The sequence below is a fragment of the Peromyscus eremicus genome, chromosome X, assembly GCF_949786415.1.
Source record: "Peromyscus eremicus chromosome X, PerEre_H2_v1, whole genome shotgun sequence".
Taxonomy (NCBI): domain Eukaryota; kingdom Metazoa; phylum Chordata; class Mammalia; order Rodentia; family Cricetidae; genus Peromyscus; species Peromyscus eremicus.
Genome location: NC_081439.1, coordinates 96,655,182 through 96,799,360, shown reverse-complemented (window position 1 = coordinate 96,799,360; position 144,179 = coordinate 96,655,182). Strand labels below are relative to the sequence as shown.

Here is a 144,179-nt window from a genome sequence, read left to right as displayed (position 1 = left end):
TGTGCCAGTGAAAAAAACAACAATGTGGGGTGCCAAATGTAGCCAGACTTTCTTTTTACTGCCAGCTCTAAAATAATGACACGGAGACATCTTATTAAGTATGAAAGCTTGGCCTTAGCTTAGGCTTGTTCCCAACTAGCTCTTATGACTTCAATTAACTTATTTATATTAATTTACATTCTGTCACATGGCTTGTTACCTCTGCTCAGTACTATATGTCCAACTTCCTCCATTTCTGGCTGGCAAATTCTACCTCTCTTTCCCAAGTTCCTATCTCTCCCTGGAAGTCCTGTCTATCCTCACCTGCCTAGCTGTTGACTGTTCAGCTCTTTATTAACCAATCAGAAGGTGCTTTAGCAAAGACACATCTTCACAGTGTACAAAAAGTCTTTTAGTCTCCACATATGAATACACACATGTGCTTGTGCATTCACATACAGACATGAATATACAACACATGGACCTGTACATATGTACTCAAATAAATACACACAAAAAAGAAGTGGGTAGAAAAATCTAAATAGTCTTCCTCAAAAGTTAGTACACAAGGTTGAGGATGTAGTTCAGTTGGTAGAGCACTTGCCTAATACTCACAGAGACCTGGGTTTAGAAAGGTAGAAATGGTGATCCATGCTTATAACCCAAGCACCTAAAAGATAAAGACAAAAGAATCAAAAACCATCCTTTCCTACTTGTGGGGTTTGAAGCCATCTGGAGCTACATAATATCCAGTCTCAATAAGAGATGACATACAGATAGACATTAGAGGTATGAAAAATGTGCAACATCAACAATCATCAAGGAAATGAAGTAAAAACTACAGGAGGATGGCACTTCACCCCAGTTGGTATGGATATTATGAAAGGGTTAGAATGTAACAGGTACTGGCAAGAATGTGGAGAAAAGAAAACAACAGAATATTTTTAGTGAACATTCAAACAATTACAGATATAATGTCATAAAAAACTGAACAGAGTTCTTTAAAAAAAATCAAAAGACAGAGAGATAACCACATGAGCCAAAACTTTCATTATTGGTTATATACTTAAGTGAAATAAGTATCTATAAGCAAAATATTCCTGTATTCTTTCAGGACTATTTATAATAGCAAAAAATGCAAAGAAACTATGTCACAATCAACTAATGAAGGGGTGTTTGAAAGAGTATATATCTACATATATACAAATAATGCTCAATGGCATATTACTGAGCCATAAAAAGAATAAAGTCCTATCATTTGTGACAACAGTAATACACCTGAAGATTTACTGTATACAAATTTCTAAATAGTCTTAATAAGTAAAAAACATGGAGCCAAATACAGGAGTGAAAGCCTGAGAGAAAGATCAGAGGAATAGGACAAATGACAAGCTAACCTCACCTCACCAACTCCATGGCTTCCAAAGAGAGCTTCTTCCTGTATGCTCATATTTATATGCCTTTTCTGTTCTGTTCTCTCATTGGCTCTCTTAGCCAACTATGTCACTTACTCTTCCTACACAGCTCTGTCACTTTCTGTCTGTCTGTACAGACCTCCAGGTCTCTATGGTTGGGATTAAAGGCCCGTGCCACCATGCTTGGCTCTGTTCCCTAGTATGGTCTTGAACACACAGAGATCCTGCCTGCTTAGTGATAGGATTAATGGTGTGTGCTACTGCTGCCTGACTTCTTTGTTTACTTATAATGGTTGACTTTTTTCCACTGATCTCCAGGTGAGATTTATTTATTAAAGCACGAATGAAATATCACCACAATTTACAACCAAAAATTTCACAAAGGTACTATGGAAAACCTTTTGAATAAATGAGAAACCATTTACCGAATTAAACATGGACAAAAAATCTGAACACATATTTGTGAAAGGAGACATGTGCAAATGAACAACAAAAAGAAAGAATGTTCCACATTTTAATTAGGGAAAAGCAAATTAAAAACAAGATGAGATATCAGATCACACACCTTAAAATGTCTATTATCAAATATATATAACAAGTGCTGTGGGTGTGAAGAAAAGGGAACCTTGTGTCCTGGCAGACTCATGATGAGAGTGTAATTCATATGAGCACCTTGGGAATAGTATGGGTGTTCTTCAAGAAGTTTGAACCACCATATAACCTACTAATCCCATGAGTAAAAGGTAGGAACTTAGTATGTCAAAGTAATATTTGTACTCTGTGGCCCATTGCAGCATTCGTGATGGTTGAGAATAAGAATTTGATCAAATTTCATAGCAACAGAAGAAAGGATAAAGAAACTTGGCAGATATATGTCTCCAAATACATCTACAATGTACTGATAGTCAGCCACTCTGATGAGGTTATATTATTTTACACAAGATAGATGAACCTGAAGGACTCTTAAGGTGAAAAATATCAGACACAGAAAGATAGGTACTACATGTTCTCATTTATATTTGGAGCCTAAATAAATATCAAACTTGAGAAAACAAAAAGAAATGCTGTTTGCTGAAGACCTAGATGAAGGGGGTGTGGTGATATTGTGTTCCCCAAAATATTGTGCACCCTAATAAACTTATCTGGGGTCAGAGAACAGAACAGCCACTAGATATAGAGGCTAGAAAATGGTGTCACACACACACCTTTAATCCTAGCATTCCGAAGGCAGAGATCCACCCGGATCTCTGAGAGTTCATAGCCACACTGGAAACAGCTAGACATGGTGACTCATGCCTTTAATCCCAGGAAGTGATAGCAGGAAGCAGAAATGTATATAAGGTACGAGGACTAGGAACTAGAACTGGTTAAGCTTTTAGGCTTTTAGGCTTTTACGGGTTCAGCTGAGATTCATTCTGGATGAAGACTCAGAGGCATCCAGTCTGAAGAAACAGGATCAGCTGAGGAATTGGCAAGTGAGGTTGCTGTGGCTTGTTCTATTTCTCTGATCTTCCAGCATTCACCCCAATACCTGGCACCAGGTTTGTTTTTATTAATAAGACCTTTTAAGATTCATGCTACAAGGGGGACACTGTCCGGAGAACTCAAGATTTCTGTTAGACAATGACAAAAATTCCAGAAATCTGTTGAATATAATAACTACAATTAGCATATTGTGCATTTGAAAATTGGTTGAAGTAGATTTGTCAATGTTTTCATCACACACACACACATATGGGAGATAATGCAAATTAAAGTGCCTGGTGCAGTCAATTGAGAATATACATCAGAACACCATGTTGTCATTATAAATACATAAAAGTTTTATTTATAAACTCAAATGAACCATTATAGTTTCATTATTTTTTATTTAAAGACTTCTAAAAAATTCTTCTCCCATATACTACATCCCAACTACAATTTCTCCTCTCTCTCCTCTCCTGTCTCTCCCCTCCACCTCCCATCTCTCCCAGATCCACCCTCCCTCAGAAAAGAGGAAGTCTCACAGGGACATCAACCAAACATAGCATGATATGACCAGGCCCATGCCATCACATCAAGGCCAGACAAGGCAATTAGGGGTAAAAGGGTCCTATAAGCAGGCAAAAGAGTCAGTGACCACTCCCACTGTTAGGAATCCCACATGAGTATCAAGTTACTCAGACTTAGGCTATATGTAGGCTCCCTGATTTCCAATCCCTCCCCATGAGGCCTTGCCTGGTTATAGAAGATGGCTGGTTCAGGCTTTTGTCCCTATTTTAGTTCTGCTCTAATCTCATTCATTTCCTTCATCCTGCTTAGGTTGAGCCTAATTTCTACTATAGTTTCTTCTATAAATTTAAGTCAGCAATTTACGATTTTTCTTCTTTTCTAATTGTAGTCACACATCACTACAACAAGACTTAATACTGCTATAGCTTCCTCCCATATGTGTTACGATATGTTTTCTCTTTTATTTGTCTTGAGACACATTCTAACTTCCCTTTGGATTTCTTCTCTGACTGACTTGTAAGTCAGTGGTGTGCTGCTTAATGTCTACATACTCATGAATTGTCCAGTTTCCTTCGGTTGTTTCTGGCTTCATTCTATTACTTGCTCTGATTTCAGTTTCTGTAAGTTTGTTAAGACTTGTTTGGTGACCCAACATGTGTTATTCTGAAGAATCCAGATGGTCTGGAGAAGAATTTGAATTCTATTGTTTGGTGAAATGTCCCCCATCTATTGCTATGCTCATTTAGTCAATATCATTTTTCATGGTTGCTTCTTTAATAATTTTTGACTTGGACATTGTATGCATTTTTAAAAGTGGACAACTGGAAGTCCACTACTAATATATTATCTATCTTTCCTACAGGCCTGTCAATATTTCTTTTATATATGTGAGTTTTCTGATATTGGATATATAAATGTATGTATTTATTATACATTTCTGAATATTTTATAATTTTATCATTACATAGTTACCTTCCCTTCTTTTGCGGCAGATTTTGACTGAAACGTCTATTTTGTCTAATGGAGTGTACTATACCTGCTGTCTTTTATATCTTTTACCTTTTAGCCTGTGTATGCCATTACATCTAAACTGAGTTTCTTGTCGGGAGCATATATTTAGATCTTATATTTTTATCAACTTAGCCACTCTATCTTCCAGGTAAATATTTCAATTCATTTACACTTACACTGCTAATATAGTAAGAATTTACCATTGTCATCTTCTTAATTATTGTGCCTGCTTTGTAATTCTTTTTTTCCTTTTCTTCTGCTTTTTATATCATTATCAATTAATAAAAATCATCCACTTTTCAAACATAGAAGTATTTCAAGGAAATACTTTTCAAATATCTATCTGACAAAGCAGACTGAGGCCTAGATCACATCAGTGTAAAGTTGCTATGACTTAGATGCCTCTGGCAAACATTCATGGGTCGATTTTTAATCCCCAGACTGATGTTTATGATGTGTGGGAGATAAAGCCTTTCAGTGTTAACTAGGTAATGATGACAGAATATTAATGGGGTATCAGTTATAAAAGAAAGCTCAACACAGGAAGCACCACCAAGGAATGTGATGTGTCAGAAGTAAGGTGGTTTATGTTTAGATCACACCTGAGGAGCTAAGAATGCTGGCCAGCTTATGCTATCATTGGAATGTATCTCCCCAAAATGTACATCCTTAAAATTTAATCTTTGACCATATACAATAACAGTTTTTGGCAATGGGCCAAATTGAACTGCACAAGATCACAAGAGAAGAACACCATGGGACTTGTGGCTCTTCCTCTCCATAAGATGCCTTTTCCATATCATTGTGACATAAGAAGGCCTGTGACTAGTGCAAAGCATGTATGGGAACTATGATTTTGGACTCTGAAGTTTTCAGAACTCATGTTAAATAACTCTTCAGCATCCTGTGGTATCCAGTTATGACAACAGAAAATGAACTAAGAAAAATAACTGAGATCATACAGAAAATATTTCTTGTATGAAAATGAGGAAAGAAAAAAATCTGTATATAATGAGCACAACTTTCATTCAAAAGATGTCATAAATTATCTCCTGTGTTCATAAACAGTCTTAGAGGTCTGTGCATTGTGATTTAACATACAAAAGCATAAATCATACAAATGTTTGCAAATCTCTCACTTTTGATGCCTCAATATATTTCTTATACAGATTTATTTTATTGTATATGGATTGATAATCATTATGAAAATTTATGCTCACATTTTGCTCAAGTCATATTTCTTCTTGTGGCTAGATCAGTATGGTTGTTGCTGAGGTAAGATTTTAAAATTCTTTACTCCTTATTTTAAATATATAATCTGATACATACATAATGGTTTAATTAAAGTTCTGGCTTCCCTGAAAATTTATTGGTATATTTATTGCAGAAGATAATTGGGAAATTTATATGACTTACATATTTATTTTTATTTATACTATTGTATCTTATTATTTATCATTTCATAATTTTCATATCAGCATAACAAAAGCTCATTTTCTTACCTTATTTATATTACTCATTTCTAATTAAAGTATTGCCTTTTATTGAGGCATGCATTAATCTTACATGTTAGCCAAAAATAGAATTACACCCACTGAGATGGTTCATAGACTGCAATTCCTCTGAAATATACTTATGAAAAAATATTCATCCATTTCTCATTTTTCTTTTAGAATCATGTCACAAACACTCTTTTGAGAGAAGCAATTTAGCTCAGGTACTGAAAGTGAGTACCTCATTAAAATGTTCCTGGGTAATAAGCATGCAAAAATGCCTCAAGTGTAAGTAGATAGTGCAGATGGGTAATTTGAATATGCATATATTCCAGCCTTTATGTTCCTCTGCTCTACTTAAGCTACCATTCCTTTGAGTTAATGCCACAGGATTTCTGTCCCCTACACTGCATTGAGAGTTCAGACTAAAAGTATTTCTCTGTGCTGTATTACAGATGAAAAATACGAGCAGGATTATTTTCCCAGTGTCAATCTTAAGAACATGAAATTTAAGCACCCACACTTATCATTACACCTAGGGAGTATGGGTATTCTCACTTAGATAATCTTACTTGTCATTACTTTGGTATCTCTTTTTTAGGACGCACACACACATACACACACCCACGCGCACACACACACACACACACACACACACACACACACACACACACACACACACCATCTGACCTGATAGCTGATTCCCATAGATTCAAGCTCACAAATAAACCTGATGAGTTATCTGCATGCTAGATCATGTCATATTTCAGTAAATTTTCATTTTGTTACATGTAGTCATTTCAGGCTAACAAACAACAATTAAACTCCAAACAGGATGGTGCTCAAAATGAAATTAGCTTAACTCCTGACATGCTGAATTTCTCAGTGATAGAATTCCTGCTAAACAAATAGAAACAAGATGATGACATGGACTATAATCATATAAAACCTAATGTGAATTCAAATCAAATTTCCCATTTAGCTTGCTTAACAAAATTGGACTTCATGCCTTTTAAAAATAAGAATTAGAAATAATTTTATTACCACAGATCCCTATAGGAGAAATTCTGGTGTATCTTTTAGTTATCTTATATCATCACATACACACAAAGAAAACCACCCTAGATCTCTAATTAACAGCTATTCTTTCTTACAACGTCAGATTCCCCACTGTACACCAACATGGTGAAGGAATTATGTGCACAAATTTTGTTTCTATAGTTTCATATTTTATTCAATTGCTGTGTGGCTTCTGGATTGCAATTACTTGAAGTATTATTTCATTTTCTCTTATTTCTTCTTTCCTGCATGTTTTTCTTAATGCTAACATGCTTAGAACTCTTGTTAGTACAAGTTTTAAGAGATGTTAGTCAAGTCTTTTGTAAGTACTTGTAAAAAACAGGCAGGAAATGAAAGGGAAGGCTTAGAAATAGTTGAAACATGGATGCTAAGAAGATTCAATTGCTGACAACTTCTTATTAAACTTCACATTTTACATCAGTTTAATACTGAACTTTGAATTTAATTGTGGCTATTACTATGACATGCATTGGAAAGGAGTAAAGGGGATGACTCAAAGGACATGTGGATAAGAAAATAAATATCTATTGCCATAGCATGGAGGAACTACTTATACCTGGCAACAGATAAGGATAACATTTTCAGTGCTTTCCATTTATAGCAATTTGACCAAGGTCATCCTACATGTTAATATAAAATAACTACATGTGCTGAGAAGATACCTTAGTTCTACAATGTGTCTTCCCAAAATAGAAGCAAGTGGACTTCAAGTCAAAAGATCACCCCCAGCCCCACAAGAAGATGTTTAAAACCTGAAATTCATTTCCAAACAAAAATGGATTTGTAAAAGAAATGCTCATTAAGTTTTATAGGTTGGGAAATGGACTTGAGATATCAGTATGCTTTCTTGACGTCTAGTTAGGAGTAGGAAGAACAAATGTGAGAGGAAAGTCAGGTAGAAAGGACTGGGAACTGAGAGACGTTGAATTGTGGTGTATTCATGAAATCCTTCATTTATCTGATGGGGAGTTATAGAGCTTGGATGGTTTTTCCAAGTTATAAAATGTGACAAGGGGTCATACCATTAATATATTCATACTGACTAGTCATTTATTGCAAGGTCATATTAGGGAAGGATTGCAATTTTGGATGATATGAGATAGTCTTTGTTCAAGACCATCTCTCAATGGAAGCTGTGGGCTAGTTAACTGCCAGCAACTGGAAAAGAGAGGACTTTGAGTCTGACATGGAGGTGGCTATGGGCTGAGGTACTTGCCACAGCACTTACTATGATACCCTACAAGCATCTGTTTAATTCTTCATATATCTGAGCTACCATAGAAATGATAATATTCTTATTTCAGGTCATTCCTATTTCTCTGATCTCTATGGCTTTCACCACTGTATTTGGTTCTGTGTTTCTTATTTAATAAGACTGTTTAGAAATTTGTCTAGAGATATTCAAGCTTACTCATCTGAAGATGAGTTGATTGCATATTAATTATTCTGCTTTAAGAGTACACTGACACTTGCAGTCACTAGAATATGTTATCAGCTATTTTTTGATTAAATTTGTTCTTTGTTAACTTCATACATGGGTATATTGCATTTTGTTTACTCAGCCTTCACCATCTCTTATACCCCTTCCATTCCATCATCCTCCCCTCCTCACTATATGTCCCTTTAAAATTCATCTTTTTGTTTGTTTCATTGCCCATTGATTATAACTGGAACCATATGTGTGGCCACAGGTTAGAACTATTCATTGGAGTCTGTTGGGCACAAAACTGAAGACAATAACTGCACTCCCCCCAGAATCTATAACTGCACTCCCCCCAGAATCTATCAGCTGCTAATAGTTCTGCACGAAGGGGTAAGGACTATGTTAAGCTCTGTCCAATCAATGATAGGTTCAGTCTTCTGCAGTCCCAATATAGGCTACTGCTGGTGATGTGAGATCATATTTGTAATGGCCATGTCCTGCCCTGAAGATAGCATCCACACAGCTTCTTCATATCTTTCACCTCTTACATTCTTTCTGCTCCTCTTGGGCAGTATTCCTGGAGCCTTAGAAGAAATGGCATAAATGTCCTATAGGGCTGAGAACTCAATTGTAATTTATTCTAAGCATTTTGTAGAACCATGAACAATCACTGCTGTTAGCTACAAAGCTAAGTTTCTTCTATTATAAATGAGATTAACATTTATATTTGGATATAAGCACAAATATTTATATTACAGTTTGGTGCCATGTTAGTTTAGAGAAAAGATGAGACTAACATTTATATTTGAATATAAACACAAATATTTATACTACAGTTTGCTGCCATGTTAGTTTAGAGAAACATCAGTAGTGAACACTTATTTACTGTTAGTGGGAGTGTAGAATTATGCAGCCATTATGGAAATCAATGTGGAGTTTCCTCAAAAAGCTAGAAATAGGGGGGCTGGAGAGATGGCTCAGTGGTTAAAAGAATCTAGGTTTGATTCCCAGCACCAACATAGTTGCTTGCAACTATCTGTAACTCCAGTTCCAGGAAAATTGATGCCCTCTTCTGGCCTCTGTTGATGCCAGGCACACATGTGGTGCACAGATACACATATAGGAAAACAGCCATATAATTTTTTAAGCTGGAAATTATATATATATATATATATATATATATATATATATATATATATATATATATATATCATATGACCCCACTGTACCACTCCTGATCATATAATCAAAGGAATCTATATCCTACTCTTGATATGCTTGATCATCTATGCTCAATAATGCTTTAGTTGCAAAAGCTAGAAAATGGAATGAGCCTAGAAATCCACCAACAAATGAATGAATAATGAGAATATTGTGGGCATACACAATGGAATTCAATTCAACTGTAAATAAAACTGAAATTATGAAATAAGCAAGTAAAAGGGGTAGAACTGTAAAAGGTATGCTGGATGAAGTAACCCAGGCCCAGAGACAAACGTCTCATATGCTCTCTTGTCTATTGAGCCTAGCTTCAAACCTTTGTTTGATAAATTTAATGTAGAGCAGCTGTAGAAGTCACTGAACTAGGAAAAGATCATTGAGGGAATGTCTTAAGTTTGTGAAAGCAGAGAGGAAAAACAGTGGGGCAGAAAGGTTCCACTAAGGATAGGCATTGGGGGACAGGGGAAACAAAGGAGATACAAATAACACACAATGAAAGGATAAAATAAATATTCAAAAAATAAAATACTCTGTGTGTGTGTGTGTGTGTGTGTGTGTGTGTGTGTGTGTGTGTGCAGGTGTGTTAAAAATAAATAGTGAGAAGGCAGGTGTCCTGCACGGCCAGATGATGCTATACCTAGCAGTCTTTGTTTCTCAAACAAAATTCCCAGTTCCCTGTGTGAGGTGCTTTATGAGTTGTTGGTCAGGGAGGCTTCTATTTCCTCCCATTCACTGACTCCTTCACCTTCATTTATGTCATTCATTAACTATTTTCATACTTATCTTACATAATATTTAACTGAATATCACATTTTCCACTAATTTTGATATTTTCTGTCTTACAGACAATGGTGATGTCTTAGTAAGTTTCTGTCTTGGTTTCTTCTGCTTTTGTGATAAAATGCATGGATAAAAATGCAGTTAATAGAGCAATAGCTTATTCAGCTCACATTTCATGAATTCAGTCCATCATAGATGGGAAGTAAAGACACCAGGAGTTTGAAGCATCTGGTCACAGTGCATCCACATTCAGGAACACAATGAGACAAATCCAAGTTAGCACTCAGCTCACATTCTCCACCTTATATATATTCTGAGATGCTCTCCCCAGGAACTGGCACATCCCCTAATTAAGATGAGTCTTCCTATTGCTTAGTCCCATCAGGGAGAAAATTCTCACAACAGATGGTAAATTTTTGTTACTGTATCTCATGGTATGAAAAATAAAATTAAAGGTAACCAGGAAGTAGGAAAAATAAATGTTAGAAGGATATAAGAATAAAAATATTTTGAGCAAAAAAAGTATTTATGTATAAAAATTAAGATAGCTGGATGTTTCTTCCAGAATGATGAAAAAATCATGAAGGACTAAGAGAGTTACAAAGTTCTGAGTATGCTATATAACATATATAAAATGTGAGCCTTAGAGATGATATATGTATGATATTAAATCTAATTCTAAGGACAAAGGTCAATACATTGTTATCAAATCTTTACTACTTCTATCAATGGAGTTATATATCTGCTCTTGGTAATAGTTACAAGGACTGGCTAAGAGTAAAAAAATAATGTCCAATCAAGGTTCATTTAAAAGTATTTAGTTTTGCCCAAGCTTTATCCAAATATTGCACAATGGTTAAAAAAACAGACCTGAGTAACTAACCTCTAGGTGCTCAACAATCATATTTGAAGGCCTATACTAATGTGATCAATGGAAATATAAGGACAATATGTTCCTCCCTGTCCTCCAAAGTCAGCTAGCTTCCAGAGAACTGTGGGACATCACTCAAAATGGCCTGCAACTTTGGCAAGTCTCCTCTTCTCTTGTTTGGAGTAATCATGGAGAGCCTATCTGATAATTCTACCTGGTGTTAAGTCTACAAAGAGGAGGATAAACCTAGAGGACAACATTTCTTCAATGCTTCCAGGCAAAGCTGCAGTCAAGCTTTTTATTTATTTTTGGAAGATGGGACAACCGATAAAAAGTGAGAGTAGAGGACCCAGAGGTTCCTTCTAACCCAAGTGACCCTAAGGACAAGATCCTAACTGACCTTGAAAGAAAAATAAGAATGGCTAATTTTGTCATATGCACGATCTTAAGCACTCACTTGGAAGGTATAACCACAGATTAAAATGATTGATATGTCCAGGGGCCTACCCTCACCCCCAGACTTTAGACTCAAATCCATATGATAAATTATTTAGACAAATAGTTCTTACTAATGATTTTTTCCTTGATAAGGAAAACACTGCTCAAATATAAGACTTGGGATCTTGGCTCAATTCAATAATGCAGCACCTACCTGCAGCCAAAAGACACAGGCCCATTATTGTTTTAACCTAAAATTTGATTGATGGTTGAATTTCTTCGTTTCCTCCCACTTCAGAAACTATTTGGAAGGACCTCACACTGTGATTCTAGCTACTCCAACAACTATCAAATTTCCTAAAAGCAGATCCTAGGCTCATAACTCTCAAATCCATTCTTGGAGGCCAAAACACAAAGTGAAAAAAAAAAAGATTCAAATAGAGGGATGCCTTGGTAAGTGTATCAAGAGACTCTAGTGGACTTTGACTCAGACATTAAAAAATATCCCTTGTTCTGGCTTCTCTTGATTCTCTGTGAGGGCCTGCAATGCTAATAACTCTTGCTTTGACTTCTTCATATCTCTTTCCAGGCATTAGTCAAGGGCTTCTTCTACTTCTTTCTCCTGGCTACTAAACAAATTAATCTACCCATGTACTTTTGGGATCTTTAAGAGAAGCCCACTAGAGGAGTACCACAATTCCCATACCTAATGCTCCCATTCATCTTAAGAAGCCAGATTAGTCATTACCCCAGTTCTGTACTAACAGTTAGAGGTATCTCTTTGGGGGAGAGAATAGTGAACAAGGGGTGGAAATTGGCTAAGCAGTTTAGTGTAAGAAGACCCCAGAAGAAATTAAGTAGTTTCTTTCTTGGCAAAAGAGCACAAATTTTCTTTTTCCCGTTTGGAGGCCAGAGATGCAAGAAGTGTTTAGGGGATCTGATCACTGATCTGGTTCCTAAATGATTTTAAGGCTACCTCTTCAGAGTGGGGAATGTTAGAGTAGATATAAAGGATCCTTCTGGCAAAGAGAATAGAATCTCTGACCTAGGTGGAGATCTAAACTTCCATTTGGACAGTGTGGTTTTTAAAATGAGAATTGTCTCCTACAGGCTCAGGTATTTCAACAGTTGGCGGTACTCTTGGAGAGGTTATGGAATTTTTTTTGTGTCCCCCAATATGTTGTACACCCTAATAAACTTATCTGGGGTCAGAGAACAGAACAGCCACTAGATAGACATAGAAGCCAGGCATGGCGATACACACCTTTAATGCCAGGGCTTGAGATCTCATGTCTTGCTTGGGAAGTACACATGCTTTTAATCCCAGGAAGTGATGGTAGGAAGCAGAAAGTTATATAATGTGTGAGGACCAGGAACTAGAGGTCTTGTTAAGCATTTAGGCTTTTAGCAGCAGTTCAGCTGAGATCCATTCAGATGAGGACACAGAGGCTTCCAGTTTGAGGAAACAAGATCAGCTGAGGAACTGGCAAGGTGAGGTTAGCTGTGGCTTGTTCTGCTTCTCTGATCATTCAGCGTTCACCCCAATACCTGGCTCCTGAGATTTTTTTTATTAATAGGGCCTTTTAAGATCTGTGTTACATAGCCTTGCCAGAAGAAATGCATCACTGGGGACTGAGCATAAGCTTTGATAGTTTACAGCCTTGCTCCACTTCCAGTTAGTTCTCACTCTTTCTGAATGTGGACAATCATGTGATCTCTTAGCTTCCTAATCTGTCCATCTGTGAGTATGCTTTCTCAGCTACTATGGACTCTTTCTCTAGAACTTTAAGCCAAAATGAACTCTTTCTTTTACAAGTCACTTTTGGTCATGGTATTTTATCACAGCAAGCAAAAGTAACTGATACAATGTCATTGACCTGACTACAGGACTACCCCTCTGGAAGGTGGGTTCTCCTTGAGCAACACTACGGAGATAGGAGACTAATAACTCTTCTTTTAAAGAATACTGAATTGTTCCTAACCACAATTTCCACACAACTCCTATAACCCTAGAAGCCATGAGCTTTCACTGGGTCTGCTCAACTTTCTGAGTCTTAACTTTGCAACTTTTCCTTTATTCTGTCTTCTTTCAGATGCTGATCAAAAATCAAAGTGTGCTTTTTTTCTGATATGCTAGGATTACAATCTTTCTCTGAAGCTTCTCTGTAAACTCTCCACCATAGGGCTGCCTGCTGCTCCATGGTGGACCTTCATGCCAGTAAGTCAAAGAACATGGCTGTTTTCTTCTCCACCTCTATTATCTTCCTTTAGGCAGATGTTGGTATTCACAACTTGGCAACGCAAGTTTTTTTTTCTTTTAAGCTATAATAAAACTTTTATTGAGCTTCAAAAAATGTCTCTCTCTACATCAATTAATGAAATCAAAATCACCTATTACACAGGTATACACAGAGGCCCATCTCCAGGGTGATTTTAGGTCCTGTCAAGTGAAACTCAGTTTCAATCAATATTAAATGCATTTCCATATTGTATATGGTTTAATACTCTTATTAGAGCAGTTTGTTTTCTCCCACTGGATAGTACTGGATATTGAACCTTCAAGAGTAGGCTGTGCTAGAAAAATATTTTCCTCTAAATGAACACAAAATAATAAGGAGATACATGCAAGCCAACAGATGAATAAATCACAACAGGGAAACACAAGAAACATGAGAACACAAGTAAACATGACTCTCTCAAACAATATTAACACCTCAACTACTGAACCCATACATACTGAAGTGGATGAAATTCCAGATATACTTTTCAAAATTTTTCTGATAAAAATGAAAAATGGCCTGAAAGAAGATCCATGAACGGTTGAGGAAAGCCAGCCACAGTGTGTGGTGCTATTTTATTTGTGCTTTAATAAATAAAGTTTGCCTGGAGATCAGAGGAAATAGTAAACCATTTTAAGTAAACAAAGAAGTCAGGCAGCCGTAGCACATGCCCTCAATCCTATCACTTAGCATGCAGGATCTTTGTGTGTTCAAGGCCACACCAGCGAACATAGCATGCTCAGGGCACATGCCTTTAATCCCAGTGCCAACCATAGAGACCTGGAGGTCTGTACAGACAGACATAAAGTGACAGAGCTGTGTAGGAAGAGGAAATGAGGTCGCTGGGCTAAGAGAGCCAATGAGAGGGCAGAAGGCAATAATGGCTTGGGTAAGGTAGGAAGTAGCTCACATTTGGAAGTTGCAGTGTTGGTGAGGTAAGGTTGGGTGGCTGGTGTCCTTCCCTATTTCCCCGATCTCTCTAAGGCTTTTACCCCTATATTTGGCTCTGTGTTTTTTTTATTTAATAAGACTGTTTAGAAATTCATCTACAACACAGAGTAAAAATTAATCAGCATAGATGAGAAGACCAACAATATCAACAAATAAGTTAGTGACATGAAAGAGAAAGCAGCAAATAAACTGTGACTTTAAACAACAACAACAAAATAAAAAATGTTGAGGATCACAACGTGACTCAACCAAGCACAAGAAAGAATCCCAGGATGAGTTACAAGTTTAAAGAAATACTACATCCAGTTAGCTGCAGTGGCACAGACCTGCAAGCCTCACACTGGCTAAGGACGGAGGGACATGAGGCTGAGGCCAACTCTCACCCAAAGGCTTCTTGGGAGCCCTGAGGTCGGACCTCCTCTTACTGAACCTTGCAATATTGCAAGTGCCTGCTAAGGCAAACAGAGAGGAGGAAATAGGGCTCTTGGGTATGGGAGAGAAAGGGGATGATCACTCCTAGCCCCAAAGGACCCATCCCTGGTCACCCAATGCCTCAGAACTTGGCCCATCTGGCTTCCAAGCTGCACTCATTTTTAGGCCTACTGCCTAAAAGCTCCACTGCCTTTGTGGACAGGCTTCACCTCGGGAGTTCCCTGAGTTAGGAGTAGGAATGGAGGCAGGAGAGTGGGGAACCCCAAGAGGAGCTCTCAGCCTTCAGAAGTCAGGTTCAAGTTGGTTCAGAAGTCACTGATAGGATTCGATCACCCTCCTCCCCCTGCTCCCCTTTCTTCCATTTCAGAAATGAAGAGAGGGCCACCAGAACAATCCCAAAACAGACTGTTCCTAAACCCCATGTGAAACAGACAGGGCCGAAAAAGGTGTGGCCAGACTCCCTCTACATATCCCAGTAATTGTTTTCAAATTGTCTTTTCATCCATATCCCAGAAAACCAGGGCTGACACAGTGGCTAAGCTGGTGACCTTACCTGTGGTCTTGATGGGCGAGTTGGTACTGTGGAGCGGCTGCCGAGATCACTGTGCTGATGGGGGTGTTATCTGGACACTAAGACTACTCCTGTCTCCTGAGGGCCTTCCACAGACTCAGGAAGGGGAGCCCCTGGACAGTCTCCAGCTCCCTTTCTTAACTGCCTTCTAGCTCCCATGAGACAGGAAATGAAGAGAGAAAGAGGAGGCTCCTCCTTCAGACCTAGAGTACCTCCAGATAGCTGTCTGGGTTTCTGCTTGTCCAGTTCAACATCAGGCCCTCCCTAGGGTTTAAGTGTCACAGGTGAAAGGGAGAGTGGGAATTGGGCTGGGCGGGGTAGGGGGTGGTGGCGGGGGATGTTGAACCATTGTGGTTCAAGTGTTGCCTTATGGTAAGATGCCTGAGGGTCACAAGAGAGGCAGACAGAACTTACAGGAAGACAGAAAGAAAGTGAAGGAGCAGAGGAAAGAGCAGATGGGTTGGGATAGAGCCTGCATTCACACCCAGCCCACACCTGCAAAAAAAGAAAATACTGCATCCACACATCAAAGGAGAAACAACAACAAAAAACACAAATAAACAAACAAAAAAGCATGAAAATGATGTCCAGGAACTCAAAAATAAAATGTAATAAAAGATAAAATAACAGCTGAGTAACACTAATTCTGAGTGAGGTAACCCAGACCAAGAAAGACAAACATGATATGTACTTACTCATAAGTGGATATTAGCTGTAAAGTAAAGGATAACTATGTCAGACTTTTTCTTTGGGGTCACTAACCAGCTCCCAAATCATGACACAAAGACTTCTTACCAGTTATGAATGTTCAGCCTTGTCTTAGCTCTCATTTTAATCTGTTTCTCTTTATCTACCTCTTGCCTCAGGGCTTTTGACCTTTCTTTCTGTCTATCTTACTTTCCTGCTGTTTCTATGTCTGTCTGGCTGGTGGCTTCCTGGCTTCTGGCCCCAGGCATGTCCCTCCTTCCCCTTGTTCTCCTCTTCTCATTCTTTTTGAGCCTAGATTTCTCCTCCTACTTATTCTCTCTGCCTGCCAACCCCACCTAGCCCTCTCCTGCCTAGCTATGGGCCATTCATCTTTTTATTAGATCAATCTAATCAGATGTCTTAGGCAGGCAAGGTGAAACAGCAATACATCTTTACTTAATTAAACAAATGCAACATAAACAAATGCAACACATCCTTATATTGTTAACAAAGGCAGAATAAACAAATGTTACGTATCTTTGCCCAGTTAAAGTAATATTCCCCAACAGATAACAGTGCTACAATCCACAGGCCCAGAGAGACTAAGTATGAAGGAGGGTTCATGGGGTGGTTGGGGGAGGGGCATCCAGCTCTCTCAGGGAAGGAGAAATAGAAGATACTTGTCAGTGGACTGAGGGCAGGTGGGAATGTGAACCTGAGCAATCAGGTTGTGTGTGTGTGTTGGGGGGGGGAGAGTACTGAAAGAGACTACAAGAAAGGGGGGCATATCCGGGTCAGGGAAAAACCTGGCACAAGGGAATCTCCCAGGAATCTACAGGATGACCCCAGGTAACGGATATGTGACCTGAACTAGCCATCTCCTCTGACCAGATTGGTGCCTAGACCAATTGTCATCAGAGAGGCTTCATCCAGCAACTGATAGAAACAGATTCAGAGACCCACAGCCAAGCATTAGGGGGAGCTCCAGGAATCCTGCAGAAGAGGGGAAGAAAGGATTGTAGGTGCCAGGGGGGTCAAGATTACAAGAAGAAAATTCACAGAATAAACTAACTTGGGCTCATAGGGGTTCACAGAGACTGAACCAACAACCAGGAAGCCTGCATGGGACTGACCTAGGTACTCTGCACATGTGCTACAGTTGTATAGCTTGGCCCTCTTGTGGGACTCCTAATAGTGGGAACAGGGGGTGTCTCCAACTCTTTTACTGGCTTTTGGAGAACTACTCATACTGGGTTGCCTTGTCCAACTTTAGTACATGGGGGGGGTGCTTGGTCTTATTGAAACTTGATATACCATGTTTTGTTGATACTCATGGGAGACTTGCCCTTTCCTGGACAGAAACAGAGGGGGAGTAGATTGGGCAGTGGGAACAGAGGTGTGGGAGAACTGAGAGGAGGGAAGGGAAATTATGGCCAGGATGTAAAATACACAAATAAATTTATTTATTTAAAAAGATAAACAAAACCTTAAGTATCCAAGTGTTAAAAGAAGAAGCTGAGATTAAAAACTAAAGGCACTAAGAATGTGGTCAATGAAATTAAAACAGACATATTTTGAGGTTTAGAGAAATGAATATTCAAATGCAAGATGCATTTAGAATTCCAAATAGATATGAACAGAGAAGAACCTCTCCATAGCATAGCATGCTTAAAATTTCAAAAATACAATCAAGGAGACTATCAAGAGCTGTAGAGCAGAAAACAGAACAAAACACTGAAATACAAAGACAGAAACATCCCACTAACACCAAATCTCTCACTGGAATCCCTTACAGCTAGAAAAGCACAGACTATCATCTTTGAAGTTCTTAAAGTGAGTGACTACCAACAAGAAGAGACATCCTTTATTACTTACAAAGTAATAAGGACATTCAAGACAAACACATAGAGGATGGTGACAGTTTTAATCATGAAGAAAGAATAATTTTATTGGAGGAGTACATGAACAAGGAAGAACCATGAAGAAACCCATCAAGTATAACACAGTAAAGCAGTAAGCCCCCAATGATAAGATAAAAAGAAACAGCAAACAATAATCTAAAAATCCAAAAGAATCAACAAAATCACAAGAACTCTTAAACATCTCTTAATAATAACTTTAAATATAAATGAGTTCAAATCATCAATAAAGAGATGAGGACTAGCTGACAGAATTGAAACTAGAATCAACTGTCTGGTTGTCTCAAAGAAATAGATGGGAGGTGGGAGGTGGGAGGTGGGGAGGTGGGGAGGGCAGGGGAAGAGGGGGGAGGGGGAACTGGGGTTGGTATGTAAACTAAAAAAATTAAATAAGTATGTAAAAGAACTAGGACTCACTGGTGTAATCACTTATAGACAAGGAGCAAAAGGATAGAAGACTAGCTACCGACTGAGTGGAGATGGAGAGCAAGCAGATATAGCTATTTTGGTATATGACAGAGTAGGCTTCAAGTCAAAATTAGCAAGAATAGGTAAAGACAGTAGATAAATTTTAGTAAAGTGAACTTTTACTAATCGACCAAGTATATGTAACTATTGTGAACATATAGATACCAAATCTTGGGACTCTCAATTTCATATAATAAACACTAAAGAAAAAGTCCTATAGGGGTCCCCTTATAATACTAATCATTGATTTCAATTCCTCATTCTCATCATTAGATAGGTTGTCTGTGCTGGTTACTTGTCTGGTTTCTGTAATAAAATACTCTGACAAAGCATCAAAAGAAATGAAGGGTTTGTATTGGCTCACCATTCCAGGGTACAGTCTATCATTGCAGGGAGCCATGGCCACAGGGACTTTAGATAGCTTGTAATTGTGCATCTACAATCAGAAAGCAGAGGGAGATGAATGTTGCTATTCAGGTCTCCTTTTCCTTTTTAATTCAGTCCAGGACCCCAGGCCATGAAATGCTGTCTCCCACATTTAAGATGAGTCTTCCCAACTCAGTTAAGCCAATCAAAATATCCCTGACAAACACACTTTATCTAGTCCTTATCTAGATAATCCCTCACAGGCTCCATTTCTTCATTATTAGTCCTGTTGACAATCCACATAAAATATCACATCAGATGAACTAAAGTTAACAAAGAAACATCAGAGCTAGACTAGACCATACGTAGACTGGACGTAACAGATCCCTACAGAATACTTTATTAAATGGTTATGGCATATACATTCTTCTTGGCACCCCATGGAATCTCCTCTAAAATATACCACATATGGATACTTTTTGTGCAAATTAAGTCTTAATGAACACAAACAATAAACACAGCCTATTTCATAAAATATAATGGGAATAAAAATATAATAAGTCAATAACAAGGAAAGAACAAAAACTATATAAACACAGATGCTGAACAATACACATACTTTACCAGGCTTAAAAGTTAGCATGCAAAGTGAGACTTGTTATGGCATTTTCATTCACTCCCTTTCCTTCCTTCCTCATTTTTATGTGTACTGGCATTTTACCTGCACATATGTCTGTGCACCACATACATGCCTGGTGCCTACAGAGGTCAGAAGAGGGTGCCATATCCCACAAGGACTGGAGTTACAAATAATTGTGATCCAATGTGTGGATCTGGAAATCAAACCCAGGTCCTCTGGAAGAGCAGCCGGTTCCCTTAAGTGCTAAGCCATCTCTCCATTGTCCTTTTCCATATTGCTGATCCTCCTGTATTGACATGCCAGATCCCATGACTTCCTCCTACTGGTTCATTGCTTCCTTCAGTAGCCATCCTGTGGTGGTTTGAGTGACATGTCTCCTATATTCTTATGTGTTTGAATATTTGGTCCCCAGTTGGTGGCTGTTTGGGGTGTTTTAGGAGGTATGACCTTGTTAAAGGACATATGTCATTATGGGCATGTTTTGAAAGCTGAAAGACTCACACAATGTCAGGGTCACTCTCTCAGAACCCAACTTGTGCTTGGAGATGTGAGCTCACAGCTCCTATTCCTGGTACCATGCCTACTGCTTTCTGTCATTCTTTCCCACCATGAGGGATGCTCATTCCCCTGGAACCAAAAAGCCAATAACTTCTCCCTTCTACAAGTTGCCTTGGTAATGGTGTTTTATCACAGCAATAAAACAGTAACTAGTATGCATCCCTTTATGTTTTTATGTCCTATGCATTCTATTACACTTTTTAATTTTTCCCCTGGAGATCTCTTTTCTCCTCTCATACTTCATTTTCTAGTTTTATGACCTACCCCACATAACCACACATATACATACAAATATATAAAAATTAAATCTCAAATCCACATATGAGAGAAAACCTATGGTAGTTCTCTCTTTCCAAATCTGTGCCTCATGACGTATCATAAGAATCTCCAGTTCTATCCATTTTCTTCCAAATGCCACGATTTCATCTATCTTTTCAGTTGAATAAAATTCCATTGTGCATATATACTACATTTTATCTACTCACCTCATAAGAGAAAGGAATGGTTCCATTCCTTAGCTATTGTGAACATTGCAGCAAAAACCACGGATGTGCAAGTATGTCAGAAGTAAGACTTAGGTCTCTTAGATTATTTGTCCAGGAGTATTATAGCTAGGTCTTATAATAATTCTATTTTTATTTTTTGAAATCATAAATACTGATTTACACAGTATGGCACCAGTTTTCATTCCACCAGGGATACAAATAGGAAAGGAAGAAGTCAAATTATCCCTATTTGTAGATAGTATAATCCTGTACTTAAGTCTTCAGCAGAAAATTCATGTATAGACATGTTCAGCAGGATACGAAATCAACATTTAAAAATCAGAAGCTTTTCTATATGTCAACGAAGACAGTGCTCAGAAAGAAATAAAGAAAATAGGCGGGCGATGGTGGCGCATGCCTTTAATCCCAGCACTTGGGAGGCAGAGCCAGGCGGATCTCTGTGAGTTCGAGGCCAGCCTGGGCTACCAAGTGAGTTCCAGGAAAGGCGCAAAGCTACACAGAGAAACCGTGTATTGAAAAACCAAAAAATAAATAAATAAATAAATAAAAACCAATTTCTAATAACATTAAAAAAATAGGTGCTGGGAGATAGTTCAATGGATAAAGTAGTTGACACACACATGTGAGAACAAGATTTCAGACCCACAGTACCCAAATAAGTGGTGAGTAAGTGTGGCTGCCCAACTATACTCTACAGAGTCGGAAACTGGGGATCCCCAGGGAAAGGCTAGCTAGCTAGACAAGCCAAACCATGCTTCAGTAAATAAAGTGTAAAGTCACCCAAACACCCAACATCAACATGTGGTCTCTGCATGCACATAAACACATACACATGTACACCCATTCACATGTGCACCTACAAACCAAACCGTGCTTCAGTAAATAAAGTGTAGTCACCAAAAACACCCAACACCAACATGTGGTCTCTGCATGCACATACAAACATACACATGTACACCCATTCCCCTGTGCATCTACATATATGAACACACTACACATTCATGCCCATAACACACACACACACACACACACACACACACACACACACACACACACACACGAGGTGGGGTTAGATGAACATAAGTAGGAAGGGAAAACTAAGGCTGCCTCCCTGAGACAGTGTCTTCTTGTTCCCAGACCAGGAGAAATAGCAGGAAGCCACATGGCTGGGTATCTAGACAGGGCTAATACTAGAAAGGAAAGGACCCAGGGGCCCTAGGAAACATCCATACTAGCATCTGTTTAACTGACTGCCTGTCTTAAGATTCTCCCAGCCTGAATGTATAAGTTATTTTGTTTCCTGTGAGGCTTGGCCTTCTGTCTTTCCTGGTCATACATTTGTTGCTCATACCAAGAAATGAACGTGGCACTCACCTAGACATCAATGGTCATTCCCATTACATACATAATAATAACCAATAAAAGCATAGGTATAAAAGTGCAGCAGTGAAATTCATGTCTTTGTATGCTGACAGAATGAATAAAATATAAACTCTTTAGAAAAGAACGTTAACGAATGAGTTAAATGCTACAAAATATACTATTCAAATAGCTGTTTTCTTTATTAAATTCGGTATGCATAGAAGCTATTGTAGTTGAACAACTTTAACAAAGTAAAATCTTGAAATTTCTTTTAAATATTACCATTTTAGAGCAGTCATTCGTGTATGTATAAACTATTCTATTTATCTTTGATTGATTATCTGAATTAAACATAGCCATTGTAAGTTAAATTGAGAAAGCTATTTTGTGCTGACTTTAGAATTGCCAAGCTAGATACCTGTCCCTGGGTTCCATCCCTGGGCCCCAGCTGTTCCACCAACTTGGCCCCAGTTGCCAGCCAGCAGGCAGGGCTCGCATAGGAAGGTTCCCCTTCTCCAAGACCTCCCAACAGACCATGCAATCTATGCTCCCTGCCCCCACACCCATCCATCCTAGACCCCCCGCCACTTCCTGAGACTCAAAACCCCCAGCTCCCATGAGGCCCAGAGAGCTCCTATCTAGCCCAGAGAAAGAGAGCGCTCTCATTGGACAAAGAGCCATCATTGGACCAAGAGTAAACTCAGGAGACAGGGAATATGCCAGCCCTGATTAGACCAAGAGTGGCTTTCTGAGAAGTAGAATCTGCCAGCTCTGACTGGACCAAGAACCCTGATAAGACCAAGATGAAACCATGAGTCACAGAATCAGCTAGCTTCAGTTGACCCGAGAGCAGCTCCCTGAGACACAGAAGCTGCCTGCTCCAATCAGACCAAGAGCTAAGATTAGACCCAGAAGGGCCCCCTGAGACACAGACACAACAAACACAGAGTGGACCAACAGCAACTCGCTCAGACACAGTCACCTCCTATACCTATTAGAGTAGGAGATGGGCAGACATCAAGGCAAAAGTACACACAACAACACAGAGTGCAATCACCAGAACCCAGTCCTCCTCTAACAGTAAGACCTGAACATCACAAGGTAGAAGAAGCAGAAGAAAGTGACCTTAAGAATAACATCATGAAGATGCTAGAAGCCTTTTAAGAAAAAAATGAAAAATGAAATTGAGGAAAAGATAAACAAAAAAGTGGAGGAAATCAATAAAGAAAATGAGAAAAAGTCAAACAAAAATGGGAAGAAATCTATAAAAACTAAGGAAAAGACAAGTAAAAAAGTGGAAGAAAACAATAAATCCCTGAAAGAAAACCATGAAAAAGCAATGAAACAGGTGAGGGAAACAGTTCAAGACCTGAAAAGGGAAATAGAAACAATGAAGAAGACACAAACAGAGGGAATGCTGGAAATCAAAAATCTGAATAAACAAACAGAAAACACAAATGCAAGCATAACCAACAGAATACAAGGGATGGAAGAGAGGATCTCTGGTGTAGAGGATACAATAGAGGAAACAGATTCGTCAGTCAAAGAAAACACCAAAGCCAAAAATGTCATAACACAAAATGTCCAAGAAATCTGAGACACCATAAAAAGACCAAACCTAAGAATAATAGGGATAGAAGAAGGAGAAGAATACCAACTCAAAGGCACATAAAATATATTCAACAAGATCATAGAAGAAAACTTTCCCAACTTAAAGAAGGAAATGCCTATGAAGATACAAGAAGCCTATAGAATGTCAATCAGACTAGACCCCCAAAAAAGTCCCCTCACCACATAATAATCAAACAACTAAACATACAGAATAAAGAAAGAATATTAAGAGCAGCAAAGGAAAACGGCCAAGTGAATTATAAAGGCAAACCCATCAGAATACACCATATTAACAAACTGAAAGAAAAAAACCACATGATCATCTCAATAGACACTAAAAAGGCATTTGACAAAAATCCAATATCCCTTCACGATAAAGGTCTTGGAGCAATCAGGAATACAGGGAACATACCTAAACATAATAAAGGCAATTTACAGCAAGCCAACAGCCAACATCAAAGTAAATGGAGAGAAACTCAAAGTGATTCACTAAAATCAGGAACAAGGCAAGGCTGTCCGCTCTCCCCATACTTATTCAATATAGTACTTGAAGTTCTAGCCAGAGCAATAAAACAACATAAGGAGATAAAGGGATACAAATTGGAAAGAAAGAAGTCAAGCATTCCCTATTTGCAGATGACATGATAGTATATATACGTGACCCCAAAAATTTGACCAAGGAACTCATATTGTTTATAAACACCTTCAGCAATGTAGCAGGATACAAGACTAACCAAAAAAAAAAATCAGTAGCCCTCCTATATGCAATTGACAAACAGGCTGAGAAGGAAATCAGAGATACATCTCCCTTTACAATAGCTACAAATTATATAAAATACCTTGGGGTAACTCTAACTAAGCAAGTGAAGGACCTGTATGACAAGAACTTTAAGTCCCTGAAAAAAAAATTGAAGAAGATATCAGAAAATGGAAAGATCTGCCATGCTCATGGATAGGCAGGAATAACATAGTAAAAACGGCAATCTTACCAAAAGCAATTTATAGATTCAATGCAATCCCCATCAAAAAACCAACAAAATTCTTCACAGGCCTGGAAAAAACAATACTCAACTTCATATGGAAAAACAAAAAACCCAGGATAGTCAAAAGAATCCTGCACAATAAAACAACCTCTGGAGGCATCACGATCCCTGACATCAAGCTCTACTATAGAGCTACATTAATCAAAACAGCTTGGTACTGGCATAAACACTGACATGTGGACCAATGCAATTGAATTGAAGACCCTGACATTAATCTACACACCTATACAAAGAAGCCAAAAATGTACAATGGAAATAAGAAAGCATCTTCAACAAATGGTGCTGGCATAACTGGATGTCAACATGTAGAAGGCTGCAAATAGATCCATATCTGTCACTGTGCACAAAACTTAAGTCCAAGTGGATCAAAGACCTCAACATAAATCCAATTACTCTGAACCTGATACAAGAGAAAGTAGGAAGTAGTCTCGAACGCATTGACACTGGAGATCACTTCCTAAATATAACACCAGTAGCACAGACACTGAGAGAAACAATTAATCAATGGGACCTCTTGAAACTGAGAAGCTTTTGTAGAGCTAAGGATATGGTCAACAAGACAAAGTTACAGTTTACAGAATGGGAAAAGATCTTCACCAACCCCACATCTGACAAAGGGCTGATATCCAGAATATATAAAGAACTCAAGAAATTAGACACCAAAATGCCCAACAGTCCAATTAAGAAATGGGCTATAGAACTAAACAGAGAATTCTCAACAGAGGAAGCTCAAATTGCCAAAAGACATTTAAGGAATTTCTCAACATCCCTAATCATCAGGGAAATGCAAATCAAAATGACTCTGAGATACTACCTTACACCCGTCAGAATGGGAAAGATCAAAAACCCTGAAGACAGCTTATGCTAGAGAGGATGTGGAGCAAGGGGAACTCTCCTCCACTGTTGGTGGGAATGCAAGCTTGTACAGCCACTTTGGAAATCAAGATGTTGCTTTCTTAGAAAATTGGGAATCAATCTCCCCCAAGACCCAACTATACCACTCTTGGGCATATACCCAAGGCATACTCAATCATACCACAAGCAACATGCTCAGCTATGTTCATAGCAGCATTGTTTGTAATAGCCAGAACCTGGAAACAACCTAATTGCCCTTCAACTGAAGAATGGATAAATAAAATGTGGTACATATACACAATGGAGTACTACTCAGCAGAGAAAAACAATGACATCATGAGGTTTGCAGGCAAATGGATGAATCTAGAAAATATCATCCTGAGTGAGGTAACCCAGACTCAGAAAGACAAACATGGTATGTACTCACTCATAGGTGGATACTAGATGTAAAGCAAAAGATGACTAGACTGCTACTCACAACTCCAGGGAGACTACCTAGTAAAGAGGACCCTAAGAAAGACACAGGGATCACCCAATGACAGAGAAATGGATGAGATCTACATGAGCAAACTGGACATGAGGGGGCAGGTAATGATGGCCAAGGGTCGGGGGGAAAGAGACCTTAGGGGAGCAGGAGATCCCAGCAGGATCAAGAACAGAGAGGGAGAACAAGTAAGAGAGACCATGATAAATGAAGACCCAATGGGAATAGGAAGAAGCAAAGTACTAGAGAGGTCTCCAGAAATCCACAAAGATTCCTCCACAATAGACTACTGGCAATGGTCAAGAGAAAGCCTGAACTGACCTACTCTGGTGATTGGATGGCTAAACACCCTAACTGTTGTGATAAAACTCTCATCCAATGACTGATGGAAGCAGACGCAGAGATCCATGGCCAGGCCCCAAGTGGAGCTCCAGGAGTTCAAGAGAGGAGGGATTATACGAGCAAGAGAAGTTGAGACCATTATTAGAAAAAGCACAGGGACAAATAGCCAAACTAGTGGAAACACATGAACTATGAACCAATAGCTGAGGAGCCCCCATGGAACTCCATTAGGCCCTCTGGATAAGTGAGACAGTCGATTAGCTTAAACTATTTAGGAGGCCCCCAGGCAGTAGGACCGGGACCTGTCCTTAGTGCATGAGCTGGCCTTTTGGAACCTAGGGCCTATGCAGGGACACTTTGGTCAGCCTGGGTGAAGGGAAGAAGAGACTGGACCTGCCTCAACTGAATCTACCAGGCTGAGCTGAATCCCCAGGGGGGTCCTTGCTTTGGAGGAGGTAGACATGGGGGGTGGATTGGGGTAAGGGCGGGAGGGGGGCAGGAGGCGGGAGGACAGGGGAATCAGTGGCTGATATGTAAAGTTAAATTAATTATAAAAGAAAAAAATCTTAAAAATAAAAACAGAATTGCCAAGCTAATTCTCAAAATGTATGTTATCTGAATTGATATTCATATTTCCTGTCCATTTTACCCTACACCAAGTTTTTAATGCCTAGCAGCATTATGATGATATGCAAATCCAATGTTTTCAAGGACCTCAAAAGACCAACATTAAATTCAGATAAGGGAGTCAAAGGTTTATGAGAGTTATGATATGTGCTAGTATGCAGATAAACACAGTGAGCTATAAAATTAGACAAGAAGTCAATTTATCCCAGATTGTAGGAAAATAATGGGTTTCCTGGAAACAGATACATTTAAAATTGAAAGTAGTGGGATAAGTTGGGGCTAAACAATGGAAGGCATTGTGAAGTATTCAGAAATTCCAAGGAGAAAGCATGTGCCAAATCACTAAGGCACAGGAAGATAATTTGAGGACAGGAAAGTGCCCCAGTGCTTCTGAATGATGCATGCCTGAGTGTCTGTGGAGGCAAAGGGAAACAGAAATCCTTCACAAAAACAAATACAGCACTGAAATAAATAAACAAAAACCTTTCACCCAGCAACAACAAAACTGCTCAAAGGAAAACTGGTAAAATGTGCAACAAGCAAACCAAGTTTCTCTATCAGTAAGATAACACCTTCATCTATATCCTTAAATTTACACTCTCTGAGTATGTCAGCTGCTATATAAACATGACCTTTCCAAGAATCAACTTGACTAAGGGTTTCACACAATCATTCTGTACAACTCTGCCACAGCTGTGTCATTGGAATGAAAGTGAATGGCCCATGCAGAGCCACTAATATGAACCATTGGCCATATTGTGCCTTCAGGGAAAGTATGTGACCTTCCAAAAGCAATCCAAATATGTAAATGTTAAAGGACCCAACATGTAAACCGTGACAGAGCAATTGTTTAAGGCCATAGGGGCTGCATTCAGGAGTCCAACTGTGTGTGTGTGTGTGTGTGTGTGTGTGTGTGTGTGTGTGTGTGTTCTGAATCTGTGAACTTAAGCAAAAGCAGATAAGAGTATTGGAAAAACAACTTACATCTGTACTCTAAGGAGATTATTCTTCTTCTTTTTATTGTCTCCACAATAAATATCTATATATAATAGGTACTTCTATAATAAGAACACTGCAGTAAGTATTATTAAGCAGTCTAGAGATGTATTTCAGCATACAGGAAGACATTCACAGAAGTCACAAATTTAGCTAGAATATCCCAGGATAGGCCATCCTTAAAATGGAGAATATCATTTGTAATATCAATTCCAGGCATCCTCTGCTCTATCCAAATGCTATTACTTGTTCTTTCTCTAGCACAATAAGCAGTGATTGGCTGGCCCTCACAGTCTCTGAGGAGCAAGGGTCTGAATCACCTTTTCTCATTCAGTGAGGAGGCTCCATCAGACCTCACTGCAACACTGATGGCCTCCTGACCGCAGGTACCGTCCTGGTGCAAGAGGGACCCGAGAGCACAGTCTTGCAAGCACTCCTTGCCTTTCGCAATCATCGTGCCCCTTCAACAATCCTTGTTAGAGTCTCTGACAGGGGGCACAAGACTAGCCTTTCCCAATCATGGTGCCCCTTCAACAGTTCTTATCATGGCCGCTGACAGTGGGCACTAGACTAACTAGCACTCTTGACCCTAAGGAAGAAGAGAGGGACCTCAGCGTCCCTCCTCATTCAGAAAACTTGGATGTTTGCCCTGCAGCTGCATGCAGAACGGCCAGGTGAGGCAGCTCGGGACTGGCCCGTGCAGGCCCGAGGACAGTCATTCCAAGGGCCCCTCCTGAGAGCTGCTGGATTCCCGAGGCCAACTGTCACTCGAATTCTGTGTGCTTCTCCTTCCGGACATGTCCGCAGTTCTCGGGAAACGAGAGCCTCTCTGACAGGATACTGCTTAGATGCCGCTTGCCGTGAGTCACCATTGCCAAGTACATTTGCTACCTCTTGAGAGGGGTGATTTCCCATTTCCCTTTTCCCTGTTCAACTATCTTACTGGCTAAATGGCCAGACGTATGGAGAGAGGCCAGCGAGCCTCAGCCTGGACGTTACCCTCTGACCACAGACCGCAGTTTTCCCAGCCTCCCCAGCCTGGGACCCCCTTCAGTGTCCCCCAAAGAGATGGTGACCATAGATCACAGTTTTCCCAGCCTCCCATGCCCTTCAATGTCCCCCAAAAGGATGATGACCATAGACCGAGGTTTTCCCAGCCTCCCCGACCTGAGACCCCCTTAGGTGTCCCAAAAAGGGATGATGACACCTCACCCCACTGGGGGAAGCACTTGACCAGCATCAAAGGCCCAAGGAACTTTGCACCTCCGGGGGTGATTCGACTAACTAGACACAAGTTCAGGAGCCAGAAGCCCTATGAGGACAAAACATTCAAAGTCCACTACTCGCGGACTGCAGATAGCCTGCAGAGTCTTAGGGCTTTTATAAAGAGTACATCCAGTAAGAAAGCCCTGAATCCAATAAAGGAGCTGAAAGAGAACAAGGGAGGTAAAGTTCCACTTTCGTGGGAGGTTCCTGAGTGCAGGAGTAACCCATTGAGCAGGGAACCCAGACCATCTGCCTTACAGCCTGCCACCAGAAAAAGAGTGGCCTCCATTTTTGGACCCATACCTGGGAAGGTGAAAAGAAGCCTGGCTATGTCTACTGTGTTTCAGGAACCTATGGACATTGACCAATCAGATACCAGAGTAAGTGCAACATCTTCAGGACACTGTTCTGGAGATGCTAGTGAAAAGTTCAAAGACGATCCAGTGCCTGGGCCATCTTCTGCTGACTCTCCCACTGACCAACGTGGACTGGTAATCTCCCCACATACTCAATGGTCTCTGCAACCTTCCCCACCTACACATGGAGCTCTGGGATCTTCCTCTTCTTCCCAAGATGCTCAGGAACTATCCCTATCCACCCAAGAGGTTCTGAGAAGACCCCAGTGTGACAAAAGGGCTATGGGCCATTCCACATCTGCCCAGGCATCCCAGAGACCTCCCACTTGTGTTGAAAGGAAAATCAAACATGTCTCCTCTTCCAGAAGGGGTTTCAGAAGTCCATCCTCTAACCAAGCTGTCACCAATCGTTCCAGTTCTCCCCCAAAGAGTTTTAGGCAAGGTCCTTCTGATCAAGGGGGCCTCCAATGGGCCCCATCAGACAAAGAGGGTTCCAAACCTCCAAAAGGGAAACTCAGTTATTTCTCATTTTCCCAAAATAGATTGAGTCCCACCACCTCTCCCCAGAGGACTTTCACACTTTTGACAACTGCCAAAGGTGGCTGGAGAGCTACTCCCTCTAATGAAGACAGTCAAGAACGTTTCCACTCTCCCCGAAAGGACCCTAAGCAACCCAATTCTGCTGAAGTGATCTTGAGTCCTGCCTCCTCTGATCAAGGGAAATTCATAACTTCCCCATTAAACCAAGGGGGCTTTAAATGTCCTCCACTATTAAAAAGTGGGCTCAGATCTTCCCTTACAGCCCAAAGGGGCCTAAGCCTGACCACTATTTCCCAAGTGAGCCTCACATCACCCATACATGCCCAAACAGAAGCAAAACTATCTACATCTATACCTGGGGCTCAAGGACCTTTTCCATGTTCACAAGGGGCCCTAGAGAGTTCCACATATACACAAGAGGTGGTAGGAACTCCTGAGTCTGCCCAAGGGACTCTTGGGCCTTCTCAACACATGCAAAGGGCTCTAGCACCTTCATCTTCCCCAGGGATTCTGAACCTTTCTATATATGTCAAGGGGACTTTAGTATTGTCCACATCTAGAGAAGAGGGTCAAAAATCTTCCCAATCCACACAAGAGGTTTTTATGCATATTCCTTCTAAGGAGGGAAATATTAGATATTCTCCCTCTATTCAAGTGGACCCAGAGCATCCTATGTCTACCAAAAAGAGGTTGACAGTTGATTCTTCTGACCAAGAGGACTTAATTATTTCCTTGTCTGAGAAAGACAGTTTCAACCTTCTCCCTAATGCAAAAGGGGGATGTTTATCTTCTCAAGCTCCCAAAGAAACACCAATAGCTACAAGTACTACTCACATGAGTCCCACATCCCCTATATCTGTCCAAAAGGCCCTGGAGTGTTCCACATCTCACCACAAGACTTTGGGACCTTGCCAATCTACCCGAATATCTCTGGGACATTCCATATCTTCTCAGGAGGCTCAAAGGTCTTCTCTGTCTGTCCAAAAGGGTTTACAGCGATCACCATCTGTCCTAGGGCTTTGGGGACAGTCTCCATCTCTGTCAAGGGCTCCAGAAAGTTCTCCACATGCCCAAGGGGCTTTGCCACTTTCTAAATCTAAACTAGGAACTGTCAAACCTTCCTTATCTGCCCAATGGTCTGAGGGAAAGTCCACATTTGTACAAAGAACTCTAGGTCTTACACCATTAGCCCAAAAGGAACTGACACCTCCCATGTCTTCCAAAGTATCTAAAGGTCCTTCTGTGTCCTGCCTTCTTGATGCAGAATACTTGTCATCCCCCCCAGGTTCCCTGGTACCATCAACGTCTAAGCAGAGGTATCTAGGAACATCACCACGTGTCCAAGGATCTCTAGTATATTCACCATCTGCCCCAGGAGCTCTGTGGTGTCTCCAGTCTGCCCAGGGAACAATAGAACTTTTGCCATCTGCCCAAGGGACTCAGGACAGTTTTCCATCTTCATTAAGTTATTCAGGACATTTTCCCCACCTCCCAGGAGATCTGGGACTTTCCTCATTTGAACAAGGAATTTTACGACATGTCCCCCCTTTTCAGGGGGCTCTGGAAACTTTTTCATATTCACCTGGAGTGTCTTTGCAAAGGCCTTTGGTGTATTTGCAAAGGCCTCTGGATCTTTTCATATCTACTCAGAGGTCTGTTGGTACTTCATCATCTATCTATGGGGATCTAGGACCTTTGTTACCATTCCCAAGGAAAATAGCAACTTCTCAATCTGCACAACAACTGCTAGGATATTTGCCCTCTGTACAAGCAGCTCGGGAAATTTCCCCTTCAGGCTTTGTGGCTCTTGGATCCCTACCAGTGGCTCCAGTGCCTCTGGTCCTTTTGGTGTTGTCTCAAGAGACTCCTTCACATTTGCCACATGCTCATGGAGTTCTAGAATTATCTCAATATGGCTCAGGTACCCTAAATTTGATGCCATCTTCACAATGGCATCAGGTAAGTCCCTCATCCGCAGAAGGGAAGAAAACACCTGTGGCCTCTGCCCAAGGGTCTGTAGGACATTCCCTATCTGCACAAGAGGCTATACAAATTTCCAAGTCCAAACAAGGAACTCCAGGACATTCTCAGTCTGGTCTCTGTGATATGGCACCTTTCCTGTCTTCCCAGAAAACCCAAGGACCATTGTTATCCATGGAAGTGGATGTGGGAACACATTCACATGCCCCAGGATCTGCAGGGCATTTGACAAATATCTTAGGGTTTCCAGGATCTATGATGTCTGATCATTATCCTGTTGAGAATTCCTTATCTGCACAAAGAACTCTCAGACATTTGCCATCTGCTCAAGGGGATGTGGGACATTCCCTGTCTGTTCAAAGAGCTCCAAAACCATCCACATTGGAAAAAGGGACCACACATCCTTTGGAACCAGCTCAAGTGGCTCTGATAAACCCATCATCTTCCCAAGGGACTAAAGGACACTTTCAATGTGCCCAAGATGTTTTAGAACATTTGCCACGTAGCATAGGAGTTCTTAAACATTTTCCAACTCATCAGAGGATTCATGGACTTCTGACATCTGCCCAATATGCTCTTGAAATTTTGCCATCTAACTCTGAACCTGTGGAAAATTCTCCTTCTGCCATGGGTGATCTGGAATCCTCTTCATCTGCTCCAAGACATCTGCCATCTCTGCTATCTAACCAAGGGCCTCAGGAATATTCTATGTCTGTCCAGAGTACACTGGGTTCTTTCTCATTCAGCTCAGGGTCTCTAGAACATTCGACATCTTCCTCATCAGTTCTGGGACAACCAGCATCTTTCCAAAGTAAGCTAGGGCACTTGTCTATCATGTTAGAATCTGAGGATACACCATCATATGTCCAAGCAACTACTAGGCCTTTGCCATTTCCCTCAGGGACTACAGGATATTTACAACATGACCCAGGACCTCAGGAATCTCCTTTATCAGTCTCAAGGGATCTAGCACATTTTCTATCTACCCAACTTTGCATATCTGCTCAGGAAACTCTGGGTCCTTTACCATATACTCAACAGTCTCTACAACATTCAGCATCTTCCCAAGAGATTCTGGGACCATCCAAGTCTGCCCAGTGTACACATAGACATTTGTCTTCTGTCCCAGATTCTTTGGGAATGTCTCCATGTGTCCCAACAACTACAAGTACATTGACACCTGCTCCAATGACTCCTAGACTTTCCCCACTAACACAAGCAACTCCAGCCCCATTCCCATCTTTGCCAAAAGGTGATGGATCTTGCCTATATACACAGGAGACTCTGGAACTGAACACCTCAGCACAAGGCTCTCTAGAACCTTCCCCATTTACTCAGGTGCCTGGGCAAGCTTCCCTTTATGCAAAAGCCATTTTGGGACAACCCAGATCTGCACAAGGTACTGAATGGCATCCAGTTTTTACCTCAGGGACTCTGGGATCTAATCAAAGTGCCCAGAAGGAACTAGGAGTTTGTCTACCCAGCCGACTGCCTCTGCTAATTTCTGTATCTACACAAAGAACTCTAGGATCTTGGCCATCTGCCCAAGAGGCTCTAGGACCTTCCCTATCTGCCCAAGGGTCTCTAAAACTATTCACACCCACACAAGGAACTGTAGGAACTGTGCCATCTGCTCAAAGTGCTTTGAAATATCCAACTTCTTCGCAGGCATCTCCAAGATTTTCTCCATCTGCCCAACATACTTCACAAGGTTCAGTATCTTCCCCAGGTGATATAGTACCTTTTCCACCTAACCAGGAAACTCAAGGATCTTTTTTTGCTTCACCAGTGGATATAGAACATTCACCATCTGCACTATGTGCTCAGGAACATTCTCTAACTGCTCCAGAGACTCTAAGACATGTGTTGTCTTCTAAAGGGTCTGAGGAACTCTCCACAGCTGCAGAGGGAACTTTACCTGTGCAAAGCTTTTTCAAATCCTTTTAAAGGACTCTAGAACCATCAGTCCATTCCTCTTCAGGTGTCCCAGGTCCTAGAGAGCCTTCCTCTTTTAACAAAGTACCTAGAGGACTTTCATCAAATGCCCCACGTGATCCAGCACCTCTGTTCTCTGCTCATTTGCCTCTAGAACACAGTATATCTGCCCAGGGTTCTCTGAATCCTTCAGCATCTTTCAAAGGAACTCTAGAGTCCTTATATTCTTCTGCAAACATTCTAGGAACACTTCAATCTACACAGAGGTGTCATGGGCAATTGTCACATGTAGTAGAGACTTTGGAGACTTTATCTTCTATAAGGACTTCCATATATCTACCTTTTGCTTCAAAGCCCCTGGGACTTTCCTCTTTAGAACAAGGCAGTCAAGCAACTTCTCATTGTGCTCAAGGAGCTATGAGTTCCTGTCTATCTACACAAGGGACTATGGGACTGTCTACATCTACACAAAGGACTGCAGGATATCCTCCATCTGCCCAAGGGCTTTCAAGCACTTCCTCACATACACAAGGTGCAGGTTCATACTACACCTCTACACAGAGCACAGTAACACATTTACCATCTATGCCAGTGTCTCAGGGATATACCCACTACGCCCAAAAGATGGTAGGAACTTTGAAATCTGCTCAAGGGTCTCCAAGAATTTCTATAACTGCACAAGGGTCTCTAGAACCTTTGCCACCTCCCTGGGAAACTCCAGGATATTCATCATCTGCACCAGGTGCATGCAAAACTTCTACAGCTACCCCAGGACATGTTGTATCTGATGAAGGGACTCTGAAACTTTCCATATCTACCCAGGCAAACTTGAGTCCTTTCCTTTCTTCCCAAAGCCTTTGGGAACCTTCCCTGTCTGTAGAAGGGACTTTGGGTCTCTCCACACATACACAAAGTACTCTAGGACCTTATGTTTCTTTTCAGAAACCTGTTGAGTATTTGCAGTCTGCCCAAAGGGTTCAACAAACAGATAAACCTGCTTCAGACTCTTCAAGATCTATGTCTTCAAAAGGGTACATGGTAATTTCTTCATCTGGACAAGGGACTGTAGGACCTACAGCATCTTCCCTGGGGCCTTTGGTAATTTCCTTATCTGTTCAAGTGAGTTCAGGACCTTTGTTATCTTTCCAAGAAGCTGGAGGAACTTGCCTGTCTTCACAGGGAACCCTGAAAGTTTCTACGTGTACACATGGAGATCTAACAATATCCAATTCTTCAATAGGGGATTTGGGATCTTCACCATCTACTCCAGTGTCTCTAGGATCTTCTCTATCTGCCCAGGGTATTCTAGGAACATCGACGACATCTGCCCAATTGGCTATGAAACTTTAACCAGCAGGCCAGGGGAATGAAGAACCTTTGCCATATGTCCAAGACAATCTGAGACTCAAGTCTTCTTCCCTGGGAACTCGAGAACCTTCCCAATTTCTCCAGGGCAAAGAGTATCTAGGACATTCATCATTTGCTCAAGGGTGTCCAGAAACCTCCACATCTTCCCACAAAGTGCTAGGCCCTTCTTATGATCAAGGGGATGTAGCACAGTTCCCATCTGTCCCAGGAGATGGACTTTCTCCCTCTGCTCAGGGTATACTGAGAACTTTCCCATCTTCCCACATTAGTCTAGACACATCACCTTCTGTCCAGAGAAATGTAGATGCTTCATTAGATGTGCAAGGTACTCTAGCACTTCAGCCTCATTCTCCAGGGTATCTGGGAGCTTCCTAACGTACTCCAAAGACATCACAAAATTGGTTATCTCCACAAATGGTTTCTAAATTTTCTGAATCTTCATCAGGGACTCTAGGAACCTTGTCACCTCTCCCAGGTTCTCTGAGACATTCCATACCTGCCCAAGGTGCTGTGTGCCATTGTGATTCTAACCAACCAATTCAGGGATCATCAAAATCTCTCCAGGAAACTCTACAATTTTCTCCATTTTCTAAAGGTTCAGTGGGACCTACTTCATCTGTACCAGGGACCTTGGAATCTTTATCAGCGCAATTGTGTCCAGAATTGCCTAGATCTGCCCAAGGGTCTCTAGGTCCTTCACCATCTCAGAAAGGGGGTTTAGGAGATTCACTATCTGCACAAGGGGCTCTAGGAACTTCTATATCAACACAAGAGTGTGTAGGACATTCAAAACCTGATCAATGGTCTCTAGAAACTTCCACATCTTCCCAAGAGGATCTTGGCCCTTCTTTAGCCCAAGAGGCTTTGGCATATTCATCTGCTCCAGGAGACTGGACATTCTCAATCTTCAGAAGGTACTCTAAGAACATCATCATCTACCCAAGGTGCTAAAGAAACACCATCATCTGCCCAAGGGTCTGTAGAGTCTGCATCATCTGTTCAAAGTGTTCTAGGAATCCAAGCTCCTTTGAAGAGGACTCCAGGTCCTTCACAATTTAAACTAGAGACATCAGAACCTTTTCTATATTACCAAGAGGTTCCTAGAACTTTAAAATCTGTCTCATGGTCCCTAGAAACTTTGGCATCTGTCCTCGAGGCACTGAAACTTTCAACAGCTGCCCAAGGTGCTATGGACCCTTCTATATATGACAAAGTGATACTAGCATCACCAAAATTTTCCCAGGAAACTGTGGAACATTCTCTATCTGACCAAGGGTCTGTGAAATCTGCCTCATCTCAAACTGAGCCATTAAGATCTTCACTAACAGATCAAGGTTTACAGGAAGTGTCTTTGGGTGAAAAGGTGACTCCAAAAGATTCACCACCTCAGAAAATCTATTTAGGAAATGCATTATCTACACAAGGGGCTCTAGGACTGTCTACATCAGTACAAGAATCTCTTGGACATTCATCATCTGCTCCAGGGTCTCCAGATACTTTCTTGCCATCCCAAGAGGCTTCAGGCACTTGTTTGGATCAAGAGCCCTTACGACAGTCCTCATCTGACCCAAGAGATCTTGGACTTTCGCAATTCGCCCAGGGGACACTAGGAACATTGCCACGTACTCAAAGTACTCTAGAAATACCATCTTCTGCTCATAGGATTACAGAAATTTCACCACTTTCCCAAGATTCTTTAGGACTTCCACTTCCTTCTGTGCAGACTCTGAAACCTTCCCCACTTTCCCCAGAGACAACTGAAACTTTGTCATCTCCCAAAAATATTTGTAAAACTTCAGAATCAACATCAGGCACTTTAGAATCTTTTCCATCTGTTCTAGGGACTCTGGGACTTTTGAAATACAACCAAGGCACTCTGGGCCCTTCAGTATCAGATCAAGGAAATCTGGGACCATCAACATCTCTCCATCATACTCTGGAAAACCCCAAAGCAGCCCAAAGGTCTCTAGAACCTATGCCATCTACCCAGGAATCTGTGGGAACTTGCTTTTCCACACAGTTTCTGGGCCTGTTCATTTATGCACCTGGCGACTTCATTCCTATTCCTTCTCATGAAGACTGCCCAAGGCATTCCCCTTATCCAAAAATAAGCCCCAGACTTTCCAGTTCTACCAAAAATGTATCAAGACATGTCCCATTTCCTGAAGGGAATATCAGATATTCCCTTTTAGAACTTGATAGGTTAAGATCTATTCTTTCTGCCAAAGGTAGGCTCACATCTACAGTGTATGCCCAAATGGAGTCAAGTACTACCTCTACTCCTCAGAGGAGTGTTCTACCCCCAACATCATCAGAATTGAGCTTCAGATCTAGTTCCCTTCATAAAGAAGATCTCAGGCATTCTCCCTTTCCACAAGGTGGCTCCGTATATTCTAAATCAGAGAAAACAAAATCAAGACATGCTTCTAAAGAAGCAGGCCTCAAATCTGTCCCATCAGAAGGTGGGGGTTTCAAAGTTCACCATTCTTCCAAAATGGGAGGCAAAGCTTCCATTTCTGACAAAAAAGGTGTAAGGCTTAAGACTGAGCCCAGGGGCCTGGACGGATGGCTCAGAGGTTAAGAGCATTGACTGCTCTACTAGAGGTCCTGAGTTCAATTCCCAGCAACCACATGGTGGCTCACAACCATCTGTAATGAGATCTGGTGCCCTCTTCTGGCCTGCAGTCATGCATGCTGTATACATAATAAATAAATAAATATTTAAAAAAAAAAAGACTGAGCCCAAAGAGAGTCTCACCACTTCTCCTTCTGATAAGGGAGACTGCAGATCCTCACAATCTCAGGAGGAAGGCCGCAGAAGTTCTCCAGCTCCCAAAGGCATCCCTCAGCATTCCAAATCTACCAAATCCAAACTGGAAAGGGCCCCCCACTGACAAAGCAGATGTTCACACTTCCCATCCAGAGCATGAGGGCTGTAAACAATTCTCTTTGTCAAAAAGTTGGCTCAGACATTCTTCATCTGCCATAAGGAACCAGAAACCAAAGCCTACTCCCCAAAAGAAGATAAAACCTTTCTTCTGTACAGAAGGGGGCTTGGGAACTACTCCCTCTCATGAAAAGAATCTCAGACATTCCACCTCTCCCCATGGGACTTTCAGCCATACTGCTTTTACTACTACCAGGACAAGACTCAGAGGTGCTGCTTATACTCAAGAAGTCATCAAAATTTCCCCTGCAGTCCAAGGAATCTTCAACTCATCTGTAGATGGTGACAATCCCAATGGGAGTGTCATACTTTCCTCATCACCCCAAATCCAAGATGTCAGACACCCTGTTTCTACCAAGGAGGGCTTTAGACATGCTCTTTCTGTCCAAGAGGGAAAGAAACCTTCCACTAGTGCCAGAGAGGGGCTCAGGGCTTTGTATCCTGTCCAATGGGGACTCATTAATTCACCAGTTCCAAAAGCGAGTGGCACATCATTCCCTATTGTCCAAGGGAAATTCAGACATCCCCGATCTCAACTAGGGGACCTGAGATCTTCCCTCTCTTATCAAGGGACAGGCACAGCCTTCCAATATGAATATGGGGCCCCCATATGTGACCCTTCTGTCCTAGGAGGCCACAGATATTCACATTCAATCTCATGCAGTCTCCAAAGAATCCCGCTGCAAAAACGGAGCTGGAGTTCTAACCTCTCCCCCCAAGCAGGTATCAGACCTTCTCAATGGGACCAAAGGGGCCTCAGAATTTCTGATGGTCACCCTGTTCAAGGCAGCCTTAGAATGTTTCAATCTGAAAGAGAGAGCCTCAAGCATACCCCATCTAACAAGATGAGCCTCAGATGTGCTCCTTGTGACCAAAGAGAATTCAGAGATGTGCCCCCTAAACAAGTGTGGGTCAGAACTTCAACTTTTGCCCTAGGAAGCCCCCAACATACTCCTTCTGCCCATGGAGGCTTCAGACCTTACAAGCCCGCCCAACTGAAGTTCTAAAGATGTTAATCTCAAGAGGTTCAGCAGTTTGGATGACCTGTGGTTCTGAAGTGATAGGTCTGAAGCCTGCTTGAGAATTAGTGAAGTGCATTTGGCTTCCTGGTTCATACTTTCCCCAATGTCTGAAGTGGAGCTCAAATTGTTTCAGGGGTTTGTGGTGTGCTCAGGCACATCTCCTCTGAGTCAGGAAGTCAAATGCACTCCACTAATTCTCAAGCAGGCTTCACAGCTACCATTGCAGAACTACAGGTCTTCAAACTGCTGTATGGACTAAGGTGGGTTCTGATCTGTCCTTCAGAACCAGGGGAATCTCAGACCTTCCCCAATGGCCCAGGTAGCCTCAAACTTATCTGTCTTGAAACAAGGTAACTCACAACTTTCACCAGTAACTCAAGGGGGTATTGGATCTACCTCCTCAACATTAAAAGCTTCAGCCATTCCCCAGTGTTCAGGGGACACTGACACTTCATTCCTTTGAGATCAGGGGTCCTAAGACATTCACTAATTGACAAGAGATATTGACACACCTTTCCTTTGAGAACCAGGGGACCTCAGACATTCACTAATTGTCAAGGGACATTGACACACCTTTCCTTTGAGATCATGGAACCTCAGACATTCACTAGCTGACAAATAGGCCTCATACTTACCACTTCAGAACAAAGATGTCCCACACATTCTCAATGACTGAAGGGGGCCTTATATATATAACTTGAGAAGAAAGTGGCCCGAGACCTCTTTAGTGTCCCAAGAAGGCCACAAATACAACCCCTATAAAATCAATGCGCCATAGAATTTCTGCAAAGTCACAATGGGGTTTCAGAATTATCCTTCCAGAACCAGGACAATTCAGGCCTTCAGCTAATAACTCCATCAAGTCTTAGATATGGCCCCTCAGAAGAAACTATCTCACTAATTCAGGATCTTACAACTCATTGGAACATCTTCTGAAGAGCGCCTTAAACTTATTTCCTCCAAACATGGTAGCCTCTGACTTTCAAGATATGTAAAAGTGGTGCTGCTGTAACATACCTTCTTTGAACAAGAAAACTTTAGTCTTTCTCTGTCTGTACTGGAGTGGTCTGAGACATGCCCCTTTGATGAAGAAGGCTACAGACCTGACCCTGCGACTGAAGGGTATGTCTCAGATATCTGCACTGCTGACTGGTACTTGAGACTGAGACCCTATTACCAAGAAAACATAGGAACTTCTCTTTGTGTTTATGGCTGACTCTGGTCTATCACACAACTAAGAGAGACTAGAACTTTTCTCTCAGACCTGAGTGGCTAGGAAATGCACTTGATCACCAAAGGAATCTCATGGAACTCTAAATTGAAGTCACACTGCAGAAGAATAAAAACCTCACCCTGGATCCAAGGCCATCTATTTTCAAGCTGCTCACCAGAAAGGTGACTGTCCTCCATGGCCACACCTGTGCAGCTTGTTCTGAGTTTAAGTAGGGAACAGACCCAGGGACTGTGACCCACTTGTCAGAAGAAGCTTTTGATTGCTGTCAAGCCTCAAAAGGTGTCCTCAGAGACAAGGTTTTCTAGAGTTCACTGAAGACTTGGAGACTGACTAGGGAGTGTCCAGACCTTCATCCTCTAGAGAAGGTAAGCAAGGAGTTTCCCCTCTGCCCAACAAGGTCTGGAATTGGTCTCTTTTCACAAACCTTATTATTTTTTGATCTGATAACTTAGGCCTTAAAATCCCCACTTTGACCCCCAAGGGCCATCAGAACTTTCCCATCTGAGCAAGGGCACATGTGATATTTCACCTCTGACCAAGGGACATTGGTCATTCTGGTTAGAGCTGACAGAAGAGCAAGGAAATCTGGAACCCATGTCACTTCCTTGAGTAAAATCACCTGTCATGGTGTGGAATCATCAGTTCCACCCAGTTCTGGTTAGCCGAACACAATTCTTAGGAGTCAACAACACTGGGGCTCCTACCCAAGCTGCTAATGAATGAATCCTGGTACTGAAGTTGGTCTCTTGCAGATTCAGCTAAAGATATGGACATCCTAAACTGTGAAGAACAGTTAGAAGTTGAGGCAATGCTAGGACTTTATGAGGTATGGTAGTCAATTTAATTTTTGTTCAGAGTTGTATGGGATTTTCATACTCTGAATATATCTCCCATGTCACATGGGCCTCAGAAACTCCTCTCTCTTCAAGGGTACTCAATCCTTCTCCCTTTGGTTAAGGAGACATCCGATCTTCCTACTGAAACAAAGGGAGACCCATATTTTTCCAGTTTGTTCAAAGAAACCTAGACATTCATTTTGTATGAGGGGGGCACACACTTTGTGATATTATGGAGTGGGCCTCAGAAATTCTTCTTAATAAATGGGTCCCAAATTTGGCCTTCAGTCCAAGATAAATTGGAGGCTCAATACTGATACAGTGAAAAACCTCTGACATAATACCTTGTCAACGAAGTTGGCTACATTCTACTTTCCTTGAACAAGAGGACTTTAGACACACCATTTCATTTCAAGGGGACCATTACAAACTCATATGATTAAGGGAATACAGACTGGTCCAGTGACATGAAAACTCTCTCAGATGTTCATCTTTTTCTGAAGTACACTTCAAATCAACACTGCCTGACAATGGTTTCCTCAGAGAAATCACTTGTATCCACAGAAACCTCAGCTATATTCCTCTGAGGTCTCAGTCTTTCCCTTATGACCTGGGTGGCCAGGCATTCCCAAATGACCAAAGGGATGTCAGATAACTCTAAACTGATATCCTGAGACATGACTGTAAAAATATGATCCCTGATTAATCACCTTCTACTTTTAAGATTTTCACCAGAAATGGAGCGGTCCCATCTTTGTTGCCCATGGCTGTGCTGCTGCTGAAAGGCTGTGGTGGACACAGAGCCAGGGACTACTAACCAACCTGTAAAAAAAAATGCTCTGATTGCTGGCAAGCAAGGGTCAGAGCCCAGAACACATGGGTATTCTGTAGTGTGAGGATGTTTGGACCTGATAAGGTATTGCCTGCACCTTCATCTAACTCCCAAGGTAACCTGGGAGCTTCATCTTCTGCATGAAGTATTCTAGGACCATTCTTCTCATTCCTACTAAACCTGCCAACACAAAACTTTCTTCTGTTCAAGAATGAGGCCTGACATCTTTCCACATATGGCCAAATGTGTCTCACGTTGAAGTGATCAGGCATAGGTCTATGAGAGACTCTCTATAAACAAGGGGCACCAGTCCACTTTGGTTTGAGGTCCCATAGGCCAAGTTTCACAATCACAGCATAGAAACCCATGCCATCTGCCTTTAGGCCAGTCAGTAGAAATGGAATGACTTCAAAATCTCTGCCTAGATCTGGACAGCTGAACACAAACTGCAGGAAACAACCTAGCTGTAGACATAGGTTGTTGTTGCCTTATCTCTCCCAGAATGAACACAAACTATGAAGATACAAAACTCTGAATAAGAATTGGAAGCTCATGATCAATGCTGGGAACTTTCTCCACTGTATAAGGTACCAGGGATATTCACCTTCAGCAGAAGTGTATATGGCACCTTCACCTTCTGCCCAAAGGAGATTCTGTCTTCATTTTTCAATGGGCCTCAAAAAACTTCTCTCTTACATAGGGCTCAGAGCTTCCACTTTTCCTATTATTATTATTATTATTATTATTATTATTATTATTATCATCATCATCATCTTATGCCTTCTCAGTATATGGAATAGGATGTCAGGACTCTCCTAAGAATAAGATCATTCTAAACCCCATTTTCTCAATGGGGCCTAAAACATTTATTTTATGTTACATGGTCCTTATATATTTCCATTCCTACCAAGTGTCTCTGAGTCTTTCCTTTTCTCATTAAAGGGGTGTCAGACCAAGAGCGCATTATGCCACTCTGCACAAACAAGAGTCAGACCTTCCTGATCTTCCCAATAGGTTGTGGGCCAATTATATACCTCCATCCAGCAAGAGGATTTCAAACATCCAGTTTCTGTAAAAGGAGATCTGGGAAATCAAACTCTATTGAAAGGGCACTCAAAACTCTTTCCCCGTATCCAAGGGATGTCTCAGACCTCTACACTCTGCTCTTTGGCACTTTAGGCCAACCCTTATGTCTAAAGAACCATCAGAGTTTCCCTTCTTTCCATGGTGATGTCACACATTCCCTCATTAACTAAGATTGCTGTAGAGCTGACCCCTCTGATGGAGATAGCCATACAAATACATGTGTGACCAATGAGACCTCACAACTTTCTGCTTTTAGATCATAGGCAGCAGATAGAAAGATGAAATCTGCTCTCAAGCCATCTGCCTCAAAAGTTGGCTATCAAAAATGCACTATTCCTGTCTTTTATTCACATATACGATCAGCTGAACATACTTTGAAGAAATATCAATGCTTGCATAACCACTTATCCTGTTGGAATATTGTTATGAGATTTACCTTAGACTCTCAAAGATTTCACACAGGGTATGTGTGTTTGTATTGGGAAAAATAGCTGGAAGCTAGTGAGGCAGAGCCAGGACCTTTTCCCAATACCCAGAACAGCCTGGGATTTTCCCCTTCTGACCATGGGTGAACTGTATATTCCTATTCTATCAAATATGGCTGAGGGCTTCCTCCCTGTGAACAAAGATGTTCAGGATTTTTCCTTTGCTTAAAGTGTTCTCATGACTTCCCATTCCCTGGAAGAGGTTCTCAGAACTCCACTGTTCCCACAAGACCTCACACATTCCTTGTTTATTGAAGTTGTCATGAGAACTTCCCTGCATCATACTGAGCCTTCATCCTTCCCCTCATTAACAATGTGGTCTTAGACCTTACCCACCTGCTCAAGGGGGAATAGGAACCACTGTCTTTGACCCAAGGAAATTCATGCATTCCTTTTATTCCCAAGGAGGCATTAGACATGCTCTTTTGAATAATACTGCATCATACCTTGTATTATTATTTCACAAATACTCAAGTATCCCCTTGTCTTTAAAGCACCTCCAACATATGCTACTGCAAATAAGAGAGATTTAAACCTTTCACTTTTGGCCTTGGTGGCTAGGGAAATGCATTGCTCCACACTGGTTTGAGGGCCCAGTTTCTAAGTATATATTTAGACACGGGACTCTGTTATTCTCTTCAATCCAATCACTAGAAATCAAGTGGCCCCATCATTGCTGCCCAGATATGGACTATGAAGACAAACTGAAAGAAGAGGCAATCTAGCCAGGGACAGCCATCCAGGCTCTTTGAAGAAGGTGCTGGTTGCCTCCCGAACTCTCTGAGACTCAACAGAAGATTTGGAAATTCTAAAGAAGAGTTGGAAGCTGAAGTGCAGTGATGGGACCTTTCTTCACTGAATAAGGTATCAGGGACATTCACCTTCAACAGAACTGTGCATGGGACTTCCCTTCTTTCTCCAAGGGTTTTCCAGTTCAAACCTTTGCCCAAACAGGTGTCAAAGTTTTCTCTCTCTGACAAGGGGTCCAGTGCTTCCTCTCTTCTTAAGTTACCTCACTCCTTTTACTTAATTAAAGAGACTGTCAGACCTCCCTCTTAGGACAAAGCCTACTGCATACCTTCCCCATTTGCCCAAGGTGGTCTCAAGTACTCATTTTGTGGAAAAGACACTCAAACTTTCTGTTTCTTTGAAAGTAGGCCTAAGTCGTTTCCCTCTGACTAAAGAGCACTCAGACAAAGTATTTCTTACATTACTCCCTCTGTACAAGTGAGAATAAGATCTGCTCACATGCAATTCAGTGTAGTGCAAAGGAGGGCTGTGATTACCTCCTTTCAACCACAAAGACTACAGAGATCCCATTTTTGCCTATGAGTGTCTGGCCACATAATGAATGAGACCTCAGAATTGGCTCCCATGGCCAAGGGGCTCTCATTCCTTCACTCTATACTCAATGGAGCTTCAGATCCAGCCTCTGACCTTTGGGAGCCCTAGACAATTCCCTGTCTTCAAAATACACCTTACATGTGACCCTTGAACTCATATTACCTTAGTGCCAATCCCTGTAACCAAGACTACTAGGCAAACACATTTGTCACCAGTGGGACCTTACAAGATTCTAGGTTTAGATCAGACGACAAAATAGAGAAAGCTAAAATTAATAGTTATTCCAGCTGCCCAGAAGATGGTTGTTAGAAATGCAATGTTCCTATCTTTCATTCATAGATATGCACAAATCAATACAACCTTGATGAAGTAAAGTCCAGACAATCACTCATCCTATTGGAAGAGTGCTGTAATTGCCTCTTGTACTCGTCCCAATAGCCAATGTAATATATGGATGATAGGAACTGGGAAGAACAGTTGGAAGCACATGATACAGAACCACACCATTCTCCCACCACCCAAGGTAAGCTAGTCCTTTCCATTCTGCACAACGGAGTGACTGGATCTTGCATTTGGTTAAACATGGCAGGACACTTTCTATCTAAGCAAGACAGTTCAGAATGACCTCAGAAGTTTCCCCTCTGAATATGGGCTCCCCAAACTGTCCCTATTCTCAAGGCATCACACATCATGCCCTATTGATGAAGGGTTATCAGAGCTTTCCTTTGATTAAAGTAGTTGTCAGACCGTTTTGCTATTACAAGTAATACCCAAGAACTTCTCTCTCTGTCCAAGGAGGGTTATAAGAATGATTGTCTTTTACTATAGCAATCTCAGGATTTCCATTTACCCAAGGGTACCAGGATCAAAGGGTCATCAGAGCACCCCCATGTACATGTGGATCTCCAAATTATCCCTCTAATGGAGGGCCTCAGATCTTTTCCCTCTAACCATGGCCACTAGAAAAATACATGTGTGACCCAAGGAACTTCACTTTGCTCTGCTTTGAGTTGACAGAGCCTGAAACTTAGGTCATCTGTCCTTCATTCTAGTCACTAAAGTGAAGAGGTCACATCCTTCAGCATCCTTCATGTACACACCAATGTAGCTGATAAGAGGACTCAGAGCCTGAGATTCCCAATCATGACTGATGAAGAATGTACAGATTGCTGCCAGGCCTGCCAAAATGTGCCTGAAGATGTGAATCTTCTAAACTGTGTTGGAGTCCTTCCTCCACTGCAAAAGGTAGGCTGGGACACTCCCTTCTCCCTACATGTTTGGAGACTTTGCTACTCTCCCTACATCTGCTTTAGTCTTTAGCTCCTAAACACCATCAATTTCTGCCCATTAGTCATCAAATGCACACTCTGTAACCAAGAGGGCCTGATATCTAACCTGCGTGACTGAGGGGACCAGAGATCATCTCTACCTGCCAAAGGCCCTAAGGTTTTCCACTTCCAGGAAAAATGGCCCTCAAAACTTGCTCTCTCTGACCAAGGATTCAATCATTGCCTTTGAGAAGGCTCAGACCTTCCACTTCTATTTAAATATGTCTCACCTCTAACACCTCATCTGAAAGGGACATCAGAACTATTCCTTTTGTTTAAGTGGCCCCCAAATTCTTACCCTCTTTCCAAGAGGTCTAAAAATGTCTTTCTTTCATAGAGGGGATTCATGTCCTCTCCCTCTGCACATGGGAGCCACAAACACCCCACTTCTACTCAAAAAAGACTTACTCTTTCCCCCTCTGTCTAGGGGGAAAAGAAATTTTTCCCAATCTTCAAGTTGGCCTGAAAAATGTCCTCCTTTTCCAACAGAGGATTCAGGCTCACCACATCTTGTAAGAGGTCTATAGATCTTGTTCTATTGACTATGTATGCCTGTTATATTCCCAACCATCTAGGATTATATCCAACTTTCTCCCCACTATGTACAATCTAAGACATGACCGTTCTGAACAAAGGGGCCTTGGGCTTATCTCATCTGACGAAAGACTTCTTAGATTGAGGATAATCATCCAACTTGCTGGAAAATAATGCAATGATTGTTTCCTGGCATTCCACAAAGCCCACAAAATACAAAGATATTCTAAATACTGAAGAGTTACAAGCTGACCAGACAGTTCCGGACATTCCTCTGCTCCACAAGGTATTTACTTTATGCCCCATGGGAAATGCTCTTTCCTATTTCATTGAACATAGCCAGAGATTTTTACCCCTCTGGCAAATAGGTATAGACCTTCACCTTTGCACAAAATGTCTCAGAAATTCCACTTGTGACCAGAGTGCATCAACATTTCCCCTTATTCCCATGGAGTCTGCCACATTGCTTCTTTAATGAAGGGCATAACCGTCCTTCTATTTCTGTCCAAAGTGCCAAGATCCTTCCCCTCTCTTATATACAGAGATTTAGACATTCACATCAATAAAGAATGCCTCAGACCTGCCTTATGTGGTCAAGGAAATCCCACATATTCACCATCTGCCCAGTGGATTTCATACCTCAACTTCTAATTTGGGTGGCCTGGAAAGTACTGTTCTTATTCAAGAGATCTCACAGCACTATGGACTAAGGTCCCTGAACACAAGAGCAGCAAGATGATGGTAACTCAGACTACTGTCTTCATTATGGTCCCTTAGACAGAGAAGTCTTGCCCTACTTGCAGAGGAATGTGTGGATGGATATATACTGGACAAAGACACAGAGTCAGAAACTACTGCCATGCAGCCTCTTGGAAGACTTCTAAGAGTGCTGACATTCCTGACATAGACATTCAGAAGATGTGTGATCTAGATTGTGATTTCAAGTTTGGTGCTGATGAAGGAGTGAGTGCCTGGAACTTCTTATAATTCTCAAGGTATCATTCAACCTTCAGCTTCTGCCCAATAGGGCAGCAGATATATGACCAGGAGAAGTTGAGACTTTTCCATTCAGGCCTGGGTAGTGCCTACCTCATCCTTCTGTATTAAAGGGTCTTGAATCTTTCACCTGCTCCTAAAGTGATAGCAGAAATTCCTTTTCTGCCTACTGGGAAATTGGATATTCCCCACCTACCCAAAGAAGTCTGAGATTATCCTCTCTTACTGAAGTGGCTTTTAGACTCTCCCCTCTCCCCAAGTATACCCCAACTATTTGTCTTCTGGAAAAAGGATTCTCAGACCTGGCTGGTCTAATATAGAGCTACAGTCCACCAATATCCAAAGGGTTCTCAGACCTGAATGTGCCCCTGTGGGAGTGGACTTACTGGTTCTCTGTAATTGAGCCACAGATCATTCCATTGTAACCCAAGGAGTTTCAATCTACTGTCTCTCTTTTACCAGGGAGGTACTCAGGTCTTCTCTTTCTGCACAAGTTGTCTTCAAATATGCCCTTCTGCCCAAAGAGGGCCTCATGTTGTTCTCCTCTAATTCAGGGGCCTTAGACATTCTCCACACAAATGTGGGGTCCTAGAACATTTTTTCTTCACCCATTTTTTCTCCAGTCCAACTAGTCTTAAAGTATCAGAGCCCAAGAGTAGCAAGTAGAGTCTAGAACCAAAGCCCACTGCCTTTAGGCCAAATACAATATAATGTGTCCTCCATCATTCATACTTAGACCTGAGCAGCTGAACATACTCTTAAGGAGAACCAGCTTGAGACTATCATATAGACTTTTGGACAAAATCTCAGACTGCTTCCTGCTCTGCCACATATTCACTATAGTGGATAGATGTTCGAGTCTCCAACAAAGAGCTGGAAGCTGATAAGGCAGTACCTGGAACGTGCTCCAGCACATTAGGTGAGCTGAGACCTTGATCTCATGTCAGGGAGTGGGTATGCACACTTCTACCTCTATGCAGCCCAATATGGTAGTCTATCTCTCTAAAGAGGCCTCAGATTTCTTTTTATTTTTATTTATTTTTTTTTTTTGGTTTTTCGAGACAGGGTTTCTCTGTGTAGCTTTGCACCTTTCCTGGAACTCACTCTATACCCCAGGCTGGCCTTGAACTCACAGAGATCCACCAGGTGTTGCCTCCCGAGTGCTGGGATTAAAGGCGTGCACCACCACCATCTGGCGAGTTCTCAGATTTCTACTCTCTCTCCAAAATGCCCTCAAACATTTCCCTTCTGACCCTGGGTCCTTGAATTTTCCCCAGGGCTCTTGAGTTCTTATTTCTTACCCATGTCTTTTGACAAGCCTCAGACCTCTCACCTCTGACCCACTGATCTCTAGTTGTACATCTTTGATTAGTATTGGGGGACATTCAGGGTATGAATATGAGGGCTTCAGTAGTGCTCCTGTTGACCAATGGTGTCTCAGACGTACTCTTTCTGACAAATGGAGTATCCAACTCTACCTCTGGCCAACAGAACTTCAGACCCTCCTCTCCCATTATGTAAGATGTCTATACTAACATCTTATCCAAATGGCCTCTGTTTTTACCTTTCAACCAAGCAGGTGTCCAACATTTCCACTCTGATCAAAGAGACATCATATTTACATAATGTGGACAAAGAGGCCTTGAGGATTCTCAAGCTCATCAATATAACATTTCTCCCCTCAGGTTTGAGGTCTCAGAGCTCAAGAGTAGCAAGGAGAGGCTGGAACAATAGTTATCAGTCTTCAGGGCATTCATCAGAACATCAGAAATGGAGTGGTCCCAACTTTAGTGCCCAGACCAGGATGACTGAACACCAACCTGAAAAAGCCATAGACACCAGCCACGCTCTTGAAACAGTGTTCAGATTATTGCATAACCTCCTGAAGATGCCACAGATGATATGGTTGCTTTGTTGTTGTTGTTGTTGTTGTTTTGATTGCTCTTGTTCTCTTCTTAGTGATGTTTCTTTCTTTTAAGTTTAGAAGAGGACATCTTGATATTTTCTTGTTATGCTAATCATTTACTGGCATTAAAATCCAGCAACAAAATGCTTAAAAGCTTAACATGTTCTACTCTATTTGAAAATCACAATGTATGCATATCTTCCACGCATTTGTTTCAAAGACATACTGCTATGTAATTCTATTTTACAAGCAATCATTTTAACCAATATTCACATGAAAATATATTTTATGTGCAAAACTGTTTCCTGTGATGTGTTGTTTTTCCACCTAATGACTATTTTTAAAAATAAATAAATTATTTATTTACTTTACATCCTGGCCACAGCCTTCCCTTCCAGTCTTCCCCCAACCCCTCTGTTCCCACCCTCCCAATCTATTCTTTCTTTGTTTCTGTTCAGGATAGGCCAGGTCTTCTATGGATATCAACAAAACATAGCATATCAAGTTACAGTAAGACTAACCACCTCCCCATGCACCAAAGCTGGGCAAGGTGACCCAGAATGAGGAGTTGGGTTCCAAAAGCCTGTGAAAGTGTTGAGATAGCCCCTGTTCCCACAGTCAAGAGTCCTACAATTGAACCAACCTACACAACTGTAACACATGCAGAAAATTTCATCTGATGTCATTCGAAAGATTCTTTTTTATTGATGTGTCTTAGACTTAATATCTTCAGCAGCATAAATAACTTCAGGATTTTTGCTGTCTCGTACAAATTAGAAGTACACAGTAATAAATTGAAGCAATAATGAAGTGTAAGGAAGAGTGTTGGGGAATATTTTTTTAAGGTGTGTTACTTTTGTTTATGTTACAATTGTTAAACTCTGTGAAGCTGTGTTACTTGCCTGTCTAAAACACCTGATGAATGGCCAATGGCAAGGCAGGAGAAAGGATAGGTAGGTCTGGCAGGCAGAGAGAATTGATAGAAGGAGAAATTTGGGAGAAGAGAAAAAGAAGTAGCCAGAGAAGGAGGAGGATTCCAGGGGCCAACCACCCAGCTACACAGCAAGCCATGGAGTAAGAGTAAGATTTACAGAAGTAAGACAACAGAAAAAAAAAACGGAGACAAAAGTAGATGGGATAATTTAAGAAAAGCTGGTAAGAAACAAGACAAGCTGAGTTTGGGCATTCATAATTAAGAGTAAGTCTCTGAACTGGGCGGCAGTGGCACAAGCCTTTAATCCCAGCACTCAGGAGGCAGAGTCAGGCGTATCTCTGTGAGGTCAAGGCCAGCCTGCTCTACAGAGCGAGATCCAGGACAGGCACCAAAACTACACAGAGAAACCCTGTCTTGAAAAACCAAAAAAAAAAAAAAAAAAAAAAAAAAAGGAATAAGCCTCTGTGTGTGATTTATTTGGGAGCTGGGTGGTGAGCCCTCTCAAAAGAAGTAAAACAAACAACAACAGAAGAGTTACCAGGTATAAGTACTGAAAATAGCCAGAAACAAAGGAAATCCCACTTTCTAATGAAATGGACATTGAACAAGAAATTAAGTGTTTTGTATGGATTTTTGTAGTTTGAATGTCCAGTCTTTATGTCTTTTTTTAATTAAACAGTTCTTTTTAAAATTTCTTTGTATTAATTAGTTAATTTTTTCCAGCCTGATCAGTTTCTTCTCATTCCCTCCTCTCCTCCCAGTCACTTACCCCAACCTTCCCTCTTTCCCCATCCACTCCTCCTTTCTCTTCAGAAAAGGGCAGGCCTCCCAAATTGGGGTACAATACTATGCTCAGTGTGAGGATGAGAAGTAAAGACACTATGATTTAGTGTTTATCATTACATCTATCTGTCTCTGTCTGCCATCTATCATGTATGTGTGTATGCATGTATGTATGTATGTGTGTGTGTATATATGTATGTATGTATCTATCATCTATCTATCATCTACCTATCTATCTATCTACCTATCTATCATCTATCTAGTGTGTTGGTGAAGTGTGCATGTGCCATGACATACATATGGCAGTGAGAAGTACATGTTGTGATGTCTTGTCTTTCTTTTACCATGTGCATCTTGGGGTTCTAACACAGTTTATCTGGAACAGCTGCAATTACCACTGAGACAAATCACCAATCCTAATGCTGTGTTTAAAAGGTTACTTAAAGGATTATTTAAACTCATATTGTCAAGTGTACATGATATCAACACTATTGACCCTGTTACTCATTGAATGGAATGCTTAAATTCATATTAAGAAATTTGATCCAGAATGGGGAGTAGGGCTTAATTGGAGGGGAGAGGGTTGTGAAGATTCACTTTCAGGAGTAAATTATTACTGTCATCAATGGAGTGGGTTCTGTTGCAGTGCAGTTCCCCTCTGGATTTCTGTCTCACTCTTTTGCCTTTCTGGTTTCTGCAACAGCCTTTTCCAGGATACTGGCTTCTAGTTCTGGTTTTGAATAATTTCATGAAGTTTGTTTCCAGATAGTTTTACAGCTGTAAACAATACATACTGGCCACTCTCACCCTCCAGCTCCTTAAGACTACCCATCTGCACAGCACTCCATGATCTTATAACACATTCATGATTATCATTGTTTTGTGACTCACTGAAATTAAGCAGGGTTTTCTGTGGGACCATGGGTTTATAGATATCTGTCAGATACCTGGTTGGCTCAGCAATGGGTACACAACTGAAGACAGTGGTTCCTCTTACCCAGAATCCATCAGGATCCAGTACTTCAGAGGTAAAATGTGGGGTCCCTGGAGCCACTCTGCCATGCTTAAGTTATTATTGGTGCTTCTTTTCTGTGATCTCAGTGCAGTCAATGGAGTTCTGAGTAAATTCAATAGTTGTACTGAGACTAGAAAATGGTTTTTTTTACAGCAGTTCCCCATATCTTCTGGCCTTTACACACTTCTGACTCCTCCTTCCATAATGTTCCCTGAGATTAGAAGGGTGTTTTAGGTTCCTTATTCAGAAATAAGCCCAATATCTTGGCTTTTCCTATACAACTTGGGCAGCATTTTCTGATTAAGAAAGCCTTTCTGATTAACATCAGCCCTTTCTGGTGAAAGCTGGGAGCATATTTCCTCTCTGGGTACAAGCATGGATATGTATGAGACAATTTGCTTTAGGGTGGAACTGGCTTAAGCCTTCATGGGCTGGATGAGCTTTTGGGCATTAAGACCAAGTGGAACTGTAGCTAGAGTTTTCTTGCCTGGCCCACAGTCAGGACAGATCTCTCTCACCTGCCAGTCCCACAGCTGCTCAGACCCAACCAAGTAAACACAGAGACTTATATTGGTTACAAAATGTATGGCCATGGCAGGCTTCTTGCTAACTGTTCTTACAGCTTAAATTAATCCATTTCTATTAATCTATACCTTGCCACATGGCTCGTGGCTTACCGGCATCTTCACATGCTGTTTGTCATCGTGGTGGCTGGCAATGTCTCTCTGCCTCAGCCTTCCACTTTCCAGCTTTATTCTCCTCCTTGTCCCGCCTATACTTCCTGCCTGGCCAATGGCCAATCAGTGTTTTATTTATTGACCAATCAGCAACACATTTGCCATACAGAACATCCCACAGCACTTCCCCCCCTTTTTTTTTCAAAAAGGAAGGTTTTAACCTTAACAAAGTAAAATTACATATAATTTGGGAATTTGGGCGTAGCTTCTCTTAAGCTACTTCCTGCTGGAAGGGGGCGCTGTATCTTATGGGCACACAAAGAAAATTTTAGGATTATGGAATAGTCCATGAGGGTGTATCATCTGAGCCAGTTGCCTTCAAACCATTCTGGATGTTGGATCGTCTGGGCCGTGGTGTCATCGGAGACCTTTCAGGGGGTCTTGGCTGGTCAAACCTGATGTATCTTAATCTGGAACAAATCCATAGCCTCTAGCTTTCTGTGGGAACAAAAGCAGAGACTCCTTTCCAAAGCAACATATCCTTATATCCAAATTTTGAAGTCAAGGTACCTTTAAAATATGCATATTGGTTTAACTCAACATCTTTTACAATCAAATGTTTTTCTGCAGTTAAAAATCCCAAAGACAACACAATCCAGATTCTCTGTGTAATATTCATCTTCATGTGGCTTATTTTTTATATTAATTTTACTGTCTCTTTAAAGACTTTATTTTTAAAAACTATTTCTTTATATAACTGTATATATTCCTTTTTCTCTCTCTTTCAAGCCTATGTACATTTTACACACATTGTAAACTATTACATCTGAATATGTCTTATTGTGACTCTATTGCTTTAAACTGCAGCAGCTGTGGCTGCTGGCTCCACCCACCTCAGCTTCCCAACATGGCGGTGGTACTTTACTGCCAGCTCTAGGAGCTATCGTGGGTCTATATGCTTTTATCCAAGCAGTGTGTACCCCAAAAACCTCTTGTTTTGTTTTGTACTAGCAAAGGCTAAATCCACCATGCAGCTTAATGTGCCACTTGCAGAGGCCTCATTCCCACCATACTGCAGGTCCCACCAGTAGCTCAAACCTACAGCTGCCACTCATTTGAGAGAGACAATTAGGAAGCTGTTTTTAGCTCCGTTTTAGAATCTTTTCTCAGGTTTTAGGTGGAAACTCTTGCCAACACATTGGGCACCATTTGTATCTAGATTTGTCCTGACTGTGGGCCAGGCAGAAAAACTCTAGCTACATGGAACAATGATGACATAGAAGCCCTGAGCAGAACCAGAGGAGAGAGGGTTGGCAGGTGGAGCTCTTGGTGGGGTAGAAAACTCTTGGATGACAGAAAGAGCAGGTCTGGCCAGGGTCTCAGAAGAGATGGAAAGAACTCACTGAAGCAAAGATACTGTGTGCAGCTATCATGAGGAAGAATCAGAGGTATGATTTGATAGCCAAAGTCTTGGTAGGAGTAGGGTAAGTAACTCTCCAGGGCTGAGGGTCTACTGGATGCTGGGCAGAATCCCTCTTGTGGAACAGAGGCCAGGAAGGTCCAAATCTTTGTGTGGCTCGAGCTGTCATGAGGGCATAGGGAACCCAATGCTCATGATAGGGACATTTCCTGCTGTCAAAAAGATGTGGTACCTGAGGTGGCAGTGTCTGGTCCTTGCAATGTGAAAGATGGTCAGAGACATTCACATTGAGCCCAAAGGCTATGGAAATTTCTGATTTTGCACACCATTGTCAGGAAGTTTTCACTCTTATTAAGGGGAATTAGTCCTAAACCTTTGCTCACGTACCTCAGAGTTTCACTATGTGACAGAGAGGCTTCAAAGCTTTTCATTTTTCCTAAGGGGTCTCTAATGTTTCCTCTTTGAAGAAAATGTGTTATATTTTCTTTCTTGGCCTCAGGGCTCTCTGACCTGGCCCTTCTACTCAGGATGTCCTCAGAAAATCCTCTTCCTTGACACGGCCTTCTTACATCCCCCATCTTCCTAAAAGGCCATCAGACCTCCCACCTCTGACTGGAAAGTGAAGGTCCTCTGCTTACCTGTGCATGAGGGGGATAGGTCTAAGTCCTCCTTGGTATGAGGAAGAAGAGGAATGAATAAACCCCAACACACTGTGGCCTCAGATCTTCCTTGTCTGGCCCAAAGGAACTAAAGCTTCCTTTAGTGTTAAATAGTCCAAGAGAATTATCACCTGCAGCTGAGAAAGAATTGGACTTGGTAGAAAAGAAAGTACAGGAGGGACACGTGGATCATGTCGATCCAAAGCTGGATCACATTTTGATTATTTTACCCTCTAGGCATTCTCTTATTGAAATTTTAATGTAGAGGGAAGATATTATATTGGAATGGATATTTCTACCAAATAAACAGAGTAAAAAATTAAAAACTTATGTGGAAAAGATCTCTGACTTGATTTTAAAAGGGAAATTGAGACTTTGTCAATTAGCAGGTATAGACCCAGCAGAAATTGTAGTACCTTTAACTAAATGTATTTTTTATTTTTTGTCAAAGTGTTCATTCACATTGACGTATTCATTTGTTAAACTTGCATTCATACTATCAAGTAGCTCTCATGTTAGTGGTTGTTTTCAAAAGCACATCTTGAGTAGATTGTTTTCCTTCTTACAATATTTATATGCCCTTGAAAAACAAATTGCTTTGCTTTTATTGACTTCATACAAAGGTATTTCAAGACCATTAAATGATTATTTTAACATTTAGTCATAAATATACATATGTTTTAATAAATCTTTATTTCTAAACCTATTGCCTAAAGGTATACTGTTTCATTATTTTGAGTAGTATCTGTAGCTGTTTCCCCTTTACCTATGTTCTTACTTTCTTATAATCTTCACTCTATGTTTTGGCCAGTCTAGACAGATATCAGTCTTTCCAGAGGTAAAAGTATTGTTACCATGCACTCATCCTCTGAACTGTAAGAAGGACACAAATTAAATCCTTTTTTAAAATACTTTGCCTTGGTCATGGTGTGCTGCTACCTGGGACAAAGGATTTACTGCTGCTTGTTCAGAGAAGAATTGCCAGGACCATAGTGTTACAAGAAAGCATTGGCAAAGGTCAGTTTGGAAAAGTTTGGCAAGACAAATGGTGGAGAGAAATTGCTGTGAAGATTTTCTGTTCTAGGGAAGAATGTTCATGGTTCCGAGAGACAGACATTTATCAGACTGTGATTGCTCCAAACCACAGAGAAGGCACAAAAAAAAAGTCTGCAGGGAACCATGACCACACCTAACAGCAACTTTGAAATCTTCAAAAGGATGATCAGACCCCACAAAGATGATTCCACATGGACTATGATAAAGCCATTAAGCCGATTAACACCATGGAAAAATCGACTTTGGACTACAAACTGGTCAGGACAATTTTGAGATGACTAGCTGAGATGATCCAGCCTGACAGAGTACTCAAGCAAGGACTTATGACAAGCCCTGAACTTTCCTTTTATGCAGAGACTGGACAAATGATACAGGACTTGACAATTAACCCAAAAATATTTTTTCAAGATTCCCTAAAGATATCTTCACCCCTAGAAAGCAAAAAGAAAAAGAGAATAAGATATGAGATAGATCACTGAATCTACTCTGAGAAAAAAAGATAAAGAAATAATAGGATAAACAGGTAGATCCCTGAATCTACACTGAAGAAAAAGGGGAAGATATAAAAATGACAAAACGTAGACTACTGAATGTATTATAAAAAGAAAAAAAGAGAGAATATGGATATGATAAGATAAAAATGAGATTATGGATCTACTTTTAAAAAGGAACTACTTGTTTTAAATAAGATAAGTAATGAAAATTTTTTGGTCTGAGTTTATCAGATGTTACTGGACTGGACATTGTTAATATATATAAAATGGAGTTTTTTATCTGAATCTGTCAAATGTTAATGGACTAGACATAGTTAATGTAATCTTGACTGTGTATATTGTATATACTTACTGGATATAATTTTTTTGTATTAGTTATAAGCTTTTTTAAATTTTAGACAAAAAGAGAAGAAATGTGGTATTGTATTCCCCCAAATATTGTGCATGCTAATGAACTTTTCTGAGGTCAGAGACAGAGCAGCCACAATATTAAACATAAAGGATAGATAGTGGTAGCACACGCCTTTAATCCTAGCATTCCAGAGGCAGAAATCCATGTGTTCAAGGATACAGACAGGCATGGTGACTCATCACGCCTTTAATCCCAGAAAGCAAGCCTTTAATCCCAGGGAGTGGTGGTAGAAAGCAGATAGGTATGTAAGGTGTGAGGACCAGAAACTAGAAGTATTTGGCTGGTTAAGCATTTGGCCTGATTAAGCATTCAGGCTTTTGAGCAACAGTTCAGCTGAGACCAATTCTGGATGAGGACTCAGAGGCCTCCAGTCTGAGGAAACAGGACCAGCTGAGGAATTGGCAAGGTGAGGTAGCTGTGGCTTGTTCTACATCTGAGCTACCAACATTCACCCCAATAACTGGCCTCAGGTTTGACTTTATTAATAAAACTTTTACGATTCATGCTACAATGGTGTCTCTTCACAGCAATACAAAAGTAACTAAGACATCATCCTTAGCAATTAGGGAAATGCTAATTTAAAAAAAATTGAGATTTCATCTCAGTCCAGTCTGAATAGCTTAGATCAACAAAACAACTGACAACACATGCTGGTGGGGTTGGAGAGAAAGAGGAATCCTCATCACTGTTGCTGAGAATGCGAATTTGTGCAGCCACTCTGGAAATCAGTATGAAGAATCATCAAAAAACAAAATTAATTCCATTATGTTCTCCAGCTATGCCCCTCCCTGACATATGCCCAAAGACACATCATCCTACTCCACAGATACTTCTACTCTGCTTTTAAGTTGAATTCACAGTTAATTTACAAATCAATCATTAATTTTCTTGAGAAGTTTTCAAAAAACTATAAATGTTTCTCCAAGTACTGATTTAACTACCAGTTTTGGCATTACTTAGGGAGTTCTGTAAGAGTGGTGTGCATTTGACATATTTATTGACTTTTTAGACAGACTTCGGATTACCTCACCACGACTTCTTCAGCACTTATCATACACAGTCCATTTTAATTTCATCTTTTCTCCCATCAGTTCTTCCTTTTGGAAACATTTTCTCCAAATACTTTTGTTGTGTCCAGACCTTCATCTTCCTCCATTTATTTCTCTTCCAACTTCTCTACTACTGTTGCTTCTTCCTCCTACTCTTCACTTTTCCTTGTGAACCACGAAAATTAATGAGTGGAGGGCAAGTGAAATGTATGATACAGGGAACAGATCACCCAGGAAGAGCATAAAAACAAGAAAAATATGGCTGTCAAGATGGCCCAGTGGGTAAGGGCACTTTCCAGGAATCTTGACGATCTATCAAGTTCAATCTCCCAGACCTACATGGTAGAAGGGAACCAACTTCCACAAACTCTCCACTCAACTTCATATCTACACCACAGCATACATATACCCATATATATATATATATATATATATATATATATATATATATGTCTATATATGCACAATAAATAAACCAATGTAATTAATTTTTTTTTCCAGAATGCAAAAGCAAGGTTTAATTTGGGATATCCAAAAGCATATCCAAAAGCAATACAAGCCTAGGCAGGGACTTTGTCCAATACATCCAAAACAGTGGAGGCTGGAGGAAGTGCCCACCTCTCTGCAAGCTCAGTTTTTAAAGGCAAAAACCACAAGGTTACATCATTTAGGGGTGCTAGTATGGGTACAATTCTGATTGGCTCAATTCTAGGGGCTTTCTAGAAATCATGGCTTAATCTTATTTCTAAGAGGGTGGTTGCCCACCACCATTTCTCATTGGCTGCCCTCACATGGGGACATTTCTGTGGTCAGTTACCCTGGAAACGAGGGAGAGGACATTCCATAGTCCGGCAGTCATTACCTCGTGACTATCTTGTGACTCTGTACTTTTACACTTCCTGGTTTCTGGAATCTGGACTGACTGGTCTCAGAAACTCATGGCCTATTCCTAAAAGGAGAAATCTTAGACCTTAGTTTTAGGGTGAAAGCATTTTGGTCTTATTTCTAAGATGGCTCATTTTGGTCTCACATTTCCCCCTTCTCATGTGCCTAATGGAACCCAATCATGGTTTTTGGGCAGTTAACTCACAGGTATCCCTCTCTAATAATGGCCATATATAGTTAGCCATCTTGTCTCTATGCCAGGGAGTTTCCTTTTGACCCAGCATTTCAGCCATTTCTGAACAGGGAACATGGGACTATGTATTCTCTTCTGGAACTGCTTCGAGCTGGCATTGGGGCGCCATTGTTAGGGACCCCAAAAGGCTGAAAAGCTAGTCAAGGACTGGGCAAGGGGGCATTTGTCAGAAGCATGTAGCTGCCTGACTCCATAGAGACAGAGAAGAATCATCTTAGCTGGGCTTGTCCACATCAGCTTTTAGCAAGTCCAGAGCTTACAGTCATCTGGAGCAGTGGAGTCAGCAGCTGAAACTTGGAGGTGTCTGCCAGCCAAGCGCCTGTAAGGTGACCCTGAGGAGTTGGGAGATGTCACAACCCCTCATCAGGACGTGGGTTCCCCACAGGTCCCCCCATCAGACGATGCCTGTGAGGAGTCCATCTGTTTGGACACCTGTGAGGGGTCCATCTGTTTGGACGCCTGTGAGGGGTCCATCTGTTTTGTGAACTCTGGGGATTGGGAGACTCTCTTGAATTGTCCCTGTCCCATCCATATGGTCTTTGGAATAATTGAGCCTTCCTCTCTGGACTCCTGTCTGCCTGGACCATCTGTAGGGCCCTTGTTCTTCCTTTTTGTCTGCCTATCTTGTTCGTCAGTGTGATTTGTTATATTTCTGCTAAAAAGTTTTGCCTTTCTGTTAGAATGTCCTACCTATATAAATGTATGTGTGTGAGAACTGTGGCCACATGTGTGCGTGCTTTATGCCTGAGCTTGTGTGTGCATTGGGACTTGTGGGCTGGATGGCCAGTGGAAGGGATGGAGGCCTCTTTGGTGGTTGAACTGGCACAGACTAACCGAACTCCCCTATTGCTTCCTTGCTTTCCCTCTGACCAGAGGGCAGGCAGCAGGCAGCAGAAAGCTCTGCAATGAGTCCAGCAGGCAGTGGCTGTACAGCTGCTACTTTGAGGACCTAGAGCACCACTGAGAGGGCTAGGCAGCCTGTGAGCATCACAGGACCTAGACTCAGCATGTTTGGGGACCCCAGCAATCTCAGAGAGTTGTGGAGTAGAGGCTTTACAGCATGATGCAGGTAGCGGCCAGATTGGCCCAGAGGCTGCATGGGAACTAGGCATGACTGTGTGCTAGGGCAGGCTGTGAGCACTGTGGGGCCCAGATATGGCCGGCAAGTTCTGGCTGGGCTTCCATGAGGACATGGGGCAGAGCTGACGGGAGCCAGCAGGAGCCTTGAGGAGCTCAGAGTATGGGGGCTGGTAGAGAACTAACTGTCCCTCCAGGGTCACAGCTGAGGAGTGGCCTACAAGTCTGTGGGCCCAGCCAGGAAATGGAGACACTTTCAGTCTGCCGTTCTCATGTACTTGAAAATCTGAGGTTAATAGCAATCTTTTGTTCCCATGGTGCATGCCTTCCCCGTCTTCTTCCTCTTCCATGCTGTTGGGTAGGGCTCCCGAGACCTGCCCTGGGGTAATTAACATTTTTAAATGATCCAAGACAGCCAGAGCTGTAAACTAATTTAGTAACTATCAGCTTAGATAATTTACATTGGCATGGATTCTTATATATTGTAAAATTATTTTTATATTCCTGTTTAAGATAATTTGTATATTGATACAAATATAAAACTATATTTTCATATTGTACATACATTCCTACTTCTGCTTGAAATATTTTTATATATTGATATATTGATGCAAATGTAAAATTATATTTTTCATACTGTATGTTTGTTCTACCTCTGTTTAGGATATTTTGTATATTGATACAAATTAAGGATATTGTTGTCATACTGTACTATACATTACTACCTTTGATTAAGATATTTTTGTATATTGTTACAACTTTGAGGTCATTGTCCCTATACTATACATCTGTTTACAAATTGTTTACTTTTATAATGTGAAGCTTTAGTCTTTATACTATTTAGGTAGATAAGAATTACAGGTCAATAGTAACCCATACTTTTCCTACTTACAGTCATGTTAGTTAGGCTTTCTAGATATACAGAGATATATGTCAGATGGATAGGTAATCTTTAAATGCTTCATAGAGCTAGAGAATATGGCATTGAAATGTTTTAATAACTTAGAATTCTGTTGATGTGAGACTTGGTTGCTCTGGCAGAACCATTCTACTCCTGAGTGGATGTTAGGCATTGAAGACACTCCTTATATTTGTCTTCTTCTTGGCATAAATGGCCTGTTGGGCAAAGAACTGCCCTTGCCTCTACTGCTGACAGTAAGTACACTGTCCAATCAGGACGAGCAAGACAAAGGGAAAAGTGACTGCTGTACCTTGCCAAGACAGGGTAGGACAGTCTTTCAAATGTTCCTGTTTCTAAAAAGGTCTGTCAGAAATAGGCCTGTAGCCAAAAGTGGATGCCCCAACGTTGCAGAGAAACACTGGGTGACTGTCCAGGCAGCCAGATGTCTCTGTCATTCCTTGCATGTTTCAGAAGTTGCTTCCTTGCACTTCCTACTTACTCAGGTAATGTGATTTTCCTTCTCAGGTCTTTGGTGGAGCTGAAGGGTAGATAGTTATAGTTACAATATTCTCTTATCTCAGCTATGATCATATCAGGCTCAAGATTTAGATCCTTCAGGATAGGGTATGTTATCGCCCTTTCTCTCTCCTGGATAATACTTGATAATTGTTCTTATTGTATATAGATTTTTATTTGGTTTATAACCTTCTTATTTAGACAAAAAGAAAAGGGTAAGAGTTGTGGGAATTCATCCCATCAATGGCTTTGGGGGTACAAACCCTGGAGTGTAGCTTTCTGTCTGCTTATGTGACCCCTTAATAGTGGAGGGAATTGAGTGGTATGCTCTCTTGGGTGGTGAAGACAGGGTTAAGTGGCATGAAGCAATGTGTGATCAGTCTCCAACTTTCCAAGGACTCTGCACCTGGATTTACCTTATCCTGTATTCATGAGTGTATTTCTCCATTTCATATCTTAATAAATCCCTGGTACCCCTTAAACACACTCTCGTGGATTTAGCATACACAGAGCTATATAGTAGCTATCCCGAAAAAAACAACCACAAAAATTTTAATGAGAAAAATAGTATCAGCAAAAAAATGGCATATTGAGGGATAATATATTGATGAGAGAATGGCTAAAAGGATAGGAGAAAAATCAGGAAAAGCATTGTAGCAGAAAAGAACAAGTTCATCTTTTGCAAGATAAAGAAATTTATCAGGTCTGGCACTGTAAGGAGACAACAAATTGACGGTAATGGTGCCTGGTGGTAGTGATAAAATGTAAAGACTTATTAGAAGTTTGTCCTGCATTATCTGTTATAAGAGCTTTCCCTGTATTTTCTTGTTTTGTTGACACCCAACATTTATAAAGCTAGTAATGTTATTCTTCTCATATTTACACTAAACACTGTATTTTTTGTTTGTTTGTTTGTTTGGGGTAGGAAATTTAAAGCCATTCTTTTCTTTGGCCAGAATATAAACATTTTTACAAAGATAATTAAAAAATAAATAGAAAAGTCAAAATTGAGATAGTTGAGTGAACATAGTTATTTCTGTCAGTATTTTAAACAGGGAAGGTCCTAACAAGGATTCTGAAACAATATCCAGAATTGTGACACTTCGTTTCTAGTGTTCCTGTATTATTTAAGATGAGAGAGAATTTACAAGTATTGTAAATCTAGGTAGAAATGCAGGTAAGGGATAAAAGCTTAACTTACAGGAGAAGCAAGTAAATATTTGCATTAGAATCTTGAAAAGGACTCAAATGAGTATCATTGCTCATTCTGTATTACTGTCAAAGAATATTGCACAGTGGGTACTTTATAAGTAAAGAAATTTATTTTTCACCATTCTGGAGGCTGAAAAGTCCAATATCTCTGTGGCAGCATCTTTTTAATGTGGCATACTATGTTGGAAGGCAGGAAGGCAAGAGATAACCAAAGGAGAAGAAAACAAGAGGGGACAAAACTCTGATAACTAATGCATTTATGATGGTTTTGTACTTCCAAACTAATCACTTCTTTTTTTTTTTTTTTTTTTTGGTTTTTCGAGACAGGGTTTCTCTGTGTAGCTTTGCGCCTTTCCTGGAACTCACTTGGTAGCCCAGGCTGGCCTCGAACTCACAGAAATCCGCCTGGCTCGGCCTCCCGAGTGCTGGGATTAAAGGCGTGCGCCGCTGCTGCTGCTGCCGCCGCCGCCGCCGCCGCCGCCGCCGCCGCCGCCGCCGCCGCCGCCACCACCACCACCACCACCACCACCACCACCACCACCACCACCACCACCACCCGGCCCAAACTAATCACTTCTTAATAGGCCCTGTGTCCCAATACTACACATGTGTGTTAACTTTTGTACCTCAATCCATATCAATGAGACCCTACAAGAGAGAAAACATCTGCATACAAGAAGAGTTAAAAATGACTAGCCTTTGGATCTGGATGCAGAGATCCATGGCTAGGCCCCAGGTGGATCTCTGGGAGTCCAATTAGCGAGAATGAGGAGGGTTTATATGAGCAAGAATTGTTGAGACCAAGGTTGGATAAAGCACAGGGACAAATAGCCAAACAAATGGAAACACATGAACTATGAACCAATGGCTGAGGGGTCCCCAACTGGATCAGGCCCTCTGAATGGGTGAGACAGTTGATTGGCTTGATCTGTTTGGGAGGCATCCAGGCAGTGGGACCGGGTCCTGTGCTCATTGCATGAGTTGGCTGTTTGAAACCTGGGGCCTATGCAGGATCACTTGGCTCGGCCTGGGAGGAGGGGACTGGACCTACCTGGACTGAGTCTACCAGGTTGATCTCAGTCTGCGGGGAAGGCTTTGCCCTGGAGGAGGTGGGAATGAGGGGTGGGCTGGGGGGAAGGTGAGGGGGGCGGGAGGGGGGAGAACAAGGGAATCTGTGGCTGATATGTAGAACTGAATTGTATTGCAAAATAAAAATTAAAAAAAAATTAAAAAACAAAACAAACAAACAAAAAAAGAATGACTAGCCTTCATACAAGCACATCCATCAAGAAGGTGTTGATGAATCTGTTGTATTTGATGGTCTAATCAGTCTAGGTAAAATAAAAGTGAGATTATATGCTGAGTAGGAAGAAGCATGTGGTCTAATAAGGCTGACAGAAGAATTATGTTATCTAAGGATTTCAAAGAACTGCTAATCCCATACCAAAAGGGACTTTTAAAAAACCTGAAGACTGGTTATTTATGGTTTTTTGTTTTTGTTTTTGTTTTTTGTTTTTTGAGACAGGGTTTCTCTGTGTAGCTTTGCGCCTTTCCTGGATCTTGCTCTGTAGATCAGGATGGCCTCGAACTCACAGAGATCCACCTGCCTCTGCCTTCTGAGTGCTGCGATTAAAGGCATGCACCACCACCATCCGGCTTAAGACTGGTTATTTATAAAGAGTACATTTGCCACTGTGCATTAGAATTTCCTTATTTGGTTCTATTTTAAAATTCAGTTACCCTTTACTTTCTGTTTAAAATAAAGCTGACAAATATCATGGAGTTGTAAGAAATATCTCAGAAAAGAGAAGAGCTGTTACCATATTTAGTCATGTTGATGACCATGATGTTTCTAGGTTTGCTCCAATATAAACCGACAGGTGACCTTACCCACATCATTTAATCTCTCTGCTACAACTGTCATTACTGATTTTGGTGTAATGCTGCAAATAGTTATAAAAATAATGACTCACATGAGAGACTCTGATGACAGGATTATGTGTACATTAAACGTATTACATTATGTGAATTAATAATAAATTGCTTCTTGGAACTTTCTTACTGCAATATGTTAGAGTATTAAAGGACTTTAATATAAGTGAGGATTCTGATTCTTTTCCGTCATGGCTCATGCATAATTGTGTCCAAACTGGGGCACAGTCAATAGTGAAAGTGAATACTAAGCAGATATATGCTTAGACATTATCATCATTATACAAACACATTTATTATTTCATTCTTTGGATGCTTTAAATATATTTAATAAAGCTCAAAGCCTTCCTGGGAAGTTCAAACAGTAATTGTGGTCGTATTTAACAGTTTATGAAAGTATAAGAGCAATATACAACAAATATGGAGCATGTATTCGAAACTATTGGTGAAATTAAGGCCACACCACGTAGATAAAAGGGAGGTTTATTTAGTGGCCTAACTTACAAATGAAGGGATAGGTAGGTTGCAGGGTCTGGGGAAGGTGTGTCGCAGTCCGGTGGTGTTCTCTGGAGAACTTTGCTCGGTCTACCTCCACTGTCCAGGGTCCAGGAACCAAAAGAAGAGGCGCATCCAGATCTCAGGTCTTCAGGGTCCTCTCTTGGCCTCGCCTTGTAGGCGTGACAGTTACCAAAGCCTCAATGGGGGTTGGAACTTCCAGATCAAAGCTGGAATGGCTACCCACTACAGAGACACTCTGAGGGGAATTTTGTTATACTTCTCTCCTTCAGTTTAAGTTGAAACAGAGCATTTAAGTATGATTCTGACTGAAATATTTTCTCCAACTTTCAAAATTCATTTTTGTTCTGTTTTATAACTAAGTTCTCAATAAGCTTATTTATATTCTGTATCGTGGTATAGATTTTTATCTTTATATGTATCTTCCTTCTGTATGAAACAGTAATGAAATAAAATATTTTTAAATGTCTCATAGTAAAAGAAAAGATGGAATGAAAAAGTAATAAAATATACTATATCCCACAGCTAAAATTCACTGTGGACTTACTGCCCTTCAAATCTTCTTCATCCCTATGTGGCTGCCTTGAATACAGATGCCATTAATGAGACATTAGCTCCTGAATGCCTAGGACAATGTGATTTTGTCTGGCTTATACTGACTGATTGGTGTATTTGCACAGTGTGTGCTGGAAATGCTAGGGTCAGGAAGACTGGGTGATACATGTTGACCCAGTGAAATTAGCAATGAAGAAGTGACTTCTTCCTGCATTCTCTCTCACAGAAATCTTCAGGAGGTCGTAAAAGATAAAAAGTGAAATAATTCAGAGCTGTAGATGTAATTCAGTGTAGATGTAGCCAACGGTTTTATCAGACAAAAAACACAGAGCCGATTCAGAGAAGAAAGCCAAGAGGTCAGAGCCAAGAGCCTCACCCTTTCTGATTCAGGGATCCTCCTCAGCCAAGAGAGCTCTCCAAAAGAGGAGCCCTCCTTCCTGTGTGTCTGTCTCTATAGTCTCTCTGTTCTGGCTTCTGATTGGTTGTAAACACAATCATGTGACTGCCTCGTCACTGCCTGTATGTACCGCCCTCCAGGTCCTTAAAGGCGTACACCACCACTGCCATGCACTTGCTATGGCTCTAATAGCTCTGACCCCAGGCAACTTTATTTATTAATATAAAATACCACCACACAGAGCAGCCAGGGGAATCAGAGGGGAGCAGACAACATCTGAATGAGGAGGCCACCTTATCCATTTCAGAGTTTTGGACAAGTGTTAGAAGCAAACGTCTAGAATAATAATTCACTGCATCTATCTCTTTGTACTTCAATGAGATATTATCCTGCTTGTGCTGTCTCCAGACTCTTCATTTCTCCAGTCACACCCTTCAGTCATGACCTCATTGCCGTATTTTATTCTAGCAAGTTTGGATAGTAGACTTGTCTAGTGTATTTCCCTCTGCACCAGTCAATCCTGTTTGTTACTATTCTTAATGTTTATAAATGTCATTTTCTTTACTATTATCCTGTCTTAAATCTTAAATCACCTTTAGCAGAATCTTCTAGCACTGATGTTGGAAGTGGCCCTCAGGCCCTGGCCCTGTTAACCTATTGACAATGGAAGGTGACATGGGGTAGGAGCCCAACCATGCCCTGGCCCTTACTGGAAACCTCATGAGAGTTGATGTTGCTGTGGGGGAAGTGATCTGCAGGCTCTATCTCTTACTGAGGGGTTAGTGGCAGTTGAGGCTGCCATGTGTGTGGTGTTCCACAGGCAATATCCCTTATTTAGATGTTGGCAGTTGAAGCTGCTATGAGGAAGAGCTCTCCTGTGCCCAGCAATTACTGGAGATTGATTGGCAGTTGAAGTTGTGATGTGAGGTGGTGCTCCACCTGGGTCTAACCTTTATTGAGGAACTCATGAAGCTGCAGTGAGGAGCTGTTCTTCAAGCCCTCCCTGTCCCTTACTTAGGAGACACTGGCAGTTGAAGCTGCCAGGAAGGTGATCTGTAGGCTCTAGCCCTTATAGATGCGCTACTGGCAGTTAATATGTCATGGAGGAGAAACTTTCCAGGCCCCATCCCCCACTGGATAGCTGTTTGTAGTTGAAGCTACCATTGGAGGAGTTCTCCAAGTCCTTTCCCTTACTGAAGAGATACGGGAGATGAAACTCTCATGAGCAGAGATGCCTTTCCGGTCCCATCCCTTATGTGGAGATGTTTTTAGTACAATCTGCTATGGACAATGCTCTGTAGATAACATCACACACTGAGGAAACACTGGTAGATGAAGCTGCCATGAAGGAAATGATCTACCAGGCCCTATCCCATACTGAGGAGTTGCTGGCCATATGAGCTCTCATGAGTATGTGCTCTACCACAAATTTTCCCTTACTAAGGAGCTGAAGGCAGTATAATCTTCTATGCTTAAGGGATTTCCTGGTTCTGTCCCTTAATTGTAAGCTATTGGCAGTTGAATCTGTCAGGTGGAGGTTCTCTTGGGACTCTACCCTTTGCTAAAGAGTTACTGACAGTTGAAGCAACCTAGGGAGAGGTGCTTTTCAGGCCTCATCCCTTATTGAGGAGTTAGTGCTAGTTAAAGATGCCATGGGAGTGGTGCCATATCCCTTACTGAGGAGATGTTGCTAGCAGAATCTGCCATGGGAAATGTTCTCCAAGATCCATCCCTGACTAAGGAGCTACTAGCCTAGGAATCTTCCGTGGGAAAAGTGACCTTAGGCCCTGTCTTAGGATTCCTTGGATAATCACCATGACCAAAACCAACTTAGGGGAAAAATTGATTTAATCTCCTGGTTTGCAGTCTATCATCTCTGGAAGTCAGTTCAGGCACTCAAGGCAGGAACCTGAAAACACAAACGGAAGCAGAGACCATGGAGGAACAGTGTTGACAGGCTTGCTGCCAATAGTATGCTCAGCTTGCTTTCTCATTTTGCCCAGGTACAAATGCCATAGGGGATAGCTCCCCAAATGAGCCAAGCCCTCCCAGATTAACGATCAATCGGGAAATTTTTCTGTGAGTTGGCTACAGGTCAATCTTACAGAGATGTTTTCTGAATTGAGGTTCTTTCCTCCCAGATGACTTTAGCTTGTTCCACACTGAGAAACCTCTAGCCAGCACAAGCCCTATCCATCTTATAGCTTGTAGTCTATTCTCCATGGAAGGCACTATAGGAATTTAAAGCTAGAACCTAGAGGCAAAAACCAAGGCAGGGGCCATGGAATCATGACGTTTTCACGCTTGCTGTGATTCGCTTGCTTAGTTTGCTTTGTTAGTGCACACAGGACAAAATGCCAAAAGTATTACCTTCCACAATGATTACATTCCTTTCCTGATGGTCCACACACACACTTCTCTGGGCCTGCAGTGAAAAAGTAGTGTACATGGAGTGCTGCAAACCCACCCTTAGTAATCTTTGGCAAAGCACTTTGTGTCATGTTCACTTCTGGATACTTCTGTCTCTCCTTGGCACTCAGTTTTTGCAACTTGAGTTCCAAGTCCCCACTAAAAGGAATGATCCAGGCACCTGGGTCATACTTGTCCACCCACTCTTTAATTTTTATCAACCATTTGCTTTTCTTTCTTCTATAATCATTTTCAGAAAAATTAACCAAATAGACCATTGGTTTTGAATCAATCTCTGTGTCATTCCAGGCATGATAGAAGAGTACAGGTTTCTTTTGATCTATAACCCAGGATTTAACTTTGCATATTATATCATACTCAGGCTTTAATTTCTTATCTCCTCCTCTCACAGCCACCTTCTCTAGTTTATCTATAATGGGCCCAATCATTTCCTCATCTTTCAGCTGAAGCTCTTCATGAATTATTTCTATATCTCGAATAGGATCTACACTTCCTTCAACATGTGTAATATCATCATCTTCAAAAGCATATGTTAGATGAAAAATCCCATCACAGGCACTAATACGAGATAAAAAGGCATTCCCCAAGCCCTGCCCATTGTGAGCTCCTTTCACAAGGCCAGCAATATCCACTACATTGAGGAAAGCAGGAATCTTGTGATACTGGCAGAGGAATTCAAACCTCTCATCTGGCACAGGCACTCTACTCTTATTAAGATCAATAGTGCAGAATGGTAAGTTCTCTGTGGAAGCACAACTATTGGTTAAGACATTGAAGAAGGTGGACTTCCCAACATTTGGTAATCCAAGAATACCAATTTTAAGCTCTGTTAACAGCTAATATCATATACTATCATATAAGCAAATATAATATCATATATAACATATATCATATAATCATATCATATATCACACCATATGTTTTATATATATAATATCATATATGCAAATGCATACAATTTTTTCTTTCTGCCTCTGGGTGACCTCACTCAGGATGTTTTTATCTGGTTCTATCCATTTACCTCCAAATTTCATGATTTCATTTTTTTGATGGTTGAGTAATACTTCATTGTGTAAATGGACCGTATTTTCTTTATCCATTCTTCTGTTGAGGGACATCTATCATAAGCTGTCACCTGTTTTATTGATCTTAGCCATTCTGTCTGATGTAAGATGTAATCTCAAAGTAGTTTTGATTTGCATTTTCCTCATAACTAAGGATAATAAATTTTCTTTAAGGGTTTCTCAGCCATTTGAATGTGCTTTTTCTGAGAATTCTCTGTTTAGATAATGTACCCATTTTTAATTGGTTTATTTTTTTCTACATAGGTTTTTGAGTTCTTTATATATTTTGGATACTAGGTCTCTGTCAGATTTGTAATTGATGAAAATCTCTTCCCATTCTGTAGCCTGCCACTTTGTCCAAGTGATAGTGTCCTTTGCCATATAGAAGCTTCTCGGTTTCGTGAGGTCTCCTTTATTAATTGTTGAACTTAGTACCTGTAGTAATCGTGTTCTGTTCAGGAAGTCTTTTCCTGTGCCAATGAGTTCAAGTCTATTCCCCACTTTCTCTTCTATTAGGTTCACTGTATTTGTTTTTTTGTTGAGGTCTTTGATCTACATGGAGTTTAGTTTTGTGAAGGGTGGTAAGTATGGATCTACAATCAATTTGGATTCTTCTGCATGCAACCATACCGGTTGACCAGCACCATTTATTGAAGATGCTGTATTTTTTCAAGTGTGCATTTATGGCTTCTTTTAAAAAATCAGGTGTCCATAGGTGTGTATTTATGTCTGGGTCTTCAATTCAGTTCCATTGATCAATATTTCTGTTTTGTACCAATGTTAGTGCTGTTTTTATTACTATAGATCTGTAATATAACGAAATCATGATACTTCTGGACATTCTTTTATTATTCAGGATTGGTTTAGCTATCCTGAGTTTTTGTGTTTCCACATTAAGCTGAATATTGTCTTTTCAAGTTCTATGAAAAAATTTTGTTGGAATTTTAATGGAGATTGCATTGAATCTGTATGAATCATACCAATCCATAAGCATGAGAGATCTTTCCATCTGATACCTTCTTCAATTTCTTCAGTATCTTAAAATTTTTATCATACAAGTCTCACTTGATTGATTAGATTTACCACAAAATATTTTCTATATTCTTTGAGGCTATTGTGAAAGGTGTTGATTCCCAATTTCTTTTTCTGCTCATTTGTTATTTGTATAAAGGAGAGCTACTGGTTTACTGATTTTTCTGAGTTAATTTTGTATCCAGATACTTTGCTGAAAGTGTTTTTAAGCTGCAGGAGTTTCCTGATGGGATTTTTGGGTCACTTATGTATATTATCATATCATCTTCAAATAAAGATACTTTGACTTCTTTTCCAATTTGCATGCCCTTGATCTCCTTCAGTTGTCTTATTGCTTTAGCTAGAATTTCAAGTACTATAATGAATAAATATGGCGAGAGTGTACAGCATAGACTTGTTCCTGATTTTGTGGAATTGCTTTGAGTTTCTCTCCATTTAAGTTGATGTTGGCTATGGGCTTGCTGTAAAATACCTTTATTATGTTTAGGTATGTTCTCTGTATTCCTGATCTCTACAAGATCTTTATCATGAAGGGGTGTTAGATTTTGTCAAAGGCCTTTTCTTCATCTAGTGAGATGATTATGTGTTTTATGCTTATCAGTCTGTTTACATAGTAGATTACATTTATCAATTTACATATGTTGAACCATTCTTGTATCTCTGGGATGAAGCCTACTTGATAATGGTGGATGATCTTTTTGATGTGTTCTTGAATTCAGTTTGCAGGTATTTTATTGAAAATTTTTGCATTATGGGAAATTGTTATTGAATTCTCTTTCCTTGTTTGTTCTTTATGTGGTTTGTGCATCAGGGTAGCTGTGCCCTCATATACTAAGTTTGGCAAACTTCATTCTGTTTCTACTCTGTGAAATAATTTGGAGAGTATAGGCATTAACTCTTCTTTGAAAATCTGGTAAAATTCTGTGCTAAAAGATGGGCAGTGGTAGTTGACACCTTTTATATCAGCACTTGAGAGGCAGAGGCAGGCAGATCTCTGTGAGTTCGAGGCCAGCCTGGTCTACAGTGTGAGTTCTGGGACAGCAGGAGTACACAGAGAAACCCTGTCTCTAAAAATTCTATTCTAAAACCATCTGGTCCTGGGCTCTTTTTGGCTTGGTTGGTAGATTTTTACTGACTACTTCTATTTCACTAGGGTTTACGGGTCTGTTTACATTGCTTATCAGATCTTCATTGAACTTTGATAAGTGGTATGTATCAATAAAATGGTCCATTTCTTTTAGATTTTCCAATTTATTGGACTACAGATTTTTAATTATATTCTTATGATTCTCTGGACTTCTTCTCTCTGTGTTGTTATGTCCCCATTGTCCTTTCTAATTTTGTTAATTTGAATATTCTGTCTCTGCCTTTTAGTTAATTCGGATAAGGGTTTGTAAATTTTACTGATTTTTTTCAAAGAACCAACTTTGTTGCATTGATTCTTTGTATTACTTTTGTTTTTGTTGTTTGTTTCTTTGTTTCTGTTTTATTGATTTCTGCCCTGAGTTTGATTATTTCTTTCTGTTTGCTCATTTGGGGTGTCATTTCTTCCCTTTGTTCTAGAGCTTTCAGGTGTGTTAAGTTACTAGTAAGAGATCTCTCCATTTTTTTTAAATGGAGGCACTTAGTGCTTTGAACTTGCCTCTTAGAACTACCTTTAGTTATTCCTATAGGTTTGGATATGCTGGGTTTTTTATTTTCATTCAATTCTAGAAAGTCTCATTTCCTTCTTAATCTCCGTCTTGACCCATTTTTCCTTCTGTAGTAAATTTTTCAGTTTCCATGAGTTTATAAGCTTTTTCCCCCTGATGTTTCTGTTGTTGTTACTCAGCTTTAATCTGTGGTAATCAGAAAGGATTCAGAGACTTATTTCAATTTTCTTGGATCTGTTGAGTCTTGCTTTGTGTCCCAGTATATGAACTAGTTTTGAGAAAGGTCCATGAGGTGCTGAGAATAAGGTATATATTTGTATTTGGGTGGAATGTTCTGTAAATATCTGTTAGGTTCCTTCGGTTTATAATGTCTGATAGCTCCAGCATGTCTGTTTTGGTTTTGTCTGGACGACCTGTCTATTTATGGCAGTGTGGTAATGAAGTCTCCCATGGTCAGTATGTGAGGGTCAATATGTGATTTCAGCTGAAGTAGTGTTTCCTTTACAAATTTGGGTGCCCTTGTGTTTGAGGCATACACATTAAGAATTGAAATGTTCTCTTGGTGGACTTTTCCATTGATAAGTATGTGCTGTACTTCCCTATCTTTTCTGATTAGTTTTGTTTTGAAGTTTATTTTGTTGGACATTAAAATGGCTACACCAACTTGCTTCTTAAGTCCATTTGCTTGAAATATCTTTTTCTAACCCTTTACCCTGAGTGAATGTCTATCCTTGATGTTAAGGTGTGTTTCTTGGATGCAGCAGGAGGATGAATCCTCTTTTGTATCCATTCTGTTTGTTTGTGGGGTTTTCTAATTGTGGAATTCCCCACCTATTGTAATTAAAAGTTTTGCTGGGTATAGTAGTCTGGGCTGGCATCTGTTGTCTCTTATAATTTGCAGAACATCTATCTAGGCCCCTCTGATTTTCAGAGTATCCATTGAGAAGTCAGATGTTATTCTAACACATCTATCTTTATATGGTACTTGGTATTTTTCCCTTGCAGTTTTTAATATTCTTTCTTTGCATACATTTAGTGTGTTGATTATTATATGCCAAGAAAAATTTCTTTTATGGTCTAGTCTATATGGTTTTCTGTATGTTTCTTGTACCTTGATAGACCATCTCCTTCTTTGAATTAAGAAAAGTTCATTCTATGGTTTTGTTGAAAATATTGTCTGTGCGTTTGAGATGGAATTTTTCTTCTTCCTCCATTTCCTGGATCTTTTGTGTCAGGAGTTTTTTAGATTTAACATTTTCTTTGACAGATTCATTAATTTCTTCTATTTAATCTTCAACGCCTAAGATTTTCTCTTCAGTCTCTTGCATTCTCTTGGGAAACTTGTCTCTGTAGTTCTCATTTGAATTCCTAAACTTTTCACTTCCAGAATTCCCTCAATTTGTGTCTTCTTTATTGCTTCTATTTTCATTTTCAGGTCTGGAGCAGTTTTATTCATTTCTTTTAACTGTTTGTGTCTCCTTGGTTTTCTGTATGTTTTTCTTTTGTCATTTCCTCCTTAAATATCTCTGCCATATTCATAAAAGCTATTATAAGGTCATTGACTTGTGCTTAAGGTATATTGATTGCAGTTCTCAAGGCCTAATGTGGTAGGGTTTCTGGCCTCTAGTAGAGATATATTGTCCTGGATGTTATTGTGTTTTTACACTGGTGTCTAGGAATCTAGATTTGGAATAATTGTAATTTTGAGTGCTGATATGTGTATGGTCTTATCTTTGTTCAGTGGGTGTTTTTTTTCCTCTTTCTGTTACCCTCTCTGGATTTTAGGAAGGTGTGGTGGCTGTGTGTTGCTACATGAGGCCACTCATGGTTCAGGGTAAAATGTGTTTCTAGATATTGGAAGATGACTCTTGGATCACCCTGGGAATGAGAAATAGATGAGATCTCCATGAGTGAACTGGGGATGAGGGAGGGCAATAGAGGGTGGGGGTGGAGGATGAGAACATGAGGGATCAGGATGGTCAAGCTGGAGCAGGGATGGAGTGGGGGAGCAGTGAGGGATATACCATGATGGAGGGCTATGTCATGGGGATGAGGAGAGGTTGGGTGCTGGGGAGGTTCCCAGGAATCCACAAGGATGACCCCAGCTTAGACTACTAGCAATAGTGGAGAGGGTGCCTGAACTGGCTTATCCCAGTAATCAAATCAGTGAATACCCTAACTGTCATCATAGAACCTTTCTCCAGTAACTGATGGAAGTGGATACAGAGATCCACAGCCAAACACCAGGCCAAGCTCCAGGAGTCCAGTTGAAGAGAGAGAAGAGGGATTCTATGAGCAAGGCCATCAAGATCATGATGGGGAAACCTACAGAGATGGCCAAACCAAACTAGTGGGAACTCACGAAATTTAGACCAACACCTATAGAGCCTGCATGGGACTGGACTAGGCTCTCTGCATAAGCCAGACAGTTGTGTAGCTTGATCTTCTTAAATGGCCCCCTGGCAGTAGTATCAGGATCCATCCTTGGTACATGAGCTGGCATTTTGGAGCCCACTAGGTATGGTGGGACACCTTGCACAGCCTTGATGCAGGGGGAGGGGCTTGGACCTGCCCCAGCTGAATGTACCAGGCTCTGAGGACTTCCCATGGGAGACCTTGCTTTATTGGAGGAGGAAATGGGGGATGGGCTGGGGGCAAGGTGGGAGGAGCTGGAGGAGTGAGGAAAGGAGCATCTGTGATTGGTATGTAAAATGAATAAAAGACTCCTTAATAAAAAAATAAAGTAAAATAAAATTAAGCCACAATCAACAGTAAGAAAAAACAGCATGATACTGACATAAAAACAGACTCATTCATGAATGGAGTAGAATTGAGGTCCCATATACAAAAATCCACCTGGATTTTGATAATGAAGCCAACAAAACACATTGGAGTAAAGACGGCAACTTGAATAAATGGTGCTGGTCAAAATAGATAGCTATATATAGAGGAATGAAACTTGATTCTTATTTCCCACCCTGCAAGAAATTCAATTCAAAACAGATCAAGGATCAGAACATCAGACCTGACACTTGCATCTGATAGAGGAGAATACACTCAAAGTCATTGGTATAGGAAAGAACTATTTAACCAAGGCCCAAATAGTACAGGCATAAAGACCAACAATTAATAAATAGGACCTCATGAAACTTAAATGTTTCTGTACAGCAAAGGACACCATCTGTCAATTGAAGAGGCAGCCTACAATATTGGAAAAATCATCTTTACCAGAAATACATCTGGCAATAGGTTTATATTTAAATATATAAAGAACTAGAAAAAAAGTAAACAGCATGAAAAGAAATAACACAATTTAAAAATGGGACATAGGACTAAACAGAGTTCTCAAAAGATAGAATACAGATGGCTAAGAAACATTTCTAAAAATATTCAGTATCTTTAACCATTAGGTAAATACACTTCAAAACTTCTTTGAGATTCATCTCACCACAGACAGAATGACATGATTAAAAAAAAAAAAAGCAAATGCTGGCATGGATGTGGAGAAATGGGAACACATGTTTACTACTGGTAGGAGTAAAAAATAGTGCAGCCACTATGGTAATCAGTATAAAGATTCCTCAAAAATCTGTAAATAGATATACTATATAATCCAATTGTAGCACTCTTAGTTATAGACCATAAAACTGCAAATCCTACTCCTGAGATACCTGCTTATCTATGTTCACTGATGCTTTATTCATAATAGCCATGAAATGGAAACAGCCTAGATGTTCATCAGCTGATGAATGGATAATGAAAATATTGTATATTTACATAAAGGAATACTACTCAGCCATTGAGTAATTTCAAAAATGAAATTGTAAATTATGCAGGTAAATTGATGGAACTGGAAACAATCATTCTATTCCAAGTGAGGTAACCCAGACCAAGAAATACAAGGGCCATATATTTTCTATTTTTTGCAGATTTTAGCTTTGAATCTTCAGATATTTATGTTTTATTTGGAATTCTCAGAGAGATAAAAAAAAAATTACTAAGATGCCAAGGGGCTTTCAAAGGAAGAGAGATATAACACACTAGTATAACGACTTAAAGGGGCATAATGGAACCAAAAATATTAAATTGGGGTTGGGGAAGGAGATGGCAGAGTAGAGAAGGGGGTATGGGAAAGAACAAATAACACTGATGCTGTGGGATGTTCTGTATGTCAAATGTGTTGCTCTGATTGGTTAATAAATAACATTGATTGGCTAGTAGCCAGGCAAAAAGTATAGATGGGACTAACAGAGAAGAGAATTGAGAGAACAGGAAGACAGAGAGGGAGAGACTGCCAGCTGCCACCATGACAAGGAAAATGTAAGGTACCATAAGCCACGAGCCATGTGGCAAAGTATAGATTAATAGAAATGGGTTAATTTAAGATATAAAAACAGTTAACAAGAAGCCTGAGCCATTAGGCCAAAAAGTTTAAATAATATAAGCGTCTGTGTGTTTATTTTATAAGTGGGCTATTGGGCTGCCAGGGCTTGGTGGGACCCAGAGAGAAAACTCTTTAGCTACACACTGAAAACCTTCTGAAAAAGTTATATGGTCCAGGAGTGGAAGCACAGGCCTTTAATACCAGCACTTGGGAAGCAGAGGCTGGTGAATCTCTGTGAGTTCAAGGCCAGGCTGGTGTGGTTTATACAGAGAATTCCAAGGCAGCTAGAGTTACATTGTGAGACTTTGTTTCTAAAAACAAAAACAACAAAAAAAGAAAAAGTCATGTGAAACCTACTACTGCATAAGTCTATATATGGATATGAGCGTATGTATAAATATACATATATTTGCACATAGATAAATGATAGAAAGGAAGGAAGCAAGAAAGATAAAGAAATAAATGAATAAATAAAGGAAGGACAAAAGAAAGAAAGAAACAAAGAAACAAAGAAAGAAACAGAGAGAGAGAGACAGAGACAGAGACAGAGACAGAGTTAAAGTGGAGATATCCTAAAGCAGGTCAACAATTCCTTTACTGGACACTAGAAACCAGCAAATAAAAAGTTCAGTTCCAAGAATGAGTTACTTCTTTTGGATTGGTTGGCCAGTGAGTTCTCATAGACTCACAAACACTGTAGGCTATTGTCATTGCTCTTGATTATCATCCAGAACTTAATGGCAAGACTCTATTGCTGAAGATAACAATTGAGCTATAGACCACAGATAAATCAAGCTGGTACTGACCTGGAAATTTCATCCCTTCTGGTTAGATTTCACAAGACTGGAAGTTGCTACGTATACTACAAAAGAAGAAAAGCCACTGTCAGTCTTATCCAGCTCTGAACACTATGAGCTATAATAATGACAGGCCTGGTAAGATACGTCTGCTGATACAACAGTGGCACAAATACCACTGAAATAACCAACCAATTTCTGATTAAATTCTACTCCACAAGATGAAACTCATGCCTGACACAACTTGTTAGGCCAAGAACCTATGACAAGACAAGTCGTAGGCTCTAGGGGAGAATCTGCTACTACTATTTTGTTAAATACACTCATGTAAACTAATTCCTTATGATAAATCTTGACACCTACAGATTATGTATCTCTCATCCCTCATCTAAAAAGCTTCTTTCCTTGCTAGATGATGGTTAACACAGAGATTTGCAATTATCCAATGTGAAGAGAATAAAGAAATCTCTATGGATCATGTACACTGCACGCCTTTCCTTCAAAAACTCAGGTATCATTGAGGAAGAGGAAACAGTGTAAGAGACAGTTGGGGATAACTACTATAAAACAGCATCTTTTGGACATCAGTGGGAAGCCACACATATGAAGTCATAGCAGTTGTGACAGTGTGCACAAGTCAGATCAAATCCCACCATGGATATGGGTGTTGGGCAGGAAATCCAACCCCTACCCATAGAGCTATCACCAGTTGGGAAAGGGAGAGTCAGTTTTCTCTAAGAGTACAGCCATGATAAGCTGACCATGCTCCAGTGAAAGATTATACATAAAAGACACTGGATGACAAAGATTGTGTCTTGGTTCCTGTTCTGTTCCTATAAAGAGACACCATGAGCATGTCAACTCCCACAAAAAAAAACATTTAATTGGGGGACTTGCTTTGAGTTATAAGGAGTAAGTCTGTGATCATTATAGCAGAAGCAGACAGGCATGGTGCTGGAGCAATAGCTGAGAGTTTTACATCCTAATCTACCAACACAGAGAAAGAGAGAGGCAGGGAATTGCGAGAGAGAGAGAGAGAGAGAGAGAGAGAGAGAGAGAGAGAGAGAGAGAGAGACTAGGCCTGGCATTGATCTCCCAATCCTTCCCAAATAGTTCCACTAACTGAGAACCAAGCATTCAAATGTAATGAGCTTATGGGGGTCATCCTCATTCAAACCACAATATTCCATTCTCTTGCCCACATAGCTTATACCCATATCATAATGCAAAATGCATTTAGACCAACTTCAAAAGTCTCCATAGTCTTTCACTGTCTCAACAATGTTTCAAAAGCCCAATATCTTCTGAGACTCAAGGAAATCTCTTAAATATAATCCCCTGTAAAATCAAAATTAAAAGCGCATCATGTACTTTCAGCATACAATGGCACAGAATATACATTACCATTCCAAAAAGGTGAAAAAGAGACAGTGAGGAAATATTGTACCAAAGCAAGACTGAAAAAAAAAACAGGGCAAACTCCAAATCCTGTAACTCTTGGAACTGTTTGATGTTAAATGGTTTATTAGATGGCTTTGCCCTTCCATCTTTGCTGACTGCAACACACTCTCTTTCTTGAGCTGGTTCTACACCCTTCTGCTGCTTTCATGGGAGATATCCCATGACTCTGGCATCTGCAACATCTTGGGGTCTGGGGTCTCCTTTTATTCCATTTAGCAGCAGGCATTTCTTTAGCTTCTCATCTGGTTGAGCACAGGACTTGACTCCAACTTTGTATTTCTTTGTTATCTTTTTCTCCTCAAACTGTACTATCTATATATATATATATATATATCTTTGCTTTGTTTGCTCTTTTTATTGTAGATCTGTATAAGAGTAACCACTAATAACCACATAACAATCAATACAAGTATCTTTTGAACTCTCCTCTGCCAATGGAGTTCATCCAAAGCTCTTTAATTCAGCTTCTGGCAGATTTTTAGGACAAGGGCAAAAGCAGCCATGTTCTTTGTAGAAATATCATAAGAATAGTCTGTAGACCACTTCCTAATATTCTCCTCTGAAACTTCTTAGGCTGGACCTATGTAGTCCAAATCACCCTCAGCACTTTTGTTTTCTGTGCTTCTATTAGGATGGCCCATTAAGCCCTGCATAAAGCTTTCAACCACTTTACTGGTGCAAAGTCTCAGAGTCTTCCATATTCCTCCAACAAACAGCATGGTTAGTCCTGGCACAGCAATACTCACTCTTGGTGGCAACTTCTGTCTTCATTACTGTTCTATTGCTGTGAAGAGACATTGTGATCAAGACAACTCTTCCAAAAAGAACACATTTAATTGGGGCTTGATTATAGTTTAGAGGGTTAGTCCATGATCATGATAATAGGAAGTGAACAGGCACAGTGCTGGAGCAGTAGCTGGGAGCTTCACATCCTGATCTACAGGTAACAGGGAACTGGCACAGAGAGACAGAGACAGCAACACAGAGAAAATGGGCATGGTGTGGTTTATTGAAACCTCAAATCCCACTCCCAGTGACACACCTTCTCTAATAAGACAATGCCTCCTAATCATTCCCAAAAAGTTCCATTAACTGATGACTAATCATTCAAACATATGAGGCCATGAGGTCATTCTCATTCAACCCACCACAATGGATTTAAGAAAAATGGAGACAAAGGAAGGCAAGTAGGGAAGAGAGTGAATCTGGAAAGAGTTGAGGGAGGAAATGAGAGTGTGGGAGGATACATGGGAAGGTTTGGAGGGAGGAAATGGAAGGGGAAATGATGTAACTATATTATAATCTCAAAAGTAAAAAACAATGAGGGGCTACAGATATGGCTCAGCATTTAAGAGCACTGGATGCTCTTCCAGAGGACCCAGGTTCAATTCCCTGCACCCACATGGCAGCTCACAACTGTCTGTAACTCCAGTCCCAGGGGATCTGTCACCCTCAAACAGACATGAATGCGGGGAAAAAAACACCAATTCACATGAAATAAATAAACTAAATAAATAAATAAGTAAATAACAAAAAAACAAGAAAAACCTTCAACGAAGATGGTATGAATTCTTGCAGAATAAAAAGATAAAAGGCAAGGATTTTGTGACTGCATAGTCTTCTGATATATATATTGTTCTGAATAATTTTTAGGGACTCATATTTCACTTCGTTTTATTTAGTTAACTTCATGTTAATAAATGCATAACATTCACTAAGTAGTGACTTATACTTGGAAAGTCATTTTCAGAACTTTGATAAACTCCTAACTCTCACGATGGCATCAAATCCCAGAAAAATCTAAATGAGTGGAGAGTTGTATGTCAGTCTCTATGAAAGGGAAATAAAAAAGTTTTTAAGCTATACTCAGTAGAGAATTTAAGGAGTATTTTAAAATTAATAAGAAGGTTGATTAAAATTTGAAAGTCAAATAAGACCTAGATATTATACAATAAAGGACTCAAGAGTCTAATTCTAACTTTTAACATCCCAGGAAAGTCTCAGAGTAATCATTATATAAAGAGATTAACTGTAAGTAAAATTTCTGTTCATGAATAATTGGAAATAGGAGCTGAAGGGATGGGTTGGTGAATAAATACACTTGCTCTTCCAGTGGACCCGAGATCAGTTTCCAGAACTCACATGGTAGCTCAAACTATTTGGTCATTCCAATCCCAGGGAGTCTAATGCTCTCTCCTGGCCTCCTCAGGCTCCTCCATGTATGTGTGCACATCAAGTCACACAAATGTACATATATACACACAAAAATCATAAACATAGCAAAGTTTTTGAAAAATCAAAACTAATTTATACAAAAATATTATTAAAGCATTCCTGGTTTTGATACCAGATTGCTCTATATAAAAATCTAACCAACTTGCATTTTTACAACATTTTTCTAAGAAAATTCTTTTTCTTTTATTTTATATACACTTGTCAGAAGGGGAAAAGGAGAAAGAGGAAATGAACACATTATATGACTTTGCTAAAATTTAAAGTTATAACAATAAATTCATACTGCAGGAAGTGAAAGTTATTACTGTGATTATTCACAGCTTTTCTTTCTCATTCCCATGCCTAAACCAGTATATGAGTCTTAGAAACTTCCTTTTCCCCACTCCCAAAGGCATTTCAACCATGCTAAATACATTTTAGACTTTATTTATTATTTCTTACATTTTTATTTATTTGGGGGTTGGTGTACCACAGATACATGTGGAAGTCAGAAGACAACCCACAAGAGTCACTTTTCTTCCATTTTGTGGGTTCAAGTGACTGAACTCAGGTTGTCAGGCCTGTCAGCAAGCACCCTTACCGATTGAATCATCTCACCAGCTCAAACTTTCAATTGTTTTTTATAGAGACTCTAGAACAAAGGAAAATAAAAGATCTGTATCTACTATTACAGTTCGAGTTGAGAAGTAATAAGTATAATAGCTGAGATTTGTTTTAAGTGTGTAAGACAGAAAACATAAGAACTTGAAGAAACATTTTTGGAGAGTATCTGTCCATCTCATAAGACTCAAAAAATCTGTAAGTAAAAATGGATTATTTTAAAGTTATTATAGACTGAATAGGCCATGTTCTGTATGAACTATCATATAATATATGATTTGCCCATGCAGTTTCAAATGATTTTTGGTAATATGGTTCCAACTCAGCAATAACTCTATTTGTTTGATCATATTAGCTATATTATTTAAGGAGATTCATGTAAGGAGATTCATTACCCACCTGAAATTGAGTAAAATATAGGGAATTCTTACTGTTTTCTGATGATAAAATATAACAGTATGTTTGATATTAAAAGTGACTGTTTAATTATAGAGACGAAGCAGAAAAATGAGAAGCATATCGAGAAGAGAAACAGTAAGCTTTCACTGGTTGTTAGAATAAATGCAAATAATCCAACACCCTTGATATACAAAAGCTGTGGACTGACTTACATGGTCTAATCTTTAGTTACAGTTCTTAACCAATAAATTACTAAATATGTTCAATAACTTATTCATTCTACTAATTTTAAAATGTCTTATTAGCATATATTGATTATAACACTGGGTTTCATTATCCTGTACTTGAGGATATCATACTGAGGCCAGTAGGACAGCTCTACAGGTAATGACAGCAGCCACCAAGACCTGAGTATGGTTACCAGGACACACATCATGGAAGGAGAGAACTGACTCACTAGTCCTCTGATCTCCACATACATCAAGGCATGTGTTTGTCTGCATACACACATACACACACACACACACACACACACTAACTGAAATGTGCAAACAAAAGGATATCATAGTAGAGATAAATATGTAAGCAAAATAAATACTTTCATGGAGTTATTATTCTAGTTAATAAAGGCATAAATAAATATACCGGTCATTTATAAGTGTGATAAAAATAAAACAGATAAAACGTCTGTGTTAAATGACTTTCCTGTTTACTATAATAAAATCCATGACAAATGCAACTTAGGGAAGAAAAGGCTTATGGTATTGGCTGACAGTCCAATATAGGAGGGAAGCTATAGTGAGAAGAGCAAGAGGCTGCTGGTCGGTCACACTGACTCTGCAATCATAATGCAGAGTGATGTATGCTGGCCTCAGCTCATTTCTCCTTTTAGTTCAATCCAGAACCCCAGCCTATGCAACAGTACTGCCCCTGGTTATGCTGTATCTTCGCATTTCAGTTCACCTAACCTAGAAATCCCTCACAAACCTGTCCAGAAATCTGTCTACAAGATGATTCTAGAATCTGTCAGTTGACAATCAATGTAAATCATCATATAGTATAGCGAAAAATAGGGATCAATTTGGGGTAGGTTGTCATTGTAGGTTTCAGTTAGAATAGCATTAGAGCCTTAGTGTTCAAACTGGGGCCTGGATGGAATGAAGAAATTTCAGGGGATGTAAGTTCCTTACCGGAGGCAATAGCACAAAAGTCTCAAGACAAGTGCAGCCAAGCAGGTTTCTGGAACATCAAGAGCAATGTAGTGAAAATTATGTTAAACAATTGGAAAGCATTACATAAATCAACACAACAGGGCAATCAACTAGAGCCTTGTAGGCCAGCAGAAGAACTTGGTTTTTCACATTGAGTGAAGTGGAGAATGATGTGGAGAGTTTTTCAGCAAGAGTATGACATGACACCACCTATATTTTAACAGAGTGAATCTAACTGATCCATAATATACTATGGTACATGGAGTGGCAGTCAAGAATAAAAGCAAGAACTGAACAAGGGTGACACCAATGGACACGACAAAGTAGATGGAGAAAGTCCACAAGGCCTGAACCCTACCCAAAGAGCTACAGGAAACTGAGAAAAGCTGGGAGCAGCCGAGGCTAGTGTCAAACGATCAACCCTGAAAACACATATAAGTGCTGGGTGTTGTGTCACATACCTTTAGTCTCAGCACTCAGTAGGATGAGGCAGGCAGATTGCTGTGAGTTCAAAGGCAGCCTGGTCTACATAGTGAGATCTAGGACAGCCAGGACTATATAGTGATAGCCTGTATCAAAACAAAAAACAAAAACAAAACATACATACAAGTAACATTATATGGACTGTGCAGGTGATATTCAGGAATATACATGTATATGCATATATGCATGCAATAACAGCTAATGACAAAAGAGGCCATGAATTTAAAGAGAGCAAGGCAAGTTGTATGGGATGGTTTGGAGGGAGGAAAGGGAGGGGAGAAATGCCGTGATTGTGTTCTAACCTCAAAAACAACAGCAATCCAGGTGAGAACTGATCACGAAAAATGGTCATATTCAGAATCAGTTTCAAAGTTCATCAGTTTTATTGCTCAAAATGTAAAATTCTCTCAAAGTTGATAGTTCAATCTTTCACCTTCCCTTTTCTAATTGATCTAGTGTGATGTCTAACACAGAGTAAGTGATAAACTTCATTGAAGTGTATTAGTATACTAATAACCAAGTGATGCCTACATTTGTGTCAGGTTGGCTAGGTCACGACAATCAGATATTTGCTATGAGATTAACATTTAAATCAGGAGACTTTGACTATAATAGATTGTTTTCCACAATATATGTACATTTAGCCCAATCACACTAACAACCATGAATGAAGAAAGACTTGTACTCCCTAAGGAAGACAGAACTCTACTTTTGAGATGCATCAACTCTTTGCTGACTTGCTAGCCTGCCAATATGTCCTTCAGGTTCATTCTTATTAGACTCATTAGACATAGAGCCATATATATATTCCAGAGCCATGTAAAGATACATTTATAAATATACATTCATATCTACATTCACATGGCTATCTATGTACACACACAGATAGATAGATAGGTAGATAGATAGATAGATAGATAGATAGATAGATAGATAGATAGATAGATAGATAGATAGATAGACAGACAGATATCTGGCATGCAGATATAAACCAGGGTATACAATTTCATTGACAGATCTAATATCGTCTCATATCACATAGTCATATGATTTAAAAGAGATAATAATAATCATTTCCAATTATCATAACCAGAGACAACTTAATTTTTAAAATAGATACCAAAAGAATTGCACAGATTGCCATCCCTCCATAGTGCGGTTAGCAAGAAACTCTGATTAGGAAGTCCCTACCATAGTTTTCTAAGCCTACTTTCTAAGGCCCAGGGCAAAGTCACTTAACGGCAATCTACTGCTCTCTCTGGGCCATAAGAAACATGATTTTTAGGTATATATCTAAGTCTCTAGTATCTGTACATAACGTGACAGCTAATCATGAAATCAGCTCAAGTCATTAAAGCGCACCATGCTTCCACATTCACAGTTCTGTACTTGGTGTATGACATCATGATCTCATTTTCTTATCCGTTTATGAAAGTGGGGTATATTGTTGTTTTGCTTGAATTTTTGCATTGTAATTGCCTATTCTTTTCGTAATTTTGCCCTTAAAAACGAGTTTTATCCTGGACTGACTATTGCCCTCTGCCAATTTCTTCCCAGACTATTGCTGTTTCTTGGCAATACATCTTCCAGAAGCCTATCTCTGGTCTCATGTGATATCAGTTCTTCCCAAGTATGCATTTCCTTGCTTCATGTGTCCGACTTTGATTGGCCCATCTACTCAGTGGTGTAAATGTACTTCTGCCACTGTTGAGCATTTACTATACCTCAGTTCTGGGACAAGCATGCTTGATGCAATGCCAGAAGCTGCCACCAGGTGGGAGGCTGCAGAAACCCTATTGAGATTGGCTCAGATCAGCTATTTGTCAAGTGGGAAGGGTGTTTTCAAACACACGGTCTGTGTTCTTATAACTGTTAATGTACAACTTTCATTGTTTAATTATCTTAATTTGCTGAAGGAAAGAACCTGAAAATAGTGCTTCAGTATCTTGGAAACGCAGAATATTAATCTCTAAAAAATAGATGTGACAAAAAAATAAACTTCATGATTTCTAAAAAGTTCACCCATACTCTAACTAATACGCCAAAACCCATTGCTTCAAGATAATAGGATAATGAAATTACAGTTCCAATATTGATCAGTGTAGCTCTTACATTTAAGGCTTTAAAAATACTGAACATTACTTTAAAAAAACTGAACATTATGACTGTAGAATATGACTTGTAAAAGGGATCAAAGGAGAAACAGATCGATTTAATAGTTTTCAGTGGGTTAGAGAGTGTTCACTGAAAAATGTTGACCCTTAATACCCCTGCTGAAGCAACACAGAACAGTAGTGTACCATTTAAAATCATTGCTGTCTAATGAAAAACATGTTCAGGCCCACATTTTCTTATCCATGTTTGAATTTAGCATTATGTATAAAGTTTTCATTAAAAAAAACAACTTGTCCATTCTAAACTCCTTAATGTAATCCAAAAATGAACATAAATGTAAACAAAGAAATTGTAAAGTGTGGGAGTAGGTCAAAAGCCACACCTTCAAGGCATTAATCCTGTACTGCATACAGTACATTCTATGCATACCACATATACCATATATAGTACATGCTATGCATATCACATACAATATAGACAGTACATAGTTTGAATCTAGTGAGGTTGCCTGTGGTGACATATATACTAAACTGTGGTAAATTTTGGAAGAGGATATTTTTAGTTAAATAAACAAATTTATTCTTTAAATCACTGGGACCCAAGTAAATCATCTTGTGCACTTCCTAGAATGCATATGTCCACTTTTAATATAGTGAATTTAGAGAAGACATTTTCTCTAGCCAACCTTGGTTTCAACTGGTGTTCTTTTATTCTAACAACATAACTTTAGGGAAGACATAGGCTCCCTAAGCTGCAGTTTTGTTATCTACACAATGGAGGTAATAAAATGCTTATCTCTTGGTATCAGAGAATTAAATTAAATAATGTGTGTATGTCTGGAGGGGTAGCTCAGTCATGTGTGAAGGCCTGGGTTTGATCTCAAACACTGATAAGAAATAAAATAATAATATATATACGGCTATTACTAATATTACAAGTATTAACAATAGTATGTGCAATGGTGTCACATAATTAACACACAATACCTTTTTCCCATTTTTAGCAGAATTCCTACTACTAGAGTCTCCAAAAACCAGACTTTGTGTGAAATTTAAAACTGCGAGGCCAGCCTGGTCTACAGAGTGAGATCCAAGACAGGCACCAAAACTACACAGAGAAACTCTGTCTCAGCAAACAAACAAACAAAAAACTGTAATAGAAAAAGGAGAAATAGGGGCTAGGGAAATAACTCAGTGGTTAAGAGCATGATCTTCTCTCCCAGAGGACCTGGGTTCAATTCTCAGCATCTACATGGCAGCTCACAACTGTCTGTAACTACAGTACCAGGGCATCTGACATTCTCTTTTGGCCTCTACAATCACTGCATAGCCATCCATATACGAGAGAGAGAGAGAGAGAGAGAGAGAGAGAGAGAGAGAGAGAGAGAGAGAGAGAGAGAGAGAAGGCAAAATATCCACTGTATGATACATAGATTTGACCTTGGAAGATGCCCTGGGATTCTTTCCCAAGCTACCCCAAACTAGCTATGCTTAAGGAATAAATGAGCTCAGGGTGAATAAATTCATTGGTCCTTGGAGAGAGTATTTTCTCTACAGTTTGATTTTTCTAGCTTATGTCCCTCACTCATTTGTGTATTGCCTTGTACATCTCAGAGAAATCAATTCACACATCCCTGCTTAATCTCATTCTTCATCTATACATTATGCCTTATAGCAACATGAAGAACTAAAGAAAAAGAAACTAAAACCAGAAGTAACTTAGGATGAAAAACATTCAAGAATAACTAGACTTTATATTAGTTTTCAGCTCCATTTTATCATAATTGGCTTAAATATGCTCCTAGTGTCAACAAAATAAAACCTGTTGATTGGTGATATTTTTTGTATTAATAAGAATTGTGTTTAAATAATTTAGTCATCTATGCCAATGGTTAGGAATGATTGATATGTGTTCATGAGAGATTCTTAAAGCACATTCCTTTCTGCTTAACCCTAGGTTATAAACTGATTTGTCCAAGAAGAAAGCATGACAATTTTATTGGAGAGAAATGGAACAAATCAATTTGAATATTCTAGCATTTTAAGAAATTGGTAATGCCTGCTTAGAATGCCATGGTGGTGGGTAGGGGGAATATTAGGGATTCTAAGAGCATGGCATTTTTTGTAGCTTTTAGAAAAGTGCTGGTATAGGCCCCCAGATAAAGGCCTGCCTTTCCTGCACTGGAAACATAGCCCACTAATCATGGCTGGTGAAACCACGGACCCTAGAGGAAAACCTGCCACTTTCCTAAACCAGCATAATATAAAACTGAATTCTAAAAGCTTATCCTTACATCTACAGATAAGCTCTCATCTCTCATCAAAGAAGATTCTCTTTGCAGCAGATGGAGAATATTACAAATTTCACAACTAGTCAAAATTCTGAGAACAATTGACTGTGGGCTTCCCATCCTCAATTGACAGATCATAACACATCTCCTACGACTAAGGCTCAGGGAACATTACAAAAGAAGGAAAGGAAAAATTGTAAAAGCCAGAGGACCAGGATGTGTGCTAGACAAGTGAACTCATGAAATCCCAACAATATGGTTGTATTTCACAATGACAGCACCAGTTGACATGCCAAAGTGGATGTGGGAAATTTCAGTGCTTCAACCCTAGAAAAAGAGGTAATGAAAAATAATGGCTACTGAGAGAAGGGAACCCCGTCTTCTCTAGGCATGAGCACCCCTTTAGGTTGTTAATTCCAAGTCATCAGCCTTAAATACATGTGCATCTGAGTAATGCTAAAGAGACGTGTGTGTGTGTGTGTGTGTGTGTGTGTGTGTGTGTGTGTGTGTGTGTGTGTGTGGTAGAGAATAAGAGGTCATAAATTTAAGAGGTAGTTGATGGATGATATGAGAGGAATTGAAGGGAAGAGAAAGAAATGTGAAATGGTCTAAATAAAATACCATACATGAAATCTTGAAAAACTTAAAAATTTTATCTTACCCTGTATAGAGAACGAAAATTCTTTATCTCCCCACTCTTTCACTTTATAACCGCAAACCAAGGCCCCAAGTTTAATTCAGCATTGTTTTCTAGCCTTAAACGTTTATCTGCACCCTTGCTTTGAAAATGAATTACAAATTCTGAGCAATTCAATTACAAAGAAAGGTTGGAGCATACATATCTTCTCAGACTGGAGATTACCTTAGTCACTTTATCCTGATCTGTTCTGAGAAAGCAAATATAGCTGTCATTGCCATCATGACGGTTGATACTTCAGAGTGTTTGGTCTGTAAAAATGGTGGAAAGCATATTACAGGAAAATGGTTCTAGTTTCTGCAGCCTCACAAACAGTTTGTGTAGACTGGAGGGATACACACTTTAAACATCTGGTCCACTTGTTTCAAAGCCTTGGTCTTGTTCTTTTTTCTAATGAATTAAAGCTTGACCTGGAGATGAAATCTGACCTCATTCTGGGACAACAAGCTAAGAAAGTTCTGCTGAGAGCCTTTGGTTTTATGTATAATTGTGAGGTTGAGGTAAAATAGCAAAATAAATTGGCTCCCAAAAGAACAATAGCAAGTGCATACTAAAAGACCCCTTGCTGCTTTGCCATTCCAATCAAATTCCAAGCAAGTCTGCAATAAAAATGACTGATTTGTATTCCCTTGTATCATCATGCTTTATTTCCCTCCCCACTCAGACCATCTGGTAGGTTTCTTCAGACAATGCCCTGCACAATGACTGGGAAAGAAAATCAATTATCAGTTGCTTTTCTTCTTTCTGTTGCAGTCAAGACTGCTCTGCGCCATTGAGGAAAACGTCCAGTGGAGAGTGTTGTTGCCTCCATTACACCAAGCTTTTTACTGTCTCAAACTGTAACGCCCCATCTACTTCCTGTTCTATTGTTCTCTTTCTTTCCTTCTCCAAACCAACATGCAATATTTCTTTAGCATGTTAGATGCTTCCCTGATATCCTTTTTTTTTTTTTTTTTTTTTTTTAGGTTAGGAAGCACTAAATTCTAGGATACCACTTTTTTTTTTTTTAGAATTTCTTATGGGAATGCTGTATTTATCTCATCCCCACCAGTCTTCCTCATCTCTCTAACTGTCCCTATTTCCCTCCTACTTCATCTCATATTAATAATCTCTTTCTTTCATTACAGTTACTAGATACACATACACACACACACACAAAACCTATTGAGTCCATTTAATGCTGTATATACATGTGTTTAAGACTGACTATTTGGTATTGGGTAACCTACCAGGGAATTTGTCCCCAGAGAAAACTGATTCTCTCTCAGAAGCCAATGATTGCCTATAGCTTTTCACAAGGCAGGCCTTGTGAAATTTCCCCATCCATTGGCTTGTAAATTGGAGTTGTAATTATGCAGGTCTTATTTAAACAACCATACTGTTAAGATTCCACAGGTGCAGCTTCCCTATCATGTCTAACAGACACTATCTCAGAGCAGACTTCATGATCCTCTGAATCTTGCAATCTTTCTGCCCATTTTCTGTGAATTTCCCCAAACCTTAACTCTAAGGGTCTCATTGTGGATGGATCAATTGGGGTCATGCACTCCTGTCACTTGGTCTCTGTGTTTTGGAGAGTTGTGAATCTTTGTGATAGTTACTATCTCCTGCAAAAATGAACCTTCTGGCCAGGCAGTGGTGGCGCACGCTTTTAATCCCAGCACTCGGGAAGCAGAGGCAGGCAGATCTCTGTGAGTTCAAGGCCAGCCTGGGCTACAGAGTGAGTTCCAGGGAAGGCACAAAGCAACACAGAGAAACCCTGCCTCGAAAAACCAAGAAAAATGAACCTTCTTTAATGAACTACACTTACCTGTAGGTATAAGGTTAAATATTAGAATGCATTTAGGAATTAGATAGTTTAGGAAAATGGCACTCTTCATCCACAAATAGTTGGCTAGGTGTTCAGTAATGATCATGAATAACTTTCTATTGAACAGGACTTAGACACAATTATACAGTTGTTGGCTATCCCCAAGATTGTAAGTGCCACTATTGCACACCAGAGATATCTTGCCTGGCCACCCATTGCTGTGTTTCATAGGCCTTACACCTGGGTAGGATTACCGATTGATTGTTTTTTTTTTTCCCCTTAGGAGCTTGCATTGTACCTTCTGAAGCTATAAGAGTTCCACCTTGATTCCTCCATGTCTTGGGTCTGAAGTGTGTGGTGTCTTAAGGATTGGGTCTTATCTTCAATTTCCGTGAGACAACCAAGGGTGATAGGGAGTGCCTTGGACCCCCTGATCAACTCAATGGAAGGATTCCCATAGTAGGCACTAGGCTTTGTGTTAGATAGATTATGATTCTTAAGGGGAGCTTTATCACCCCATATGGCATAACTCCATTTAAACATACACACACACACACACACACACACACACACACACACACACACACACGTATATATATACATATTTTAAGTAAACATAAAATATTTCTACAATGATTTTTAAAACATCCTTAATATTATTTATCCCTCCTTCCTTCCTCACCCTATGTATTACCCACCTCTCCACTCCAGTAAAATGTGTAACATTTTATCACCAACTTCTTTTCTCTCCTTTAAGTCAATAACTACAAGAATATCTTTCCATTTCCACACACCTAGGCTTTGTTTGGGGTTCTTATGCATATGAGTTTTAATGACCAACGTACATTATCTCAATGGAGTCTTATATTGTGTTCTGAATGGGATTCTCCTCTTTTACATCAAGAGTGGGTGTCTAATCAAATTGATGTAATAAACTGAAGTCAACTGTCAGTCTATGTTTATGAACAGGCTGTGGATAATCATGTCTCTGATAGCTGCTTTGATATGTGGTCTACATTTAAAGAGGTAGGTCCAGAGACGAAAAATGGAGTGATTGGAAAATTTAGAGATAGCCTGGACTTTTTTCAACAGGAAGCTATCTTTTCTATACTTAAATGTTTTTAATCCCAAGGCGAATTGTTCTCTAATCTAAGTTTTAAAATAAAATTATCTGTTTTGGGTTTTTCTTTGAGGGAGAAGAAGTTCTGGGACAGGATAGTGGTGATTGCTGAGTAATTTTGTGATTAAACTAAATGCCCTTGGATTGTATAATTTAAAATAGTTACAATGGTGAAATTCTTGTTATGCATATTCACCATTATATAAAAGGACCCTGGGGAAAGAGAAACAAAGTATGAATCGTATCACGTTTTCTTTGGTGGCCTCTAAATGCCCTTTTCTTATTCTCATGCCGAGTGTAAGTCTCTTCTCGGATACATAGTGATTTTTACTTGATCTGTACAAAGATCCTTTTTAAAGTCTATTTTAAATGTGCGGTACTGAATATTCTCAAGTAGAACTTTATCACTTCCTCTATCTTCTCAATAATCATATCATTGGAACATACCCACCATTTGGACTGCGAGTTAATTTTCCTAAAAAATAGTTCTGTATTCCCTAAAAAGATATCAATACGGAACACTATATTGGAAATTAAGTGAACCATGAAACAATTCACTATAATTAAAGAGGCAAATAGTTTCAACCGAATAATTCAGAATTTAAAACTTGCTATGTGATACAGATTTTTAGCTGGTTGTGGTGGCATATGATGATAGGATTTGCTGAAGGAGGTGGAGGCAGGAGGATCATGAGTTCGAGGCCAGCTTGTGCTACACATTTTAAAGGAAAGAAAAAAATTTAACTTTTTAATTTTTTTCTAAAATTTTTAGAAATTTATTTATTTAACATCTCAACTACAGTTTTCCCTCCCTCCTTTCCTCCCAGTTCCCCCACACACACTTCTCCTCTGCCTCCTCCATCCCATCTACTTCTCCTCCTCTATTCAGAAAATGACAGGCCTCTCATGGATAGCAACAAAATATAGCACATCAAGTTGTAAGAAGACTAAGCGTCTTACTTTTTACTCCTGCTAGCTTCTGTGTTCTCTGAGTAAAAGAATGGAGAAGAACAAGGATGCCTTGCAAAGGATGGAATAACACCTCAACAGTAACAACAAGATGCTTGGACTCTGTGAAATTCATTTGAGTGATTTTCACCTGTATCAGGCAAGGCACAATTGTTACAGACTCATGTCCTTATAATTTAACAAAGAATTTTAATTTCCAAATTTTACACAGAATCATGTATTATGATCTTAAGTTATGAGCAATATGAGCAAATGTGTGCCCATACATAACCTAAGCGAATAAGTGAATAACCTAAAAAATGTTTCAAAAATTTTTTGTTAAAAAAGTACACATATCTTTCTCTAGCATCTTTCATAAAAATGGTATCCAAGAACATTGGAGAAGCAGAAATTGGCTTTGATCTGGAAGAAAGGATACAAAGTTGGGTGGAAAAGGAAGGGTGATGGGTCTGGAAAAAGTTGGGAGTATGAGAGTGAATATGACCAAAACATGCTGTATGAAATTCTCAAAGAACTAATAAAATACACAAAATTATATTACAATTTTTATCTGACCAAGGCAGAGGAAATTAACAATTACACATTTTGAAGCACTTGAAACAAAAGTATACAGTTTTCTTTTGCCAGTAATAGGAGGTAGATTCTTTAAGGTTTTTAAGTTTTTATTTCTTATGTATTGTTTGAGAATTCAATGCATATATGCAAAATGTTATAATCATATGCACTCTTGCTTCTCCCTTCATCTCCTCTAAATATCCCCGCACCTCACCTCTCTCCTGACTTCATTCCTTCATGTCCTCTTTTCTTTAAATAACCCAGGGAGTCCAATTGGTGTTAGCCATATGCCCTGGGGTGTTAGTCCATCTACTGGAGCACTATCAACCTACCTGGGATAACACCACTGAAGAAGACGGACTTGCCTTCCTCTGCAAGCCATCACTGCCAAAAGCTCCTTAGCTAAAGGTGGGGAACATTTAAGTTTTTAAAAATATTCAGATAAATTTCACATTTTGTGTCTATGGTGTACAAGGCATTACTGTAGCACATTCCATGATGTTTACTATATAGTACAGCACACAGATATTAACAAAATTTCCAGAATTAGTAATTAGTATAAAATTCCACTTAAAATGCACTACAAGAAAAGATACCTGGTACTGTGAAATGATGGAATGAGGCAATTTAACATAAAGTTGGGTACATCAGAAAAGGCCTGTATGAGGTGTTCTCTTCATAAAGACACACAGAAGAGCTTCATTGACTTCTTGATGTTTTATGTTGGACTTATGGTATTTTTGGTCCATTAGTCAGCTAAGTTTTAATTACATAATTGTCATTGACTTAGCCTTCTCCCTAGGCTTCTCTTGTCTCCCATCACTTACTACATCCTATCTTTCTGAGCAATGTCTTGTACATCTTGGCTTTTCTTTACATTTTCTTTATTGCTATCCGCAATTATAGACTGCTGCCTCCCATTTGGATAATTTAGTGTGCCTTGTTTTTGTTTTGTTGTTGTTGTTGTTGTTGTTTTTTGTTTTTAGGTTTTTTTTACTTAAGATTTTTTTTTCATTTTATATACCAACCCCTGTTCACCTTCCCTCCCCCACCACTTCCCCCCATCCCACCTCCATCCCTTCCTCACAGGGGGTAAGGACTCCCTTGGGTAATCAACACAGGCTGGCATACCAAGTTGGGGCAGGACCAAGCCCCTCCTCCTGCATCATGGGTGAGTAAAGCATTGCACCATAGGGCATGGGCTCTAAAAAGCCAGCTCATATACCTGAGATAAGTCTTGGTCTCATTGTCAGGGGACCCACAAACACATCAAGCCACACTGCTGTCACCCACATTCAGAGGGCCTAGTGCAGTCCCATGCAGGAGGTGGGAACATGAGGGTTTGAGATGGCCGAGTTGGGGGAGGGATGGAGAAGGAGAGCAATGAAGGAGATATTTTGACAGAGGGAACCATTAAAAAGTTAGGGAGAAATCTGGAACTATGGAAATCCCCACAAACTCGCAAGGATGTCTCCAGCTAAGACTCAGCAATGGTGGACAGGGTACTTCAACTAGCCTTCCCTTGTACTCAGATTGATGTCTACCCTAATTGCCATCATAGAACCTACATCCAGTGAATGATGGAAGCAGATGCAGAGACCCAGAGCCAAGCACTTGGCCAAGCTCCTGAAGTTCAGTTGAAGAAAGGGAGGAGGGATTATAGGAGCAAGAAGGGGTCAGGTTCATGATGGGGAAAACCATAGAGACAGCTGACCCAAGCTAGTGGGAACTCATGGACATTAGTGTTCCTTCTTATACCTTAACCTCATTCAGGTCAGTGTAATCTTTCTAATTACTTCAATGTTTACTTTGCAATCTCCCCTTCATTCAGTGGTTGTAAAAATCAAAAAAATCCTATAAAACACAAAATCAGAAACTATAGCATATTATGAAAAAGACCCATATGGTAAGAAATGAAATAAAGAAAAAAATTCCCAAAGTATTATGAGACAAAGAAAATCTTCAATGTGTTCAAGGCTATTTCCCACTTTCTCTTCTATCAGGCACAGGAGACAACTTCCTGAATAAAACACCAATAGCACAGGCACTGAGATTGACAATTAATAAATGGGGACCTCATGAAACTGAAAAGCTTCTGTAAGGCAAAAGACACTGTCAATAAGACAAAATGGCAGCCTACAGAATGGGAAAAGATTTTCACTAACACCATATCTGACAGAGGGCTGATCTCCAAAATATATAAAGAACTCAAGAAACTAGACATCAACAAACCAAATAGTCCAATTGAAAAATGAGGTACAGATCTAAATAGAGAACTCTCAACAGAAGAACCTCAAGTGGCCAAAAGACATTTAAGAAATTGCTGAACAGTCTTAGTCATCAGGGGAATGCAAATCAAAATGACTCTGAGATACCATCTTACACCTGTCAGGACGGCTAAGAACAAAAACACTGATGACAGCTTATGTTGGAGAGGATGTGGAGCAAGGGGAATACTCTGCCATTGCTGGTGTGAGTGCAAACTTGTACAGCCACTTTAGAAATCAGTATGGTGGTTTCTCAGATAATTGGGAAACAATCTATGCTAAGACCAGCTATACCACACTTGGGCATGTACCCAAGGAATGCTCAATCATACCACAAGGACACTGCTCAGCTATGTTCATGGCAGCATCATTGATAATAACCAGGGCCTGGAAACAACCCAGATGCCCCTCAACTGAAGAATGAATAAAGAAAATGTGGTACATTTATACAACGGAGTATTATTCAGCTCTGAAAAACAATGATATCAGGAAATTTGCAGGCAAATGGATGGAACTAGAAAAAATCATCCTGAGGGAGGTAACCCAGATCCAGAAAGACAAACACAGTATGTACTCACTCATAAGTGGATATTATCTGTAAAGAATAACCATGCTACAACACACAGACACAGAGAGGCTAGGTAACAGGGAGGGCCCGAAGGGGGATGCAAAGATTTCCCTTGAATGAGGAAATAGAAGAGATCTTGGGGATTTCAACCAAACAATAGCAAACATGCTTCCATTTGTTCATTACAGACAAGTATGCTCAAACATACCCTATACTAAGAAGACTATCAGTTCCCTAAAAGGTAGAAAGTTTGTTCATAGCATTTTGTAATTGGTCACATATCTGTATATTTATTTGCTTGAGATTGAGTCATAGAGGGATTTTTCTTCTGTGAAAATACATTTTCAAGGATAATGACCAGAAAAGCACACAGGAAAGCATATCCCCCGCATTTTTACACTATTCAAAGTAATTTCTATAATAGTTCTATCAACATGACAAACCGGTCTACCACCAAACACTGCTATAAAGACATAGAAATGATAAATGAATTACAACAATTTTAAAAATCATGATAAATCTTGGAAGCAAAATTCCTAGTTGCCATAATAAACAAGGAACTTGAGCCTTGAGTGATAAGCACATTAGCTAGTACTACGGTGATCTAAGGGCAATTTTAATTGCTTGTAGGCATTGACAGTAATGGGGCTGTCAAAAGACTTTTCAGGGAAGTGGCTCATGACCTTGTGCCTGTGTAAGGAACAGAGCTGTAAATGGAACCATAAATATGATAAGCTATATTCTGAGAAGAGAGAACTAGGAGAAAAAATACTCTTCAGTAGCCCAGGGATGCTTCAAGGAAACATTTCTGGCCTGCTTACTGAGTGGACAACAAACAAAAAAGTCTACAAAGTGAAATGAAAGCTTCCATCTTATGATAAATTGCCCCCATTGAGTCTCAATTTGTATTACATATGTTGTGAACACATACAAAGTAAAATTAACATTGAAAGCTGTTTCCTAGTGGATTAAATCCCAACTGCTTCTAGCACAAGTCTGTACAGAAATAAAAACTTACAGAACAGAATAACAGAGACTTCCAATCGGAAAAAGAAAAGACCAAAACAAAAGGAAAGGAGAAGACAAATAGCAACTAAACTGTATACTGTGCTCAAATGATAAACAGAATATAGGTCACACATATATAACCTACACTAAAGAGTTTCTAAAGATGCATAGTAATTTTAATTAAAAACTGTTCCAATCTTTCAGGAATGAAAATATTCACTAAATGAAAAAACCCAGTTGATGTAGGATTAAGCTATAAAGGAGTAAGGAGAGATTAAAAGATGGAACTGTGAATGGCAAAAGCTGTAACATGCATATAGCAATCATTCCTACTGAAGACTACAAAAAAAGAAGAAATATTGAAAAGTATCTTAGCAATGGTTTTTATTGCTGTGAAAAGACACCATGACCACGGCAGCTTTTATAAAGGAAAACCATTTAATTGGGGTGGTTTATATTTTCAGAGGTTTAGTCCATTATCACCATGGTGGGATATGGTGGCATGCAGGCAGACATAGTGCTGGAGTTCAGAGTCCTACATCTTGATAGGCAGGCAACAGGAAATGAACTGACTGACTCACTGGGCATGGCTTGAGCATGTAAAAGACATCAAAGCCCTCCTCCACAGTGATACACTTCCTTCAACAAGACCATACCTACTCCAACAAGGCCACACTTCCTAATAGTGCCACTCCCTTAGAGAGCCATTTTCTTTCAAACCACCACAAAAGGCTTGATTTCCACAATGTAAAGAAGATGCAAGAACTCAGATTGTAAGAGTAAATGTGCAATCAAAATAAATAAAATTACATTCACATATAGAAACAAGGTAGGAAAACTACCAGATATCAAAAAAGGGGAGGGGGTTCAAATCAATTATACAGGATAAAGGCCAGTGAGATGGCTGTTTGGATGGCTGGAACCTATGTGATGGAAGGAGAGACCCAAATCCCAGAAATTGTCCTTTGACTTCCACATGCACATCATGGCACATATGTGCCTACACATATACATACAAAGAAAATAATAAAAGTTAAAAATAATACATGATAAAAGAAATCATCCATCTATTATCTAACAGCTAAAAGAAAAATAAGTGTTTAACTAGGATTCTGTACCCAGATAAGTATTTAAGTGTAAATGTGAGTAAAGACATTTTTCAGACAAACATTGAAGGAACTTACTATTGCAAGTATGAAGGTACATGATTGTAGGAAGATAAGGCCTATGAGGCCAAGAGATGAACCAACCTGGAGTCTGCCTGAGGGCCGAGCAACAGGTGTGGTCAGAGGTCCTGATCATGCCTAGCCAATGAGGGGTGACCACACAGTGTCACCAGATCTGGACACAGCCTAGGTGCTGGGAGGAGAGTATATAAGGTCTTCCCCATTGCTGAATAAACTAGTCTTCTGTTGCCTTTTACCTGACTTTTGGTGTCTGTGCCCTTGACTCCACTCATTCTCAAACCCTACCCTGAGGGAGCCATTAGGAGCCAGCAATACAATAATAATGGGCTAAATCTGAAGCAAAGATATACGGGTGATATATGAGTAAGGTTTATTATGACTATTTTGCAAAATATTTTGGATGTATTATAAACTGACCTGGGAGTTTCATACCCAACAAGAAACAGTAGGCACATTTCCCTATTCCTTCTGCCCTCTGCCAAACATGACTGAAAATGCTGATTAAGCATATGCATGTTTTTTTTTTTTAAGAAACTCATTCCAATTAGCTGAAGGATCATGAAATGAGAACTTGGTAACACAGAAAATGAACTGTGCTTTGACCCCTACAACATGACAGGAAAGGGCCAGTGGGAAGCCTGTCATCCACTTTCCCAAAACCATAGCAATGTTCACCTACACCTGAAATTGCAGGGTTTCGGAGATAGCCAGGTATAAGGCAGAACCTTTCATTTTCATTGTCGACACCTACTAACAAACGTTATCTACACAGGGTCAGTGACTGTCACATGGGAGAGTCTGGGGTTAGCTCCCACAACCACTATTGAAGCACTGAATCCCTTCTCTGTTGGAGTTGGGTCAGAGAATAATTTCTAATTCCTTGCTGAGGCTCATCAATTTTCAGTTGTTGTGATGGTGCTTCTAATCACTTATTTAAAATTATAGATGCTTTTAAATCTATCAGATAAGTCAAAAATCTCTATCATCTGAGATGGCATTTGTGATCCCTGGTATGCATGAAGACCCCACTGAGAATATTGATTAAAAAATATTAGCAAAGAAAGAGAACACATAAAAGAATAAATGTGGTGATAGCCCTTGCTACTCCTGCAGAGAATCCATGTTCATTTCCAAGCACCCACAAACTGGGGATCACGACCATTCATAACTCCGGTTCAAAAAGATCCAACACTCTCTTCTCACCTCCCTGGGCTCCAGGCACACATGTGGAGCATATACATAACAAAACATTCGCACACATGAAATAAAATGAATGTATCTGAAAACATTTTTATAGAATAAGAGGCAAATTTGAGAACTTAGAATTACAAAACTAAAGATCCACGGATGGATTTTACGACATGAACAGAACAGAGGGAAGAATCAGTGACCTGAGAGACAAACTAGAACTTACACAATCTGAACAACATACTTAAGAATTGAGGGGGCATATTGTAAGAACCAGTGAGGATGAAGGAAACCAAGGAAAGAAGGCCTGCTAGACACAACAGGACTGACACTCATATGAACTCACAGAGACTGTGAAAGCATGCACAGGGCCTGCACAAATCTAAGCCAGATGAGGTCCCAGTGCTGGAGGGGAAGTAGACATGGGTTCTCATGCCTAAGCCAAAAGCTATCTCTAACTAATAACTGCTCACAAAGGAAAAAGTAGTCTTCTCCAATGGTGCCCCACTGGGTATGAAAAACCACACTTAAGGGCAGGCCCCATACCTAGCAGTAGATGGCCAACATAAAACAAAGTCAATGGCATTCTTGGAGTTTTTTTTTTCACCTCATAATGCTTCTTTACAGGTCCTTTGCATATATATTATGGCTTCAGGTTTTGTGTTTTTATGGTATTTTTGATGTGCAACCATGTGTGTCTTTGCATCTATATGTGCTGCTTTGGCTCTTTTTTTTCTCCCCTGTTAGTTTTGTCATATTCTGGCTTGTTTACTTTTATTTTATCTTACTTTATTCTGTTATTATTATTTTTGATGCCTATTTGTATTCTAATGAGAGAGAGATGTGGATTTGGGTGGGTGGGGAAGTGGGGAGGATCTGTGAGGAGCTGGGGGAGCAGGGGGAAGAGCTGGGGGATCTGAGGGAGGAGAAACCATAATTAGAATATACTATATGAAAAAAATTAATTTTCAATTTAAAAAATAAAATATTATTTCTAGTGAGAAAAAAAAGAATCAAGGTGCTAGAAAGGTGGCTCAGCAGTTAAGAGTGTGTGATATAGTTCTCTTGCAGAAGACCCAAGCTCAGTGACTCACAACCACCTTTAACTCCAGTTTCAGAGGGATCTGATGCCCTCTTCTGGACAATACGCTCACCTGCACATGCGCAGACACAATTCAAAAGCAAAATACATACCGTTTTTTTAATTAAGAAAGAGCTGACTCTTGACCATTCATTTTCAGCAGTCTATTGTGGGGGTATCTTTGTAGATTTCTGTGGGTCTCTCTAGCACTTTGCTTCTTCCTATTCTCATGTGGTCTTCATTTACCATGGTCTCCTATTCCTTGTTCTCCCTCTCTGTTGTTGATCCAGCTGGGATCTCCCACTCCCCCAAGCTCTCTTTCCCTCGACCCTCGCCCTTCATTACCCCCACTCATGTCCAGGCTGTCCATGTAGATCTCATCCGTTTCTCCGTCCTTGGGCAATTCCTGTGTCTTTCTTGGGGTCCTGTTTTCCAGGTAGCCTCTCTGGTGATGTGAGTAGCAGTCCAGTCATCCTGGTTCCACATCTAGTATCCTCCTAATGGGATAGCCAAACACCCTAATTGTCCTGCTAGAAACCCCATCCAATGACTGAGGGATCTGGATGCAGAGATCCATGGCTAGGCCCAGGGTGGAGCTCTGGGAGTCTAATTAGCAAGAAAGAGGAGGGTTTATATGAGCGAGAATTGTTGAAACCAAGGTTGGATAAAGCACAGGGACAAATAGCCAAACAAATGGAAACACATCAACTATGAACCAATGGCTGAGGGGCTCCCAACTGGATCAGGCCCTCTGAATGGGTGAGATGGTTGATTGGCTTGATCTGTTTGGGAGGCACCCAGGCAGTGGAACCAGGTCCTGTGCTCATTGCATGAATTGGCTGTTTGAAATCTGGGGCTTATGCAGGGTCGCTTGGCTCGGCCTGGGAGGAGGTGACTGGACCTGCCCGGACTGAGTCTACCAGGTTGATCTCAGTCCTTGGGGGAGGCTTTGCCCTGGAGGAGGTGGGAATGGGGGGTGGGCTGGGGGGAAGGGGAGAGGGGCGGGAGGGGGGAGAACAAGGGAATCTGTGGCTGATATGTAGAATCGAATTTTATTGTAAAATAAAATAAAAAAATAACTAACTAAATAAATAAAGAATAATAGATCACAAAGAAAAAAAAAAGGAAAGAGCTGAGACTCCAGGGCTTTCAGAAGTATACTTTAAGAGTAAACTGTTTGTTGTGCCATAAAAGGGGAGAAAAGGTTGAGGGGGGGAGGAATCAAGGAAATTAAGTTTGCAAGTTTCTCAAAACTCCCTCCAAAGCATAAAGTTACATATTCTGTAAATCCAGTGAATTCATGGTATCTGAGGTATGGAATAATCCTAGGTAAACACTAAAAGACGAAAGAATAAAGAGAATGTGATGCACATACATATCCATCCAAATACCTAATGGAGTAGTATTTAGCCATAAAGAGTGAACTCATTTGTAGAAAATTTGTGCAACTGCAGATCACCAAGTTAAGACAAATAAGCCAGACTCAGAAAGTTAAGAATTTCCTGTGTTCTCCCATATATGGAATCTAGAGGAAAACCTAAAGACACCAAAGTATAAGGAAGACAATTAGGGGAAGGCAGGGGACTACAAGGAGGAATTAGAAGGACGAGAGAGAGTAACAGGGAGATGATGAATGTAATCAAAGAATGGTTGTCCATATACAAAATTGTTCAGTTCATTTGTACTATTATCTGAATTTCAGTGGATCCCAATAAATTCAAAGAAATATGTACCAGTGTACATCTAAGTTTTCAAAAAATTACCTTAAATTGGAAACCATTTGAATGACAATTTCTGATCTATGGAGGACAAAAAGGGGTGCCACAATGTTATTGTTTGCTTGTTTGTTTATGTTTTAAATTCATAATTGTATATACAGCAAAAGTAAGTTTCAAGGGTAAAGGAAAAATAGGCCTGCACTGAAAGGAAAGACAATTTGTTGTAAGGAAATTCTTTGAAACAATGAGTAAAGCAAGTTCTGTAAACAAAAAGGAAGCTGAAATAATGATGGACTCTCAAGAAGGAAGATAAAGTTTAGCAAACAAAAATATGGGTAAATACTATGAGCTTTTCTTTCCCTTCAAGGGATCATAACTATGTTTTGGGGTTGATCAAAAAGTCTAACAATGGTATGTTTCTAAATGTAAAAAGAAATATTTAAGATAATAATATTGTGAAAGGGGGTACAAAAAGGGACCTGAACTGATATGTTTCTTATAATTCACTAATTGTGACAAAATAAAAACAACAGTGCACTGTGAAACAACCCAAATATCCTTCATTGACTATGTATAGATAAACTAGCACATCCATGCTATTGAATATTGCTCAGGAATCAAAAGGAATGTGCCACTCCTGACAGTAACAACTCCCCAATAATTATACTTATGTGGAAATCTTAAACTAAGTAAGCTTATATTATTTAAACTGCTCAGCCATTAGCTCAGGTCTACCATTGTCTAGCTCTTACTCTTATACTCAGCCCATTTCTGTTAATCTATATGTCGCCACGTGTTCCGTGACTTTACCTGCTGCCTTTACATCATGCTCCCTGGATGGCAGGCTGGCGTCTCCTCCTCCCCACCTTCCTGTTCTCTCAATTCTCCTCTCTGCTAGTCCCGCCTATACTTCCTGCCTGGCTACTGGTCAATTAGTGTTTTATTTATCAATCAATCATCCACAGCAACTGAATGAAACGGTCAATCTCTAAATGATACACATCATCTCCTTATATGACATTATTGAAATAAAAGAAGTATAGAAATGAAGAACAGATTACAAGTTGTCAAGGGTTGTGGATAGAGATAACAAATTGGGTCAGCAGGAAAATTCCTTGGAGTGATGAAAAGGTTAAACATCATGACTCTATGTATCAGGGTAACATTGTGGTTGTAACACCATCCTGTAGTTTGGCAAGATGTTTTGTGAGCAAAGGTGAGTTAAGAACACATTTATCCATTGAATTATTTCATAGAGCTTCATATAAATTTGCAATTTTATCAGTAACATGTAATCTAAAAAATAACAACACAGGCCAGAAATAGTGGAACTAAAATACTGGTCCACAAGATGATATCCAGCATCCCTGAGAAGGATAATGTTAGTTGTGATCTTTGTACCAAATATTCATATTTTAATTTGAAGATAAGGCACTAAATGCATGAGGTATTTATAAAGCATAGTAAACCCAGAGAATTGTTGTATAATAAGTCCAAATATTTTCCATTCTTAACAAATATTATCAGATTTAACTTTCTTGTGACAGTAGATTTCATATTAGGAAACCTGAAAATACTGCCATGTTTATTTAAGACACAATGACACTGAATGTTTAAAATCAATTGACTTAAGTTGTTTCAGAAAATACTAACGTGGAGTAGATAAAGCCATATTGACATAAAGTCAAGCTGTAAATCAATGAATATTACTGGAATTTTAATGAATGAATGAATGGCATACATTCTCTGATGAGATTTCTTTTATCAGTCAACTATATCCATTTTATATGGATATATTATTTGCTGCAGTATTATTTATTAGCTGCTGATGAATGCTACCACCTCAAAGAACTGTCTTCATCAGAACCTTACTTCCTAGACATTATACACCAATCATGCTTAGTGTTAGATGTGGCACATGATTCACACAGAGGTACAAAATCCAACCCTCATGCCTCAAGGAAAATAATCTGAGTAAAATTTATTTTCCAGAGTTTTATTTTGTTGTAAGGGTGAGTTTATATCCTCTCTTAACTATATCCCACTTTCTTTCTTTTTATGTCACTCCAGTTGATACATCTACCACACAACTCCTGCACATAAAGTTCAGAGAACATTATAGAATAGAGACAAGAGAGATTTCAAGGCCCAGAGCATCAGGAAGCCCAATGTGAGATTGTGTTTTCTACATATAAAAGGGAAACTATACCCAAAAAAACTAAATAGTATGGCTGCCTAAATAAGATCTGAACAATGACAACAGCAGTTGACATGCCAACATGGATGGGTAGGTTCCACAATGGCCCCACCCATGCATGAAGAGCTACAGACAATTAATGACTGCTGAAAGAGGAAGAACGAGTCTTCCTCAAGGATAAGTTCCCTAATTGGTTACCCAGTACCAAGTGGTCATCCCTGATATAAACATCATAAATATAAATATGCATTTATATAAATATATGCATATATGCAACAGTAGCAAAGAGGCGGCAATGAATTTGAGAGGGTGCAGGAAGATGAAAAAGGATACGTAGGAGGGGTTGGGGGAGGAGAAGGAGAGGAAATAATTTAAATACAGTATATATATATATATGAATTTTTAAAAAAATAATAAAAACATGAAAATAGATAAAATGTTAATAATAAAAATAAATAAAAGTGCTAGACCAAACTTAAATGTATTTCTTTTAAATTTGAGAGTAATGTACTCAAATCCTCTCCTCTGAAGGTACTAACTGTGATAGATTTTTATTAGGGTAATCTAAATGTGGGATATATTAGAACTGTCTTCACTATTTTTATAATATCTCTGTAATATATAACTATTCCAAAATAATAGATTTACTTAAAATTTGCTAGATTATAAAGATCTCATTTGCTGAGAGACTCAATTCATACTAATTCTTTGAGCATAAAACAGCAGCAGAACAGTATGAAAAAGATTATAACAAATGACTTCAGAAATTCTAAAAACAAGGTAGACAGCTTTGGAGGAATGACTGAAAAAAGGACAGATCAAGTAAAAATAGCAAAATCTTAACATCTGTAAAGTGAGAGGTGCGTTCCAGAGTGCAAATTATTAATTAGAACATAAAACTCCTCCTGGCAATATCATCCGAAGTTTACCATTCTGAACCTCAGTGGAGTTTCCCACTTTCTCTGCTTCTCCCTTATGTTCTTAGTGTCTGTTAGGTACATGGGTATTGTGTGTTTGTATGTTATGTAAATTCCCACATAACATTTAGCAAGCATTCGAATATTTGTTAAATAACGTCTAAAATACAATGTCCAGTGTTTAGATAACATTTCCTTAGTAACAATGTGTACTCACTTGGAAATCTGCCAGCTTTACACTGCTTAAATGAACAGGAAATTGTGGGATCTGGTGTGTACCTTTAGCTTAACCTCTCAGTATTTTCTTAGGCTATACTCCCGGTTTAGAATTGCTAGGCTAGGACTAGGAATATTTCAAAGCTTTTGACTTCCATCTTCCTGAAATGATTTTAAGAACATTTAATGAATAGTAAGATGGCTGAATTCGGGCAAGCAGCCCTTATCAGCTCATCCACAAAGACGCAAGGCAACAGAAGGAACAGGGCAAGTTGAGATGAGTGGTCCTGGGAGGACACTGGTCATTGACAGTCAGGAAATGGAGACCCCAAAACAAGCAAGACTACAGCACAGTGAAAGAAATTAAATATACCGGCACCACAGTGTAAACTCCTAGTAAATTCAGTCAGTATGAGGATGCACAGCCCTAACTACTGAAAAGTTGTGTAACCATTGCAGACTTACAGCCTGATTAAATAAATAACCTAAAACGTACTCAGTAGTCAGGCTTAGGAAAAAGAATTCACATCTCTGACCAAACCCTCGGGGGGCTGTAGCCAGAAGCCTGCTTGATAAGGGGCCCTGTCCCTTGAATTTGAACTGTACTACGTGACAGAAACCCCTGCATATATAAACATTCCACTGTACTGGCTCAGTAGGTTGCTGCCTCACAAACCAAAATTGTCTCAAGATAGTGAGTGACACAAGCTGCCTGAGAAAGCTTCACTGTTGTGGGTGTGTGTTGAGACAAATGGGAAACTAGAGCACTTCAATCACTCTTGCTCTCTGAGACTGGGGCACAGTCAGTCAAGCATAGCTTCACTCCAGGTCCAAGGCAGTTACCCACATAATATCCACCACCCCTTCCCCCACCGTGGACTGAAGTGTCTGTTACAGCATCAAGGAAAGAATTCTTTGTTACCACCTTCTCTTGTACCCACAGGCATGCTGAGGCAGTATTGAGCAATGCCTCCACTTTGCCTGTTGCCCTGCCCCACCCCTGGGGCTGCAGCTATGAAGGTCAAGAGGGAAACTTTAGCTGTTGTCGCCACCTTCCACTCTCTCTAGTTCCCTCAAGCACTTCAGCTGGGTGGAATTTTCCCAGCTCAACTGTGACCCACTCCTGTTGATTACTGCTGGGATTGGGAGGAAGAGAAACCCTGAAAGTCACTTAGATGTACATAGATGGTAGAGGGAGTGTCTGAGACACTGTTCTGGGAAGGCATGTCCATTCACAATAGCTGGAAAGAAGAGCATGGTATTTACTGTTGTTACCACGCCTATGCTATCCCATAGTTCATTGCTTCTGCTACTTGTCTAATCACACACTACTGCCAAGACTGGGTTGGAGCACTTCATAAGGACTGCTGCGATTCCTGTCATCACCTTTCAGCCAGAAGTAGCACAGTCTATACCAGTGTCTACACAGAGGGTAAGTAAGTGTTCAGGTCCCTCACTATTGTTAGAGTATCTGATACTGAGATTTTTTTTCAAACTACACAGCCAACATTAATATGCATTAGGAAATCCCCATCATCTGATAGAGGCTACCACTCCCACTGTAGGTGTATCCAGGAATGTTGCCACTGACACAGTCCACTGTATACAGCATACCTACCTCTATTGCTAGTGTCCCCTCTCATGTGACCTGCAGAGTCAAAAGTTCTTTCCAAAACTGATACTATGTGTACTGTTCTCAAACTCAATAATGATAGCCAAGAAACACAGAGCGGGGCAAGAAGATGACTCAGTAGTTAAAGGGGTTTCCCTCCAAGCCTGATGACTTGAGTTCAATACCAGAAACCCATATGGTGAAAGGAGACAACTAACTTTCTCAAGTTATCTTTAGATATCCTTGTGTTAGTGGGACAGGTGCATATCCCCACACATATACACACAGAAAAAATACATGTAAAGATTTTATATTTTTGGTTGTGAGCCTAGCCTTTAACGGCTGAGCCATCTCTCCAGCCCACATGTAAAGATTTTAAGGCCAGGTGGATCTCTGTGAGTTCGAGGCCAGCCTGGGCTACAGAGTGAGTTCCAGGAAAGGCGCAAAGCTACACAGATAAACCCTGTCTCAAAAAACCAAAAAAAAAAATTAAGATACAGGGAGAATACAGTATAGTGTCCATCTAGAAATAAATTCAGCATTACCCCAAAACCTGATACTACAAGATACATCTTCAAAAGAAAGCTACCTACCAGAAAGATCATTCCACAAAAATTGAAGGGATATCCATTATACCAGATGCACAAGTATCAACATAGGAACACAAGAAATATGAAAGGACACAGATATATGACAGCTTCTAAAAGTCATAAATTTCTGCTAACAAATTCCAAACTCAACAAAATGGATGAAATGACTAAAGACAAATTAAAAAGAATGAGTTTTTATGTAAAATCCAGATATTAAAAAAAAACTAATAAGCAAATCAGTATGATGGAGAGCATACCTCATTATAATTCTAAAGAAAAATATGCTTTTACTACTTTCACTAGTGTGCTGGACATCATACTCATTTCTGTAAAAACAACAACTAAAATAGAAAAAAAAATCATCATTATCTACAGGTATGACTACCTGTAAGTTCCAGAGAAATCAGACAAAGCAAGCTGTGCTTGCAGGTGTGTTGGAAACCACCAGGGACGTGCTTTTTCTCTCACATACCAACACTACAAGAACAGAAAAGTTGATGCAAACTACAGGGACCAGCTGAGGTTCATAGTAACTACTAGGCAACATCTTAGAACCTCCAGTCCCCTACACATCAGCACCAGAGAACACTGAGATGGAAGCTGAAGCCAAGGGCTCCCACTCACCACGTCCCCACACAGTGCCAAGCTGCCAAGACAAACTGAGAGAGCACTAAGGAAAGAGCTGAGAAAGGGTTGAGAAAGAGCTGATCAACTCCATGCAGGTTTGCCAGAAACTCACTCTAAAAATTATTGAACTTAAAGTGACCACTGTTGTTAGTTGGCTAATATGATATTTGCATAATGGTTATATCCAGCAGCTGTGGTTGTTCCCAAAGTTAACATTCTACCATGGAGGTAATATAGAAGCTGCACCAGGCACCGTGAGTTCCTGGATTGAGAATATAACTTCTAATATATGTACCTCCACCCTACCACAACCTAGACCCACTTGAACACTGAAAATATTTCAATTGAAAGAACACAGCTAATAAAAAACTGCAAGCAATGAAACAAGCACAGATGTGTAAATCTCAACACAGCAATATAAGAAACATTAAAATCCAAGGGACCACAACTCCTCCAAAAACTACTAATCCCATAGTACAGCTCCAGTGAGAGTGAATTAGATGAATTCCCAAAGACTTCAAAAGAATGATTATAAGTATATTCAGAGAATAAAATAAACTCATGAATGAATCCCAAGAGAACATAAACAACACTAAAAAAAAAACAGAATGAAATAAGGAAGACAAAACAAGATACTAAAGAGGAATTCAGCAAAGAAGTAGAAATGATAAAGAAAAATCAAACTAAAATATTGGAAAGGAAAAACACCACAAGTCAAATAAAGAGTTCCATGAAAAGTCCCACCAATATAATGGACCAAGGAGAAAACAGAATATCTGAGCTTCAAGACAGGATAGACAAATCAGAACACTGCAACAAAGGCAGGGGTAAATTAATAAGGAATAAATGAGATGTTTAAGATATTAAGCACTCTGTGAAAATACAAAGTCTAAGAATCATAAGAAGAGGCCTGACAGTGTAGAAAATATTCTCAACAAATTCACAGTAGAAAATTTCTGAAAATTAGTGAAAGGGATGTCAATCTAGACACCAGGCATATAGAGCAACGTACAGACAAGACCAGAAAAGAACCTTCCCTCATTACATTATAACTAAACTACAGAACATACACAGCACGTTGAAAGCATCAAGAGAGAAGCACAAGGTCACATACAGAGTTAGGCCAATCAGAATACCTCCAGATTTCTCAATAGAAATTTTAAAAGCCAGGAGAGCTTGGAATGATGTATTTCAAGTTCTGAAAGCCAACAAGTGACAACCCAGACTACCAAAGCTAGGAAAGCTATTTGTCATAATAAATAAAAAAGATTTCCATAGGTTTTTTTTTTAAAAAAGCTAAAGGAATCCATTGCCACTAAGACAGTTCTACAGGAAGTATTTGAAGGAGTTCTTCAGACTAACAAAAAGATAAACACACCCATGAAGTCATAGGAAAGAATAACCCATGCTTGAATAACGGATAAGAAGAAAGAAATTAGAAAGCACAAAACATTACAAAACCTCAAGAGGAAGTGACAGGCATATCTGTGTGAGTTCAAGACCAGCCTGGTCTACATAGTAAATTCAAGAACAGCCATACCTATGTAGAGAAACCCTGTCTCAAGGAACAAAAGCAAAAACAAACAAACAAAACCAACAACTCACCAAATAAAACAAAACCCAAATAAATAAAAAAAAAACTAATACAAATGAAAGGAGTCAATACACACTTTCCAAAAATAATTCTGAATAAAACGTCTCAATTTCCCAGCCAAAAGACCCAGAGAAGCTGAATGAATTAAGAGGACAAATGAATCTATTTACTGCCTTTGAGAAATGGGCCTCAGCCTTGGGACAGATACTGCTTTAGAGTGAAAGAATAAAATGGTATCACACATAAATAGAGCCAACAAGCAGATGTAACGGTTACAGTATCTGATAGAGTAGATTTCAAACCAACACTGGTTAGAAGAGATTAAATAAAGCAACTTCATACTGATTAAGGGAATAATTCATTAAGAGAACATTATAATTGTAATCATATACTCACTGAACAAAAGTGAACCTATATAACATGAATTGCTAAATGGTCTTATTAATAAAAAAAAAAAAACCCTGATCCAGATATTGGCGTGAAAGCGGAAAGATCAGAGAAGCAGAGCAAGCCATAGTCAACCTCACCTCATTAACTCCTCAGTCAATCCTATTTCCACAAATCCTCAGACTGAACGCCTCTAAGTCCTCACCCCTGAGGTCTTAGTTGAACTGCTGCTTAGTTCCTGTCACCTCACACCTTAGACACCATTCTCCTCCCAGTCATGTCACTTCCTGGGATTAAACGGGTGTGCTTTCCAAGCAAAGGCATGAGATCTCAAGTGCTGGGATTAAAGACATGTACCACCACTGCCTGGCTCTGTTTCCAGTGTGGCCTTGAACTCACAAAGATCCAGACTGATCTCTGCTTCATGAGTGATAGGATTAAGGGTGTGTGTCACTACTGTCTGGCCTCTATGTCTAATCTAGTGGCTGGGTCTGTCCTTTGATCCCCAGATAAGTTTTATTGGGGTGCATAATATATCACCACATACCTAATTTCATAAAATAAATATTATTAGATATAAAGTTACAGATTGATGGTAGAGCAATAATAGTGAGTGTCTTCAATAACCCACACTCACCAATTGACAAGACATCCCAACAAAAAATGCAGAGAGAAATATCTGACTTAAATGGCAATAAGTGGACTTAACAGATATCTCAGCGGTCTACAGTACATTATGTAGTGTGGAATATATGTTTGAACACAAGTCAAGTTTTAACAAATACAGAAAATTGTAACAATTCCTTATAGTCTACCTAAACTACAATTGAATAAAATTACAAATCAATAGTAAGGGAAAGTGTAGAGTATATACCAATTCATGGAAATCAATAACCTGTGGAATGATGAGTCATTGAAGAAATCAAGGAGAAACTAAAAATATTCCCAGGTTTGAATGAAAATTAATACACATCAGACAAAAAACTATGAGATACAATTAAAACAGTGTTAAGAGTAAGGTGCTTATATTACAAAGAATAAAGGGATCTCAAATTAAAGAACTTGCTGATGCAACTTAAGGCCTTGAAAAAAAAAACCAGAAACAGGCCCAACCCAAAATGATTTGACAGAGGGAAATAATTAAGTTAAGAAAAGAAATTAATAAAATGGAAATGGAAATAAAGAGAATACCAAAAATACCAACAAAACAAAGACTTCTTTAAAAAATGAACAAGATTAGTTAACCCTTAGCCAAATGAATCCAAGAAAGGGAATGAAAACCAAATGAATAAAATTAGAGATGGAATAAGTAAGGATCCCATTCCAGAGACACCAGTGAAATTCAGAAAATCATTAAGACATAAGTTAAAATATATTTTCTACTAAATTGGAAGATCTAAAAGAAATGTTTGACTTTCTAAATACTTATAACCTATCAAATTTAAGCCAAGAATATATAAATAAAAAGATTGAAAAGAGGCCATGAAACCGGAAGGGGAATATGGCTGGGGAGGCACCTGGGAAGAGCTGGAAGGTGGAATGAAGGTTTGATGTGATCAAAACACATTGCAAATACGTGTGAAATTCTCAAAGAGGAGGCAATTTTTTTAAATATCCCACTGAAAAAAATACCTAGATGGATGCACTGTTTCATTTTTCAATCCAGAGATGCAGGGATGGATCATGGCTTTAAATTTTTAGATTTCTGTGTTTAACTTGGAATGTCTGCAGAAACCTGGAGACTAGAAAGAATCTAGGTGAGGGGGAAAATTAGACCTTAGTGAAAATTATAGAAAATATGGAATATGAAAGTACATGGATGGAATACTGGGGGTAGCAAGATTTATGCAAGGATGAGGTGAGAAAACAAACAATAGAAGCAGGTGAGGAAAGGGTTAACAAAAACTAAGATTTATGAAGAAGCCACACGGAAACCTACTACTTCATAAGCTAATTTTTTTAAAAAAAACGTAATTTTACAAAGTCAACAGAGATATCCTGCATAGGTGAATAATGTTGATGTCAGAAATCCTAGACTATTAAACAAAATTCTTTATTGCTGAAGGCACCACACACTTTGATTATAAGTCATAGATAACTCAAGCTGGAACTGAGCTTGAATGTTACTCCTTTACTGGTGAAAGTGTAGAAATTGTGATGCAGGCCTCTAGGAGAGAAAAGTCATCAATAATTTTACTTAGCTGTGGACCTTGCATGGAAATAATGCCAACCTGCCCAGGCAAGATGTGTCCACTGGAGAAAGAGTGTCATCACTGTTATGGGGTTAACCAACTGTTTTTTGAATGCATACATGACTCCCTGGTACTGTAGATTCTTCAAAGACCCATGGCTGCAGAATTCATATGCCCTAGGGTGACTCTACAGGTTTCATTTTCTTAGTGGGAACATTGTCGAATTGTTTCCTGTAAATATTTTTGTTTATGCCCATAGCCCAATGCCACTCACAGCCTTTGTTGAAGAAGCTTGGTCTTGTAAATGATTGTTAATGTGGAGACATTTGGCTGGTCAAAAGTGTTGAGAATATGTGACTGTTGAGTGGCGATCCATAAATGGGGCATCAATTTCATCCCTTGCAAGAGTCAGGGAACATTGTAGAGGAGGAGGAAGCAGAAAGTGAGATCTGAATGATAGGGAAGAGGGCTGTGCACTGCTGTTTTTTGGGCAGAACTTGGCCATTGTATGAACCCACAGCAGCTTCAGTTGCCTACACAAGGCCTATATTAGCCTGCACATGACAGCCAGTCAATGATTGGGGAGGAAGTCATGACTATGCGAGGAGTATCATTGTCTTCAGTGCTACAGCCCCTAGTGAGTCACCTATTCTTCAGTGGATAGTTCCAACCCATGCCCATGAGGGCAGCCCTGATTAAACTCAATGAGTCACAGAACAATAACAAAAACAGAACAAAAAGAAATGAAAGTGTATGTTAGAGTAGGGTTGGCATGATTGTGAAGAGATGACTAGAAAGGGAGAGCAGTTTGGGGTCAGATAGGAAACCTGGTGCAAGGGAAACTCCCAGGAATCTACAAGAACTACCCTAGATAAGACTCTTAGCAAAAGTGAATACATAGCCTGAATTGGCCATCTCCTGTGACTGGACAAAACTTCCAGTGGAAGAACTGGAAAACTAACCAGCCACACAACCTTTGACCTACATTCTGTCCTGCCTATGGGATGTGCTGGGGTAAGGGTGGTGCAGAGATTGTGGGAGTGGTCAGTCACTGACTGGTTCAGCCTGAGACCCATGCCATGAGAGTGAAACCACCCCTGACATTGCCTGGAGTGCTAGGATCCAAAGGCTGGATGGCCCAGATACCTAGGATAGAACCAAACTCGACTGGAGAAAAAAATGTTAATGTAATGATACCTAATAATATTCTGCCATACTCATAGATTGGTGCCTATCCCAATTGTCATCAGAGAGCCTCCATTAAGTAACTGATGGAAACAGATGCAGAGATCCATAGCTAAACATTAGGCCAAACTGGGGGGAATCCTGCTGAAGAGAGGGAGAAAGGATTGTAGGAGCCAAGATGAAGGTCAAGAACATCACAAGAAAACCCACAGAAACAACTAATCTGGCTCATAGGAACTCACAGAGTCTGAACCAACAACCAGGGAGCCTGCATGGCCATCTATATATGTGCAACAGGTGTGTAGCTTGGTCTGTTGTGGGACTCCTGACAGTGGGAACAGGGGCTGTCTCTAATGCTTTGGCTAGCTTTTGGGAACCTACTCCTCATACTGGATTGCCTTGTCTGGTCTAAATACAAAGAGAGGTGCTTAGTCTTACTGTAACTTGATATGTCATGCTTTATTGATTGCCATGGGAGGCCTGCTCCTTACCTAACAGAAACAAAGGTGGAGTGGATTGAGGAGGAGGGCTGAAGGAAAGGGGAGGAGGGAATGGGAAGAGAGGAGGGATGGGAGACTGTGGTTGGGGTGTAAAATAAATTAATTTTAAAAAGAAATGAAAGTAAAGGAAGAGTGAAATTGGCATGATTGTGAGAGAGACTAAGAAAGGGTAGGGGATTTGATCACAATGCATTATATTATTATTACATTACATTATTATATATTACATTATTACATTACATCACATTATTATAATTATATGCATGTATGAAATTGTTAACAAATAACTTAAAAATAAATATATAAGAATTGAATGGAACTAGAAAGTGTTGCATTATGTGAGGTAACCAAAGTTCAAAAAGACAAAACCACTGGTTTCTAAATTTTATATATGTATATTTGGGACTGAATATGTTTAGAAGTCAAGAAACTAGAAAGAGTCCTCTGAGATGGGAAAAAGAGACTTTAAGTGGCAGAAGGATTTGGGAACAAATGTGATATGAAAGTCAAAGGGAGAATGTTGTGGACAGAGGGAAAGATTTATGCAAAGATAGTGGGTAGGGAGATAAAGGGGGAAGGGATTGCAGGAAGATCACTTGAAATTAAAGATGTGTGATAAAATCACATCTTTATCACACCAAGTGTAGCTGAATAAAATCGATCCCAGAAGCTATGCATTAATGAATGAAATTCTGGTGCCAGCATTGAGAACCTTCCCTATAAATTGTTAGTTAGAAAGCCCCCTTCTAAGTTTTGAGGTCCCCAAAATGATGCAAGTTATTGACACTATTCATGGTGCTCCACCAGAACTAGATGGTAACAATATTTTTAAAAATACTGCAGTTTGGTTGCAGGACATAAAGAATTCAAACAGGAACTGAATTACATGCCCTGATGGTCAGCTTTCATAGGGTCAAAAGATGCTTTGAAATGTTCTGGAGAAGAAAAGTTGTCAACAGTCTTTAACAAAGCATGGACCCTGTCTACTGTATTACTGACCTGCAAGGTAAGATGTATCCATTGGTGTAATAGTGGCATGAGTGCTATGGGGGTAACCAACTATATTTTATCAGAATTGAGACCCACTGTATGGGAGGGAATTCAATCCTGGTACTGTAAAACTGGTGAAAATCTCATTGTTTGGGAAGCCATAGGCTGTAGTGGTAAACAACAACTACTACTACTATTACTACTACTACTACTACTACTACTACTACTACTACTATTACCACCACCACTGCTTTTACTAATAGTAGTTACTATTTTTGTTTTTCTAATTGACATGTTCTACACATAATACTGCCTGCTACGCATTGATGTTTATTACCATAAGATTACTAAAGCTGTCAGCTTTGATTAGAAAAGCTTATTTTTGTAGTTGATGGTGGTTACTGCAGATGCTCATGAGTGATTTAAGTACTGAGTATAAATGACAGTTGAATACTCAACCATAAATAGAACAACTACCTCACCTTCCCCCAAGGCCTACTGAACATTACAAAAGATGGGAAAGAAAGAGCATAAGAGACTGATGAAGGGATGAGGTATGGTATTGTGGAACATATGATGTGGCCATTACACTCAGGAATTTAGAGCAACTGTGATTACCTACACAAGGTATGGATATGATTTGGCCTGTCAGCATTCTATTATGAGAAGTTGGATGGGCCCATAAGGCCCAACCCTTCCCTGAGGATTTATAGAGAGTTAATGTTTGCTCAGGGATAGTGAGACATTTTCTTCAGTAGTATAGCTACAGGTAAGTTGTCCATGCTCCTGTAAATAACCCCTCACCCAAGTTTCTTTAGGCAACCTTAAGTAAACTCACTGAGTCACAAAAAAAGAAAATAAATGAAAGTAGATGGAGTTATAAAGAGGAAGGGGATCAGTTGAAGTGGGAGGGGGAAAAGGATAATGGGAAGTGGATATGATCAAAATTTATTGAATGTATGAACATGTCATAATGCACTCCCTTTTTATTTATAATTAATATTTAGAATTAGAAAATCAAACTTCCCTAATCTTGAGAAATCATGGATATACATTTAATGAAGGCTTTTAGAATTCTGAATAGTAATGACCAGGAAAGATTTTACTATGACATACTATAATCAAACTGTCAGAAGCACAAGACAAAGAAATTATTTTAAATATATAATAGAAAAGTGCTGTTACATTTAAAAGCAATCTCATAATTCTTAACAGCAGATTTCTCAGCAGCAATCTTACAGTCAAGAAAGTGGCTGAATATCATATTTCAAACTCTGAAAGCAGGTAAATCCCACTCAAGACCACCATGCACAGCAAGGCTAGTATTCAGAAATTAATGTGAAAATAAAGCCTCAGATAACCAGAAACTGAGGGAGTCCATGAGCAGACTATCCTTAAAAATGCTACTCAAAAGAGCCCTATATCCAGAAATAAAAGAACTATAAGCACCATCATTATAGCATTGTAGTTATAGAATACAAATCTCATTAGAGGATAGATCCAAACAAAACCAGAAACGTAACTGAATCAAATATATCAATATAAAACTGTCAAGCTACAAATTTCTGATGAAATAGCAACCAAAGGATATTTAAAACATTTTGAAAGAAAGCAAATAAACTGATAATAATACATCTGTACCTTTCAATATTAACTCTAAATGTAAATGGATTTAATTATCCAATTACATATGTTGCCTACAAGAAATTTACCTCATCAGCAAAGACACATACAGACTGAAAATGAAAGGATGAACAAAAGCAATGGCTGTATCTGGCAAAACAAAAGTTAAACAAAAAACCATAATCTTTGATGAAGATCACCATATAATGATAAAGGTATCAATTAAAAAAGAGATATAGCAATTATTAATCTATATGCACATAATTGGAGCATCCTGTTTTATCATTTTAAATCATTAGATATAAAGGACCATAAGGATTTCAATATAATAATAATTTGAAAATTTATATTGTAATAAATTGGAAAACTTAGAAGTGAGTAAGTTTTTCCATATGTATGACTTACTAAAATTAAGAACATGCAATGAAATGGAAATAGCGATAATATCCCAACTAAATTGTCCATAACATGACAGCGTTGTCCCTTATAGTGCTGGTATCAATGATTTGAAAAGTATTCCAAAAATAGGGGAAGTAATGCTAACCAACTCATGCTATAAAGCCAGTATTAGTCTGGTATAAGAACACAACATAAAGAAAAGCTATAAAATAATTTACCTGAAAAATACTGTCTTAGTTAATTTCTTGCTGCTGTGGTAAGCAACTTAAGGTAGAAAGGGTTTATTTGGCTCAAAATTCATCATTGTGGAAATAACAAGGCTCCTGTGATTATTTGAATGGGAATGGCCCCACAGGCTCATGTATTTGAATGCTTGGTCCCCATTTGGTGGAACTGATTGGGAAGGATTAGGAGGTGTGGCCCTGTTAGAGAAGGTGTATCACTGGGGCTTCAAAACCCCATACCATTCTCAGTTAGCACTCTCACGCTGTCTCATGATTGTGAATCAGATGTGAGCTCTCAGTTACTGCTCCAGCACCAGGCCTGCCTCCTTGCTGCCATGATTCCCTCCATGATGGTCATGGACTCTACTCTGCTCGACTATAAACCTAAAATAGCCCTTTTTTCTGTAAGTTGCCTTGGGCATGGTGTCTTATCACGGCAATAGAAAATAACTAAGACAGCATCCAAGTGGCAGGAACTTGAAAAAGCATCCCTAAGCAACTAATAAATATATGCAAGCTAGTGCTCAGCTTGATCTCTCATTTTCATTTAGTCCAAGTTATAGCCCACAAAATGATGCTGCCCACATTCAGGGTGTATCTTCCCATTTCATTTATAGTCAAGTACTATTTTTGGTTGTTATCAAGCAAATGGAAAACTTTATCTTGTTCCTAACTTTAGTGGAATTGCTTTGAATTTCTCTCCATACTTACTCAATACAGTACTTGAAACCTTAGCTAAAGCATTAAGACACTTAAAGAAATGTTCTACATCCTTGGCTATCAAGGAAATGCAAATTGAAACTATTTTGAGATTTCTTTTTTTTTTAATTTTTATTTTGCAATACAATTAAGTTCTACATACAGGCACAGATTCCCTTGTTCTCCCCCCTCCCGCCCCCCTCACCTTCCCCCCAGCCCGCCCCCCATTCCAATCTCCTCCAGGGCAAAGCCTTCCCCACAGACTGAGATCAACCTGGTGGACTCAGTCCAGGTAGGTCCAGTCCCCTCCTCCCAGGCCGAGCCAAGGGACCCTGCATAGGCCCCAGGTTTCAAACAGCCGACTCATGCAATGAGCACAGGACCCGGTCCCACTGCCTGGATGCCTCCCAAACAGATCAGGCCAATCAACTGTCTCACCCACTCAGAGGGCCTGATCTAGTTGGTGACCCCTCAGCCATTGGTTCATATTTCATGTGTTTCCATTTGTTTGGCTATTTGTCTCTGTGCTTTATCCGACCTTGGTCTCAACAATTCTCGCTCATATAAACCCTCCTCATTCTCGCTAATTGGACTCCCAGAGATCCACCTGGGGCCTAGTCATGGATCTCTGCATCCAGATCCCTCAGTAGTTGGATGAGGTTTCTAGCACGACAATTAGGGTGTTTGGCCATCCCATCACCAGAGTAGGTCAGTTCGGACTGTCTCTCGATCATTGCCAGCAGTCTGTTGTGGGGGTATCTTTGTGGATTTCTGTGGGCCTCTCTAGCACTTTGTTTCTTCCTATTCTCATGTGGTCTTCATTTACCATGGTCTCCTATTCCTTGTTCTCCCTCTCTGTTGTTGATCCAGCTGGGATCTCCCACTCACCCAAGCTCTCTTTCCCTCGACCCTCGCCCTTCACTACCCCCACTCATGTCCAGGCTGTTCATGTAGATCTCATTCCATTTCTCTGTCATTGGGTGATCCCTGTGTCTTTCTTGGGGTTCTGTTTTCCAGGTAGCCTGCCTGGTGATGTGAGTAGCAGTCCAGTCATCCTTGTTCCACATTCAGTATTCTGTTATGAGTGAGTACATACCATGTTTGTCTTTCTGAGTCTGGGATACCTCACTCAGGATGATTTTTTCTAGGTCCATCCATTTGTCTGCAAACCTCATGATGTCATTGTTTTTCTCTTCTGAGTAGTATTCCATTGTGTATATGTACCACATTTTGTTTATCCATTCTTCAGTTGAAGGGCATCTAGGTTGTTTCCATGTTCTGGCTATTACAAACAATGCTGATATGAACATAGCTGAACAAGTGCTCTTGTGGTGTGGTTGAGCATTCCTTGGGTATATGCCCAAGAGTGGTATAGCTGGATCTTGGGGGAGATGGATTCCCAATTTTCTAAGAAATCGCCATATTGATTTCCAAAGTGGTTGTACAAGCTTGTATTCCCACCAGCAGTGGAGGAGAGTTCCCCTAGCTCCACATCCTCTCCAGCATAAGGTGTCTTCAGTGTTTTTGATCTTAGCCATTCTGACAGGCGTAAGGTGGTATCTCAGAGTTGTTTTGATTTGCATTTCCCTGATGATTAGGGATGTTGAGCAATTCCTTAAATGTCTTTCAGCCATTTGAGTTTCCTCTGTTGAGAATTCTCTGTTTAGTTCTATAGCCCATTTCTTAATTGGACTGTTGGGCATTTTGGTGTCTAATTTCTTGAGTTCCTTATATATTCTGGATATCAGTCCTCTGTCAGATGTGGGGTTGGTGAAGATCTTTTCCCATTCTGTAGGCTGTCGCTTTGCTTTGTTGACCGTATCCTTTGCCCTACAAAAGCTTCTCAGTTTCAAGAGGTCCCATTGATTGATTGTTTCTCTCAGTGTCTGTGCTACTGGTGTTCTATTTAGAAAGTGGTCTCCTATGCCAATGCGTTCAAGACTACTTCCTACTTTCTCTTCTAGCAGGTTCAGAGTAGCTGGATTTATGTTGAGGTCCTTGATCCACTTGGACTTAAGTTTTGTGCACGGTGATAGATATGGATCTATTTGCAGCCTTCTACATGTTGATATCCAGTTTTGCCAGCACCATTTGTTGAAGATGCTTTCTTTTTTCCATTGTGTACTTTTGGCTTCTTTGTCAAAAATTATTTGTTCATAGGTGTGCGGATTAATGTCAGGGTCTTCAATTCGATTCCATTGGTCCACATGTCGGTTTTTATGCCAGTACCAAGCTGTTTTTATTACTGTAGCTCTATAGTAGAGCTTGAAGTCAGGGATCGTGATGCCTCCAGAGGTTGTTTTATTGTACAGGATTCTTTTGGCTATCCTGGGTTTTTTGTTTTTCCATATGAAGTTGAGTATTATTCTTTCCAGGTCTGTGAAGAATTGTGTTGGTATTTTGATGGGGATTGCATTGAATCTGTAGATTGCTTTTGGTAAGATTGCCATTTTTACTATGTTAGTTCTGCCTATCCATGAGCATGGGAGATCTTTCCATTTTCTGACATCTTCTTCAATTTCTTTTTTCAGGGACTTAAAGTTCTTGTCATATAGGTCCTTCACTTGCTTGGTTAGTGTTACCCCAAGGTATTTTATGTCATTTGTGGCTATAGTAAAGGGTGATGTATCTCTGATTTCCTTCTCCGCTATTTTGTCCATTGTATATAGGAGGGCTACTGATTTTTTTGAGTTGATCTTGTATCCTGCTATGTTGCTGAAGGTGTTTATAAGTTGTATCAGTTCCTTGGTGGAATATTTGGGGTTGCTCAAGTATACTATCATGTCATCTGCAAATAGGGAAAGCTTGACTTCTTCCTTTCCAATTTGTATCCCCTTAATCTCCTTATGTTGTCTTATTGCTCTGGCTAGAACTTCAAGTACTATATTGAATAAGTATGGGGAGAGCGGACAGCCTTGCCTCGTTCCTGATTTTAATGGAATTGCTTTGAGTTTCTCTCCATTTAATTTGATGTTGGCTGTTGGCTTGCTGTAAATTGCCTTTATTATGTTTAGGTATGTTCCCTGTATTCCTGATCGCTCCAAGACCTTTATCATGAAGGGGTGTTGGATTTTGTCAAATGCCTTTTCAGCATCTAGTGAGATGATCATGTGGTTTTTTTCTTTGAGTTTGTTTATATGGTGTATCACATTGACAGACTTTCGTATGTTGAACCATCCTTGCATCCCTGGAATGAATCCTACTTGATCATGGTGGATAATTGTTTTGATGTGTTCTTGGAGTCTGTTTGGCAGTATTTTATTGAGTATTTTTGCATCAATGTTCATGAGGGAGATCGGTCTGTAGTTCTCTTTCTTTATTGTATCCTTGTTTGGTTTGGGAATCAGGGTAATTGTAGCCTCATAGAAGGAGTTTGGTAATGTTCCTTCTGTTTCTATTGTATGGAACAATTTAGAGAGTATTGGTATTAACTCTTCTTTGAAGATCTGGTAGAATTCTGCACTGAAACCATCTGGTCCTGGGCTTTTTTTGGTTGGGAGACTTTTAATGACTGTTTCTATTTCGTTAGGGGTTATTGGACTATTTAAATAGTTTATCTGGTCTTGATTTAATTTAGGTATGTGGTAACTATCCAGAAAATTATCCATTTCTTTTAGGTTTTCCAGTTTTGTGGAATAGAGGTTTTTGAAGTATGACCTGATGATTCTCTGGATTTCCTCAATGTCTGTTGTTATGTCCACTTTTTCATTTCTGATTTTGTTGATTTGGATGCTCTCTCTCTGTCTTTTGGTTAGTTTGGATAAGGGCTTGTCTATCTTGTTGATTTTCTCAAAGAACCAACTCTTTGTTTCATTAATTTTTTGTATTGTTCTCTTTGTTTCTATTTTATTGATTTCAGCTCTTACTTTGATAATTTCCTGGCATCTATTTTTCCTGGGAGACTTTGCTTCTTCCTGTTCTAGAACTTTCAGGTGTGCTGTTAAGTCACTAGTGTGAGATTTCTCCAGCTTATTTATGTGGGCGTTTAGTGCTATGAATTTCCCTCTTAGAACTGCTTTCATAGTGTCCCATAGGTTTGGATATGTGGTGTCTTCATTTTCGTTGATCTCTAGGAAGTCTTTAATTTCTTTCTTTATTTCTTCCTTAACCCACTGGTGATTCAGGTGGGTATTGTTCAGTTTCCATGAGATTGTAGGTGTTTTTTGTAGTTTTTGTTGTTGTTGAAATCCAACTTTAGACCATGGTGGTCTGACAGAACACAGGATGTTATTCCAATTGTTTTGTATCTGTTTAGATTTGTTTTGTGACCAAGTATGTGGTCAATTTTAGAGAAGGTTCCATGGGGTGCTGAGAAGAAGGTATATTCTTTTTTGTTAGGATGGAATGTTCTGTAGATGTCGATTAAGTCCATTTGAGTCATGACATCAGTTAAGTCCTTTATTTCTCTGTTAAGTTTCGATTTGGGGGATCTGTCCAGTGGTGAAAGTGGGGTGTTGAGGTCTCCCACTATTAATGTGTGGGGTTTTATATGTGATTTAAGCTTTAATAATGTTTCTTTTACATATGTGGGTGCCCTTGTGTTTGGGGCATAAATGTTCAGAATTGAGACTTCATCTTGGTGGATCTTTCCTGTGATGAGTATGTAATGCCCTTCTTGATCTCTTTTGATTGATTTTAGTTTGAAGTCTATTTTGCTGGATATCAGGATGGCTACACCCGCTTGTTTCTTAAGACCGTTTGATTGGAAAGTCTTTTCCCAGCCTTTTATTTTTAGGTAGTGTCTATCTTTGAATTTGAGATGTGTTTCTTGTATGCAGTAGCAGAAAAATGGGTCCTGCTTTCGTATCCATTCTGTAAGCCTATGTCTTTTTATACAAGATTAACTCAAAAAAATCAGTAGCCCTCCTATATACAATGGACAAAAAAGCGGAGAAGGAAATCAGAGATACATCACCCTTTACTATAGCCACAAATGACATAAAATACCTTGGGGTAACACTAACCAAGCAAGTGAAGGACCTATATGACAAGAACTTTAAGTCCCTGAAAAAAGAAATAATCTATTTTCAATGAAAGGAAAGAAATGTGTAACCACAAAAATTTTTAAAAAGGAGAAAGAAGGAAAAAAAAAACTGAGGAAGTCATGGGCAGAAAGCCACTAAGCAATGTTCATCCACAGCCTCTGTTCCAGTTCCTGCCTCCAGATTCCTGTCTTGAGTTCCTGCAATGACTTCCATGGATGATAGACTACAAGCTGTAGGATTGAAAAAAAAATGCTATCCTCTCCAAGTTGATTTTGATCACCATGTTTATGTAAGAAATAGAAACCCTAATTAAGACAGGGACTGCAGATCACCTCCACTGATAGAAACTTCATATGCTAGTAGCTCCTCATTCAGGAATGGAACTTGGAGAACATTTCCCTGTATCAGCTTTAACTTTCATTGTGGAGACCTGCCCCATGGCATCATCAACTGCCACTAACTCCTCAGTAAAGAATAAGCCCTGTGGAGCACGTCCCTCATGGCATCATCAACTGCTTATAACTCTTCAGTAAAGAATGAGCACCTTTGAGTACCTGCCCCTTGGCAGTTTCAATTGCCTATAACTAAAGGGGTGGTAGAGCATGGAGAGCACCTCCCTATCATAGCTTCAGTTGTCAATTGAAACTCAGTAAGGAAAAGGGCCTCTGAAGTGCCTCATCTTTGATAGCATCAATTGCCAAAGCGCCTCAGTAAGGTATAGGGCCTGGAGAGCACATTTGATGGCAATTTCAATTGCTAATAATTTCCCAGTAAGGGGTAGTGCCTAGAGGACACATCACCCATGGCAACTTCATCTGTAAAAAGATACACAGGAAGGTATCGGGCCTGTATTGGCCTAAGCTAGATTCATCTGAGAAAAAGAAAACTCAATTCAGAAAATACCTCCATAAGATTGGCCTGTAGGCAACCCATGGGGCCATTTCTTGATTGAGAATTAGTGTGGGAGGGTTCAGATCATTGTGGAAGGTACCACTTTTGGCATTTTGTCCTGTGCTCACCAACAAAGCAAGCCAATCACAGCAAGCCTGAAAACATCATGATTCCATGGTCCCTGCCTCAGTTTTTGCTTCTAGCTTCTAGCTTTAAATTCCTATAGTGCCTTGCATGGAGAATGGACTATAAGCTACAAGATGAAATAAACCATTTTCTCTACAAGTGGATTTTGGTCATGGTGTTTATCCAAGAAATTGAAACTCTAAAACAAATCATGAAGTTCACCTTTCCCCATGGAAGATTTACATGCTAGTAGCTCCCCAGTCAGGCATGGAAATTGGAGAGCATTTCCCATAGCCAATTCTTCTAGCAACATCTCCTCAGTAAGGAGTACGGACCTCCCGCATGACATCTTCAAACAGCATTAACTCCTCAGTAGCAGATGAAGCCTGGAGAACACCTCTTCCAAGGTTGCTTCAACTGTCATGAGCTCCTCAGCAAGCTATTGGGTCTGGAGAATACCTTGACCAAGATAGACTAAACTGCCAATAGCTCCACAGAAGGGGATAGGGCCTACAGAGTATCTCCCACCATAACTTCACCTGTGTAAGGCTTCCCAGTAAGGGATAGGGACTGGAGATTACTTTCTTCCTGGCAGCCTCAACTGCCAGGATCCCCTAAGTAAATAAGAGCCCCAAAGGGCACCTTGCCTCATGAGAGCTTCACCTATCAGCAGCTACTCAGTAGGGGATATTTTCAGGAAAGCACCTCCTCCGTGGTCCATGGTAGCTTCAACTGCCTAGAGCTCTGCAATAAGGGACAGGGTTTGTGTTTGCTGTTTTGTTTGTCTTGTTTTGTGTTGGTTTTGTGTTTTTGTCAACTTGACACAAGCTAGTCAACTGAGAGGAAGGAAACTTAATTCAGAAAATACTTTCTAAAGATTGACTTGAAGCCAACTCCTGGGGGCATTTTTTGATTGAGAATTAGTGTGGGAGCGTCCAGCTTACTATGCATAATGCTAGAAAATGCATGAAACTAGAGATTGTTAAGTGAATTATGTCAGACTCAAACAGATGAATTATTTTCTCTTAAATATAGAATTCAGTTTTTTAAGACATGAAGGATTGGGATATAGCTCATTAGTAGAGCACTTTCTTGGCATATACAAGACCCTGGGTTCTTCTGAGTTCCACAAAAGAGGTCATGAAGATCATGTGCGGTGGCACATACCTTTAATTCCAGTATTTGGGGGGCAGAGGCAGGCATGTCTCTATGAGTTTGAGGCTATCCTGGTTCATAACAAGTTTCAAGACAGCTGGGTTTGCATAGAGATACACTGTCTGAGTAAACAATCACTCTCTGATTGGGGATAGATAGACAGACAGATCGATAAACAGACCAATGACAGACCATCAGATAGATAGGTATAGTTTAAATCAAGTTATTCCACTGGGGAAATGATGCTCCCCCTTGCAAGTTATAGACTAACAAAAACCTGAGTTCCAGGCATGGGAAACCTCCCTTCAAGTTGTTGGTAATAGTTGAAGAAATTCCTAAAATCATATAGGTTGTTGCCATTGCCTCCCAGAACTTGAAGGCAAAACTGCATTGCTGAAGACAACACTCAGCTCAAGCACAAGATTTAGAGAGATCAATCTAGAACTGACCTGGAAGCCTCCCCACTGAGGACTCACAATACTAGAAGGTGCTATGCAGCTGCCAAGGAGAAAAGCTATCAATAGTCCTACTCAGCTGCCAGCCTACTAATCACAGCAATGACCAGCATGGAACAATATTCCCAAAGATTCAAAAGTGCCACTTGTATCGTGGAGGCAACCACAGCTGTCTAATTGTACTTAAGATATGCTTGATGGGAAGAAAGTATACCTTGTATGGTAAACCTAGCCAATTACCCACAGCTAATAAAGCCATGGGCCCTAGAGGAGACTCTTCCACTGCTACTTTTCTAAATCTAACTTGCTTTTTTTGTTTTATTTGGTTTGCTTTTACAAGACAGGGTTTCTCTATGCAACCCTGGATGGGCTGGGACTCCTTGTAAAGGCTAGGCTAGCCACAAACTCAGAAATCCAACTGTATCTGCATACTGAGGGCTGGATTTAAAAGCATATACCACCACACCTGCCTAAAAACCTAAATTTCTAACTGCATTTTAAATACTTATCCTACATCCACAGATAAGCATATCTCCCACCTCTTATCAAAGAAACTTCTATTTGTAAGAGATGGAAACCATTACAGTAATCTACAACAAGTGAAAATGAAGAGAACAACCGACCATAAAGTGCCCAATCCCAGTTGATTCATCTACACTAATACCTGATTTGAAGACATAATGTAGATCCACAGTAACCCAAACATACATATATATATATATATATATATATATATATATATATATATATATATATACATACCTTATATATAAAGTTTCCAAAAATGTGCACTATAAAACAAATGATTCTAAGAAAATTATATCCTCATGTAATATGCAAAGGCTTTCCCTCCTCATCTTTCACATTGTACAAAAGTAAATTCATCATTGAACAAAAACCTAAATGTAAAACCACAAATTTTGAAGCTACTAGAAAAAAGTTAGAAGGAATATTTCAAGATACTGGTTTAAGAAATAGTTTTCTGGGTAGGTCTCCAAAAGAATATAATGAAAAGCAAACATTAACAAATGGAATTACACCAAAGTAAAAAGGCTCACAGCAAAGGAAATGGTTAACAGAGTAAAAGGCAAACGTACAGAATGGGAGAAAATGTCTCTAAGCTGCTCATTGGACAGATTATTAATACCCAGAATACATAAGAAATCAAGGAACTTGTGCCAGGCTTTGCTGACTCCCCACAGGAGGCCATACCTTTTCTGAGAAAGGGATGGGGAGTGGGCTGGGGGGAAGACTGTGGGAGAAGGCTGGGAGGACCAGGAGGAGGGATGAGAGGAGAATCTATAGTTGGTATATGGAATGAATAAAAATATTCTTAATAAAAAACATAAAAAAATCAAGGAAATTAATGATCTAAACCCAAATAATCTAACTTAAAAATAGGCAAGTGATCTGAGCAGTAGAATTCTCAAAAGTAAAATTCCAAATGGCCAATAAATATACAAAAAAGGCTCGACAGCATTAGACATGTAGAAAATGTGAAGCACACTTACATTGAAATACCATTCCATCACATTTAGAATGGCCATAATTGAAAGAAAAACAAGTTCTAGTGAGAATGTGAATTAAAGTGAATCCTTGCTAGGCATGGTGCACATGCTTTTAATCCCAGCACTTGGGAGGCAGAGGCAAGCGGATCTCTGTGAGTTCGAGGCCAGCCTGGGCTACAGAGTGATTTTCAGGATAGCTAGAGCTGTTACACAGAGAAACTCTGTTTCAAAAAAAAGGAAAAAAAGTTAATTTTTGTATACTGTTGGTAGGAATGAAATTTGCTATACCAATTATGGAGACAACCAAAACAAGAGCCAGCATATGATCTTGGGCACGTTTAAGGGAATGAAGTACAAAAGACATCCCTGCATACCCATGTTGATTGTTGATTGTGGTATTATGCATAATGGACAAGCATCAGCCTAGATGCCCATCAACAAATGAATACCTGGAGAAAATGTAGGGTATCTACACTATAAACTAGTATTATTCATTCATGAAGAATGAAATCATGTCACTTACAGTGAAATAAATGAAACCATGAGACATCACCTAAGCAAATTTATGCTAGAGATAAAAAAGAAATAACACATATTTTCAAACATGAGAAAGATAAAATTAAGAAATAGTAGGTGTGCAAGGAGGGTAGAAATTATTGTGGACTGGAAGGATGTCAAGGATTGGGGGCGTTCCGCTTTGATTTCTGTCACTGTGATAAACACCACGTCCAAAATCAACCTGTTGAAGGAAGGGTTTATTTCAGCTTACAGTTTATAGTCTATCATAAAGGGAGTCAGAGCAGGAACTCAAGGTAGGAACTGAAGCAAAGGCTAGAGGGGAACAAACTTACTGGCTTGCTCCCCATGGCCTTCTCAGCTACACATTCCTTATACAAATCAGGGTCACATGTCCAGAGATGGCCCCACTCAACAGTGAGCTGGACCCTCCTGCATCAAATAAGCAATTGAGAAAATGTCCCACAGGCACACCCACAGGACAATCCGTTGAGGCAAAACTGAGGTTCCCTCTTCCTAGCTGTGTCAGGCACAGGAGGAAAAAGGAGGAAGGTGGTCAGAAAGACAGAACTGTATGCAAATATCACAACAAAGTGTATTAACATGCAAAACTGATATATTAGTAGAAAATACACAAGCAAAGAAAAAGTATGTGGTGACTGAATTTCTGCTGATGAACTAATATCCATACCACCACAGAGAATTATTATTATTATTATTTTAGGAATCTTAAGGGCAAATACAGGTTTATATATACACTGCAATTTATCTTTCATTACTGATTAGGTACATGGCTGTAATGTTTTCTCAACTATATTTATTTTTTCATGTGTTCAATAGTTTGCTACTAGGATATTCATGTTTAGTCTGAGTTTCAGTCTTTTTCCACACCTGCATATTCCTATAGCAACAGCACAGTATTTTAAAACATGTTTCTTTGATACATTTTTCTGTTAACAAGGATCATCTTTTTTTCTTGTACAAAAAAGTTCTTGGCATTCTCATTTTTAAAAACTTCCAGATGAATGTTAAAATTCTTTTCTCAACTTTCAAAAATCCTGTAGGGATTTCAATCTGAATAACAGTAAACTTACATCTGAGTTTGGGAAAATTTGGCATGTTTATTATGTTTAGTCTTCCCATCCAGGAACATGTTATTCTTCTACATAAATTGACGTAAATCTTATCTCTGTCCCAGCACAGTTTGTAACTTTGTGCAGCTCATTTTTTTATTGTTTGATTCTGAGTATTTTGTACATTATGTTGTATTGAAAGTAGGCCTTTTGCTTCCTCCCTTATTTGCCAATTAATGATTACCAATATGTAAGATTCTTATTTTTGCACTTGCCAATTTTCTAAAAACTTTCTCATTAACTCTGAGACTGTTATATTTGATCTTTTATGATTTCTATGTGAATATTTTTACTCCATTCATGGTAATATTTACAAATAGTTTAATGTACTGAAAGATCATACATGTGGCTGAAGTTTTCCTGTGTCCTGCCTGGCCAGAGGTCAGGACAAATCTCTCTCATCTGCTTATATTATTTACAAACTGTATGGCCATTAGCTCAAGCTTATTACTGACTAGCTCTTACACTTAAATTAACCCATAGTTCTTATTTATGTTTAGCCACACGGCTTGGTACCTTTTCTCACATCTTGCTTCCTCTGTGTTTGGCTGGCGACTTCTGACTCAGCCTTCCTCTTCCCAGAATTCTGTTGTCTGCTTATCCTGCCTATACTTCCTGCCTGGCTACTGGCCAGTCAGCATTTTATTTATCAACCAATCAGAGCAACACATATTCACAGCATACAGAGCAACATAACCAGTCATTTCCCCTATTCTTTCTATTTAAAAGGAAAGTTTTTAACTTCGACATAGCAAAATTAAGCAAGAATAGATAAAATATCTAATCTATTTGTATTTTGTAAAATTAAAGAAAATATTCTATCTATCCTATATTTGTGAGTCTAAAGTTTCATATCTAATTTATCTTTTATCATAGCCAAGGAAAATTATATCTAGTCTTCAACTCTATCAAAGAACTCAGAAGGATATAATATTACCTAAATAAACAGGAAGTACATTGTAAGCAACTTCCAAAAATCTCGAATGACAGAAACAGCTGGCTGCTTGGACACTCATCTAAAGTTCTTCTGTAAAGTTGGGGCACCCATCTTCAGCCTATAGGCCTAGAGTCTCTCAGTCACTTCTCTCTGTGTCCTGTAGAATGTCTGACAGTTTCTTCTGCAAAGCAGGAACTTAAAGGACCATTTTGCCTTGCAAAGTTCAGTGGTTACCTTCCTATGGGTCCTGCATGTCCAGTTGATACAACATTTTGTCAAGCAGTCCAGGCAAGAACAGTTCCCTGCCCAAATGGCTATTTTTGCCAAGAAGAATATAAACTCCATATAGAGCATCTTCAATGCCCATCTTTCTGTTTTAAGTAAATGGGTGCTGCCAGGAGCACACATGTCTCATTGTCCAGAAAGTCCAAGTTTTTTTAAACATTTTATATGCCATATTCTGTAGGTCTTTGAAGTGTGTGAAGATTACCTACCTAATTGAATTATATCTATGTATACCTAGAAAACTTAACATGACTATAAATTTGACTATCATAAAAGACTAATTGTTAATCTGTATTTCTTAATTATCCACTACAATTTCAAATGAGCTGCACAAATATAATACCTTAAACAAGAGTAGAAATATACATATAGTATAACAAAATTAACTTTAAATTTGTATCAATAAACTAAAATCTATACCAATGTAAAGCATTTTAAACAAGTTGCTCTTTAATAGTAGGTTCAACAATCCACCCTTTTATCCTACCATGTCTATATTCTATATTTCCATATCATATCCCCATTTCTTCTTTTAGAAAGATATTGACTATGACCAATAACAATTTGTAACCAACAATCTAAACAAAGACAAACATCCATAATCCATTTTTGGGGAATGTGAGCAGAATTTTCTAGGCTAGTTCCTGCTGATAAATGGCGCTGGTAGTCTTATGTGGACATAAAGAAAATTTTAGGATTGTGGTCAAGTCCTGACTGGAGTAGTCTGTGAAGCTGTATTCTCTGAGCCAGTTGCCTTGAAGCTGTTCTGAATGTTGGATTATCTAGGGACCTCTCAGGGGGTCTTGGCTGGTTAAGCCATATTAGCCTGCAAGCAATCCACAGGTTCTCATCTTCTGTGGAAACAAAAGCAGAACCTCTTTTCCAAAGCAATGTATCCTTAGACATTAATTTTGAAATTGAGATAATACCTTTAAAATATACATATTGATTTAACTCAGCAGTTTTTACCATCAAATGTCTTTATGTAGTTAAAAATCCCAAAGACAATATAATCCAGACTCTCTGTGTGATTTCTATCTTTACGTGGCTTATTTTTTATATTAATTTTACTGTCTCTTTAAAGACTTTATTTTTTAACTTTTTTATTTCTTTAATATAACTGCCTATCCTCCCTTTTCTCTTTATTTCATGCCTATGTACATTTTTACATTCATGGTAAACTGTTTAAAGTCTTATTCCATCTGAATCTGCCTTATTGTGAATCTATAATCCTTCTCTGACCAGGAGAGATTTTAAAGGACAGAAGTGGGCAGCTTTTCAACATGGCAGAGGTAATTCACCTCCAGCTCTGGGCCATGTATACCATCAACTCTCAGAAGCAGTGGGTCTATATCTCCATTAAAGCAGCATATAGCCCAAAAACCTCTTTTTTTATATTAGCAAAAGGTATATTTGTCATACACTGTGCAGTGCGGCTTGGAAACGCCACTGTGTATCGTGGTGGGAATCTGCGCTCAAGCCCAAATGCTGTCACGTCTCGCTGCCACATGAGACATGAAGCAGGAACCTGTTTTTGGCTCCCTTTAGAATTGCTTATTAAGTATTCTCAGGTTTCAGGTAGAAACTCAAGCCAATCTCTTGGGTGTCACATGCATTTTGATTTCTGATTATAGTATCTTTAGTATGTCATCATTAAAGATGATATTGGTTATTATTTTTATCTGAATGTCATAATTTTAAAGATATAAGCTTTCATACCTAGGATTTTAAAGGCATGTTCTGGGGCTGGAAAGATGGTGCAGCAGTTAAGAACATCTGTTTTTCTGGCAGAGGACCCTCCCTGGTTTGGTTCCTAGTACCTAAATAGCAGCTCACAACTCTTAAGCATCCAATGGATCTGATGCCTTCTTCTGACCTCCACAGGCACCAGGACATACATTCATGGAAACAAAACATTGATATACACAAAATAAGATAAATAAATATTAAATTTGTTTAATTTTTTAAAAAAGCATATGCTTCATGTTTTTAATCAAAAATGTCTGTTGAAATTCAACAAATTCCTCTTGTGCAAATTGGTGTAGTCTAATACAAACTTCATTTGGTCACATCTTCCATTAATATTGTCTTTTATGTGATTTGCCTTGATATTTTATTTTGGAATGTCATTCTCACTTTAAACACACTCATTTTTATCTCCCTTGTGTTATATTAAGCATGATTTTACAGCAGAGATTTTTAATGTTAAAAAATATTAGGAAAAGGTTGTTATTAAATGTAATGATAGTTTTCAAATTACCAGGTACTTTTATATTCCTCATGAACATAAAAACAGAATAAATAATATGAATTTGGACTTAGTATTTTTTCTTTAGAACACTACTAGTGGGTTTTTAGGGTGTTTTATTTAGTGTTGAAAGCATGTCATCTCACACGGTACTTGAACAGTGTATAAACTAGCAAATGATCATTGAGTAAATGTGGAATAATGAGAGTCCACTCAGAATATTTTGGGGTGTGTTTGGAAATGTTTTTCAATTTATGTCACATTTTTCTCTACAGGGAATCTTTTAGAGCAACACACAGACAAGTAAAAATGAAACAATTTTTAAATTTTAAAAATTGGGATAGTGCATGCTGCTTATTCTCTTAGTGATCAAAAGGTCACTAACAGTGAACTTTAAATATCACTCAAAGTAAAACACTGTAACTTAAAATGAAATATTAGTTGTAATAGGCATCCTACTTATATAAACTTTTCACTTTAATCATATTATAAACTATATTGCAACATCAAGAGTGCAGGTAGAGACTCAAAAATTTATGTTGTGTTTGACTTTTTCAGAACATACATACATATTCCTCATCCATTTTTCTTTTAAAAGAAAGAACATTATCTAATAATTTTTACTCATATATGACTAATTTTAATTTCCAAATTCATTTTGTTTTTTATGGATACATACATATATATATATATATATGCATGACTATGTGAGTTTATTTGCAACATAAGTGTGCAGGTGCTACAGAGTTCAGAAAAAAACACTCAATTTTTTGAGTGGAGTTAAAGGTGGTTTTAAACTACATGATTATGGGAGTTGGGAACTGAACGTAGATCCACTACAAGAGCAGCAAGTACATTTAACCACTGAGCCATCTTTCCTGCTTCATATGACAAATTTTAAGTATCTCCAACACACAATGCTATGGTAATTTATATACATGGATTTATGATTATGGCATTGTGAACCAGTGATCTGTAGTATATTTTACTACTACTCTACTTGTTTACTTGAGTGAATAATATGGTGTAACTCCAACTATTAAAAATTCCATAGCTTAAAAAAATAGAGCAACACAAGAGAAAATATAAATGAAATATACCTGCAATGCCCTCTGTTAATGAAACGTGTGATAAGAGAATGTGTGATCAGAAAGAAAACTTCAACAAGGAAGTTTCTTAGTTTATTTTATTTTAATTGAGATCATTTTCTAAAAGAAAAAGAAAGAAATAATATTTTATGTAGTTTTTCAGAATTTAGTTTTGCTGGACACACTTGGAAAGCCTTGCTTTTCTCTCAGTCAGCATAAAGTTATGTCAGTTAATAGAAACATGTCAAATTATAAACTGTCAATGCAGCACATTCTAGTGCATGGCCATGAGCAATCATGATCTAGCTTGGTTCCAGGAGAATAAAATATGGAAAGAAGAATTAGTTTTTGACCATTTTAATTAAGTCACAGTTGAAGGGATAAATTGGTGATATTCTGAAAAAATTAAGAGAACGGTGCTCATTTTCCCTAATGTTCTAATGTCGATAGAAAGTTTCAGCAATGGATGACCTCATTTGTGAATAATTAGCACAAGATTAGCTGGTATTTGAGAGAAAAATCTATATCTCCTCCTATAGAATATATTAGAGTTTGATAAATGGCCTAGGGATAATTCTTATTTATCCCATCTTTAGTAACATAATCATAAATTTTATGTTATTGTACTGGTCACTCATTTCTTAGCTTCATTTGCAGCAAGCTCCAGCTATAAACATACATTCTAATGAAATAAAAGCAGCACCACAGAAAACTTTGGAAAAATATTCATATAACACAGCAAGCATGTCATTTTTCAGCTTTCAAATGAGAGCAATTCAGAAACCTTCTTGGACTGTGAAGTAGATGTATGAGGACAATAGCTAAGAGCCAGGATCTCAGATGGATTTTTAAATCTGTCCTCCTTGTGCCAGATTTCATGGCTACTAATCAACTGGTATTATTTATTAAATGTATTTATTGTATTTTAGGTTATAAGGTATAGCTTAGTTAGTAGACTGTTTGCCTAGCATGGATGAGAGCATGGCTTTAATTCCCAGTACTACATAACCAGGCATGATGGGGAGCATCTGTAATCTGAGTACTCAGGAGATGAAGACAGGAGGATAAAAAGTTAAAGGTCATCCACAGCCTTGTAACTAGTTTGAGACCAACCTTGGATACTTGAGCCCTTGTCTCAAGAATATAGATAGATAGATAGATAGATAGATAGATAGATAGATAGATAGATAGATAGATAGATAGACTGATAGAGTATTTGAGAGAGGTCTCTCTACAGCTTAATCTAAACCTACATGAAGGAGAAATAACAATTTTCAAAGAAAACGTGATTATGTTCCTTTTAATATTCAGCATATAAAGGTCAAGTAAAGCATACAACCAAGAATTTTTATCTTCTTATCTATTTCAATACCTGTAAAATTCAGAAGTACACAAAAAGAAAGCAATGATACCACTGTAGATTGGTATCTTCTGAGGTAGCCACATGTGTGTTAAAGATCCTTTGAATGATTGACTAAAACTTCTTGATTGTGGGAGATGGAATGTTAAAGATTTACGAGAAAAATAAGTTATATACAGATTTTTTAGTAGTCATTTATTGCCAAACTCTATATCATGTCTAATTATCACCCTTGAGACTAATAACTAATAAGTTTTTTTGAAATGTGCTGTTAGACGATATATCACTAGTCTCTACTCACCTTAAAGCTAAAAAATCTTTTAAGATAACATCCGAAATGTATTGAAAATATTTCCTGCTCTGCTGCAGACCATCTACCTGGTGCATCGCCAATATGTGTATGAAATTTTTGATTTACAATTCTGTTTTGTTTTGTGACATTGAGAGTTCATGTAAACTCTTCCAGTATGTACTATGACAGCGTATATTCCATTGGTTAATGCCTATTTACCTTGAGGTTTAATACTACAATTGTAATGTGGTGTGTAAATGTCCTATCAGATACAGAGGGAGAAAAAACACAGACCTGGTGTTTGTTGGCTAAAAGCACTGATGTGATACAGACCAAGGGATATCTTCTTTAATAAGTTTAGCTGCTATTTCTCCCCCAGAGGACTACTTTCCTGAAACTGCAGTCTCCTCTTTATGAGACAGTATGAATGAGTCATTTGGTCTCCACAAGCACAAAACATGATGTTTGGAGCTGGAGAGATGGCTCTGGGATTTAGAGTTCTTGTTGCTCTTTCAGAGGACCTGGGTTCACTTCCCAGCATCCACATGATGGCTCACATCCATCATGTAACTACAGTTCAAGGGAATCTGACACTGTCTTCTAACCTCTAGTGCACCAGGCACACAGAGGGTTCACATACATACATTCAGGAAAAACACCTATCACTTAAAATAAATACCGCTTTTTAAAAGTATACTTGAACAAAAGGAAGAAGTGTGAACTGAATTTTAATGAATAAGTTACATCTGGGTTTAAAATCCTGCATATTTATTTTTTGACAAGAACATTATGATTGTGGAGAGTAGGAGTGTTGCAGATCAAAAGAAAAATTACATTGGAGTAGCTTTACTCTCTTTAATAGACAATTACTACTAACTTCTGTATCTGACCAAATATTCTACCACTAAGTAAACTTCTGAAATGTACTATAAAACATAGTAGAGATCTGCCTTCCCCTAATTCTAAAGTTAAGAAAGTTATAACTACTGTGATCAGTTATCAATGATTTTCAAGTTGTTGAAGGAGGCACGTTCACATCTGTGAGAGATTAGCCTCTGGCAATTTATGTAAAGAATTACACTGATTAGTATGAAGACTCATCCTAAAAGTGGGCAGCACCATTCCCTGTGCTGCATGAAAGGGGGAGATCAAGCTGAGCACCAGCGTTCATCACCCTCAGACAGCAATGCATTGTGACCAATTGCTTCAAGCTCCTGATACCTTAGCTTCTCTACCACAAGGAACTATACCTTGAACATTGAGCCAAAATAAGCCATAAGTTGTTCTGAACAACAGGAAGGTAACTAACACACATATGAAACCTATAAAAGATATTTCTCCTCTCCGTTGCAGCTGACCTACCTGAATTCCCACCGTGTATTTAATAAATACATTGCTTTATGACTTTTCTCTTGTTCTGTGGCAAAAGAGTTTTCCACTGTGAAACATGATTCTGCTGCTGGGCCACGCTCACTCATGTTTGGCTCAGAATAAGTTATCTCTTATTATCTCTGGAGCAAAAGCTATGTTTTGCACTGAAAATTTTGGAGCCCAATATTTGATATTCCTAAATTGTTTCTTTTGAACACTAAGCTAGAATTCCTGAGCAATAAAACAGAAAATGATTAATAGAAAGTATACTTTAATTGAAATTTTAGAGCATCTAAGAAAATGAATAGACATGTTAACTTACAAAAACTTAAGAGTTTTGAAGATTATCAAAATTTTATAAAGACATTAGAATGAGAAAATCAATTTTAAAAATTTAGAGGTTGCACTAAAACTAAAGATAAATCCTAATTTTTCTCAAATTCCTGCTCCCATCTATCCTCTGTGCTTGCCTTCTCCACAAAAACAATTTAAGCTTCCTCCTCCATTACAATCCCCTCCAACTTTCCTCTCTAGCGTTCACCAAAGATAAAGTTTTGTATAAAAAGGAAAGATTGTTATGACCTTATTTAAGATAAAACCTAAAGGGACAGGAGATCCTTGTTCTAGCTATGTTCTCTAAACAAAAGATTAGCTAGAAATGTTGTTTATGAGGTTTTCCGATCTGTACAGGACCCTCGGGTTTTCAAAACTAAATAGGAGCATCTTTCTGGCTTATGAGCAATGGTTTGCTGACTTATATAAATTGCTAGAGCTATTGGCTTCAGGAAACAATGATTAGGGGTGGCTCCATTTAGGAAATTATAGAAAGACCATAAGTACTTTAACAAAATAGATGCTGATGGTAAAACTGCCTACAAAACACTAAGATAAGATACTTACTCTGCACTGTGGTGCCAAAAATGTTCCCAGAAGCTATTCATGAGACCAGAAAGACAAGAAAGACCAAGAGAAACTATAACCAACTTGAAGACATCCATTGATTGTTTTATGTGCATGAGTCTTTTGCCTGCATGTATGTCTGTGCACTTCATGCATACCTGGTGCTGGCAAAGGTCAGAAGATCAGAAAAGAGCTTCGGATACCCTGGGACTGGAGTTACAGACAATTGGGAGCCACTATGTGGGTTCTAGAAATTTAAACCTGGCCCTCTGCAAGGATAGCCAGTGCTCCTAATAGCTGAGCCATCTCTTCATCCCCTAGCTCAGACTTTAAAAAATACTTAAACAGGGCCAGTATGTAAATGTGTCTGCTACCAAGCATGACAACCTGAGATCAATTCCCAGAACCAAGTAGTGAGTAGAGCACATCTGCGGGCATATATACGGGCATGTACACAATCAATTAAATAATAAATAAATGATAATATATCCAAACCACACTCAATAATTCTTCCTGAGAACACCAAGGATGGCAAAAGTGATGCCTTATGCACTCTGCATTTACAGAAGGGCTAAGAGAGGAACTGGCCACTTGGTTAAAGGAAACAACACAACATTAGTTATACTTGCCTCAAATAACCTCATTAACTTAGCAGCCAAACTTTAAAGCAGTCAAAACAGCTAAGCTCTCAGGCAAATGGACCTACTGATGCTTTCTAAACTAAGAGAGTTATTTATTCATAACTATTATTTTAAAAAAAGCCTGGCCCACTAAAAAAGACTTGTGAAACTTACTTAAATAGGTGCTGCTCCAAAATGAACAATAAATCTGTGAGAGAAAATTTGAGTAAAAGTAAAGAACAAAATATGGCCACTCTGAAGTAATTCAAGGATATATTCCTTTTCTTCTTAATAACATCTTAGAAGATATAATTATTAACAAAGAAAAAACAAAGGTCCTAATAGATATAATAGATATAAGGGCAATATTTTACATCCCACCAAGTTGGAATTGGAGATGCTATATGTGCGTCTGTGTGTGTGTGTGTGTGTGTGTGTGTGTGTGTGTGTGTGTATTAGCACTTGTCTCCCCTGAGCAACATTCTAGGTTCAATTCCCATCACTGCAAAAGGAAGAAGAGTACCCAATCATAAGCATAAGAAGACTCAAGTAACAAAAATGTATCCTAACATGCTTTAAAAACTCCTCCAAGAAAAGATCAATTCAAATGGTGGGAAGTGCTACTCACCTACAGCTATGTTTATAACCACATGACATTGTAATTTGGTGAAACTGCAGTATATCATATTTTCCTAATTATATAATACCATTTAGTTATTGGAAAATGACATTTTGGAAGCACAGACTACTTAAATTTCCCTCTTTCTTCTTTTTATAATTATTTTTTAATTTTATAGTTTAATTTAATTTTACATATCAGCCACGTATTCCCCTGTCCTCCCTCTTCCCGCCCCCCCCCCGCCCTCCCCCCAATCCACCCCCCGTTCCCATTTCCTCCAGGGCAAGGACTCCCCTGGGGATTCAGCTCAGCCTCATAGATTCAGTTGAGGCAGGTCCAGTCCCCTCCTCCCTTCACTAAGGCTGAGCAAAGTGTCCCAGCATAGGCCCCAGACTCCAAAAAGCCAGCTTATGCACTAAGAACAGGTCCCAGTCCCACTGCCTGGGGGCCTCCTAAACAGTTCAAGCTAATCAACTGTCTCACTTTTCCAGAGGGCCTGATCTAGTTGGGGGCTCCTCAGCTATTGGTTTATAGTTCATGTGTTTCCACTAGTTTGGCTATTTGTCCCTGTGCTTTTTCCAATCATGGTCTCAACATCTCTTGCTCATACAATCCCTCTTTTTCTCGCCAATTGGACTCCCAGAGCTCCACCTGGGGCCTGTCCGTGAATCTCTGCATCTGCTTCCCTCAGTCATTGGATGAGAGTTCTACCACAACAGTTAGAGTGTTTGGCCATCCAATCACCAGAGCAGGTCAGTTTGGGCTTTCTCTTGACCATTGCCAATAATCTATTGTGGAGGTATCTTTGTGGATTTCTGAGGACCTCTCTAGCACTTTGCTTCTTCCTATTCCCATGGGGTCTTCATTTATCATGGTCTCTTTTTCCTTGTTCTCCCTCTCTGTTCTTGATCCAGCTGGAATCTCCTGCTCCCCTAAGCTCTCTTTCCCCCAACCCTTGCCCTTCATTAACCCTACTCACATCCAGTTTGCTCATGAAGATCTCATCCATTTCTCTGTCCTTAGGCAATCTCTGTGTCTTTCTTAGGATCCTCTTTACTAGGTAGCCTCCCTGGAGTTGTGAGTAGCAGTCTAGTCATCCTTTGTTTTACATCTAACATCCACCTATGAGAGAGTACATACCATGTTTGTCTTTCTGAGTCTGGGTTACCTCACTCAGGATGATTTTTTTCTAGATTCATCCATTTGCCTGCAAATGTAAAAGGCCAGAGACAAAAGATAAATAGGGTAATTTAAGTTAAGAAAAGCTGGCTAGAAATAAGTCAAGCTAAGGTTGGCATTCATAAGTAAGAATAAGACTCCATGTGATTATTTGAGAGCTGGGTGGTGGGCCCCCCAAAGAACAAAGAGCAAGAGAGTAAGAGTAAAATACAACCAAACTACAGGCCTGCTCTCCAGAGTGCTACTGCCAGTGGAGGGTAGTGCCTGTTCTCCTACTGCCTTGGTCTCAGGGCTAGCTCACTCACCTACCAGGGGTGACAAGGGGTGAGAGAAGGAGGAGGTCATCTCTCTCTTGCCCACTCCACCACATAGCAGATGAGGGGTGGGGCCTAATCTCCCTCCTGCATTCACATGGCCGGATCACTTGCACCCCCATCAAGGGGGTCTGCTCTACTGTGCTGCCTGGGAGGGCCCACTCTCCTGAGTGCTGCAGTCTGTGAGGGGCAGGATCAGGTCTTCCACTCTTGTGATGCTGGGACCAGCTTTTCTCGCCTGCAGTAGGTAAGGTAGGGCTGGGGGCAAGGGACGAGGGGTGAGGGGAAAGGGGGCATCTCTTCCTTGCTCACGCTACCATGTGACAGACCATGGGGCTAGCTCTCCCACTCTCACATCTTCAGGGCCGGCTCATCCCACCTCCAGGAGCAGGGACAGCTCTACTGTGCTGCCCAGGCAAAGTACAGGGCCCTCTCTTCTGAGTGCTGCAGTTGGTCGGGGGGAGGGCCAGTTCTCCCTAGTGCTGCAGCCAGTGAGAGGCAGGACCAACTCTGTGCAGGCCTATCCACACTGCTTTCAGGGGTAACAGGAACCAGGGACATCATCACAGACTACAGCTGCAGCAGGGTCACAGACCAGACATGGCCTCTGGCAGCAGCCCAGGCCCTGATCAAAGCCGCGCCCTTGGTGGCAGCACAGACTACTCAGATCTGCATGGCCCTGACAGAGGCTCAACCCTTGGACACTAATATGGCCCTAAGTGGTGGCCCAGACTCCTGACATCTGAGTGGCATTTAGTGGCAATATGGGCCATGGATGTCAATACAGACCCCAACTGTGGTTGGACCATGGACCCAGACACCGTCCTTTGCAGCAGCTTAGGCCTGATGTCACCATGGCCCTAGTTGGCAATGCAGGTCCCTCTGATCAGCATGGACCCATTGGCAGCATGGCTCTTGAACACATGGGCACAGGTGTAAGCCCAGATCCCGGGCATCCACACAGGAGTCTCAGACATCAGTGGAGATCCTGGCTGTGGCAGGGCCACTGGTCCAGACATGGCCTCTGCTGCAGCTTGGCCTGTATGATGCCCTGACCCTGGGTGGCAACACATGTCACTCAGGTCTGTGTGGGCCCGGCAGCAGCACAGCCCTCAGGCACCAAGAGGGCCACCGGTGGAAGCCCAGACCCTGGGCATCAGTGTGCTGTTTGGTGGAAACATGGGCCATGGACATCAGCACAGACTCAGGGTGCAGTAGGACCACAGACCCAGACATGGAGAGCTTGCCTGGGTGGTGAAATTGAGGAAAAGCTGGCAGGCTGAACCAAACCAGCTACCACCCAGAACCAGAACCAGGATAACAAGGTAGTCCACCGCCACATCCACCTCATCTATGAACTGCTGGAGCATGTGAAGGGGCCAGTCCTGCAGACTCAAAGCTGCAGGATCTCCATGACACACGGCAACATCAGGATATCCAAGAGGAGTTCCGTGATGGCCCAGCGTCGATAGTGCAACAGAAGCCAAGGGCCTCAACCAGACCAGTGACTCCTTGCAATGAACACTTGCAAGTAAAGATGGATGGACTAAAAGGTATACTGTGACACACCATAGCTTCCATACGGAGATTTGGGGGGCTGGGGTTGTTGTTTGATTTTTGTGTGTGTGTGTTTGGTTTGGGTTTTTTAGTTTTACTTTTAAATTTTGTTTTGGGGGCAGGTTGCAAGGGCAGAGGGCAGAATCCAGCACACAGGGAGATGAGTGAGATTAGGAAACATGATGTGAAATTCACAAAGAATCAAGAGAAAAGTTAAAAAAATAAAAATAAAACACAGTATTAATAAAAAAAAAACTAGAGATGACATTAAAAATTTAAACCTGGTGTTTTGCAGTATTGTATCTACCTTTTAGCTCTTTGTGGCATTCTTGAATGAGACTGCCTGGGATCTTCAAGGATCACAGATGGTACAGAGGGACACTGATTAGAAGTCAGATTTCCATACTTGCAAAGGCCTTAGCCCCCCCCCCCCCGAGCTTTCTATAGATATAGAAGTGGCCATGTTCTCCTCCGTAGGGATGGAATTCTTCAGGAGGTTACTGATCAGAAAGGATCCCCAAGCCCTCTGAACTACTGCTAAGTTCTGACCCATCACATGCAACAGAAGAGATACAAGAGAGGCACCAGCAGTTCAGGGGAGCAGAGGAGGAGCTGGAGTGGAGTTCTCCCCTAAGGACCTAAAACACAAGGCCGCTAGAGACAGGATGCAAACACCTGGATCTCAAGGAGGCTTTTAGGACAAAACTACATTCACACAGTTTTTTTAAACAAACATGAGTAAATTTTAAAAACTAAATCCGGCCCATTGCTCACTGCTCAACCGGGAAATGAGAAGTGAGAGATGGAACTGATAAGATGAAATATGAAATGGATATATATCTGTTTCTTTCCTTCCTTCCTTTCATTTATTTATTTATTTATTTATTTATTTATTTATTTATTTATTTATTTGAGACAAAATGCCCCAGGCAGGGCTAAAACTCACACTGAAACCAAGAATGACTTTGAAGTTATAATCTTCCTGTGTCACAAGTATTTCAGACTGGGACACCCTGCCACTTTATGGAATTTGGGGGGCTCTAATCCAGGTTTTTATGCATGCTACACAAAGATGTGGCACAATGAGCTACATCCCCAGCCCAGAAATGAGTGTCTTTATAATCACAGCCAGAAGCAGAGACAATAATTCTAAGGGCCCTGGACACCTCACCAACAGCAGATTTATATTATACAGCAAAGACAAAGGACAGGAAACATGCATGTGCAGA

General features: G+C 39.6%; 1 protein-coding gene across 1 annotated transcript; it reads right to left on the bottom strand.

The window, feature by feature from the left end:
- Positions 1–69,520: 69,520 nt before the first annotated feature.
- Positions 69,521–136,485, bottom strand: LOC131900164 (obg-like ATPase 1). Its single transcript, XM_059251527.1, is given in 5 exon segments — positions 69,521–69,558; positions 69,561–69,706; positions 69,770–70,404; positions 129,383–129,479; positions 136,400–136,485. Coding segments are annotated over 5 exon segments (1,002 nt in total).
- Between the last annotated feature and the right edge of the window lie 7,694 nt (positions 136,486–144,179).